This window comes from Mustelus asterias, chromosome X (assembly GCF_964213995.1).
Source record: "Mustelus asterias chromosome X, sMusAst1.hap1.1, whole genome shotgun sequence".
In the NCBI taxonomy this organism is placed as follows: Eukaryota; Metazoa; Chordata; class Chondrichthyes; order Carcharhiniformes; family Triakidae; genus Mustelus; species Mustelus asterias.
The window spans coordinates 10886807-11026034 of NC_135834.1; the positions used below are offsets into that span (position 1 = coordinate 10886807).

At 48.1% G+C, this 139228-nt stretch overlaps 1 protein-coding gene across 3 annotated transcripts; it reads right to left on the reverse strand.

Annotated features, from left to right (window-relative positions):
* Positions 1 to 15219: 15219 nt before the first annotated feature.
* On the reverse strand, positions 15220 to 104838 carry LOC144481942 (transmembrane protein 198-like). Of its 3 annotated transcripts, none has more exons than XM_078201112.1 (5): positions 104398 to 104838; positions 34114 to 34345; positions 24849 to 25424; positions 23118 to 23266; positions 15220 to 20700 (listed from the first exon to the last, which is right to left on the reverse strand). In XM_078201112.1, exons 2-5 carry the CDS (start codon positions 34268 to 34270, stop codon positions 20557 to 20559), a joined length of 1026 nt encoding a protein of 341 aa, XP_078057238.1. In that variant the 5' UTR covers positions 34271 to 34345; positions 104398 to 104838; the 3' UTR covers positions 15220 to 20556. The 3 variants fall into 3 exon arrangements, with proteins under 3 accessions (XP_078057238.1, XP_078057239.1, XP_078057240.1); XM_078201113.1 differs by lacking the exon at positions 104398 to 104838 and adding an exon at positions 80052 to 80160; XM_078201114.1 differs by lacking the exons at positions 34114 to 34345; positions 104398 to 104838 and adding an exon at positions 27830 to 27883.
* Positions 104839 to 139228: the final 34390 nt, after the last annotated feature.

Here is a 139228-nt window from a genome sequence, read left to right on the forward strand (position 1 = left end):
TTCAATGTTGAATATCTGTCAGTCATCTGGGGGGAAACACAAAGGGGCCACTGCTGGATGTTGTTTCTGGGATGGATTCCTTTACTGGATACTTAGACAGGATAGTTTTATACCGTGGAGAAGACCACAACTGAGAATGTGTCCACACACTCAATCTCTGCATCTTAACAAACCTCAGCAGGAGACGACTTTGATCACAGCTTCCTCGGATGGATTCAGTGCCGGGACTCCAGAGGGACGAGGCCTAGTCAACAGGCTTCACCAAAGAAAAGGAATTCGTTTCTCCTCCTCACGTAAAGTCATCTTTTATTTTTAATGAAAGAAGGTGGTAAGTGATTGGAAGTGATTTTTGTGACAGTGATTGGCTGGATGGCACTGGTGTGGGTGTGTGTCAGGTCTCAAAGCCAGACCAGTGCTGAGACCTGATTAGCTCACCCTCAGGTAACATCAGTCCCCCTCCACACTTGTAGATTTCTGTGTAAACATATCTTTAACACACAATGACACAGGCTGAAGTGGGTTTTAACATATGATTGTGTGTGGTGGGTGTGTTATTTGGATTGATCAGGGTTCCATTATCCTTCACATCACAATCCTTCTCTAACAGTTGTTCCAATTCTCATCCCCACCCAAAGTCCACTCTGGAGAGCAGAAATCCAGCCCAGTGTCACTGAGTACAAATATCAGGTTCCTGCCTCTGGCCTGCCTGATTTCAGCTCAAAATCCTCTCAGGACAGGAAATGCTGACAATGTCTTTTTCTCTTACTATAGGCTGACGGTCACTGGCAGTGGGAGACAAACAGCTGGAACAACCTCAGCAGTTCCCCAAAGAACATTGGGAACTGGTTCACCATCAAATCTCAATGCTGCAATCACTTGGACAAATGGTGAGATTCTCTTGTGGCCAGAAGTCCCAGAGCTGAAACATGAACTCTGTTTCTATCTCTCCACAGACGCTGCCTGACCGGTGGGATGCTTCTAGCAAGTTCTCTTTATGAATTGAGATTCACTTGTTGATGTGGGATAAATACCGACGTGGCAACAATCAGCTACTCGCAGCAACAGGATATTTGGATGCAATGTTTGTAACAGGGCGACCTGTACACCTCGATTGGTTCAATGTTGAATATCTGTCAGTCATCTGGGGGGAAACACAAAGGGGCCACTGCTGGATGTTGTTTCTGGGATGGATTCCTTTACTGGATACGTAGACAGGATAGTTTTATACCGTGGAGAAGACCACAACTGAGAATGTGTCCACACACTCAATCTCTGCATCTTAACAAACATCAGCAGGAGACGACTTTGATCACAGCTTCCTCGGATGGATTCAGTGCCGGGACTCCAGAGGGACGAGGCCTAGTCAACAGGCTTTAACATTGAGGTAGGAATGGAACCCTTTTTAAAACTGAAATCTGCCCAGTGAACGGGAGTGGGATTTTGTGAGACTCTGTAACTGGATGTGACTGATGTGTATTTAGGATAAGTCCCGCCCTGGGCCTTAACCCCAGTGAGTGTTGAGATTAAACTGGCTCACCCTCGGGTAACATCAGACTCCCTTCACACTTGCTGACTTTACTCCCTGTGACATAATCCCATCGTTGACAGAGAGCACCACCGCCTGATCATCAGATGTAGCCAATAAGGGCACTGGCATTGATCACTGCCACACATGCCATCCTGGGGGTTTATGGGCACATGAAATCAGCCAGTGAAATAAGAGGCTAGGATGGCATTTGCCACCCAGACTTTAATCTCTGCGATCTATGACTCATTCCTTAAAAAGAGGGCCTAAGAAACGGAACTTGCTGTTAGTTGCAGAGCAATCAGTTTGGTTCATCGCTCCTCCAATAATTTTCAATGCAGGCATTTAATTTTGTGTTTGTAGGGTAGAGGCTGGCAGTTTAAACACTCTGATTGAGGGGACCTGTCCCTCCCTTGCAAAAGCGAATAGTAATGGAAATCTTCATTTGACACAAGGCTGCAAACACCTCAAATTACTTCATTGGCTGTAAAGCACTTTGGGACATCTACAAGTTATGAAAGGTGCTATCTAAATGCACGTTCCTTCTTTCTGGGGACAGAGAGTAACAGCTTTTCATTTCATTAATACTGTTGGTTCGTCCTACCCCCTCTCATTTACAGTTGTATCACATGCATCAGCTTTCGGCAGGTCATTATCACTCTTGCTTCTGTGTGAGCACATATTCTAGTTTCACACGTCTGGGCAGTACTGAGGGAAAGCTGCATTGTTGGATCAGACACTTTCAATTGAGGTGCTAAACCGAGTCTACTATGTAAAAGATCCCATGGCACTCTTTGAAAGAAGAGTTTTCCCAGTGCAAGAACAGAAAATGCTGGAAAATCTCAGCAGGTCTGACAGCATCTGTGGAGAGAGAATAGAGCCAGCGTTACAAGTCTGGATGACCCTTCATCAGAGCTAAGAGCAAAGAAAATCAGAAGAGAATTATACTATGAGGATGGGGGAGTACAAATTGAATATAAATGAGGATGAAGAAGGCTGAGAAGGTGCTAAAAGTGTCCATTAAGTGATCAGAAAGTATGAATGGAGTTTTCCCAGTGCCTTGGCCAACATTCCTCCCTTAACTACCACCATCAAGGCAGATTGTCTGACAAATTATAGAATAGTATCTTGTGCGATGTTGCTGTGCATAACTTTGGTATTCGACACGGAGCAGGAAATGTTGACAATGTCTTTTTCTCTTACTGTAGGCTGACGGTCACTGGCAGTGGGAGACAAACAGCTGGAACAACCTCAGCAGTTCCCCAAAGAACATTGGGAACTGGTTCACCATCAAACCTCAATGCTGCAATCACTTGGACAAATGGTGAGATTCTCTTGTGGCCAGAAGTCCCAGAGCTGAAACATGAACTCTGTTTCTATCTCTCCACAGACGCTGCCTGACCGGTGGAATGCTTCTAGCAAGTTCTCTTTATGAATCAAGATTCTGTTGTTGATGTGGGATAAATACCGACGTGGCAACAATCAGCTACTCGCAGCAACTGGATATTTGGATGCAGTGTTTGTAACAGGGCGACCTGTACACCTCGATTGGTTCAATGTTGAATATCTGTCAGTCATCTGGGGGGAAACACAAAGGGGCCACTGCTGGATGTTGTTTCTGGGATGGATTCCTTTACTGGATACGTAGACGGGATAGTTTTATACCGTGGAGAAGACCACAACTGAGAATGTGTCCACACACTCAATCTCTGCATCTTAACAAACATCAGCAGGAGACGACTTTGATCACAGCTTCCTCGGATGGATTCAGTGCCGGGACTCCAGAGGGACGAGGCCTAGTCAACAGGCTCCACCAAAGAAAAGGAATTCGTTTCTCCTCCTCACGTAAAGTCATCTTTGTGTTGGACCACTTTTAAAAAGCTGGTAAGTGGGGAGAAGCGTGATTTTGTGACAGCCTCCTGGGTGTCTCTGATGTGTATCTGTGACAGCTTCACCCAGCCTCAAAGCCAGCTCACATGGTGCCGGCACTTGGCTAGCTCACCCCCTGGTTATATCACGCCTTTCCTGCATATTGTGTTTTTAAAGCGATCTTTGAATTATGCTAACATTAATTTATGATTCATTGAGAAATTGCTCCATCAGGAACTTTGCAGCTAGTTTAATGGCCACACGTTTTGAATGTATAAGAAATGTGCACGGATAAAATATATCGGCAAGAGGTTCCCGCAAAGAGAGAAAAAAGAACTTCCTCATTCACGGCAGCGCAATGAACAATATGCAGGAATATAAGGTTGAAATGCCAATAAGAGTGGAAAATGATATGAAATAGGACAAGGGGCATGATTCAGTGAGAAAGAACAAGATTTCTGAAATAAAAACAGTGGGCCCGATTTTACCATCAAGTTGCTCCCGTTTTCGGGCGTGAAAACTTGGTAAAGTCAGGCGTGAGGCGAATAACGCGATCTGCGCCCACCTCCGCGCCAGTTCCTCCTTAACCAAGATCCGAAAATGGCCGCAATTGGGACCACGTCCGAAACCGGTGCGATGGCCATTTAAATGCATTTGCATGCATTTAAATTGATTTAATGGCTGCAACTTTACCAGCACTTCCCCCTTTACCACTGAGTTCGCCCATCCGGAATCAGCGCAAAACAGACATGCTCCATATAAGTCCGATTCGGGTGCTCCAGTTACTGAGGGTTAGTGAGCAGGCAAGTGCCGAGCGTCCGACGGCTCTCTACTTGAGATCGGTGGGGGAGGGGATGAAAAGGGGTCCGCTGTCATTCTGCTTGTGATCAGTGAGGCGGGTGGGGGGGGGGTCTGCTGCCACTCTGCCTGTGATCAGTGAGGGAGAAGGGGGGGGGGGTCTGCTGCCACTCTGCCTGTGATCAGTGAGAGGAAAGGGGGTCCGCTGCCACTCTGTGATCAGTGAGAGGGAAGGGGGGGTGTGCTGCCACTCTGCTTGAGATCAGTGATAGGGAAGGGCGGGGGGAGGGGGTCCGCTGCCACTCTGCCTGTGATCAGTGAGAGGGAAGGGGGGTCCGCTGCCACTCTGCCTGTGATCAGTGAGAGGGAAGGGGGGGTCCGCTGCCACTCTGCGTGTGATCAGTGAGGGGGAAGGGGGGGTTCGCTGCCACTCTGCCTGTGATCAGTGAGGGGGAAGGGGGGTCTGCTGCCACTCTGCCTGTGATCAGTGAGGGGGAAGGGGGGGTCTGCTGCCACTCTGCCTGTGATCAGTGAGGGGGAAGGGGGGGTCCGCTGCCACTCAGCCTATGATCAGTGAGAGGGAAGGGGGGGTCCACTGCCACTCTGCCTGAGATCAGTGGGGGGGAAGAGCGGCTCCACTGCCACTCTGCCTGTGATCAGTGAGGGGGAAGGGGGGTCCACTGCCACTCTGTCTGAGATCAGTGAGGGAGTAGGGGGGTCCGCTGCCACTCTGCCTGTGATCAGTGAGGGGGAAGGGGGGGTCCGCTGCCACTCTGCGTGTGGTCAGTGAGGGGGAAGGGGGGTCCGCTGCCACTCTGTCTGAGATCAGTGAGGGGGAAGGGGGGGGGTCCGCTGCCACTCTGCCTGAGATCCGTATGGGGAAGGGGGGGGTCTGCTGCCACTCTGCCTGAGATCAGTATGGGGAAGGGGGGGTCTGCTGCCACTCTGCCTGTGATCAGTGAGGGGAAGGGGGGTCCGCTGCCACTCTGTCTGTGATCAGTGAGGGGGAAGGGGGGGTCCGCTGCCACTCTGCCTGTGGTCAGTGAGGGGGAAGGGGGCGTCTGCTGCCACTCTGCCTGTGGTCAGTGAGGGGGAAGGGGGGTCCGCTGCCACTCTGCCTGAGATCAGTGGGGGGGAAGGGGGGCTCCACTGCCACTCTGCCTGTGATCAGTGAGGGGGAAGGGGGGGTCCGCTGCCACTCTGCCTGTGATCAGTGAGGGGAAGGGGGAGTCTGCTGCCACTCTGCCTGAGATCAGTGAGGGGGGGTCCGCTGCCACTCTGCCTGTGATCAGTGAGGGGGAAGGGGGGGGTTCGCTGCCACTCTGCCTGTGATCAGTGAGAGGGAAGGGGGGGTCCACTGCCACTCTGCCTGAGATCAGTGGGGGGGAAGGGCGGCTCCACTGCCACTCTGCCTGTGATCAGTGGGGGGGAAGGGGGGGTCCACTGCCACTCTGTCTGAGATCAGTGAGGGAGTAGGGGGGTCCGCTGCCACTCTGCCTGTGATCAGTGAGGGGGAAGGGGGGGGGTCCGCTGCCACTCTGCGTGTGGTCAGTGAGGGGGAAGGGGGGATCCGCTGCCACTCTGTCTGAGACCAGTGAGGGGGAAGGGGGGGGTCCACTGCCACTCTGCCTGAGATCAGTATGGGGAAGGGGGGGTCTGCTGCCACTCTGCCTGTGATCAGTGAGGGGAAGGGGGGGTCCGCTGCCACTCTGCCTGTGATCAGTGAGGGGAAGGGGGCGTCTGCTGCCACTCTGCCTGTGATCAGTGAAATTGGTTGGGGCGAATGGGGAGGAGGGACCCGTGATCGGTCTGGGTGGTGAAGGTGTGGGGGGGATAAGGGGGTCAGTAATGTTGTGGGGGGTGGGGCAATGTCTGTGGGGGCCAGGGGGAGGCATTATCCGACCCGGGAGGGATGTGGCAGGGGAGCAGTATTCTTTTTTTTTTCTGCGCATGTGCAGGTGGAGACTCCGATCGGAGCTGCAGGGTTTCGGGCGCGTTAAGCGCCACCCACAGGATTGTGCAGCACGACTCGGAATTGCTGATATTTTTTCAGGCAGAGTGTGTATGGGGGCGCCTGAGAACAGGTCTAAAGGTCGGATCTGAAACACTCCCAGTTTCAAGTCTGCCCAGCACTTGGAATCAAAATGATAAAATAGGGCCCAGCAAGTGCAGGAAAAACTCAGCAGGTCTGGCAGCATCTGCGGAGAAAGAAACAGAATTAACGTTTCAAGTCTGTATGACTCTTCTTCAGAACTAAAGAGGGATAGAAATGTGATGGTTTATATAGTAGGAGAGGGGGGTGGAGAAGATGGAACAGAATAGAAGGTCAGGAATAGGTAGGAGCTAAGGGGAGATTGACAAAGATGTCATGGGCACAAGACAAAGGGAGTATTTAGGGCTAAAGAAGGTGCTGATAGTGGCATAAAGGTAAGATAGCAGAAAGTGTTACTAGGAAAGCAAAGGTCAGTACTCAGTGAAAGCAAAACTAAAGAACATGTGACAGAAGGTTCGGTGGGGGATGGGTGGGTTTGTGTTCGGGAAAACCAAAAAACCAAAAGGGGAACCAAGATGGGGGCGGGGGAGTGGGGGGGGGGGCAGTTCACAGTATAAGCTTTCTGAAAGCATTGTTAAGTCCAGAAGGATTTAACGTGCCTAACCGGAAGATGAGGTGCAGTTCTTCCAGTTTGCGATCTCTGACATGACGCATCCTCTGTTCTTCCAGGAAATATGCCACATTTGTTAATTTCAGACTCAGTGTCCTGTACAAGTTTCTGGACAACAGGCCAGCACCTGGGGCTCGATATCAACGTGAAGTCCGACTCACATGGGAAAGTGCGGAAAATCTGGGATTGTTTTGATTGGCTCTCAGTGGCTCAATTTTTGACTGAGATTTCAGAATAGCAAATGTTACTTTCCTGACTGTATTTGCCAAAATGTGCATTGAATTAGGAATGGATTACTAATTTGCAAAGGTGTCATTTTTGTTCTTTCAGGACACAGAGGGATGCACTGGCCCCTGCCTGGAGCATTGGAGGTAGAGGGACATACAAGACACGCCTATACACTGCTGGGCCTGAGTGATCGAAGGCAACAGTACACGGCCCACACTTGCCTTTCCAGTAACTTGCTCGCCGCCTCTCTCCCTCTCGCCACCTCTCTCCTCGATCCTCCTGCATGACACCCCTCTCACTCCCTTACTCGCTTTCTCCACGCGAGGGTTTGCGAGAGGGAGCCAGAGAGAGAAGCGGTGAGTAGGAGGATCTGCAAGAGGAAGAGAGGCAGGGTGGAATCTTGAGGAGAGCGAACAAGACACCAGCTTTTTGCAAAGAGCTGCTGCATCTTGTGCCACTCAGGCACTTAACAGGGCAGCATTGGGTCTTCCCTGGGGTTGAGGACCCCAGGGACAGGAGCCGCTCCCACCAAGTGGCCCTCCCATCTGATTGGCTGGCAGCTCTTCTGTACTCGGCAGCACCATCAGGGTGGCAGTGGCCATTGCCAGTACTACACCCAGCTGAGGCCTTGGATGAAGGAGGAAGCAGATGGCAGGCAGGGTGCTGCATGAAGGGGCTCTCACAGGACAGGGATGAGGGATTAAACAGCAAAGGAAGGATTGGAGCTTACAGTGGACCCCACCCACCCCCGATCAATGCTGGCATTAATTGCCCACCTAAGCTTTCCGTTGGTGGGACAGGAAGGTCATCCAAGGGGCTTCCCACCATGGACTTAATCGGGGTGCAGGCAGGAAGATGACGGCCCCCCACCAGCGGCCATTCATATGATTGAATGCCATCTCCAACTCCACACCCGTCACTGGGTAGGGCACAAGATAATGCCCACGATGAGCAGAAGAGAGGTGGTGACAGGGCGAGAGTGGCAGGAGAGAGAGACGAGACGGGACAGGAGGGGGAGACAGGGTGGGAGGGGGAGGCAGGAGGGGGAGGGGGAGGCGAGAGGGGGAGACGGGGGGAGACGGGAGGGGGAGGGGGAAACGGGGGCAGGGGGGACGGGACGGGAGGGGGAGACAGGGTGGGAGGGGGAAGGGGGAAACGGGGAGGGGGCACGGGACGGGAGGGGGAGACAGGGTGGGAGGGGGAGGTGGGAGGGGGAGGGGGAAATGGGGGGGAGGGACGGGAGGGGGAGAGGGGAGGGGAGGGGGGGAGGGGGGACGGGACAGGGTGGGAGGTGGGAGGGGGAGACGGGAGGGGGAGGGGGGACGGGAGGGGGAGGGGGGACGGGATGGGAGGGGGAGACAGGATGGGAGGGGGAGACGGGAGGGGGAGATAGGAGGGGGAGGGGGAAACGGGGGAGGGGAGATGGGACGGGAGGGGGAGATTGGGTGGGAGGGGGAGACGGGATGGGGAGACGGGAGGGGGAAACAGGGGAAGGGGAGACGGGACAGGTTGGGAGGGGGAGACGGGAGGAAGAGGGGGAGACGGGACAAGAGGGGGAGACGGGAGTGGGAGGGGGAAACGGGGTGGAGATGGGGGGGAGGGGAGACAGTGCGGGACAGGGAGACGGGACGGGAGAGGGGAGAGGGTGGGGGGGAGGGGAGACGGGGCGGGGCGGAGAGACGGGAGGGGGAGTGGATTGGGGAGTGGAAGGGTCAGAGAGGAGGAGAATTGGGCAGCTGCACTCTCAGGGATGGGAGGGCGAGGGGGAGAGTCAGTGAGTAGGAGGGTGGCGAGGGGGAGGGCGGGCGAGGGGGAGGGTTGGCGAGGGGGGAGGGTCGGCGAGGGGGGAGGGTTGCTGGGGGGAGGGTGGACGAGGGGGAGGGTCGGCGAGGAGGAGGGATGGCGAGGAGGAGGGATGGCGAGGGGGTGGGATGGCGAGGGGGAGGGTCGATGGGGGGAGGGTCGGCAAGGGGGAGGGTCGTCGAGGGGGGCAGGGTCAGCGAGGGGGGAGGGTTGCTGGGGGAGGGTCGGCGAGGGGGGAGGGGCGGTGGGGGGAGGGTCGGCGAGGAGGAGGGTCAGCGAGGGGGAGGGTCGGCGAGGGTGGAGGGCTGGCGAGGGGGGAGGGTGGGCGAGGGGGGAGGGTCGGCGAGGGGGAGGGTCAGCGAGGGTGTGGGATGGCAAGGGGGAGGGCCAGCGAGGGGGAGGGTCGGTGGGGGGAGGGTCAGCGAGGGTGTGGGACGGCGAGGGGGAGGGTTGGTGGGGGGAAGATGGGCATGGGTGAGGGACGGCAAGGGGGAGGGTCAGCGAGGGGGAGGTTCAGCGAGGGGGTGGGACGGCGAGATGGAGGGTGGGCGAGGGGGAGGGACGCCGAGAGGGTGGTTCGGCGAGGTGGAGGGTCGGCGAGGTGGAGGGTCGGCGAGGTGGAGGGTCGGCGAGGTGGAGGGTCGGCGAGGTGGAGGGTCGGCGAGGTGGAGGGTCGGCGAGGTGGAGGGTCGGCGAGGGGGAGGTAAGTAGAAAGAGTTAGTTAGTATGTTATTAAACACATTAATAACTACAATTGGAGTGCTGTTTACATTTACTAATGTCTTCACTGTGTGTCATCAATTTCTTGCCTTTTCCACACCACGATCCCCTTTTTAAAATATATTTTTATTGAAGATTTTTCCCATTTTTACAACCAGCTCCCACGGATTGGTGCAGTTCAGAATAATCCTGTCCCCACATATACATTCAGACAGAGACAAAAGTTGGTGTGGATTATTCATTGTTCAATACAAACAGGCGCCTCCAAAGATACGAACAATGAAAAGATGTTTCCGAGATTGGGGAAAACAGGATAAAGCTATGAGTTCATTGGCACAACGGCAAAGCATACTTCCCCATCTCCAGCTCCATCAGGAGCACCACTGATAGAAAACAGTGTCTTTTCCCAGGATGTGTGCTCTGTCTGCATCTTTACAGGAATCCGTCAGAGATTCTTCAAAATAGCGAAAATACAGGAACAAACTACACGACACCAACCATTCTCAGGGGAGTTTCCTTCCCAACTGTGAGGACTCGATGGGCCATACCCGCAACCTTTACCCCAAACCTTAAGGATATTAAACCACTAGGATTCAATTTTAACACAGGACCAGAAGCAATGCACCCTGTCACTTTGCACCCCTGGCACAGCAAGGATCTAGCAGGATCAAATCTGTGTCTTCAGCTTGGAGTAATTAAAGAACAAAGAACAGTACAGCACAGGAAACAGGCCCTTCGGCCCTCCAAGCCTGTGCCGCTCCTTGGTCCAACTAGACCAATCGTTTGTATCCCTCCATTCCCAGGCTGCTCATGTGACTATCCAGGTAAGTCTTAAACGATGTCAGCGTGCCTGCCTCCACCACCCTACTTGGCAGCGCATTCCAGGCCCCCACCACCCTCTGTGTAAAAAACGTCCCTCTGATGTCTGAGTTATACTTCGCCCCTCTCACCTTGAGCCCGTGACCCCTCGTGAACGTCACTTCTGATCTGGGAAAAAGCTTCCCACCGTTCACCCTATCTATCCCCTTCATAATCTTGTACACCTCTATTAGATCTCCCCTCATTCTCCGTCTTTCCAGGGAGAACAACCCCAGTTTACCCAATCTCTCCTCATAGCTAAGACCCTCCATACCAGGCAACATCCTGGTAAACCTTCTCTGCACTCTCTCTAACGCCTCCACGTCCTTCTGGTAGTGCGGCGACCAGAACTGGACGCAGTACTCCAAATGTGGCCTAACCAGCGTTCTATACAGCTGCATCATCAGACTCCAGCTTTTATACTCTATACCCCGTCCTATAAAGGCAAGCATACCATATGCCTTCTTCACCACCTTCTCCACCTGTGTTGCCACCTTCAAGGATTTGTGGACTTGCACACCGAGGTCCCTCTGTGTTTCTATACTCCTGATGACTCTGCCATTTATTGTATAACTCCTCCCTACATTATTTCTTCCAAAATGCATCACTTCGCATTTATCCGGATTAAACTCCATCTGCCACCTCTCCGCCCAATTTTCCAGCCTATCTATATCCTGCTGTATTAAAGGAACATGCTGAGGGATGCATTTCATTATAAACAAATGGACGCCCCTGGTTTTCAAAGGATAACAGGCGAAATCCGCCTCTGCTCATATTCTAGATCCACCCCGCCAACAGGACAAATAACATCACAAAATCATAAACAGAGTGTAACAACAAATGGTAAAGTCCAGTAATGAACTGCAGATTATGACTCCAAATTATTGCCATTCACCAAGTTGAGAGGTCAAAGCCTTAGTCGGATTGCTGGACGGCCTTAAGGAACTGTCAGATGCCACCCTCAGGGTAGCAGGATAAAGCAGAGCAAACTGCATTCAGATCGCTTTCACACGCTATCTAACTTCAACGACACCTCTGCGACCGAGACGGTGAAGACACATGATTACCGGCTGGGGGTCAGGATGCAACGTGCCCCTTCAAGATAAACACGCACTGCTGACATTAAGACAATGTAATAGCCAGTTCTCAAAAGCATTTTGGCGATCATCATCTACAACGCCATCGACATCACCGGGTCGAAAGCTCGCTCACCAACCAAACCGCCAGATTGAGGGCTCGGCTTCACCCTGGCTCCACTCCGACTACTCCTTTCCATTGCGGATTTTCATGCCTTTACTTGGCAATTTGTCCCAAAACTTAACCAAAAATCTTCCAGGGACATAGGACGGAATTTTAACTCCAGGATTAGGTACTTATGGGCTGTGCATCGGGATAAATGAAAGGATTAAAAGATGATTAACACCAAGACTCACAGAAACACAGCCCTTCCTGCGCTCACATCACATAACCCCCCCCAAGATACCTTATTGAAAAACAAATTATAATGAAGATTAAAATGTTCCAATATCTCAATTGATCCAAGGTGACCAAACAGAGATCCATGTGTTGGTGAACAGTATGGAATAGGTACATGCAGACAAGTTTTCATTTAATTCTGAGTGTTGGCCCAGAAGGTTCACAAGTTTAAACGAGTAAAAGGGAAATTTGGGACTGATAGCGGGAAGATTTTCTTCATCAAGAACAATCAGCACTTGGACTGAACACTCTTAATTGAATTGTGGATCCAGCAACCATTTAAGAAATAATTAGATGATGTGATGAAGGAACTGTCGAGTCTTTCTGGCTGGAAGGTCTAAGATGAAGCAATTGGCCTTCCTCATCTGGATCTCATTACATACAAATGAACATCCATATTAGAAGCAGGAGTCGGCCACTCAGCCCTTCCAGCCTGATTTGTCATTCAGTAAGACCATTGGCTGATCTGATTGGAACCTCCCTCCTACCCCCGATAACCTTTCATCCCCTTGTTAGTCAATAATCTATCTAACCCTGCCTTAAATATATTCAAACTCTGCTTCCACTGCCTTTTGAGGAAGAGAGTTCCAGAGACTCAGCACCCTCTGAGAGAAAAAAAATTTCCTCATCTCCGTCTCAAATGAGTGACCCCTCATTTTTAAACTGTGACCCATAGTTATAGTTTCCCCACAAGAGGAAACATCCTCTCCACATCCACCCTGTCAGTACCCCACAGGATCTCATATGTTTCAATCAGGTTACCTCCTACTCTGCGAAACTCCAGCAGATCCAAGGCTGGCCTGTCCAACCTTTCTTCATAAGACAACCCATTTCTGATATTAGTCTATCAAAACTCACTATCCAACTTTATGGGGGCGTTTCTCCCAAAACAAGTTCTAAGTGCTGAATTCGTGGGAAAACTGGTGTAAGTCACGATTGTTTTTTCAGTGGGAGTTCAGACTCGAATCTCCCACTCTGTCCACTGCAGAGGTCACAATCGTGAATATCATTAAAAGCTCAGGGGTGGGGGTCTATTCACGCCAGCATTCCAGAACTCTGCGCATGCGCAGTGGTCCTGATCTGTCAGCCTCTGGTTCGCTGGCCAGCCAGGGACCCTCGCAGTGCTGCCCCTCCCAACACCCCCATGGCCCAATCGCGGCCCCCACAAGCATTCCTGGGCCAGCCCCACTCTTCACACACAGCCCCCCCCCCCCCACCACCACCATCCAGGAGCGCTCCGATCTCCAGAAACCCCCCCCCTCCCCTCCCCCCCAGCAGTGACGATCACCCCCCCCCCACCCCCCGCAGGAGGCAGCACCCCCGCCTCAGTCGCCCCGATCGCTGGCCCCCGTCCAATCCCGACGGGATCCCAATGCAGAGTGGTAGCAGGACCCCCCCATCCCCACTGGCGGGGTAGGAGATCCTATCAGACCCGGCAACTTCAGTCCCGGGCCCGATAATCACATTTAAACAATATTAAAAGTCGACTAAAATAACTTACCTGCTGTTCCCGCCGCTTTCCTGTGTGGTCCCAACCGCGCCGGATTTCCGTCGCTGGGAGATGCACGCGGATCAGGACCACGCGCGCGAATCCCGCAAATCGGCACACGCACGATTCACCCGACCCGCCAAAAAATGAGCAGGACGGGATAGGAGAACCGTGACCTATATTTCCAGCTAGCTTTCTCTCGCATCTATTTTTTCCCTCATTAATTTTTTTTCATTCCATTCTGAATATGAATTCAAATAGCTTCTTTGAGGTGTGATCCACACTGTGTCCTCTTAGTGTGTGCTTTGTGGATTTAATAGGACTTGATTGATTTCAACATTGTCAAGAAACTGAACTAGACCCAGCCATGTGGCTACTCGATAGGGCAGGTCAGAGGCTGGGAATCCTGCGGCGAGTAACTCACCTCTTGACTCTCCAAAGCCTGTCCACCATCTACAAGGCACAAGTCAGGAGTGTGATGGAATACTCCCCACTTGCCTGGATGGTGCAGCTCCAACAACACTCAAGAAGCTCAACACCATCCAGGACAAAGCAGCCCCGCTTAATTGGCACCACATCTACAAATATCCACTCCCTCCACCACCGACGCTCAGTAGCAGCAGATTGTACGATCTACAAGATGCACTGCAGCAACTCACCAAGGTTCCTGAGACAGCACCTTCCTTCACTGTGGCTGGGTCAAAATCCTGGAACTCCCTAACAGCACTGTGGGTGTACATACACCACGGGGACTGCAGCGGTTCAAGATGGCAGCTCACTGCCACCTTCTCAAGGGGCAAATACAGATGGACAATAAATCATAGAATCATACAGCGCATCGAGTCTCCACCGACACATTAGAAACACCTGACCTGCCCACCTAATCCCACTTGCCAGCACTTGGCCCATAGCCCTGAATGTTATGATGTGCCATGTGCTCATCCAGGTACTTTTTAAAGGATGTGAGGCATCCCGCCTCCACCACCCTCCCAGGCAGCACATTCCAGACCCTCACCACCCCCTAGGTAAAATGCTTTTCCTCAAAACCCCCTAAACCTCCTGCCCCTCACCTTGAACCCATGTCCCCTTGTAAGTGACCCTTCAACTAAGGGGAACAGCTGCTCCCTATCCACTTTGTCCCTGTCCATGATAATCTTGAACACCTCAATCAGGTCACCCCTCAGTCTTCTCTGCGCCAACGAAAACAACCCAAGCCTACCCAACCTCTCTTCATAAAAATGTTCCATCCCAGGCAGCATCCTGGTGAATCTCCTCTGCACCCCCTCCAGTGCAACCACATCCTTCCTATAATGTGGCAACCAGAACTGGGCCTAACCAGATATGCCCACATCCCATGAAAAAATGAAAACCTATTTTTAAAAGAAAAGTTCCATTACCTCCCCCAGCGTTGCCCACATTCCAACATTGTCCCAAAGAATGAATTTCCATCTCCTGCACACTGCTGTGAACAAGGTGGGGGAAAAAATCGTAGGCACATTGAAAATAACTGCTTTCAACACTTCTGTTTGTTAGCTGTGAAAAATATTGGGTCTTGGGAGGTCAGGAATAGTCAGCTTAAGTTGCAAACCTGCTCCTTTCTGTAGTCCATTACATGCAGACAACTAGTAAAGTTATCATTCGTCACAAATCAAAGCACGATTTTGAGCTCGACCTGCCTTGAATCTGCTTTCCCAGCACACCCCCATCCCATTTCCCGTGACCCAGCCTGACGCTGTTTCAAGTTCACAGGCAAGACCCAAAAATAACGCTCACAGACACTTGTTCATGTACAAAAAAAAGTCTTTATAAGTCACAAAGAAACATTACAGGAAGAATCTCCACGTTCAGTAAATGGAGTAATCATTCCAACAAAGGATACAAACAAAATGAGTTTCTTTTAATAAAGGGAAATAGTGTGGATGGAGTAATGTTAGTTCATCATCAACTTCTACATTGGCACAATACAAAAATGGAACCACAGACTGCAAGGAGCCATTCATGATATTCAGTGTCTGTTATGAACACAGGGAGATCAGATTTTCCGATGGCTAAGTGCCCAGTACTGATCCACGCAGCTATGGAGGGGCAAAGGTTTAATTCCCCAATCTGGGACAGTCATGGGATTACATAGGATATACGGCATAGAAACAGCCCCACTAGTTCATGCTGGTGTTTATGCCCCACTCGAGCCTCCTCCCGTCTCTTATCCAAATCTATCACCATAACCCTCTATTCCCCTCTTCCCCCGTGTGCTTGTCTAGTTTCCCATCTAATGCATCTATACTATTCACTTCAACTACCCCTGTGGTCGGGAGTTCTACATTAGACAGAGAAGCATATTGATGAGCCTAAAGTGCCTCTGCACCAGGGAGGGGAAAGTAAAGACCAACTCGGATGCCCACTCCTCAGCACTGCCCAGTAGCCCATATCTGTACATCAGTAAGGACAGGACTGGGCTCAGACGTGCAGACCCGATAGTTGTCTTCTTGCGTGTGGTCAGAAAGCCTCTCAGGCCAGATACCAGAGAACAGCCAACGCCCATAGAACGGAATTAACACCATTAGGAGAAGACCCTCGGCTGGGCAGCAGAGCAGAATGATTTATATTTGATGGTACCAAATAATGAATGAGCCCCACCTCTTAAATACTGGAGTAAAATGACAATGTTAGAACCAGCTGACTGACCAACCAGCTTGAAGGAACTGTAACAGGATGAACACCCTGCCAAGTGCTGAGGGCGTGTGCTGTAACCACGGTAAGTTTAGAGACTTCATCTCCCCAGGTAATCCAGACTGTTAGAAACCATGATGAAACCTGAGGGATGAAAAACTCCAATGTTTTAAAAGTTTCCACCTTTGCCACTGTAAGTTGGCAGACTCAAAGCCCAAGAAATGTTTCCCCCTCTCTGACAGGACTGGTTACACAGGCTGAAGAGCCAAAATAGCAACTGATCAACACTGAAGACTGGAGTCTGACTGTCGCAGGATATTTAATTCTGCAGAGGGAGCTGCAGTCTGCCTTGTATTAAATTCCTACACTTAGTTGTCACCAGTAAGCTAAGGTAATGTTACAGCGCTTCCCCGAGGCAAACACTACACTGCTCGGTACTGTCCACCATTACAGAGGCTGGCCTTGCGTTTTATGCCACTCTTTCATTAACCCAGAGGAACCTAAGGAATCATTGAATACTGCAGCACTAAGGCACCGTGAGGACTGCACTGGCGTTTTCTCCACAAGAGTCTTCTAGTCTGACTCTACTTCCCTGCTCAATCGTCAGATGCTTTCTTTCAGGCTGAAATGTATAAAAACGCTTTCTCTATCCTTTCATTCATCTTCACTGTAGTTAAGGGCAGAATTTCGAAAAAGAACATACTAATTCATGTTCATGTGCAAATGGTCTGTGTGATGGAGCCCTGCTGTAGTATGCTGAACATCATCAACAGGATACAGGCAATCCGTGTGATGGAGCTTTGCTGTAGTATACAGAACATCAACAGGATACAGGCAGTCTATATGATGGAGCTTTGTTGTAGTGTACAGAACATTGACAGGATACAGGCATTCTATATGATGGAGCCCGGCTGTAATGTACATAATATGATGGAGTCAATATGATGGAGCTTTGTTGCAGTGTACAGAACATTGACAGGATACAGGCAATCTGTGTGATGGAGCTTTGCTGTAGTGTACAGAACAGCAACAGGATACAGGCAGTCTATGTGATGGAGCCCGGCTGTAACATGCAGAACGTTGGCAGGATACAGGCATTCTATGTGATGGAGCTTTGCTGTAATGTACAGAACACTGACAGGATACAGGCAATCTGTGTGATGGAGCTTTGCTGTAGTGTACAGAACAGCAACAGGATACAGGCATTCTATGTGATGGAACCCGGCTGTAATGTACAGAACAGCAACAGGATACAGGCAATCTATATGATGGAGCTTTGTTGCAGTGTACAGAACATTGACAGGATACAGATAGTCTATATGATGGAGCGCTGCTGTAACATACAGAACATCAACAGGATACAGGCAGTCTGATGGAGCTATCAACAGGATACAGGCAATCTATGTGATGGAGCTTTGCTGAAATGTACAGAACGCTAACATGATACAGGCAGTCTATGTGGTGGAGCCCGGCTATAATGTACAGAACATCAACAGAATACAGGCAGTCTATATAATGGAGCTTTGCTGTAACGTACAGAAGATTGATGGGATACAAGCATTCTATGTGATGGAACTTTGCTGTAATGTACAGAAGATTGATAGGATACAGGAAGTCTATGTGATGGAGCTATCAACAGGATACAGGCAGTCTATATGATGGAGCCCGGCTGTAATGTACAGAACATTGACAGGATACAGGTAGTCTATGTGATGGAGCTTTGTTGCAGTGTACAGAACATCAACAGGATATAGGCCGTCAATATGATGGAGCACTACTGTCATGTACAGAACACCAACAAGTTACAGGCAGTCTATGTGGTGAAGCCCTGCTTTAGTTTACAGAACATGAAAGGGATACAGGCAGTTTGTGTGATGGAGTGCTGCTGTAATGTACACAACATCAACAGGATACAGGCAAGCTATATGATGGAGCTTTGCTGTAATGTACACAACATCAATAGGATACAGGCAGTCTATGATGGAGGAGTGCTGTAATGTACAGAACACTGACAGGATACAGGCAGTCTATATGATGGAGCTTTGCTGTAATGTACAGAACACTGACAGGATACAGGCAATCTACAGGCATGTAGCCCTGCTGTACAGAACGTGCATGGGGTACAGGCAGCCTACGGGGATGGAGCTCTGATGTGATCATGGACGAAGCATCAGTTACTCTGCACAACCAACATATCCCAGCCACCTTCAGGGCAACGTGAAACTGATCCTCTTGTGAACTGGTTCACCATGTCATAAACAGGTAGGTGGAGTCTAACATATACAAGTGTGATCAGCCCCATGTGAAATGCTGAAAATTAATACCCCTCCTCTACAAGTGGAGAATTCAAACACATTCAATCCTCTGAAGACATCACTGATATATTCAAGATGTTTCCAATACTTTGCTGACTATAAACATGTCCTGTATAGTTTCCCAAATAGATCCGAAAATTAACAATATACTTTTAACAGTCGGATAACTGACAAATTTGCTCCTTCCAAACATGCACCCCCCATTTAAAACCGTCAAACTCAAAATTAAGGGCTTATTTCATTTTGCCAAATTATTACTACTATCTCTTTGCCAAGTGAATGGGCATACTAGCTGAGACCACTTGGGTGTCATGGTTGCCTGTCTAGCTCAGGAGAGTATGCAGATAGCAAGAAAGTTCTGAAAGAACATGGTTCAAATTTGACAACAACAGTTAGACAGTAGAGGTTGTTGACAACCAATTTGTCAAAGAAAAGGTTAGCAATGGGGTTGGGAGGGTGTGGTGCTTGATGCTTTTCTGTGTAAATAATGAAGCTCACCCAAGCACCAGGAAACTAAGCCCTTCTCCGTACCCCATGATACAGGTGGATCCCATCATAGACGGATGAGCTGGAACACTATCCTCTCACTCTCCGAGCGAGTTTGCTACAGTTCAAAGTTCACCGTAAAATGGCCATTTGATTTTTTCGCCTCTCTAGTGCTGTCAAATGGAAATAAGAGCTTACTTTCTATAAAACATAAGCACCTTTTCGCTATAGAGATTTTCTGTCTTCAACCTCCTCAGACCTATAAATTTGTTTATGTATTGAATTGCGTGCATATAAACAAGACCGTCAGTCCATCTCCAACAGATTCCTGCCCAGCGTTCATCTCATAGCAGAAACAGTGCAAGTGTCCTTTGCCCTTTGTCAACTGAGAGCTGATGGCAGCTGTAGTTCAGAGTGGCGGCTCCACTGGGAGGTACTTGAAAGGTGCAGAGTTGCTGGAGATATTCACACTGGTGAAAGAATGAAGAAAAAGGACTTTGACTGTTATTGAATGCTTGCTGATCCATCCAGCTCTGCAATTTGTAACGGTGATGAAGTGGGAAAGGAAAAGTACTCAATCACAAGCAACTTCTGCCATCACTCTCACATCCCCAAATGGCACGCAAGAAAGCTGCAGTACAAAACAAAGGGAGCAATTGTGTTTTATATTTAACATTTGGCCATTTACTCTGCTGGATTATACTTTAAAGAGGCAGGTTTAGTTGGACAGTATTAAAGTGAGACAATATGCTGCTTAAAGGCCTAGTGTGCTTGCACTAAATAACAACATGTTTAAACTACTACAAAAAGGGCATTAAATCATTCTGGCTTCAAAAGCAAACAGTTGAATAGGTTATATATAAAATGGCACCTGCAAAAGAAATAGTTAAAGATGAATCTTGTCTGCATAAAAAGCCACATTAATGGCCCAAAGACAACAATTACAGGTCTTGCTGTGATTGGGCAACAAACTAATTGGAAAACATGCAGCTTGAGACAGCCGGAATCCAAGATAATTTCACAAATGAGCTGTAAACTTGTCCTGATTCTACTTTGTGTGTAAGGGACACATGGTTTTATATGCTGGGCATTAAGGCACACATCCGGTTTCCTCCCACAGTCCAAAGATGCGCTGGTTAGGTGAATTGGCTATGTTAAGTTGACCCATGTGTCAGGGGGATTAGCGGGGTAAATATTTGGGGTTATGGGGATAGGGACTGGGTGGGATTGTGGTCGGTGCAGACTCGATGGGCCAAATGGCCTCCTTCTGCACTGTAGGGATTCTATGATCTATTCTATGATCCCCCTGATGGGTGTTGTGCCAATGTTGGTCCGCTTCCCATGACGAGCCCCCTTTCATGAGGTGAAGGATGAGGTGGTGCGGTTTGCATTGTATTCGCAGCCTGTTGAACAGAGGCGTCATTTCTGCTGGCCAGCAGGCCCTTTCAGTCAGACTCAGGTAACAAACACGAGACTTGAGAGATGTCTTCATAGTTGCAGGAAGTGATTCCTAGAGAGAGACACATACAGACCATGGTGTGTGGAGACTTCTGGCTACAGCGCCACATGTTATCTACTTGTCACCTGCTAGGCGCTAAATAAACCGGTTGTTCACTAATAACCTTGACCAGCATTTGCTGTGCAATGGTAACTAGCTCATGCCGTGAGCACAGGGGTTGTGGCTGTGAGTGGCACAGTGGAACCACAGTCATAATCCAGATCCACGGTGGTGTGAATGTTTGTGTTTAGGCTGCTCATGGACGTTGCTGTCTGCCGATCCCGGATACTCTGAATGTAGCTCTAGAGGGGAGAGAGAGAAAAATTAGTATAGAATTATATAGCACAGAAAGGGGCCATTTAGCCCATCACATCTGTGCTAGTTCTTTGATGGAGTTATCCAATTAATCTCACTCCGCTGCTCTTTCCTTGTAGCCTTTAAAACTGCTCTCTCTCCGCCTCCCCCCCCCCCCACTCCCCCTGCGTATTTATCCAATTCCTTTCATGCAGAAATTGGGACAGTAACCACTTCCCAGAATAAATCGGAAGGATTTCTTTCTTCTTTGTTGGGATTTTCCACCAGAGTTGCTGCGGCTTCCCAATCTAATGCCAGGAGACATGGGTGGGAAGCTGGCTGGCACAGTGGTTAGCATTGCTGCCTCCCAGCTCCAGGGACCTGGGTTCGATTCCCAGCTTGGGTCACTGTCTGTGTGGAGTCTGCACATTCTCCCCATGTCTGCATGGGTTTCCTCCGGGTACTCCGGTTTCCTCCCACAGTCCAAAGGTGTGGAGATTAGGTGGATTGGCCATGCTAAATTGCCCCTTAGTGTCAGGGGGCCTAGCTAGGGTAAATGCATGGGGTTATGGAGATAGGGCTTGGATGGGATTGTTGTCAGTGCAGACTCGATGGGCCGAATGGCCTCCTTCTGCACTGTAGGGATTCTATTCTACTATATGGTGCTGCTCCTCTTCCTACCTGCATTCTCCAGTCTGCTTCCCCTCTCCCAATCCCTTCCCCCACTCCCCTCAGATACCAAGACCTGCAGCTAAACATTTGTGCAGGCAAAAGGGAGGCAAAAAGGCAAATAGGCCAACTAGCCTAACATCTATTGTTGGAAAAATGTTGGAATTAGTTATTCAGGAAGTAATAGCAGCACATTTGGAAAATCACAATCTAATCAAGCATAGACAGCATGGCTTCATGAAAGAAAAATCATATCTGACTAATTTATTAGAGTTTTTCGAGCAAGCCTCAATCAGATAGAGGGAAAGCAGTAGATGTGTTGTATTTGGACTTTGAGAAGGCGTTTGACAAGTTGCCTCACAAGAAGTGGAGTCATAAGATAAAAGCCCATGGTGTTGGAGGTAGTATATTGGCATGGATAGAGAATTGGCTAATGGGCAGGAATCAGTAAGTAGGGATAAGGCATTCTTTTCCAGGTTGGCGACCTGTAACCTGTGGGGTTTTGGAAGGGAGAACAAAAGAACAGAGGATTATTTAAATTGAGGAAAATGCAGAAAGCTGCAACACAAAAGGACTTGGGGTACTTGTGCATGAAACACAGTAAGCTCACCCTCTTTTTAGGAAAACACAGTAAGCTCGCACACAGGGACAGCAGGTAATGAGGAAGGCTAATGGAATGTTGACCCTTATTTCAAGAGGGTTGGAGTATAAGCGTAGGGAAGTCTTGCTGCAACTGTACAAGGTACTGGTGAGACCACATCTGGAGCACTGTGAACAGTTTTGGTCCTCTTATATAAAGGAAAGATATTATTTCATTGGAAGCAGTTCAGAGAAGGTTCACTCAGATGATTCCCGGTTTGGCGGGATTGTCTTATGAGGAAAGGCCAAACAGGTTGGGACTCTACTCATTGGAATTTAGAAGAATGAGAGGTGATCTCATTGAAACATGGAGGATTCTTAAGGGGCTTGACAGGGTAAATGCTGAGAGGATGTTTCCCCCTCATGGGAGAGTCTAGAACCAGAGGGCAGAGTCTCAGAATAAAGGGGCGCCGATCTAAGACTGAGATGAGGAGGAATTTCTTCTCTCAGAGGGTTGTGAGTCTTTGGAACTCTTTGCCACAGAGACTGTGGGGGGCAGAGTCCTTGTGTATATTTAAGGCTGAGAGAGATAGATTTTTGATCAGTGAGGGAATCGAGGTTACGGGGAAGGGCAGAAAAGTGGACGTGAGGAATGTCCGATCAGCCATGATCCTACTGAATGGTGGAACAGGTTTGAGGGGCTGAATGACCTCCTCCTGTCCCTATTTCTTATGGTCTTTTTGGGTGCCCTATTACATCACCCTGTCTGATTCCTTTCCTATAATATACTCCCATGGACACACAACATCAATAACACAACTGATCATTTTGTTTGGATTATCTGACTCGATTCTTGTGTCAGGATTGGTTATATATAACCACATGAAGTAATGGAGGCAAATCACAGAGATACCTTTGAGGGGAAGCGAGATAAGTACATGAGAGAGAAAGGTTATGTTGTTGGGTTAGGTGAAGAGGCATGGGTGGAAGGGTCATGTGAAACATAAATCCTGGCAGCAGTTGGCTGAAGTGCCCGTCTCTGTGCCATATATCCTATATAACTATACAGCTTAACATTGTGCAGAAGAATGAAGATATAGTAGATCACAGGGCCTCCACTCTGACTGCCCTTCATTGCAATATTCCAGGGAAAAGAGTTTGCCATATGATACTTTACCGGTGAAAGGATGTCTCCCGTGTACCGCTTGACTGGGTAAGGTTTCCTGCGGTATGTGCCCTCTGCCTGAGATGCCCTCTGTCGCTTCTTTGCTTCCTGCTGTCGTATTCTCATCAACTGCACTCGTTTTTGTCGTTTACTGATGATAACTACAGGAAGAGGAAAGCATTAGTGGCAGTAGAATTGGTGTTAATAGCTTTAATTCCTTCTCCTCTTCCTCATCCACCCTTCACAGGATGTCTCCATCTTTACTCAAGAATGGAACAATTGGAAACAAAGCATGTTTCTGTTCACCCTCGGCAGTAAGACATTCGGACTTGCAATGGTCTTGATCAAAAAAAACACCAGAACAAGTGAACCCAGGACAGCATCAGTCAGCTCTCTCAGCCTGCTCCCAAAGGAACTTAGAATCATAGAATCCTATAGTGCAGAAGGAGGCCATTTGGCCCATCGAGTCTGCACTGACAATGTCACCCAGGATCTATCCCCATAACCCCATGCATTTACCCTAGCTAGTCCCCCTGACACTAAGGGACAATTTAGCATGGCCAATCCACCTAACCCGCACATCTTTGGACACTAAGGGGCAATTTAGCATGGCCAATCCACCTAACCCGCACATCTTTGGACACTAAGGGGCAATTTAGCATGGCCAATCCATCTAACCCGCACATCTTTGGACACTAAGGGGCAATTTAGCATGGCCAATCCACCTAACCCGCACATCTTTGGACACTAAGGGGCAATTTAGCATGGCCAATCCACCTAACCTTCACATCTTTGGACACTAAGGGGCAATTTAGCATGGCCAATCCATCTAACCCACACATCTTTGGACACTAAGGGGCAATTTAGCATGGCCAATCCACCTAACCCGCACATCTTTGGACACTAAGGGGCAATTTAGCACGGCCAATCCACCTAACCTGCTCATCTTTCGGACTGTGGGAGGAAATCGGAGCACCCGGAGGAAACCCACGCAGACACGGGGAGAACGTGCAAACTCCACACAGACAGTGACCCAAGTCGGAATTGAACCCGGTTCCCTGGCGCTGCGAGGCAGCAGTGCTAACCACCGTGATGATTCCTGGGGATCATAACCAATGCAGCAACTGAACAGGACAATATAATGAGGCCATCAAGTCCCCCAATAGATCCACTGCACTGATTGTTCAGTATGAGAATCGTTTCATTCAAATGGCTCAGTGGCTAAAACCATCATCCAGTTATGCTCTGTGCCACACAAACGAGCAATGCACCAGGTTTGATACCTGGTCTTTCATGAGCTAAGTGTGGGGGGGGGGGGGGGGCGGGGGAGTGCTGGGGGTCCTTGAATGGGTCTTGGGCCTCCCTGCAAATAAAGGAAAGGGCCAGCTGGGTTGTTTCTGCTGCTGGTCACTATGCAGTGAGCTCTGCTCTGAAGTGCATGCAGGCACCAGATGGCAGCAAGTTCAGGCTCAGCTGGATGGCAGTCACCCATTGATACCCATTGCCTGGGCTCATAGAGCACAAGAATAATAAGCTGACGAAGTATCAGGGAGTTGTCAGCATTCATCCAACAGTACCCTCATGGCAGTCTGTTTGATTACTGGCCAAGAAGTAAAAAATCCTTTCATAAAATTGGTCCAATGTAAAAAAAAATCCCCCCCCCCCCCTAACCTCCCATCTTCCCCTTCACAGAGTTAATGTTCAGAGGGCAAACACACAAATGTGGCCTGGAGCTGGCCTTACCTTCAGTGTGAGAGTAGCCTTCAGCTGTCAGTTTCCATTGAACCAGAATTCCCAGCATGCTCAGCACTGGCCAGATGCCAAGAATCACCCAACTGTACCAACAAATAGGCAACGAGGGCGAAATCTTCAGCCTCTCATAGACATACTGCGCCAACAGAAACAGCTCGATGAAATAGTCCACAGACAGGGTAATGATGGCACCACCAAAGACTGCAGTGGAGATAATGGTGAAGAGTTTTTGCCACTGTAAAGTTAAGACAGCGAACAGCATCCCGACACCAATAAGAAGCCCCACTGGAATCCAGATGGTGTGTGGGTGGTAGAACTGTTCCATCACAATGAGGGTGACGGTTGCTACCAGCAGGCCAAGCACCAGGCCAATCATGAAGAGACCAACGCTGCGGACAAGCATGGTGACCAGTCCGCACAGGATTCCGATGCCAAGACCAATACCAGCACTGGCCTCCACGCTCAGCTGGATGTCCAGAACCCGCTCCTTGTAACACAACAGGAAGATGATGATGGAACCAAACATCAGCCCACACAGGAACATGACAGCCTTGAAACAGCGATAACCTGCAACAAAGGTTTCAAAAAGTTACATTAATAACTTCTACACAGTAACTCAGGCACATTAACCACCATCCGAGCTGATGCCCGACATCTCCCTCACAATAGCAAACAATTCCTATCCGTACACAAGGTTGTGCACTTGCTGCTGAATTACACAATGGTGGAGATTGTGTTCCTTACTCTTTCATTACACTGAGGCAAGTTCGTTAGCAAAATCACAAACTCGTTGATAAAGTGTTCTCTTCAAGATGGCATTTTATGTTCAACATCAGTTCTGACGAAAGGTCTGAACCGTTAACTCTTTTTAAAATTATTATTCATTCATGGGATGTGGGCATCACTGGCATTTGTTGCCCATCCCCAATTGCTGTTGAATTGAGTGGCTTCCTAGGCCATTTTAGAGGGCATTTAGTCACATGTAGGCCTGATGGATGGCAGATCCTCAGCAGACAGTGAAGCAGATGGGTTTTTACAATAATGGTTTCATGGTCATCATTCGGCCCTTTAATTCCAGATTTTTAATCAAATTCAAATTTCACCATCTGCCGTGGTGGGATTTGAACCTGGATCCCCAGAGCATGCCCCTGGGTCTCCTGGTTACTAGTCCAGTGACAATACCACTATGCCACCATCTCCCCCTCTCTCACTGCAGATGCTGCCTGACCTGCTGAGCAGTCCCAGCATGGTCAAGTTAGCATGGCCAATCAACCTAACCCGCACATCTTTGGACTGTGGGAGGAAACCCACGCAGACACCGGGAGAACGTGCAAACTCCACACAGTCGGTGACCCAAGCCGGGAATCGAACCCAGGTCCCTGACGCTGTTAAGCAGCAGTGCTAACCCACTGTGCCACCCCAACTGAGCAGGTAGACCACAAGAGGCAATAGATGGATCCACAACACAAACACAATTTGTAAATTGGTTTATCTTTCCTCTAAATTGGCCACTGGCCTTCACATTAGTTGGTGGTGGGGGTGGGATATTTGAAGCAAGGTTGAGAGCAATGACATCCTTACTGACTCCATCAGCATTGAGTCATCTTTGGTCCCAATAACTTGGGATGGCAACCTTAAAAACTCCTGCTTGTCTTCTAACTCTGACTTCAGATTCACGTCCGCACTGTAGTGAGCCCTGGCCTTTCATTTCACTTTCTCCATTAAAAACTGACACAGTGCCTTGCTTTGACTGTACATCATGGCCAGAATTTTACACACACGTAGTGGGCACGTACCCGACCCAAACCTCCGTGAAATTGCACAGGAAGCATCAGGCAAGCACCCCACCATCATCGTGATCCCACACCATAAATGGTCAGCGGGCATATGCAGGAGTCAGAAGGATATCCATTGACAATCAGGCAATTAAGTCCATTACAAAGCCAACTGCATAGAATTTTACGTTGCCCGTGCAATTTTGTAGTCGTAACATGGGCAGACAGCCATTCTGTTTGAATGCCTTTCACATGCCAAGGTAGGATAAAAGGGGCCTGAACCTTGGCAATGTAACTAGTTAGGTGTTTAGGTGAGAGTTTGTTGCTGCTTTATTTAAAGTTAAAGTTTATTTATTAGTCATAAGTAGGCTTCCATTAACAATGCAATGAAGCCACTGTGAAAATCCCCTCGGCGCCACACTCTGGCGCCTGTTCGGGTACACTGAGGGACAATTTAGCATGGTCAATGCGCCTAACCCGCACAACTTTCGAACTGTGGGAGGAAATCGGAGCACCCAGAGGAAACCCACGCAGACACGGCGAGAATGTGCAAACTCCACACACAGTCACCTGAGGCCGGGAATTGAACCCAGGTCCCTGGCGCTGTGATGCAACAGTGGCACCCATTTCTGATAGCCCATGCCTTTTTCTGCTGGACTCTGCATTGCTGGCTTTCTTTTTGAGAATTCTTTTGTCTCCCTGACTTTCTTGGAGGCTTTATGCTGAGTGCGCAAGACAGTGCCAGCTGCGTTGCAGCAGATGGGTATAGTATATCCACTAGTGGGACCTCCCCTGAAAAGGACGAGAGGGGAGAGGAGGCTGGGCGTTCATGGTTAGGGAGAAGTCACGTCAAGTGCCAAGAATGGAATGGCACGGCATCTACTCTGCAATGGAAAAAAAAAAGTCTAATTTCTGCTTCTAGATAATTCTGGCACATCAGATTGCTCTACAGCTGTGTATGTTGAAGCTATGCAAAACTATTCATGTTTAGGTCCCACGTTCTTTTTCTTCCCTTCCAATGCATTGGTATTAAGTGGCAGCAATAGCACCTGTTACTGGTCCCAGCAGACAGAATCCAGATCTGTCAGCAGCAGACACTTAAACAGGGCTGTGGAGTCTTCAGCTTAGTTAGGAATCCAAGAAGATTACGCAAATTGCCTCTATTTGGATGGGAACGACTAATTTAAGTTGGCTTACACGGACTTATTTCTTGCTGCCTTCTCATTCTCGTTAAGGAATCGGAACATTTAATCCATCGCAATTTCAGCCAGGTCAAGAGATGAGAGATTCAAACTTCCTGTAAGAGGCTTAGCTCACAGCAGCCATTTTGTATAGCTCTACTTTTCAAAATGGAGGCTCTCAACACCAATAGTTTATCAGATAATGAATTCTTCAACTGAAAATGCCCAAAAATGAATCTAAAAACTCCCTTTAGGATGTGTAAGCTGGTGGTTAGTCCTCACTTAGAGGCACAAGCTGAATAGGCCTGCTGATAAATGAAAAACACCGGTAAATGTAAACAATCAGACCATCGCTGTTGGAGCATCAGATGTTATAAGATTGACCAATTCAAATGCTCAGATTGAGGTTATCTATATTGATTCTGGCCTCTTCAGCATCCCCAATTTTAATTGCTCCACCATTGGGGGATCTACTGTGGGACTCATCAACAGGAAGTTTGCTTCATTGGTTGATCTTTGTATTGTCTCCATCTTCAAATGGGGTGTTTGGCGGAATTGGATTATTGAGGAAGGACCAATCAAATTCAAAAATTAATGACAGCTGAATTTTGAACTTCAATTCTCCTTTTGAAAACCTAACGACTGCCAGAACTACTGAATTATTCACAGTTTAGTTATTTGTGATATTGATCAAGTTTTGAGATCATGTTTACATATGTGTACCAAGTTATGAGGGACATAGATAGGAAGAAACTTTTCCCCTTCGTAGAGGGGTCAATAACCAGGGGTATAGATTTAAGGTAAGGGACTGGAGATTTAGAAGGGATTTCAGGAAAACCTTTTTCACCCAGAGGGCGATGGGAATCTGGAACTCTGTGCCTGAAAGGGTGGTAGATGCAGGAACCCTCACAACATTAAGTATTTAGATGAGCACTTGAAATGCCAGAGCATACAAGGCTATGGACCAAGTGCTGGAAAATGGGATAGATAGGTGCTTGAAGACCGGCACAGACACAATGGGCCAAACGGCCTCTTTCTGTGCTGTATGACTCTCTTGGTTGTATCTTCAGCTGCCAAGATCCCAAACTTGGAATTTCCTCTCTAAACCTCTCCACCTCTCTCTTTTAGATGCTCGTGAAACCTTATCTCTTTGACCCAGTTAATATCGTGCATATATTAGTAGTCTGCACTAATATCACCCTATGGTATCAAACCTTGTCTGATTATGCTCCTATGAAGCCCCTTGGGATGTTTCACTACATTAAAGATGCTATACAAATGCCAATGGAGTGATTTTTGACAAGTGGTGTGGTTAATACCCATGGTTTTGCAATATGCGCTCAATGCAGCACTGAGTCACACCCCAAAAGCGCTTTACAACCAGGGAAGTACTTTTGTCAAGTGAAGTCACTGTTACAATGTCACAAATGTGAGAACCAATTTACACACAGTAAGATTCCACAAATAGCAATGCGATAATGACCAGATAATCTGGCTCTAGATGCTGGTTGAGATTAAACATTGGTGAGGACACCAAAGAGAATTCCTCTGCTCTTCTATGAAATAGTGCCCTGGGATGGCCAAAAGATGGTAACAAAGCACGGCTCCCTCAAACACCATTTTAAATGCCCATGATAAAACAAGCAGTCAATTATAGCGGTCAAAACACAAAATCCATTTGCATTAACACATTTCAAACTGCCTGATTATAGTATTTTAAATCTCCTTACTCAAGGCAGAAAGAGCTAGATTTCCTCACCTGTCGTAATGAACGAGGGAGGTTCGTATCACAAACTGATGAATGGAGAATAAAATATATTTGTACCTCCATGTGCTAAACACCAAAAACATGAGAACCAAACCAGAGTCTGTTACATCAGCGAGAAATTTCTGCAGCACTGATATACACTGCCAGTGCCCAGGGTTTCTCCCCATTTCACAATCTGCCAGTAATGGTGCCTTCAGCTACCGAGGTCTTCCTCGGTAGCTGAAGGCACCATTACCAATGGTGGGAAAAAGAGAAGGAATAAGTTCAAGAGTCCAGAGTTGGAAGAATGGAGAGTTGTGAGGGGGATGGGGCAGGGAGGGCAGGTGGGTGAGGGGGTTGGGTTGCAGTTTTTAATTGCAGCAGGTTGGAGGAGTGGTCAGTGGTTGTAAGGGTGAATGCAGAGTGAGTCGTGGATGCAGCAGCAGTATTTCGAATGAGTTGAAGCTTACTGAGAGGGGAGGCTGGCCAGGCGATCATTCGAGATGATAATGGCATGGACGAGAGATCTTCAGCACCAAATGGGCTGAGACAGAGGTACACACACAAATATCACATTTTACTGTTATTCCCTGTGTTTACAAAACTAGTTCACTGGCGTCTTTCTTTCATTTGACACTGTGGTAGTGAGTATAGACCAGCATAGTGTGATATCGATTGCAATCATTGCCACAACTCTGTGACCTTTCCAGCACTGTCAGGATCCAGCCAGTAATAATCAACACTCAATATCGAGACAGTCAAAATGGAGTTGGAGTGGCCACATAGCCAGAATGTCTGACACTCGCTTACCAAAACAATTTAATCATTCACAGGATGTGGGCATCATCAGCTAGGCCAGCATTTATTGCTCTCAAGAAGGTGGTGGTGAGCTGCCTTCTTGAACCGCTGCAGTCCCTGTGATGTATGTACACCCACAGTGCTGTTAGGGAGTTCCAGGAGTTTGACCCAGCAACAGTGAAGGAATGGCAACTTGCATTTATATAGTGCCTTTAACACAGAAAAACGTCCCAAAAATATCCATTGAAATAAATGACCACTGACTACTACCAACATCCTTGGGGTTACCATTGACCAGAAACCGAACTGGACCAGCCAGATAAATACCCCGACTACAAGAGCTAGGTCAAAGACTGGAAATTCTGCGGTACATAACTCACCTCCTGACTCCCCAAAGCCTGTCCACCATCTACAAGGCACAAGTCAGGAGTGTGATGGAATACTCCCCACTTGCCTGGATGGGTGCAGCTCCAACAACACAAGAAGCTCAACACCATCCAGGACAAAGCAGCCCCGCTTGATTGGCACCACATCCATAAACATCCACTCCCTCCACCACCGACGCTCAGTAGCAGCAGTGTGTACCATCTACAAGATGCACTGCAGCAACTCACCAAAGTTCCTTAGACAGCGCCTTACAAACCCACGACTTCTACCATCTAGAAGGACAAGGGCAGCAGATACATGGGAACACCACCACTTGCAAGTTCCCCTCCAAGCCACTCACCATCCTGACTTAGAAATATATCGGCCATTCCTTCACAGTCACTGGGTCAAAATCCTGGAACTCCCTCCCTGACAGCACTGTGGGTGTACCTACACCACGTGGACTGCAGCGATTCAAGATGGCAGCTCACCATCACCTTCTCAAGGGGCAACTAAGGATGGGCAATAAATGCTGGTCCTAGCCAGCGAAGCTTACATCCCGTGAATTAATAAAAGAAAAGCCCCATCTCAAATACTACCTTCCCCTCATCCTGCTAAATGGCAGGAAGCGCAAGCTGAAGATGGTATGAGCATGGACCTCTTGCTTCCCAACTCATTACAAACCCACACTCCTCACCCCGACCCTCCCCTTCTATATTTCTGCTTTCAGATACCCCGAGACCTGCCGTCTCAGGAGAAAAAGGTGACAGTTACAATATACCGCTGATAAAGAAACACTCTCACTTGATCTGACACTGACTCACATACTGGCACCGCGCGTACCTCGGATGCCTGTTGTGGTAATAGTGAGCAGTCAGGCCAGAGGGAATGATAGTTTGTGTGCCAGTTCACCAGAGGGTGCTATTCTATACGAATCTGCTACAGGGGACTCTGATGAGAACTGCGATGGGGCAGCATCCAGAAGAATGATGATGGACATGGACACAGAGATGCTTGGTATAATGGCAGGCCTGCCAGATAGTCAAATTCAGGGACCATGGAGGAGTTGGGCTCCAACAGACAGAGGCCGCCTGATGTCCGAGTGCAGTGGAAGCTCAGACTGAGATCAGGAGTTCCACGCTTGCTGCCACACAGGCTCAGAGTGCTGCCGTCCGCGGTTGCAGATATTAGTGCTCAGAGGGGCTCCCAGGCCCTCACAACAGTCCAGCAATCTGCCCTCCCAACAGGTAACTGAAACAGCCGAGACTCCATCCCTAGTGGAGTGGCAGTGGCTCTGCGGAGCACAAAGCTGCTGCGCTCTCAGTGCTCCCACCAGTGCCACTTTGCCAATGCCCCAGCTGCTGCCCGTCAGCTGACCAGCGCAGGCTGCTGCCACACATCCAGTGCGAAGCCGGGCCCTGTCAGCCCAGAGTTGCTCAAACGAAGACCATCTGCAGTTCCACAAAGGGAACGCTGAAGGATGGACAGTTCAATTGTGCATTATGTTTTGGAAATGTCCTTAGATAAAGTTGTTAAGGATTGGTTTTATTCCAGAATTTGAACCATGAGGATGGTGTGATATTACAGCACAAGGTGACTGGATTGCAAGGCAGGCAATTGTGCAGTGACTGTAATGTGGTGTCAAAAGAACTGGACTCTGACAATCCGCTCTCCACAGCTCACCCAGAGCAAAGGGCTCCTGTATGCCTCCTCCCAGTTTCCCTATTCCTCCTTCCTCTGGACACAGTTTCCACTCCCTGTCGCCTGTTCTCCATTCCCCAGTCATGCTGCAGCTCAAGAGGAACTGCAACCATAGCCCTCATCACCAAAAGCAGCCGGGTTCCCCCTGGCAGGCACTCCAACTCCTCTTGACCTCCTTGTCAGATCCAACATTAATCATCCAAAAGGCTTACAGAGCTCCTCCAATGACACATTGGGTAGAACGTAATGGACTCCCGCCGCTGGTAGAGTTGCAGCTGGCAGGGGGCAGGGGGCCGGGGGTGGGGAATGAGAAACCACAAAAATTCCCCAGGTGGTCTTCCCACCCCCAATCCACATGTCCCAATCTATTTGCAATTGTACCAGGGGTGGGGTGGGCATGGCAGAGGGCGGCCCATCCTTGAGAGGAGCACCCCTCTAAAGGTGCCTCTTTCCATATCGGATGCCCACCAACCTCCCATGGTCCGCCCTTGTGGGTTCTCTCTCTCTCCTTAAGCCTCTCTCTCTCCCCCATTTGGCCTCTCCCTCTCTCCCCCGTTTGGCCTATCTCTCTCTCCCCCTCTTTGGCCCGTCCATTAGGACCCCCACCTTTTCCCAAGCCTCACCTCCTTACTCCTTTTTGTGCTGCAAGACCTGCCCCCCACTCTCCCCCACACTTGCCTGGTCCTGGACTCTGGGACTCGGGAACTGGGGACTGCTTATAATCCCAGTCCTGGCCATTGCTGGGACATCTGTCCAAGTGAGGGGCAGAAGTCTGATCTCCAGCCAATGAAAACTCCACGGTTCAGTGGCTGTGGCCCTGCTGTGAGCAGCGGCGAATCAACAGATGGCGGAGCTGGAAAACCCCATCATCCAACCAATCCTGCCCATTGTCTCTGTAGCTCTCCTGCAACACTGATGGGGGAGGCCCTCTGGCAGCTGTACACATGTTCATCTTTGAGAGCTTCAGAGTGGGCATTCGCTGGACCTCTGTGACAGGTGAGGTGTCACATCAGTGTAAGAGGTCGTTTGACATCACAGTATGCCTCCAACACACACACACACACTCGCGTGGGCCACGCCAGAAATGGCTGAGAGCTTTCTTGGCCAGTTTTTTCAATATGTGACTTAGCCCCAGCAGCAGCAGGGCAGGATCCAATTTCAGAACAGTCCTATCTTAGGGCACTGTCCTTTCCCACATGGCTAACCTTTCGAATGACATTAGTGTCCAAAGATATGGCGGTTAGGTGGATTGGCCATGCTAAATTGCCCCTTAGTGTCCAAAGATGTGCAGGTTAGGTGGATTAGCAGGGTTATGGGGATAGAGCAAAGGGGAGGATCTGGGTGGGATGCTCTTTTGGAAAGTTGGTGCATACTCGATGGGCCGAATGGCTTCTTTCTGCACTGCAGGGGTTCTATGTGATGTTCACAAAAATTGACATCAGTTTACACAATGCTTCCAACTGCTTCCTCCATTTTCCCAGAAAGGACTGCTTCAGACTTTTAATCCTAATGATCCCAAGATCAAAAGGCATTTTCTTCTACCTAATGAATGCAAAGTTGAGCAACAATTGACTTGGGACGGCAATTCAGCAATATCAAAAATTGAACTGCATTCTGCCTGGATAAATCCACTTTGAAATGTGTACCTCCCTCAGTGTCCCACACACAGTTATCAATAGCTTACTCACCAAAGAAGCAGTAGATGACCCCAAAAAGGCAGCACATGGCACAAATAATCGATGGAATGAGCTGATACTTCCTTTCCACCTCCAGGTCACAGCGGTTCACAACAATGTCCTCCTGCTCTGTGCCCTTGAGGTTAAAGTCCAACGGTGTAGAGGTCATAGCTGTCCAAAGTCGACAGGGGAAGGCACAAGAATGTTAGGTGGGTCTGTCCATCCAATCAGAACACCGCAAGTTCTGCGAGAGAAAGACACAAAACAAACAGAATTAGATCAAGAACAAAATACTGCAGGCGCTGGAAATCTGAAGTGAAAGAGGATTCAATTTTCATCAAACTAGTGGCCTTGGAATGTCAGAATGGAACCCTGAATTTTCCTCAGTGCCTTCACGATATTCTCGGTATGGGATTGTATGAAGTGTATCCAGCCACACGGCAAATCGAAGGAGACCCCCCCCCCCAACTCAATTATCTCGTGCTGGTTAATGAATTACACAAATATGGCCCAATTTAGGATTAGATGAACTGGCTCTCAACAAATGCATCATTATGGTGTCAAAATATGTGCGGCTTGTGGCAAAAGCTCTCTTCATAAAGCCATTCTTGCAATAATGTATCTTTTTAAATCCTCGTTGGCACCACGTGTCTCAGATTAAAAATATAGCATTCAAAACAACATCGACATGTTGCCTCAAATCTCACCTGCATAACTGTAGAGAGAAGAAAAGAAATAGGACTTTTTATAATTAAAACTAACTAAACAACAGTTACTGCACTTACAAATCTCTTGGTTGCAACGAGCTTGGGTATGTTGAGGTGCTTTCTAATTGCAAGTTTATCTTTCTTATACGAACATGCGGATTCATAACTCAGATAATTTGAATATATTCGCCAAACCTGAATGTCAACCAAGTCATACAAGGCACAACTTTATGCATAAAAGTGAAATTCATAGAAGATAGGAGCAGGAGGAGGCCATTCGGCCCTTCGCGCCTGTTCCACCATTCATCACGATCATGGCTGATCGTCCAACTCAATAGCCTAATCCTGCTTTCTCCCCTTAACCTCTAATCCGGTTCGCCCCAAGTGCTATATCCAGCGCCTCTTGAATACATTCAAAATACAAAATTTATTTGCATAAGCACTTTTTTAAAAAAGGGCAGTGGCTGTACCAAATGAATATATTGTTCCTGCTGGAGCCCAGATGTTGACACAATTTACCGCATTTAAGTTACCAGTTTAAAATTCTTGTTTCTAGATGCAGAACTAAACTTCAGTCTGGGTGCTGCTCAAATACCCTGGCTCAAAATCAGCACTTTCTGAAGCAAAGTTTAATTTGAAAGTGGTTTTTAACATGGTGAGTTTATTCCACTGTCAGAAATGTTGTAGACAGAGATAGTGTTGTCTCCAAACAACTTTTATTCCCTGTTTGCCACCTGCAACAGCTAGTCGGAGACAATTTGGGAAATGCTCCAGTGCCAGAGTTGAAGCTAACCCACAATCTGCTGTACTCATTCACAAATTCGCAGGGGTAAAACTTCAACATGACGCCAAAGAGTCTCTGCACAAACTATCTGGTTCCTTTTAACTAGCAGTCAGTCTTGACTCAGTGTGTAGTACTCTCGTCTCTGAGTCAGAGGTATGTGAGGTCAGGTTCCACTCCAGAGACATGAGCACAGAATCCAGGCTGACACTTCGGTTCAGTATTGAGGGACTGCCTCTCAGATGAAATGTTAAGCAAGATGGGCCTAAAAGATCCTGTGCCACTTTTCTAAGAACAGGAGTTCCACTGGCCAATATTTATAGAACAGAATCACAGAATCCCTACAGTGCAGGAGGCCATTCGGCCCATCGAGCATGCACCGACAACAATCCCACCCAGGTCCTATCCCCATAACCCCACACATTTACTCCGCTAATCTCCCTGACACTAAGGGGACAATTTAGCTAATCCACCTAATCTACACATCTTTGGACACTAAGGGGCAATTTAGTATGGTCAATCCACCTAACCTGCACATCTTTGGACTGTGGGAGGAAACCGGAGCACCCGGAGGAAACCCACGCAGACACGGGGAGAACATGCAGACTCCACACAGACAGTGACCCAAGCCAGGAATTGAACCCGGGTCCCTGACGCTGTGAGGCAGCAGTGCTAACCACTGTGCCACCATGTTGCCCTTAAGCCAGCATGGTAAATACAGGTTATCTGGTCATTATCATATTCCTGTTTGTTGGAGCTTGCTGTGTGCAAATTGGTTGCTGTGTTTCTGACGTTATAAGAGTAACTACATCTCAAAAAGTACCTCATTGGTTGTAAAGTGATTTAAAATGTCCAGTGGTCATAAAAAGACCCTACAAGTCTTTGTACAGTATTACAGTAGCTGAACATGAGATTTTCACAATCCACATCTTAAATCATTAAAATCATGAAGGTTTGATAGGGTAGAGGTAAAGAAGATGTTTCCACCTCAGGGAAGGGGGAGTGCTGACTTAAACTGGGGGTCATCAATATAAGATAGTTGCAAATAAATTCAGCAAGGAATTCAGGAGAAACTTGTTTAAACAGAGTGTATTGAGATTCGCGACCACAGGAAATAGTTGAGACGAATCGCAGAGACATTCTTAAGTGGAAGCTGGATGAGGAAGAGTGGAATAGAAGGATATTTTGGGCTCTGACAAAGGATCATCCAGACTCGAAACGTTGGCTCTATTCTCTCTCCACAGATGCTATCAGACCTGCTGAGATTTTCCAGCATTTTCTGTTTTTGTTTCAGATTCCAGCATCCGTAGTATTTTGCCTTTATCCTCGAAGGATATTTTGATATGTTTAGTGGAAGAGGGGTGGGAGGCGGCTCATGTGAGGCACAAAAATCAGCACGGGACAGATGGACTGAATGGCCTACTTCTCTGTTGTAAATTTGATGTACTGGGACATAAATGTGCATTCCTTCCAGTTCTGAGGCACAAGACAGATTGGAGCTCTGATCAAGGCTGAATTAGTTGATTTCAGTCGAGCATCAGAGTTCCTGTTTGTGCTCACTATCCTGTGATCCTGATACCAAATGCATGTGGGTGGATGTACAGCAAGAACAGAATTGGGCTTCCCCCACAACTGATTAAGCTGCCAGCATTCATTGTTTGGGATAACTCATCGAGCGAAGTACCAGAGGCTCTGAAAACTGACCCTCAGAATGAGTGAAAGATTGCAGAGCAAGACAGAAGAAATTCAAATTTTGTTTCTATCACTTGGGAAAATTTAAGCACTGGAGGTGAAGAATCGGTCATGGTCTAATAAATAAATCTTAAATAATTCTATGACGAACAGCCCATGTTCAAAGCCTTAATTCCTGATACTGTAAATGGGCTTAGGAGTTTTGATAGCTCGTTGAACAAGACACATATTGTTCAGGGTCAGAATGACAACTTTCTTGTCTCAGAAACTGGCCAGCGTAGCAAGCAACTAATATCTGTGCTGTATAAATGAAACTTAGTTCTAGATAAACTGACGCAATTAGGAGCTTTCCTTCTCTCTGTTGCTAAACAATCATCTCATTCATCTGACTGATCTGCTTAGCATACTGTGAGCCATCTTATTATCTCTCACTAGAGCTGGTCCACTAAACCTCATTGCTCATAGCCAAGTCAACAATCTTGTTCCTCAATTGACTCTTTGTGTTCTCCAACGGCCAGACTTCTATCAATGCTGAAATGTCAACTTGACTCAATCACTAGCACCCTTGCCTCTGAGAACAAAGCCCTGTGCGTTCAGGTTCCACTCCAAAGACATGTTCAAAATGTGACCACGGGCGGAATTCTCCGGCCGCGCTCGCCCCGAATCCGGAAAATCCCGCTTGAGGTCAAAGGACCTTTCCATGGTCCGCCCCTCACCCGCTATGATTCCCATGGCAGGCACGATGGTAAAACTCACCCCCATATCTATATAGAACATATAGAATTGCTACAGTGCAAAAGGAGGCCATTCGGCCCATCGAGGCTGCATCATCTCTTCGACAGGCCCTTTCCCCATAACCTTACATATTTACCCCACTAACCTACACGTCTTTGAACACTAAGGGGCAATTTAGCATGGCCAATCCACCTAACCCACACATCTTTAGACACTAAGGGACAATTTAGCATAGCCAATCCACCTAACCTACACATCTTTGGATTAATCTGCCTAATCAAGTGGGAGTTAAAGAACCCATGGCACTATTTGAGGGAGAGCAAGAGAGTTCTGCCCTGTGTCCTGGCCAAGATGCCCTCCACAATTAACAGTTAAAAACTCAGGATCAACTGGTCATTCAACTCGCTGCTGTGGGATCTTGCTGTGTGCAAAATGGTTGTTGCACAATCATGATCATTGCACTTCACTGGATGTGGTGCATGTTGAGATGCTGTATGTGATTCATTCAGGGCAAGAATGCCCTGGCTAGAATTGCCTTGTCCCCTCTAATTTTCTCACTTTGCACCAATTTGCGTAAAATTGCGTCAAGCGTAGATTTTGTTCCAACCAGGTACAGCGGGATTTTGTTTGGCTAGGAGATTTTCCGATAGGGTTGTGAACTGGAGCACCATTTGACCCCATTTTGAATAGACAATTATAATGTCAGGGGCACCCTGCATTTTCATTCAGAATGCTGATAAATGCCCAAAACCAATTAACAGTAGCCATGAGAGACAACCAGCGCAGCAAAAACAAAGCAGTTTGACAACTGGACTCAGCAAAGAAAAGTATGCACGGAACGATTGGACTTAGAATCCCGACAGTACAGAAGGAGGCCATTCGGCCCATCGAGTCTGCACCAACAACAATCCCACCCAGACCCTTCGACCAGTCCAAAGGTGTGCAGGTTAGGTTGATTGGCCATGCTAAAATTGCCCCTTAGTGTCCTGAGATGCGTAGGTTAGAGGGATTAGCGGGTAAATATGTAGGGATACGGAGGTAAGGCCTGGGTGGGATTGTGGTCAGTGCAGACTCGATGGGCCCAATGGCCTCTTTCTGCACTGTAGGGTTTCTATGATTCTACCGTGTACCCCACATATTTACCCCGCTAATCCCTCTAACCTACACATCTTTGGACACTAAGGGGCAATTTAGCATGGCCAATCCACCTAACCTGCACATCTTTGGAGTGTGGGAGGAAACCGGAGCATCCGGAGGAAACCCATGCAGACACAGGGAGAAATGTACAAACTCCACACAGACAGTGACCCGAGCTGGGAATCAAGTCCGGGTCCCTGGAGCTGTGAAGCAGCAGTGCTAACCACTGTGCCAGCGTGCTGCCCCAACTTGAACCAAAGATGACCCAAAGTTTGGAAAACAAATACACAGGGAATGGGTACCACTTCCCCAATGAATCCTTCAAGGCAGCTCTAGTGGTTATTACTGTGCTCTCCCATGCAATCATTATTGAATGTTGAAAGGAAGATGATGCTACATTACTGCAACGGTTTTTCCCCTTCAGCTCAGCGAGTGTGTCCAATGAGCACCTGAGCCTTATAGTCCATGCTTCATTGCCCTCAGCCTAGGTGGCAGTTGGATGCTACAATTGGCCTCAGCACCCCCAAGGGTTGGTTGACTGCTCCCTCCCCTCCCCCTGTCCCTGGTGTGAGGCAATTCCAATCCTGTGTCTGGCCACTGGGTGGCATCAGAGACAAACACATGCACCTCAATAGGTGTAAATTGGCTTTTTTTTAAATCGCCATCTAAATTATCCAATTTGAAAGGATTAAGGCCCATTAGAAATAAGTCCAAATGAATTTGGCTTGGACTATTTAAGACTGCCCAATGTAGTTCGATGCATTGGTAATGTTGGATTTAGAATTAAGAATGGGAAAATATTACACAAGAAACAGGAGCAAGAGTAGGCCATTTGGCCCACGTTAGCCTGCCCCACCATCAATAAGACCTCAATCTTCTTCAGCGCTAGCCCCATATTGCTTAATTTCCTCAGTATCCAAAAATCTATCTGCTTCAACAATGCAGTATGCAGAACCCTCTGCCTTGGAGAATTTCAAAGATTGCGTTCAAGCATTTTGGGAGAACATTGTTAGTCAGGTTGCTTGAGTAGGGCTGGCCTTGTGAAGAGTGCATATTCCACCAGGACATGTCCATCTGAAAGCAATGACATATGCAGTGAAATACGTTAACATGCGGCATGGTGGCACAGTGGTTAGCACTGCTGCCTCACAGCGCCAGGGACCCGGGTTCAATTCCGGCCTCGGGTCACTGTCTGTTGGAGCTTGCACGTTCTCCCCGTGTCTGCGTGGGTTTCTTCCGGGTGCTCCGGTTTCCTCCCACAGTCCAAAGATGTGCAGGTTAGGTGGATTGGCCCTTAGTGTCATGGGGGCTAGCTAGGGTAAATGCATGGGGTTATGGGATAGGGCCTGGGTGGGATTGTGGTCAGTGTAGACTTGCTGGACCGAATGGCCTCCTTCTATGGGCGATACGGTGGCGTAGTGGTTAGCACTGCTGCCTCACAGCGCCAGGGACCCGGGTTCGATTTCCAGCTTGGGTCACTGTCTGTGCGGAGTTTGCACATTCTCCTCGTGTCTGCGTGGGTTTCCTCCGGGTGCTCCAGTTTCCTCCCACAGTACAAAGATGTGCGGGTTAGGTTGATTGGCCATGCTAAATTACCCCTTAGTGCCACGGGGACTACCTAGGATAAATGCATGGGGTTATGGGGCCTGGATGGGATTGTGGTCGGTGCAGACTCGATGGGCCGAATGGCCTCCTTCTGCACTGTAGGATTCTATGATTCTATACTAACAGTGGAAAAGTACCATTGGGTTTTTTTCACGTGTATGCTTAAAATGAATGAAACTCAGTTAACTTTAAATGCTTCCCAGGTTTCTCCCCTTTCGCCACCCCCACAGGTACTGCCTATTGTCAGAGCACATCCCTAAAAGCACACAATACCTATTGAGATAAATCAAGTCAACTTTAATTCATTTAGATCAGTCCTGCATTTCTATAGCACCTGTAATAAAGTAAGACATCCCCAAGGTGATTCACAGGAGAATTATAAAACAATACAGGACACCAAGCTACATGGAGAGATATTGGGGCAGATAACCAAAACATTGGTCAAAGTCGAAGCAGCGAGAGAGCTGGAAAGGTTTATGGACGTCATTCTAGATCTGAGGACGAGGCAGCTGAAGACAAGACCACCAAAGGTTTTGGGGATGTTGAAGAGGCCAGAATTGGGGAAGTGTAAATATCCCAAGAGGGTTGTTGAGCTGGAGATTATTATAGAGATAGGGAGTGGTCGAGGTCATGGAGAGATTTGCAAACAAGGATGAGCATTTTTAAATCAAGCTGCTACAGATGGTTATCACAGCAGAGATTCCATCAAACTCCAAGTTTAACGAAGAAACAAATTAAAGTGATCTAAGCACCATTCCAGGAGAAGCCATCAGTGCCAAACTTCTCAGTAAATATCAAGTATAGATGGATAGAGGTAAATATACATGCCACATAATCCTACCCTCACCCAGTATGGAGCAAAGCTGTTCAACAACCCCTGTCCTAAGCCCCAGAAGATTGAGGGTGGAACAGTGGTTAGCACTGCTGCCTCACAGCACCAGGGACCTGAGTTACATGATTTATCTTTTAAAATCACACACCACATCTTGGTCAGTTCGGAACAGCCTTATTTTTACAAAAGGCCCAGGAAATGTTGACTTGTGTGTTAAATGGTACATGGGTGACATTACATCCAAACTTTAAGCACTTCCTCCAGTTACTTGATGTGTGGTTACACATTTAGTGTGCCTCGATCTGTAATGAAATATACATTTAAGGTTAGCTCATGAATTAGTGTGCAGGTTGGTTGGTAAGAGTATTCGGGGGGGCGCAGGTCTTTAGTTGTCTAGGACCACCTGCCTATTTCAGTGGAGTCCCGTTTCACCAGATTGGTAGTTTTTTGGTTCAGCTCTTGGACACATTGCTGACACTATAGTGACCACCACAAGAGCAAGTTTGATCTCAGTTATCTTCCGCTTCCTGTCTATCCTGCCCCTTCACACATCTTCTGTTCCTCCACTCCTGGACACACTGGGGGAGATTATCGTGAAACTTCCAGTCTGTGATTTTCCATTCATTCATTTTTATATGGATAGCACACAATCTCCTGATCTATCCGGGCAAATAGCCTCAGAATAGAACTGCTATCTTTTTGTTTGGGTCATTTTCCAAATCTTGATTTCCATTCAGCGTCTCCTGATGGAAAGTAAATGTATATCCACATGAAATGTTGGATTCTTTTCATTTGGATTTATTTTAATGAAATTAATCCTGCACAAATAGTCTCTGTGGCACGGTGGCACAGTGATTAGCACTGCTGCCTCACAGCGCCAGGGACCCGGGTTCAATTCCAGCCTCGGGTCACTGTGTGGAGTCTGCACGTTCTCCCCGTGTCTGCATGGGTTTCCTCCGGGTGCTCCGGTTTCCTCCCACACTCCAAAGATGTGCAGGTTAGGTGAATTGGCCATGCTAAATTGCCCCTTAGTGTCCAAAGATGTGCAGGTTAGGTGAATTGGCCATGCTAAATTGCCCCTTAGTGTCCAAAGATGTGCAGGTTAGGTGAATTGGCCATGCTAAATTGCCCCTTAGTGTCCAAAGATGTGCAGGTTAGGTGAATTGGCCATACTAAATTGCCCCTTGGTGTCAGGGGGACTAGCTAAGGTAAATGCATGGGGTTATGGGGATAGGGCTTGGGTGGGATTGTGGTCTGTGCAGGCTTGATGGGCTGAATGGCCTCCTTCTGCACTGTAGGATTCTATGATGACGCCAATGACGTATCTGAATTCAGAGACACCGGTGACCTATTCTGCCATAGTGCTTGCAAAGAGTTAATGAGGGATTTCCTGCCTCTCCCCTCAAAGTTCACGGCACATTCTCCATCAAGACAAACAAATCCATTTCTTCCTGCCAAAAATTAAAGGAGGATTCCTTCAGTGGTTGGGCTGTCCCACCTCGGGAGCGCGGTGTGTGACATTTCACATGACCTATGAAATCCTCACAGCCGGCCGAGTGAGTCATCGCAGAAACATTCGCCCCTTCACATCTGGTGAATAGTCTCTAAGCTGTGGCTGCAACTGACTGGGGAATGAGGCTGGAAAGCCTGGCCGAGCTCCACGCACCATGTGAGAGACGAGGAGTTTCCACCACGGCTTTCAGTGCAGGATCTCACCACAAACAAAGTCTGCTTTCCATTTCCCATTTAAGGGTCTGTCATGTCTTGGAGGGAGTAGAGAAGAGGAAACCAAATGAGTCGCTGTAACAGACTGAACGTTTACTCCGTATAATCAAGCCTCTACAACATCACAATGGCATCTTCCTGTGGAGCATTACGTCTGACAGGTTTTTTCCTAACACTATGGCCAATCTAACCGCAGTTTAACAGAGCAAGATACTTGTAGCCCTTTCAATGCTTTTTTTTAAAAAAAAGAACTTGCTGACTTAAGAATTGGCCACATCACATGAATAGGACCAGTGCCAATTCTACACTATGAAACACAAGGAGTGACAGTCAATGAGTCAAGTCTCAACTGTATTTCCATTTGGTATTATTCATGAACTAGCACTCAAACATTCTGCTCATGGTTTAACCCAATCATGCCTTTTCCATGAAAGAAAAAGTGCTTTTCTGGACCCAAATTTTCCCTGGCAAAGTGAGCACACAAAGATAGTGAATTTGCACCAATTTCTCAATATCTTTAAATGACAAAACATTGCTACTTCTTCTGGAGAATTAAGACTTACTCAGTTAATGGTAGGGCGTTGGGGAGAGTTACAGAACAAAGAGATCTGGGGTACATGTTCATAGCTCCTTGAAAGTGGAGTCACGGGTGGATAGAGTGGTGAAGAAGGCATTCAGCATGCTTGGTTTCATTGATCAGAACGTTGAATACAGGAGTTGGGACATCTTGTTAAAGTTGTACAAGACATTGGTAAGGCCACACTTGGAATACTGTGTGCAATTCTGGTCACCCTATTATAGAAAGGATATTATTAAACTAGAAAGAGTGCAGAAAAGATTTACTAGGATGCTACCGGGACTTGATGGTTTGAGTTATAAAGAGAGGCTGAATAGACTGGGACTTCTTTTCTCTGAAGCGTAGGAGGCTGAGGGGTGATCTTATAGAGCTCTATAAAATAATGAGGGGCACAGATCAGCTAGATAGTCAATATCTTTTCCCAAAGGTAGGGGAGTCTAAAACTAGAGGGCATAGGTTTAAGGTGAGAGGGGAGAAATACAAAAGTGTCCAGAGGGGCAATTCTTTCACACAGAGGGTGGTGAGTGTCTGGAACAAGCTGCCAGAGGTAGTAGTAGAGGTGGGTACAATTTTGTCTTTTAAAAAGCATTTAGACAGTTACATGGGTAAGATGGGTATAGAGGGATATGGGCCAACCGCGGGCAACTGGGACGAGCTTAGGGGTTTAAAAAAAAGGGGGCAGCATGGACAAGTTGGGCCGAAGGGCCTGTTTCCATGCTGTAAACCTCTATGACTCGATGAATTGCTCTTGTTACTGTGCAGCAACACAATTGGAAAAACGTGTTTTTGATGACATGACATCGAACAGTTCCTTCCCTAAAGTTGACTTCAAGGGGCTAAATGAATGCAAGCTGTTGCTGTGACCTCATTCTTTGAGGGGGGTAGCTGACTACTCACATCCCAGTTTCTTTCAACTGTTTCAATGTTTTTTGAAGAAGTGACCAGAATGGTTGACGAGGGAAGGGCCATGGATGTCGTCTATATGGACTTTAGTAAAACGTTTGACAAAGTCCCTCATGGTAGGCTGGTGAAAAAGGTTGGATCTCATGGGATAAAGGGGGAGGTGGCTAGATGGGTGGAGAACTGGCTTGGTCACAGAAGACAGAGGGCGGTAGTGGAAGGGTCTTTTTCCAGCTGGAGGCCTGTGACCAGTGGTGTTCCGCAGGGCTCTGTATTGGGACCTCTGCTGTTTGTGATTTATATAAACGATCTGGAAGAAGGTGTAACTGGGGTGATCAGTAAGTTTGCGGACGACACAAAATTGGCAGGACTTGCAGATAGTGAGGAGCATTGTCAGAAGCTACAGAAGGATATAGATAGGCTGGAAATTTGGGCAAAGAAATGGCAGATGGAGTTCAATCCTGATAAATGCGAAGTGATGCATTTTGGTAGAAATAATGTAGGGAGGAGCTATACGATAAATGGCAGAACCATAAAGGGTGTAGATACGCAGAGGGACCTGGGTGTGCAAGTCCACAGATCCTTGAAGGTGACGTCACAGGTGGAGAAGGTGGTGAAGAAGGCATATGGCATGCTTGCCTTTATAGGACGGGGCATAGAGTATAAGAGTTGGGGTCTGATGTTGCAGATGTATAGAACGTTGGTTCGGCCGCATTTGGAATACTGCGTCCAGTTCTGGTCGCCACACTACCAGAAGGACGTGGAGGCTTTGGAGAGAGTACAGAGGAGGTTTACCAGGATGTTGCCTGGTATGGAGGGGCTTAGTTATGAGGAGAGATTGGGTAAACTGGGGTTGTTCTCCCTGGAAAGACGGAGGATGAGGGGAGACTTAATAGAGGTGTTTAAAATTATGAAAGGCATGAACGGTGGGGAGCTTTTCCCCAGGTTGGTGGTGACGTTCACGAGGGGTCATAGGTTCAAGGTGAAGGGGGGGAGGTTTAATACGGATATCAGAAGGACGTATTTTACACAGAGGATGGTGGGGGCCTGGAATGCGCTGCCAGGCAAGGTGGTGGAGGCGGACACACTGGGAATGTTTAAGACTTATCTAGAGAGCCATATGAACGGAGTGGGAATGGAGGGATACAAAAGAATGGTCTAGTTTGGACCAGGGAGCGGCACGGGCTTGGAGGGCCAAAGGGCCTGTTCCTGTGCTGTATTGTTCTTTGTTCTAATGTTTGGTGCATACTTAAACAGTGAAACCAGGGAGTGTTGTCCTTTCCAATATTACTCAGTTGTGCCCATCCAAAGTTTCCAGATCGGACTTTGTATGGTCTGTGCTTACAAGTTGCTCCAAATAACTCAGTTAAAAGCGTAATGAGCACCGCGGCATTTTTATAAATAAAGACTTGCACTTAAACAGTGCACAGCAAGCTCTCACAAACAGCAATGTGATAAGCACCAGCTTATCTGCTTTAATGATATTAGTTGAGTGATAAATATTGGCCAGGACACTGGGGAGAACTCCCCTGCTCTTCTGCAAATAGTGCATAGGGATCTTTTACATCCAACTCGGGTTAATGTCTTATCCGAAAGACAGTTTCCCCGACAGTGCAGCACTCCCTCAGTACTGCACCGAGAATGTCAGTCTCGATTCTTAAAATTCACTTTAGGGGGTGTGGGTGTCGCTGGCTGGCCAGCATTTATTGCCCATCCCTAGTTGCCTTTGAGAAAATGGTGGTGAGCTGCCCTCTCGAACCCACTGCAGTCCCCGAGGTGTCGTTACACCTACAGAGCTTTTCGGGAGGGAATTCCAGGATTTTGACCCAGCGACAGTGAAGGAACGGCCGATATATTTCCAAGTAAGGACGGTGAGTGACTTGGAGGGGAACTTCCAGGTGGTGGTGTTCCCAGGTATCTGCTGCTCTTATCCTTCCAGATGGTCGCAGTCGTGGGTTTGGAAGGTGCTGCCTAAGGAGCCTTGGTGAGTTGCTGCAGTGCATCTTGTAGATGGTACACACTGCTGCTACTGAGCATCGGTGGTGGAGGGAGTGAATGTTTGTGGAAGGGGTAGCAATTGGTGGGCTGCTTTGTCCTGGATGGTGTCGAAACTACTTCACTCAGAGGGCTGTGTATTTGTGGAACTATCTGCCCCAGAGTGCAGTGGAGGCAGAATCAATCAACAGATTCAAAGAAAGAGATGGATACGTTTCTGGTGGAAACCGGGATAAAGGGCTATGGCAGGAAAGTGGAGTTGAGACCAGGACAAGATCAGCCACGATTATGTTCAATGGCGGAGTGGACCCTCCCTGGGCTTGGAATACTCATACAAGTGCAGCACACCCCATCAGGACAGCTGCTTCAAACCTCCACACGTGTGAGCCACCCACCCAGGGTGGGTAAATGACCCCAACCTTGCAATTTGGGACAAGGTCAAATGGCCTACTGACATCAAAAGATGGAAGTTCTGCAGTGTTTCGGGCCCATTGTGGTTGATGTTGAGGTATCACACGTTATCCTATGGTCTTGTGGTCTGACACCACCCGAACAATGATGGAATGAAAGACTTTCCTTGTGATACATTGATGTGTGCCATCAGACCACTTTTAAAAAGCCGGACACAGAGGGATGCACTGGTCCCTGCCTGGAGCATTGGAGGTAGAGGGACATACAAGACAAGCCTATACACTGCTGGGCCTGAGTGATCGAAGGCAACAGTACACAGCCCACACTTGCCTTTCCAGTAACCTGCTCGCCGCCTCTCCCCCTCTTGCCACCTCTCTCCTCGATCCTTCTGCATGACACCCCTCTCACTCCCTTACTCGCTTTCTCCATGCGGCATGGTAGCACAGTGGTTAGCACTGCTGTTTCACAGCTCCAGGGATCTAGGTTCGATTCCCGGCCTCGGGTCACTGTCTGTGTGGAGTTTGCACATTCTCCTCGTGTCTGCGTGGGTTTCCTCCGGGTGCTCCGGTTTCCCCCCACAGTCCAAAGATGTGCGGGTTAGGTTGATTGGCCATGATAAATTGCCCTTAGTGTCCTGAGATGCGTAGGTTAGAGGGATTAGCGGGTAATATGTGTAGGGATATGGGCGTAGGGCCTGGGTGGGATTGTGGTCGGTGCAGACTCAATGGGCCGAATGGCCTCTTTCTGTGCTGTAGGGATTCTATGATTTCTATGATCATCGAGGCCTTGACACTTCAAGTAAGACTCCCCTAGCTGGTAATAGGCACTGCTCCCTCCTATCCTGTTACCTTCTTCCAAAGGTAGAGGGCAGCATGGTGGCACAGTAGTTAGCACTGCTGCCTCACAGCGCCAGGGACCTGGGTTCGATTCCCGGCTCGGGTCACTGTCTGTGCAGAGTCTGCACGTTTCTCCCCGTGTCTGCGTGGGTTTCCTCTGGATGCTCCGGTTTCCTCCCACAGTCCGAAAGATGTGTTGGTTAGGTGCATTGGCCGTGCTAAATTCTCCCTCAGTGTACCCAAACAGGAGTGTGGCGACTAGGGGATTCTCACAGTAACTTCATTGCAGTGTTAATGTCAGCCTACTCCTGACACTAATAAAAATAAAAGTAAAAAATAAGAAAAGAAGAAATAAACAGAAGTATTTCCTTCCCCCGTCTCAGCAGTCAAGGTGTCTGCCACCCGCTTGAAGTATTGGTGATCCTTTGGTGACTGTGGTGGAAACCGTTGACACCGGTTTGGTTGTGTAAACATTCGACCTTGCAGTGACTTTCCCAGCGATGGCCAGGGCTACCTCCATGTTGGATCACAGTATAACGTTGGTAAGTGTGAGGTTATCTACTTTGGAAGGAATAATAGTAAAATGGACTATTATTTAAACGGTGAAAAATTACAACATGCTACTGTGCAGAGGGACCTGGGGGTCCTTGTGCATGAATCACAAAAACTCAGTTTGCAGGTGCAGCAGGTGATCAAGAAGGCAAATGGAATGTTGGCCTTTATCGCGAGAGGGATGGAGTATAAAAGCAGGGAGGTCTTGCTGCAACTGTACAGGGTACTGGTGAGGCCGCGCCTAGACTACTGTGTACAATTTTGGTCCCCTTATTTAAGAAAGGATATATTAGCTTTGGAGGGGGTACAGAGAAGGTTCACCGGGTTGATTCCAGAGATGAGGGGGTTAGCTTATGAGGAGAGATTGAGTAGACTGGGCCTGTACTCATTGGAGTTTAGAAGGTTGAGGGGAGATCTTATAGAGACATATAAGATAATGAAGGGGCTAGACAGGGTAGAAGCAGCGAGGTTATTTCCACTTACAATGGAAACAAGAACTAGGGGGCATAGCCTCAAAATACGGGGGAGTCAATTTAGAACAGAGTTGAGGAGGAACTTCTTCTCCCAGAGGGTAGTGAATCTTTGGAATTCTCTGCCCAATGAAGCAGTAGAGGCTACCTCGTTACATGTGTTTAAGTCACAGATAGATAGATTTTTAACCATAAAGGGAATTAAGGGTTATGGGGAGCGGGCGGGTAAGTGGAACTGAACCCACTATCAGGTCAGCCATGATCTTATTGAATGGCGGAGCAGGCTTGAGGGGCTAGATGGCCTACTCCTGCTCCTATTTCTTATGTTCAGGTTTCAGAGGAGGGAGTCCCAGCAGAAATCGCAAAAGGCAGCCTTCCTCAGATGGGCCCACGCAGCTAATTCCTGAACTTGTGGCATCCAGGACCGCAGGGCCTTGTCTATCTTCCCTCTGCCTGCCCTTGCCGAACCTTCTTCAAGTTCATAACAGTCAATTAGCCGCAGACCCTGTGGAATGCCCAAGCTGAGTGGTGCAGTTGGAGCAGAGGCTGGCAGTTGGCAGTAGCAATTTGCCTGGGGCTCATGATCTCCGCCAAGAGACTCGTACGGGCAGAGATTCAGCAGCAAACTGCTGGGGGTGGGGAAGACATAATGCAGAATAAACCAGTTCAAACCATCCCACACAAAAACAAATCCACGCAGTCCCAGCTTTAGGAGTGGAAAGTTTGGGAGGCTGATTTCAGACACACAACAACAACTTGCATTACATAGCACCTTTTAATGTAATAAAACGCCTAAAGGCACATCACGGGGCATTATAAAACAATGATGAAGAATCAGGAGCCAAGGAAACACAGGCAATTCATTGTAGTTCCTATTTTTTCCTTACTGTGGATGAAAAGCAGAGATAGGGATTTTACCGTTCCGCTGGCAGCCAAAATCGGTTCCAACGGAACTGGAAAACTTGGAGCCCTGCCAAAGGTCCATTGACTTTGGGCAGAAAATTCTGGTTTCACCTGCTGGGGGCTGAACACACTCTCAGCACCACCCTTGAGCATTTCTTCATGTTTAACAACTGCAGAATTGGGAGGGTGACATTGCTGTTGCTCTGGCCAATATTTATCCCTCAATCAACATCACAAACTGATGATCTGGTCATTATCACATTGCTGTGTGCCAATTGGCTGCTGTGTTTCCTACAGCAACGACGGCATTCATTGGACATGATCTTCCGCTCCTGAAGTCGAACCCCCCCATCCCTCCCCGCAGCAGGTTCCCAGCAGTGGGTCAGGCGAGCCATGCAAAATGTCAAAGGCTTCAGCAGGACCAAAAAAAATCCCCTGGCAGCCAACTGCTCACTGCATCCAGAAAAGTACTTGAAGGACTGTTATAGAATCATTAAATCCCTACAGTGCAGAAGGAGGCCATTCGGCCCATCGAGTCTGCACCGACCACAATCCCACCCAGGCCCTATTCCCGTAACCCCACACATTTACCCTGCTAATCCCCCCGACTAAGGGCAATTTAGCATGGCCAATCAACTTAATAAGAAGTTTAACAACACCAGGTTAAAGTCCAACAGGTTTATTTGGTAGCAAAAGCCACACAAGCTTTCGGAGCTCTAAGCCCCTTCTTCAGGTGAGTGGGAATTCTGTTCACAAACAGAGCTTATAAAGACACAGACTCAATTTACATGAATAATGGTTGGAATGCGAATACTTACAACTAATCAAGTCTTTAAGAAACGAAACAATGTGAGTGGAGAGAGCATCAAGACAGGCTAAAAAGATGTGTATTGTCTCCAGACAAGACAGCCAGTGAAACTCTGCAGGTCCACGCAACTGTGGGAGTTACAAATAGTGTGACATGAACCCAATATCCCGGTTGAGGCCGTCCTCGTGTGTGCGGAACTTGGCTATCAGTTTCTGCTCAGCGACTCTGCGCTGTCGTGTGTCGCAAAGGCCGCCTTGGAGAACGCTTACCCGAATATCAGAGGCCGAATGCCCGTGACCGCTGAAGTGCTCCCCAACAGGAAGAGAACAGTCTTGCCTGGTGATTGTCGAGCGGTGTTCATTAATCCATTGTCGCAGCGTCTGCATAGTTTCCCCAATGTACCATGCCTCGGGACATCCTTTCTTGCAGCGTATCAGGTAGACAACGTTGGCCGAATTGCAAGAGTATGTACCGTGTACCTGGTGGATGGTGTTCTCACGTGAGATGATGGCATCTGTGTCGATGATCCGGCACGTCTTGCAGAGGTTGCTGTGGCAGGGTTGTGTGGTGTCATGGTCACTGTTCTCCTGAAGGCTGGGTAGTTTGCTGCGGACAATGGTCTGTTTGAGGTTGTGCGGTTGTTTGAAGGCAAGAAGTGGGGGTGTGGGGATGGCCTTGGCGAGATGTTCGTCTTCATCAATGACATGTTGAAGGCTCCGGAGGAGATGCCGTAGCTTCTCCGCTCCGGGGAAGTACTGGACAACGAAGGGTACTCTGTGTTTACCCCAGTCCAACGCCGGCATCTCCACATCATGACAATCAACCTAACCCACACATCTTTGGACTGTGGGAGGAAACTAGAGCACCCGGAGGAAACCCACACAGACACGGGGAGAACGTGCAGACTCCACACAGACAGTGACCCGAGCTGGGAATTGAACCCGGGTCCCTGGCGCTGTGAGGCAGCAGTGCTAACCACTGGGCCGCAGCAGAAAAACCCATCACAGTGGGGGGGGTTCCAGAAAATCCCGGTATTGACTGCAACATGCATGGAGATGTCCTGTGATTGCAAAATACATTATTTTGATGCAAGTCTTCCTTTCTTCAAACAGAACCAGTCCTCCGACCTACACTGGGGGCAGCGCGGTGGCACAGTGGTTAGCACTGCTGGGGTTATGGTGGAGCTGAGTCCACAAAAAGATCAGCCATGATCTTGTTGAATGGCGGAGCAGGCTCGAGGGGCCAGATGGCCGACTCCTGCTCCTAGTTCTTATGTTCTCCCCATGTCTGCGTGGGTTTCCTCCGGGTGCTCCGGTTTCCTCCCACAGTCTGAAAGACGTGCTGGTTAGGGCGCATTGGCCGTGCTAAATTCTCCCTCAGTGTACCCCGAACAGGAGTGTGGCGACTCGGGGAATTTCACAGTAACTTCATTGCAGTGTTAATGCAAGCCTACTTGTGACACTAATAAATAAACAAACTTAACCATTGAAAGGCTTGCAAAATACACCTGCTCAATTTGGGACACTCTCAGTTTCACATCAGCCATTTTCTTTCCCCGAGATTCTTGTACAGAAACTTTTGACAGCGAGCAGAATACATTTTTGCAATTACCTTCAGGTCTATTTGCTCAGTACAGACTGTGCTATTATCATTGTCTCAACAATAGGCAGTTTAACATGGCGCATTGCATTAGTCTGGATGAATTCAGCCAGTACAAAAAGGAGACACTGTCCAAACGGGCCAGCAAGAAATGCCCATTTAAGTGCGTCAAAAATTCCTTGTGTCAGGCCAGGGCAATGCTCAGTATTAATTAGGAACTATAGAAGAGAATTCTTGTCGAGCAAGAGATTCCTTTCTTTAAAAACAAAACTTGATACTACCATCAAGGCATTATGCCCACGTATTTCACACGGCGCCGTTAGGAGATGGTAGAGCATTAATCGGGTTTGATTAAGTCATAGATTATACCCTTAGGACGACAAATAAATTCAAACTTATTCTCTGTTCATTCATGTTCAAATTCCTGGAACTCCCTCCCTAACAGCACTGTGGGTGTACCTACACCACGCGGACTGCAGTGGTTCAAGGCGGCGGCTCACTCACCATCTTCTCAATTAGGGTTGGGCAACAAATATCCCATGAACAAATATGAAAAATGTTATTCAGCCCTGCTAGCCCTCATAAAAAGGAGGCCTTAATCTTCCAACTGGAGCCTTCCAAATTCCATGGCGTTTTTCAGTCGGACAATCTCTTCTTGCCCAGGTGGGGAGGTAGATTTTTCCTTCAAAATAGTAGAATGCTCCCCCTATTCTGAGAGTCCAAGATCATCCTGATTTGGAGGTTTGGTTGTGTTTTTCCCAGCCAGTATTTTCTTTAAAACATCAATGCCTATATACTAGAAATACAATTGTGCATAAGGCTCACACTTCCCATCCATAAACCTTATTTCCTATTGTTATTTTTGATCACACTTTTCATACAAATCATAGAATCCATACAGTGCAGAAGGAGGTCATTCAGCCCATCGAATCTGCACCGACAGCAATCCCACCCAAGCCCTATCCCCGTAACCCCATATATTTACCCTAGCTAATCCCCCTGACAGCAATTTAGCATGGCCAATTCGCGTAACCTGCACATCTTTGGACACAAAGGGACAATTTAGCATGGCCAATCCGCGTAACCTGCACATCTTTGGACGCTAAGGGACAATTTAGCATGGCCAATCCACCTAACCTGCACATCTTTGGACACTAAGGGCCAATTTAGCATGGCCAATCCACCTAACCTGCACATCTTTGGACACTAAGGGCCAATTTAGCATGGCCAATCCACCTAACCTACACATCTTTGGGCGCTAAAGGGCAATTTAGCATGGCCAATCCACCTAACCTACACATCTTTGTACTGTGGGAGGAAACCAGAGCACTCAGAGGAAACTTCATTCACCACCTGACCATGAACAATTTACTATTTTACATTAAATTGGACAGTTTTAGGAACAATCCTTGACTGTGAAAATTGGCACTCCAAAACGTTAAGATCTGCTCTGGTGGACTCCAGACAAATGGAATGAAAGGATTAAAAATATATTGGGCTCTGTCTATACTTAGTATGCCAGTTGCTACAGTACCATATCTCAGCAATTTACAATAAAGCAATGTTACCACAGCAGAGGCAGGGGTGTTGAGAAGGGTACCATTAACAAATACTTCACAAGCACTGAAGCTAGATATAGGAGTTCTAATAACACTGTTATTTCAAGTATGTAAGACAAATCCCATTGGTATGACACGAAGATGGCTGGAATTGCGGATAGCGAAGAGCATTGTCGGGCAATACAGCAGGATATAGATAGGCTGGAAAATTGGGCGGAGAGGTGGCAGATGGAGTTTAATCCGGATAAATGCGAAGTGATGCATTTTGGAAGAAATAATGTAGGGAGGAGTTATACAATAAATGGCAGAGTCATCAGGAGTATAGAAACACAGAGGGACCTAGGTGTGCAAGTCCACAAATCCTTGAAGGTGGCAACACAGGTGGAGAAGGTGGTGAAGAAGGCATATGGTATGCTTGCCTTTATAGGACGGGGTATAGAGTATAAAAGCTGGAGTCTGATGATGCAACTGTATAGAACGCTGGTTAGGCCACATTTGGAGTACTGCGTCCAGTTCTGGTCGCCGCACTACCAGAAGTACGTGGAGGCGTTAGAGAGAGTGCAGAGAAGGTTTACCAGGATGTTGCCAGGTATGGAGGGTCTTAGCTAGGAGGAGAGATTGGGTAAACTGGGGTTGTTCTCCCTGGAAAGACAGCGAATGAGGGGAGATCTAATAGAGGTGTACAAGATTATGAAGGGGATAGATAGGGTGAACGGTGGGAAGCTTTTTCCCAGATCAGAAGTGACATTCACGAGGGGTCACGGGCTCAAGGTGAGAGGGGCGAAGTATAACTCAGATATTAGAGGGATGTTTTTTACACAGAGGGTGGTGGGGGCCTAGAATGCGCTGCCAAGTAGGGTGGTGGAGGCAGGCACGCTGACATCGTTTAAGACTTACCTGGATAGTCACATGAGCAGCCTGGGAATGGAGGGATACAAACGATTGGTCTAGTTGGACCAAGGAGCGGCACAGGCTTGGAGGGCCGAAGGGCCTGTTTCCTGAGCTGTACTGTTCTTTGTACTGCAGATGCTTATGCTATTGCTGGTCTCAAAACTGTCTGATACTGACTCATTTCTCACGAAGGTTACAGGAGAGGGGACATCTGCCCATTGACATCTGCCAGCCGGCTGCCCATGGCAGCGGAATTAGGTGGGGCAAACATTGAGTTGCGATGGGAAACTGTGCCGATTGTGCTGCACTTGCTTGGCACTGTCACCAGAGCTTGCAACTGTCTGGAAGAATCCTCACGCAGAAGGAGGGAAACATGTGGAATGGGTTTCAGAAAGGTTTGCGGTGTAGCTGGAGCAGAGGGAAACTGTTACCACGGACTGAAGAGGAACAGGAGAAGATTTTCTACTGAGCACTGATGGTAACAGTGTCAGGGAATGCCCAGTACATGTAGTTACATCCAGGGCAAGGTATCAAATGAATGAATTTTGTCTTTCGTACTTGAACTAACTCTCAAACCTTTATCTAACTTCAGTCGTCATCAAGTCTTTTGCGCAGCAGAAGGAATCCAAGCCAAAGATTAGATACCTCGGAAAACAAAAGTGTAGTGTGTAAAACCCTTCAGCAGAGTCGAAAAGGATGAAATACCGACTGCCAAAAAAGAACCTACTTTTTTCACGAGACTGTCAGCATTAAATTTGAGTCTCGGTCATATCATTACAATACACATTAACCTCAAAACATATATTAGTTGTAAGAAAAATGCAGCCAGCAGAAGGTGGTCACAATATCATCAACCGCTCTCCTTCTCGTCTACAATTTACTCCATTAATCTCCTTAGGACAAGAAAGAACAAAGAAAAGCACAGGAACAGGCCCTTTGGCCCTCCAAGCCTGCATCAATCATGCTGCCCATCTGAACTAAAACCCCCTATCCTTCCAGGAACCATACCCCTCTATTCATGTACTTGTCAAGATGCCCCTTAAAACTCACTATCGTATCTGCTTCCACTCCCCTGGCAGCGAGTTCCAGGCACCCACCACCCTCTGTAAAAAACCTGCCTCGTACATCTCCTTTAAACCTTGCCCCTCGCACCTTAAACCTGTGCCCCCTAGTAATTGACTTGCATCTGCATAAATATCCCCCGATGCACAAATGCAATGAAGTAAGACTCTAGAATATACACCATCTACCTTCCCCCCCCACCCAAACCCCATTTTGGTCCTGTGGCTCCAACAGATCCTATGATGGTTGGCACCAGATTTTGGAGGGGTTGGACGGACTTTACTGATGCGAGATGTTGGGAGTGTATAAAAAAGGCTCATAATCAACTGTTGAAAACTGAAGTCCCAGACGCCAACTTGTAAAGGAGAGATGATAGTCAGGGTTAATGTTTGGCGGCACGGTGGCACAGCGGTTAGCACTGCTGCCTCACAACGCCAGGGACCGGGTTCGATTCCCGGCTTGGGTCACTGTCTGTGTGGAGTCTGCATGTTCTCCCCGTGTCTGCGTGGGTTTCCTCCGGGTGCTCCGGTTTCCTCCCACAGTCCGAAAGACGTGCTGGTTAGGTGGATTGACCATACTAAATTCTCCCTCAGTGTACCCGAACAGGAGTGTGGCGACTAAGGGATTTTCACAGTAACTTCATTGCAGTGTTAATGTAAGCCTACTTGTGGCAATAATAAACTTATCAGATACATTGTCCACAAAGATACTTTCCAAAACTGGTGTCTGCACCGGCAGCGAAAGTTTGCTTACAGTAATAATTAACTATCTATTCACGGAGGCACTCAGTGTGCCTATTGCTACATCTCACAGCTAACACCTACATTTCTCAGCAACCTCACTGAAGCAAATTGCGGCACGAGACAAGATGAGATCACAGGTCTGCTGCAGAAGCCTCCTCGGGGTTTTCAAGGCATGGTTCACATCACCGTTTACGCCCACATGACTTTCACCCAGCTTTGGTATCCAGCTCTGACGAAGGGTCACCCAGACTGGAAACGTTGGCTCTATTCTCTCTCCAGAGATGCTGTCAGACCAGCTGAAATTTTCCAACATTTTCTGTTTCAAATTCCAGCCTCCAGTGTTTTGCTTTTATCTTTGACATCGTCAGAATTTTTGACGTGTGCCTTTCAGGGAATCACAGAAACCTCACCACTGACTCGGTACAGGAGTGGGTTTGTTTCACCCCCAGGTGCTGTTGAAAGGAAGCACTTAGATAACAGCAGTGAACTTGCAGCAACCGTCCGGTATTGGTTCAACACCGGCAGGATTTCTGGCCAATGCAACGCTGTGCCTGGAGGGGCTGGAGAGCTGTCAGCTAATTTGATTGGCTGTCCAAGCTGTGACATCCTTTCAAGTGCTGGTGGAATTCCCGTCTGCAGCCAATCAACATTCGAGACCTCGCCATCCGAAAAATTAGGCCATTAAAAATAAAATCAAGGCTGGGATCTTGCGGCCCCTGCCGCCCAGTGGGACATTATAGTCCTGCCAAAGTAAACGGCAATTTAGATGGCCTGCCACATTCAGCAGGCAACATAGCGCAGAGGAGCCATAAATTCCCGGACATGTCCAAATTTAGAAATATCTTGAAAATACAGGGAAATCACAAGTAGAGAAAATGGAGAGAACCAGGCAAGCTCTAGACTTGGGGAGAAGTGGTTTAAACAGCGAGTTGTGATCTGGAAGGCGCTGCCTGAAAGGGCGGTGGAAGCAGATTCAATCCAAACTTTCAAAAGGGGACATTGGATAAATATTTGAAAAGGAAAAGGGGCTAATGGAAAACAAAACAGGGAAGTGAGACTCGTTGGCTAGTTCTTTCAGGGAGCTAGCACAGCCACAATTGGCCAAATGGCCTCTCTCTCTGGTGGATGATTCTATGATTTGATTTGATTTATTATTGTCACATGTATTAACATACAGTGAAAAGTATTGTTTCTTGCGTGCTATGCAGACAAAGCATACCGTTCATAGAGAAGGCAACGAGAGAGTGCAGAATGTAGTGTTACAGTCATAGCTAGGGTGTAGAGAAAGATCAACTTAATGCGAGGTAGGTCCATTCAAAAGTCTGATGGCAGCAGGGAAGAAGCTGTTCTTGAGTCGGTTGGTGCGTGACCTCAGACTTTTGTATCTTTTTCCCGACGGAAGAAGGTGGAAGAGAGAATGTCTGGGGTGCGTGGGGTCCTTAATTATGCTGGCTGCTTTTCCGAAGCTGCGGGAAGTGTAGACAGAGTCAATGGATGGGAGGCTGGTTTGCGTGATGGATTTGATGGCTTTGATTTATAAGGATTACTTTCTATCTATAAAATGCACTTTGATCAAAGGGTGTGTCTTCCAGCCACACTAACTTGACCTCCAAATCTTCCTTATTAATGATAACATCACATTTTGGAATTGGAGAAGGAAGCTGTTATTGACTTCCCTCTAAAAGGCTGTAATCTCGACCCCACACAGTTCTGACTTTGGACACTGTAACTGAAGCCTTTTGTGAAAGGAACTGTATCCCTTTTGTCCATGAATGCTGGCTCCGACCTAAAGCAATCGAGCTAACCACTCAGTTTTGAAGATTCTTACAAACTTCATTTTATTAATAGCCTTCCAAAGGCTCCCTTCAATGAAGCAGTGTTTACTAAAAAGCTACCACATTCTGTCTGAAATAAGGTTGCATTTGAAGTTTGCCCATTAATATTTATTGAAAATTGAATATTTAAAAAAGGGCATTCTTTTCTTCAATGGGCTTTCAAGATTTGTGTCATTTAGCATAAATGCGTAAAAAGCTACACTTTGTCTACCATAAGGGCTCTTGTTCTGAGCACAGCCAGTTATCAAGGCGGAATCTGACGCTTGCAAGAATGGCAGGACCTGGATCCAAAATGGGGCATTGGAGGATGCTCCACATTAAGTCGGCTTATACAACTTCCAAAAAAAAATCCAAAGCAGGTTTTCACTTAAGGCCCTTTACAAAACCTTGGGAATTGGGGAATACATTGCAAGAGTGTTGGAACGTTTTCAGAAAGCAATCAGGAGAGGATGGCCAGGGGCTAGCTAACTAGTTCAGTCTCTAGTATTCACTGACCGTGTCAGGCAGAATCTGGGCTCAGATACCTCAGCGAGTCTTAAACATAACCAAGATCGGCCCATACAAAAAGCTCTCAACACTGCTATCTTCTGTGATGGTGGATCATTAACTCTGCTTTCTAGTGTTCTCGAAACCTTTCTCATCTGCATATACACAAGGGAACACTGTGTGGGAAACAAAACATGCTGTAAATCAGGGATTAATTGATTGGGCCAGAAATCAGAGCCAATTCAAAGTGGGTCACTTGTACTGTGCCAAAGCAAAGCTTGACTTACTCAGAGCTCATACTTCCTGCTTTCAATTATTTTCTTTTTCCTTTTCAATTTTTTTGTCTATGCTCCTATAAGGCATTGATTCCATGCTGAGCGAATCTTCCAGGCACCGTCCATCCTCCAGCAACTCTCCCCAATGGCTAACGCTCATCAAATGCCAGCAAGCTATTTTACCACAGTGGCAGTATAGCCAATAACAGTCTTATTCCTGCACTGTGCGTATTCCTGTTCGTGCTGCTGGATAGCTTCCAGGAGTGGGGACCCTGATCATTTTCCCCCCCTACCAAGACCAATTGTTATGTCCTCTTTCTCTCTAAATGCCTGAGCCCCAGTAACCGGGAATTTCTGGATCAAACAGATGACTGCTCACTTGATAAACCCCAGACACTCGAGCACATAATCCAGGCTTACAATCTAACCCTGCATTACAACAGTGACAGCATTTCAAAAGTACTTCATAGAACATAGAACAGTACAGCACAGAACAAGCCCTTCGGCCCACGATGTTGTGCCGAGCTTTATCTGAAACCAAGATCAAGCTATCCCACTCCCTATCATCCTGGTGTGCTCCATGTGCCTATCCAATAACCGCTTAAATGTTCCTAAAGTGTCTGACTCCACTATCACTGCAGGCAGTCCATTCCACACCCCAACCACTCTCTGCGTAAAGAACCTACCTCTGATATCCGTCCTGTATCTCCCACCACGAACCCTATAGTTATGCCCCCTTGTAATAGCTCCATCCACCCGAGGAAATAGTCTTTGAACGTTCACTCTATCTATCCCCTTCATCATTTTATACACCTCTATTAAGTCTCCCCTCAGCCTCCTCCGCTCCAGAGAGAACAGCCCTAGCTCCCTCAACCTTTCCTCATATGACCTACCCTCCAAACCAGGCAGCATCCTGGTAAATCTCATAGAAACTAGAAGCAGGAATAGGCCACTCGGCCCTTCGAGCCTGCTCCGCCATTCATTTTGAACATGGCTGATCATCAAATTCAATATCCTGATCTCACTTCCCCCCATATCCCTTGATCCCTTTAGCTCCTAGAGCGATATCTAATTTCTTCTTGAAATCAGACAATATTTTGGCCTCAACTACTTTGTGCTGTGAATTCCACACATTCACCACCCTCTGGGTGAAGAAATTTCTCCTCACCTCAGTCCTAAAAGGTTTACCCCTTATCCTCAAACTATGACCCCTAGTTCTGGACTCCCCCACCATTGGGAACATTCTTTCTGAATCTCCCCTGTCTAACCCTGTTAGAATTTTATAAGTTTACCCCTTATCCTCAAACTATGATCCCTAGTTCTGGACTCCCCCACCATTGGGAACATTCTTTCTGAATCTACCCATCTAATCCTGTTAGAATTTTATAAGTTTCTATGAGATCCCCTCTCACTCTTCTAAACTCCAGTGAATATAATCCCAACTGACTTAGTCTCTCCTCATATGACAGACCTGCCATCCCAGGAATCAGCCTGGTAAACCTTCGCTGCGCTCCCTCTATAGCAAGGACATCCTTCCTCCAAAACTGCACACAATACTCCAGGTGTGACCTCTCCAGCGCCCAATACAATTGCAGCAAAACATCCCTATCCCTGTACTCAAATCCGTTTGCTATGAAGGCCAACATACCATTTGCCTTCTTTACTGCCTACTGTACCTGCGCGCTTACTTTCAGTGGCTGGTGCACGAGTATAAAGCACTTTGGAAAATCCCAAGATTGTGAAAGACACTATAGAAACGCAAGTCTTTTCTTTTTAAACCTAGTGAGCCATTGGAACACCCTCTGTAGCAGAGCAAGAGACATCCAATTCCACATTCTATCGGAGAGATCAGGAGTGTACATTGACATCCTGTCCTAATCCTGATGCAGCCACCAACACGATGAGAGTTCCCTATGGCAGACTGTCTCACATAAATCACATAATAAGCTTCTATTTGGCTTTTAGGTTGACCTTTGCACTGATCGCGAGTGTTTTGAGGCGGCGAAGGTGGTCACCATTGGCCAGCAGTGGGATCTTCCAGTCCCATTGTCATAAACGGGGCTCCCCATCATTCTTTCCCTGCCACCGGGGAACCTGCGACCACCGTCAGCGAGACCACAATGGCCGCCTTCCGTGCTGTATGAAATGCTCACTCCACAGATGGGTCACAAGGAAGCCATTTTGATTGTAAGATTGTTCCCAGAAGTGGCTATTACATCATTTCCAGTTTCAACAAGCTTGTTACAAATTTTCTTTTGACAAACGAAGGAGATTGTCATCGACTTCAGGAAGCGTAAAGGAGAACATGCCCCTGTCTACATCAATGGGGACGAAATAGAAAGGGTCGAGAGCTTCAGGTTTTTAGGTGTCCAGATCACCAACAACCTGTCCTGGTACCCCCATGCCAACACTATAGTTAAGAAAGCCCACCAACGCCTCTACTTTCTCAGAAGACTAAGGAAATTTGGCATGTCAGCTACGACTCTCACCAACTTTTACAGATGCACCATGGAAAGCATTCTTTCTGGTTGTATCACAGCTTGGTATGGCTCCTGCTCTGCCCAAGACTGCAAGAAACTACAAAAGGTGGTGAATGTAGCCCAATCCATCACGCAAACCAGCCTCCCATCCATTGACTCTGTCGACACTTCCTGCTGCCTCGGAAAAGCAGCCAGCATAATTAAGGACCCCACGCACCCCGGACATTCTCTCTTCCACCTTCTTCTTTCGGGAAAAAGATACAAAAGTCTGAGGTCACGTACCAACTGACTCAAGAACAGCTTCTTCCCGGCTGCTGTCAGACTTTTCAATGGACCTACCATTAAGTTGATCTTTCTCTACACCCTAGCTATGTGTGCAACACTACATTCTGCACCCTCTCCTTTCCTTCTCTATGAACGGTATGCTTTGTCTGTATAGCGCGCAAGAAACAATACCTTTCACTGTATGTTAATACATGTGACAATAATAAATCAAATCAGAGTAAAAGATACAACGGAGGATATGTTGGCCTTTTCCAGACGTTCTGTGATTCATCGAATGAAGACCAGACGAATGATATGGTGCAATATGCTTTTCATTGGGAGCAAGGTGGTGGGAGTAAGGGTGGTTTTTGCTGCATTCACTACCTGAAATCTATTGACAGCACGCTCTGATCCAGATCACTGGTGTCATAGAAATCATAGAACCCTACAGTGCAGAAGGAGGCCATTCGGCCCATCGAGTCTGCACCGACCACAATCCCACCCAGGCCCTACCCCCACATATTTACCCGCTAATCCCTCTAACCTATGCATCCCAGGACTCTAAGGGGCAATTTATAACCTGGCCAATCAACCTAACCCACACATCTTTGGACTGTGGGAGGAAACCGGAGCACCCGGAGGAAACCCACGCAGACACGAGGAGAATGTGCAAACTCCACACAGACAGTGACCCGAGCCGGGAATCGAACCCAGGATCCTGGAGCTGTGAAGCAGCAGTGCTAACCACTGTGCCACCGTGCCGCCGTGTCAGTCATTCGATACAAAACAAGACTTGATGCCATCATTAGTTCTTGATCGTTTTAAAGCTTATCTGAGTACTCATTGTACAATGGACAATCCTATGAGTGAAGAAGGATGGTTCGAGTGGGGATGGGGATGAAACCATAGTTTGAATTTCTCCTTAATACTCTTCACTGACGATCCGTGCAGAAGCCAACCTAAGACAGATTCTCATCTTCCCTCTGGTTCTTCAGCCAATTAGCTTGAAAAATGTTTCTTGAAGTATTGAAGTTTTATTTAATTCAATGCAATAAACCCCTCGCTCCACACTCCACAATGAGCAATGATAAACCTGAACTGGCAGATCCTCTAGCGCTGTCTTGGAGACTTAGTGAGTTCCAAACATCTACCATCCCGTGTGTGTGCAGAATCGTTCCCTAATGTCACTCCTGAAAGGTCTGGCTCCAATATTTAGACAAGACACTCGTTCTAGACTCTCCAACCAACGGGGCACCGTTCCTACCAATCTACCCTATTTGTTCCCCCTCTTTCTTACTATGTGCTAGCCCTGCCCCAGATGCTGTAAACGGAACTCCAGTCCTGCGGGCTCTCTGTCAGGATTAATGCGTCCTTACTTTTGTCACAGCGATCTCGAGCTTTCGACTTAAGTATTCGTGCAAGAACAAAAAAAAAACCCAGGTCAGGAGTTTGCAGCCGGCAAAATGCACCATCTAGCACAGCTTCCCCCAAACACGTTCTCAAATCTGACTGCCCAGCTGTGCAGGGTTTGCAGAGTTGCTCCGTTATGTGCAGCCGACCGCACTCACTTGGGAGACCAGACAGTAAACTGTAACCCAACAAGAGTCAATGCCGAGAGAGAAGAGAATATTTTAACCAAAGCTTAACACTGGGGCAAAATAACTGGAGTGATTAAATAACAGGGAGCATGATATCAACTTGTTAAATTTGTGGCTGCGGCCTAATTAGGGTTTTTATGGACCACATGTGGGAGTGTGCAACAAAAATTTAAAACAATAGTAAAAAAAAATTAAATTAAAAACATGTGCTGTAAAACTTCCAATCGGTATTGTTTTGCTAAACGCTGGTTACAAAGCCATCCAAGGAACTGAGCACATTAATTAAGTCTGAGTCATATTTTATATACTATACAGCAAGCCAATTGTCAAACCTGTTTATATATATATATATATACACACACACACACACAGGGCCAGGGGGCTAGGACTCATTCCTGGCAGTTCCATTTCTGCAGCAGCCTTCACACAGCCTGGAGGGGCAGAGTTCCAGATTTCCACTCCCCCCCCCTTGTTACATAATACGACACAGGCCATTTGGCCCGACCAAGCCATGCTGGCATTTATGCTGCACTGGAGCCTCCTCCCATCCCATCACCACAACCTTCTTTTCCCTTCTCCCTCACATGCCTATTCCCAGACCTCACGCTGACGTGACTCTCATTCCTTAGCTGGCAGGAGGGAAGACTCGGAATAGCGAATTGAGAATTGCTGGCAAGCGCATTGATTCCTTGCCATGCAATACCAACTTGCCAAAGTTCCAGGGGCTTACAGTCACTGCCGCCTCAAGCAGTTCCAAACAGCCCTTACTCCTCTCATAAAATGGATGCTCCCCAGAGAGGAATCCGTGCTGCAACAAGATTTATTTTCGATGCTGAAAATAAACTTTTCTTGAAGGGTTATTTATTTTATCCAGGGGGACTCCCACGTTGATGCTGCAACAGCTCATTTCCTGAGTGACGCTGGATGCGTTGCATCCCAAACAGCTAATTTACGCCTCCCCTCCTCAGAGGGATTGACAGGGGACCATGCATCCTTGCCCAAGGTCGCCATAAAAATCATACTTATTTAAAACAAAAATAGCCAATTAGCAAGGTCCCTGGAATTTTACTAAAGTAAAGATTTCCCTGCCAAAGATTTTGGAATACTGTGGTGCGTATTACTTAAAAAGGTATCTGTAGGTAAAGAAGTGACCTGTTCCTTTTTCAACCTTGTGTCGATATTGGTTTCCATCTGTACTTCTGAAATTAGTCTTCCCACTTCTCTCATTGGGTAAATTTGGCGGCCAGTAGCAGCAAATCCATCACATGCCAAGGAAGTTCTGGGCTCAGGCTCCAGTCTGTGCTGGCTTTGCTCAATCTCTATTCTAACCACCGCCCCTTGACATTCAATGGTGTAACCATCACTGAATCCCCCACTGTCAACATCCTTGGGGTTACCATTGACCAGAAACTCAACTGGACTCACCACATAAACACAGTGGCTACAAGAGCAGGTCAGAGGCTGGGAATATTGTGGTGAGTAACTCACCTCCTGACTCTCCAAAGCCTGTCCACCATCTACAAGACACAAGTCAGGAGTGTGATGGAATACTCTCCACTTGCCTGGATGGGTGCAGCTTCAAGAACACTCAAGAAGCTCAACACCTTCCAGAACAAAGCAGCCCCGCTTGATTGGCACCACATCTACAAAAATCCACTCCCTCCACCACCGATGCTAAGTAGCAGCAGTGTGGACTCTCTACAAGATGCACTGCAACAACTCACCAAGGTTCCTTAGACAGCACCATCCAAAAGCACAACCTCTACCATCTAGAAGAACAAGGACAGCAGATACCTGGGATTACCACCACCTGGAGGTTTCCCTCCAAGTCACTCACCATCCTGACTTGGAAATATATCAGCTGTTCCTTCACTGTCACTGGGTCAAAATCCTGGAACTCCCTCCCTAACAGCACTGTGGATGTACCTACACCACAATTGATTGCAGCAGTTGCTGCCTTGCTATACTTCCGGTTTTACAACCCACAATTTGAACAACTTTAAATCGGGCTGTTCTTGCAAGTCTGACAAAAGCCTTATTCTGCCTCCACTCTTTGTCCTGTCTGGCCAGTTGTACTGCTTTACTTCAATTTCAAATCTTCAAGATTGCAAGAAGCCAAAGAGATTCTTACCTAAAACGCCAATGACTATCCTATCAGGTTGTCTTTTGGTGTTCCATGCTCACAATTTTCAGCCAGGCTGTACAATTCATTGCTGGATGAGTTAATCCATTCACCCTGTTTTTGACTACGCTGGTTAAATTTCGCCTCACGGTGACAATACTTTTAAAAAGACTGAAGTATGGGTCAAAGGCCCCGATGACATCCTCATAGATGGCTGGCTCTTTGTTCACTCCCTGTCTGACCAGCTTGTTGTCTGCGATGCACCCAACAGTGTATAACACAGTGGTGACTTGATCTTTGCTCTCTTTATTCACAAGGCCTGAAGCGTGCGGTACTCTAATGACTTCAATCAGGACATTGAGGTATCTCTTTTGACACCAACCAAGTAAACAAACTCAAATTAACTTAGGGACAAAGTAAAAGGGGCGGCTCCCCAAAAGAAAGGGGGAACAGCCCGAACCAAAAACAAAGTCGAAAGGAAACTTAAAACATCAAACCAAAAGGTGATTATCAGGGTCGATAATACACCCCAGCCCCTGTGGTGCCCAGCGGTCACGGAAGGCGTCAACCGCGCCCGTGGACACCGCATGCTCCCTCTCCAGAGACACCTGGCCGCGGTAGAGGGGCAGACAGTCAGGATGGACAGCCCCGTCGATCGCCCGCTGCCTGGACCTATTGATGGCGCGTCTCGCCAGGCCCAGGAGCAGGTTCACGAGGAGGTCGGCATCCCGACCCGCCCCTCTCCGCACCAGGTGCCCGTAGATCAGGAGCGTGGGACTGAAGTGCAAACAAAACATCAGTAAAAGGTGTTTCAGGAAACCAAAAAGGGTGTGCAGCCGAAAACACAGAACGTAGTCATGGTCCACGGACTCCACAAGGCCACAGAAAGGGCAGTCTTGGGAGTCCGTGAACCGGAAAAACCTACGGTTGTACGGCACTGCTGCGTGCAGCACCCTCCACCCCAGGTCCCCGAGATAATTGGGGGAGATCCCTCCGTAGAGGGACCTCCACTGGGGACCTCCGCCACCCGGCGGCAACAAGGCCCGCCAAGGTGTATCCGGGCGACAGGCGAGGACGCGGTAGTGAAAGGTGTGCAGCAGCAGCCCGTACAGGAAACGCCTCCGCGCGGTGGAAAAGGGCACGGAGGGCATTTCCGCGAGGCGGCACACGCAGTGGGGCACCTGACCCGGGGGGGGGGGGGGGGAGGTCTAGGCTTCGGGCCAATGTGAAATTCCGTCCGAGCAGGGGAACGCTCGGGCGGGATCCCACCGCATGCCTGTGCCGCCTCCAGACCGCGTGCGCACTCGGGGCCGAGCATGACCGTCCTAAGGTCTTGGATGGCTTTGGCCGCGTGCCAGACGGCCACCCCCGCGTGCTCAGCCAGCACGTGGGGGCTCATCCAGCCCGCTCCTCCGCCATCCAGCACGTCCATCAGGACATTGAGGTTGACCTATTGGAATATAAACTCCCTGATTAAGGATCCAATTGATGGGCCAATCAGGGAGTCTTTTCCTTGTATTTAACCGGGCGTGTCAGTTCCTCTGGCACACCTGAAGGTAGACTGCTGACTGATAGCACTCTGTGTACTGCTGTTGGAATTGTAAATAAAGGGATTTAGCTGAAGGGACTTCTGCCTCTGAAGACTTATTACAGGTACTGGATAAAACATCGTCACTAATTTTACCATGCCTCTATATTTTGAAGTGGTTCTGGTAGAGGCAAAGCAGCTGCCATTTCCCACCCTGATTCAGTGGTGTCTTTTTTGGCACCACTTGAATTGCTGGTCGCTGGGCAGCCCTGGTTATTTTGTTGCCTCTGGTGTGGTTGCCGGGTTGGCCTCAAAGTCCTTCACCTGCACCTGACATTTTTCCGCTGTTGTCCACAGTTTCTCTGTGGATGTAGTCACTGCTGTCGTCATTTGTTATCACAGTTTTATCTCAAGATTTCTCTAGAAGAGACCTTGCTGGGGGCAATGGTCTTTTGTTGAAAGCACATTTATTTACATGCTAACTAACTGCAAAGGTTAGTAAGATCGAGAGATAGCTGGAGCTATTCTCTTAGCTGTTTCTCAGTCATCTCTCAGTGAGTGGTATCATTGTGACATGGCTTCTTGTCCACATGCTCAATGCCCATCATTAACTCTTTACACTGATTACTGGAGCCCCACACTGGAAATATACGCCAAAATCCTCGTCCATGACTCGGATTCTCCAGTGCCGCTGCAATGAATGGAGTTCTGACTAAGCGCTAAATTCTCCATTCTCGCTGGCAGTGGGGTGGGAACGAATGATATCAGAGAATCCCGGCCCATCGAACTAGAGAGGGGACAGGATCCAGGGCACTCAATGGACAATAGCATGTCAATGCTATGTTGAATTTTGAATGCACTTGCAATGTCAGTATCCATAGAAACCAAAGCAAGTCCCAATCTGAGGAGCTGGCACTCTCAACTCGGAGTCAAAATGTTAACAACACAATTCGTGATTTGAGCAGAAAAATCTAGGCTGACACTGCAGTGCAGTGCTGAGGGTGTGCTGCATTGACAGACACGCCATATTTAGGCCGAGGCATTAAACTGAATTTCTGTCTGCCTCTTGGGTAAAGGAATGCACTGTTTTCAAAGAAGAATAGGGGAATTATCCCTGTTGTTGTTTCTCTTCCCACAGCTAGTGATGCACAAGGCAGACTGGCGGTACAGTGGTTGGCACTGCTGCCTCACAACGCCAGGGACCTGCATTCGATTCCCAACTTGGGTTACTGTCTGTGTGGAGTTTGCACATTCTCCCTGTATCTGTGTGGGTTTCCTCCGGGTGCTCCGGTTTCCTCCCACAGTTTGGAAGATGTGCTGGTTAAGTGCATTGGCCGTGCTAAATTGCCCCTCAGTGTACCTGAACAGGAGTGTGGCGACTGGGGGATTTTCACAGTAACTTCATTGCAGTGTTAATGTAAGCCTTACTTGTGACACAAATAAACAAATAAAATAAATAAACTTCATCTGTTCCCATAGCAAGGATTTCTTTCCTGGAACAGGTCACTCGCCTGTCACCAGAGGCTTCTAGCTTGAAGGGCACCGCTCTGCATCAGGCTTGGCTGACCAGGAGTCTCTCCCACTCTTACTGCCAGCCATGAGCACGTTTGGAAGGATTTGCAGGTTGACACTCAACCTGTTTGACCGCGTTATGAACGCACCTTCCTTTGGCCATCAAGTCCTGAGGTGGGACTCAAAGGAAGAGTTTTAACAACACCAGGTTAAAGTCCAACAGGTTTATTTGGTAGCAAATACCATTAGCTTTCGGAGCGCTGCTCCTTCGTCAGATGGAGTGGAAAACACAGTGGGACTCAAACCCAGAGCTTCTGGTTTAGAGGCAGGGACGCTGACCCCACTGCGCCACAGGACCTGCTAACCCTGATGCCCTGACAAAGATTTATCCCTCAATCAACACTGATTATCTGACCATTATCCCCTTGCTGTTTGTGGGAGCTTGTTGTGGAGGAATGAGCTGCCATGTCTCCTGCATCATGACAGTGACTATCTTTCCTACTCCATTGGTTGTAAAGGACTTTGGCACATTCTGAGATCATGAAAGATGCGGTATAAACGGAAGTCTTTCTTCCTTCAAGATCTTATCTGTCTTCTCCAACACAGCAACACCACAAAGAATATTTATTTAACTTTACATACGGGAAGTAAATATAATCTAATATTACAATGACCTGTCTGTCCTGGCCAACATTCCTCCCTCAATCAACACCTATCAAAATCAGAATAATTGGACATTTAGCTCATCGTTACTCGTGGGGTCTTGCTGTGTGCAAAATGGCAGCCGCAACTGTTTACATAATAACAACAACTCACATTTATACAGCGCCTTTAATGCAGAAAAGACCCAAGCAAAATTTTGTAGCGAGCAACATAAGGACATATTAGAACAGGTAATTAAAAGCTTGGTCAAAGAGTTTTAAGGAACAGCTTAAAGGAGGAGAGAGAGGTAAAGAGGTGTAAATGTGTAGTGAGGCAGTTCCGCAGCTGAAGGCCCAGCCACTGATCGTGAAGTGATTAAAATCAGCAAAGCTCCTGAGGCCGGAATTGAAGGAGTGCAGAGATCTCAGAGGGTTGTTGAGTTGGAGGAGATTCATAGAATCATGGAATCCCTACAGTGTTGAAGGAGGCCACTCAGCCCATCGAGTCTGCACTGACCACAATCTCATCCAGGCCCTATTCCCATAACCCCATGCATTTCCTCTAGCTAGTCCCCCTGACACTAAGGGATAATTTAGCATGGCCAATCAACCGAACCCACACATCTTTGGACTGTGGGAGGAAACTGGAGAACCCAGAGGAAACCCACGCAGACATGGGGAAAACGTGCAAACTGTACACAGACAGTGACTCGAGGCCGGGAATCGAACCCGGGTCCCTGGCGCTGTGAGGCAGCAGTGCTAACCACTGTGCCGCCGTGCTGCCCTTTACTGGGATAGCGAAGGGGATTAGGCAACGGAGAGATTTGAAAGCAAGAATGAGGCACTTGTAAAGTGCAAGTTTTTCTTATTATCTCTGCCATGCAAAGTGATGTCTAGTTGTACGCGACAGTCTGTACAGCTCTGATAAGTGCCAGGAACCCTTTTTAAACATGCACTGAAACTGTGTTACCATCCAATTATAGGCAGCATGCATGCTCAGTACAATATCTACAACTGATAAAGCCTAAAACAACTCTCACCATCTATAAAGCAGAGGGCCACATAAATTGGGAACTACAGCCGTGCCCTGTCGCAGGGTTTCTCTAGTGACTGAGTGTCAGTAATGAGTCACACATAAGGAATCCCTCGTCCTGCTGATTAAACAACTGCTCCGCTTCCAGCTAGCCAGCTTGTAATTTAATTAGGAGCTCTGACCCGATTAGACAGCCACATGCCGAACACAGTCGGACTTATTGCTGTAACAAGCAGCTTACAATCGCCCCAGACTGTGTAATGTGAGCCACTCTTTTCCGCACATGCTTCAGAATTATGAGTATCCGAGTCAACAGCCACCTGCCTAAACACCACATTGCTCCGCAGGTTTATGCAATCTCCCCCAGGGTAGGCTATACCAGGCCTCAATTTGAGGGTTAAAAATGATCTTCATTCCCCCAAGGCCTAATTGTTTTACAGTATGACAGCAATGGTGTACTGAGCAATTGTGTCTACAGCAACTTATGCTACAGGGTACGGATTTTAAAATACTACTTTAAAGTGTAAATGGAGTTTTAATGTTGACCTTTCTTCTTCTCCACGCCCCTGATGTGGCACATTTAAAGTTCTGATTCTTGCGTTTAAATCTCTCCATGGCCTCACACTCCCCGATCTCTCTGAACCTCCTCCAGCCGACAACACCCACACCCTCCACCCCCACAAAAAAAACTTCAGTGCTCTGGCTCTGCCTTCTCTCTGCCTCACCTTCAGCAGCCGTGCCTTCAACTGCGGAGGGCCCACACTCCAAATATGCTCCCTAACCTTCTCCACCTCATTCCCTTCCTTAAAATGCACCCTCTTCGACCATGCGTTACAGCATCCCTCTTAACACCTCCTTCCTAATGCCCAGTATCCATTTTCCTCCAGCCTTTGCAAAGCCTGTGCACCTACAGCACAGGGACTGCAGCGGTTCAAGAAAGATCTGCTTCCAAAGATGTTCGGTTTAGGTGGAGTGGCCATGGTAAATTGCCCCTTAGTGTCAGGGGGATTTGCAGGGTAAATACGTGGGGTTAAGGGATAGGGGCTGGGTGGGATTATGGTCAGTGCAGGCTCGATGGGCCAAACGGCCTCCTTCTGCACTGTAGGGATTCTCTAAAGGAGGCAGCTCACCACCACCTTCTCACGGGCAATTAGGGATGGGCAATAAATGCTGGCCTAGCCAGCGACGCCCATGTCCCATGATGAAAAGCACCTCAATGAATCGAAACAAATACATGTACGTTCTTGTTGGTTTGTTGTCCCTGAGTGAAAAAGATTACAGACAGGATAACTCTGGGAACAAAGTCTTTGTTCCTCATGTTTCTTCCCTACTTCCTCTTCACTGGTCAACATTTCTCCCTCTCCACCGAAACGAGGTTAACTGAATGTTCCCCGCATGGATTAAGAGTATAAGTTTCACCAGTAACAAGGGTCTTGTGATGACCATGTTAAGAATAGAAGAACATAAATGGGAGCAGGTATGGGCCATTTGGCTCCTCAAGCCTGCTCCTCTATTTCCCATTTAATACAATTGTGGCTGATCTTCAATCTACCTCAACCCCATATTCACCTCATCCTCATATTCCTCAGTATCCAAATGTGTAATGAGCTTTTCTCTTGAATATACTGGAAACCCACAACCCTCTGGGGTAGAGAATTCCAAAGATTCACTATCCTCTGAGTGAAGAATCGTGCTGGCATGAATGGCTGGAGAATCCCGCCCTGGGTCATTTCATTTGCCATAATCTAGTGAACTGGTGCGGCAACAATAATCTCCCCCCCAATGTCAACAAAATGAAGGAGATTGTCATCGACTTCAGGAAGCGTAAAGGAGAACACGCCCCTGTCTACATCAACGGGGATGAAGTAGAAAGGGTCGAGAGCTTCAATTCTTTACATGTCCAGATCACCAACAACCTGTCCTGGTCCCCCCCATGCCGATGCTATAGTTAAGAAAGCCCACCAACACCTCTACTTTCTCAGAAGACTAAGGAAATTTGGCATGTCAGCTACGACTCTCACCAACTTTTACAGATGCCCCATAGAAAGCATCCTTTCTGGATGTATCACAGCTTGGTATGGCTCCTGCTCTGACCAAGACTGCAAGAAACTACAAAAGGTCGTGAATGTAGCCTAATCCATCACGCAAACCAACCTCCCATCCATTGACTCTGTCAACACTTCCCGCTGTCTCAGCAAAGCAGCCAGCATAATTAAGGACCCTATGCACCCCGGACATTCCCTCTTCCACCTTCTTCCTTCGGGAAAAAGATACAAAAGTCTGAGGTCACGTACCAACCGACTCAAGAACAGCTTCTTCCCTGCTGCCAACAGACTTTTGAATGGACTTACCTTGCATTAAGCTGATCTTTCTCTACACCCTAGCTATAACTGCACATTCTGCACTCTCTCCTTTCCTTCTCTATGAACGGTATGCTTTGTCTGTATAGCGCGCAAGAAACAATACTTTTCACTGTATCACAATACATGTGACAATAATAAATCAAATCAAATCATCCTTGTTCATTTTTTAAACCTTAGTACACACACACACACACACACTCACACAGTGTTTAGATATTTGCACAGTGCATATGAAAAGCATAATTTGTACATAATCAGGGACAATTTGAGAAGGAAACAGGCATTCCCCAAACACAGGCTGGTAAAGTATTCACCACCTCACACTCCAGCCGTCAATTTCATTACCCCCCGGGGAACGCCTTAGCTCACAGCTCCTTCACAAATGTGCAGGAAAAGGAGGCAGTGATGGCTGCTTAGCTATGGCTACAGGATGACTGCGGAGAATTTGCAGCAGATGGAGATTTCTACGAAGTGCAGAACAAGACTGTTGACATATGGTTCTCATTTTTTTTTTAAAAAGAGGGACAAGGGTTTAATTTTTAAAAAAGACCCTTTATTGATCAGTGAGAAACTCTGCAATATCTCAGAGCAGACTTTACACTACTTTCTGGGCCAGGTACTGACTAGCAAATAAGTCTCTAGAATCTAATGACCTCCTCCAACCCAACACCAAGAATTCCGCTTACACCCACCACATGTTTTCAGACAAAATGGCCGGAATTTTACCATCCTGGCCATCGCGGGAATCGGAGCGGGCGAGGGGGCGGACCGTGGGAAGGTCCGTTGACCTCGGGCGGGATTTTACGGTTTCGGGATGAGCGAGGGCATAAAATCCTGCCCATAATCACACTTAAGGCGATTTGTACAGGTCGAAGAGGTAAGGAGTGTCTTAAAGGAGGAGAGAGAAAAGCAGAGAGGTTTAGCGAAGGAATTCCAGAGCTTGGGGCCGAAGCAGCTGAAGGCATGGTCACCAATGGTGGACTGATCATGGATGTACAAGAGGCCAAAAATGGAGGAGTGTACAATATTTCAGAGGGTTTTATTTTAATATTCTTTCATGGGATGCAAGCTTCGCTGGCTGGCCAGCATTTATTGCCCATCCCTAGTTGCCCTTGAGAAGGTGGTGGTGAGCTGCCATCTTGAATCACTGCAGTCCCTCTAATGTAGGTACACCCACAGTGCTGTTAGAAAGGGAGATCCAGCATTTTGATCCAGTCACAGTTAAGGAATGGCGATATATTTCCAAGTCAGTGTGTAGCTTGGTGGGGAACTTGCAGGTGGCGGTGTTTCCATTTGTCTGCTGCCCTTGTCCTTCTAGATGGTAGAGGAAGGAGCCTTGGCAAGTTGCCACAGTGCATCTTGTAGATGGTACACACTGCTGCTACTGAGCGTCGGTGGTGGAGAGAATGAATGTTTGTGGATGGGGGGCCAATCAAGCGGGGCTGCTTTGTCCTGGATGGTGTCAAGCTTCTTGAGTGTTGTTGGAGCTGCACCATCCAGGCAAGTGGGGAGTATTCCATCACACTCCTGACTTGTGCCTCATAGATTGTGGATAGGCTTTGGGAGGTCAGGAGGTGAGTTACTCACTACAGGATTCCCAGCCTCTGACCCGCTCTTGTAGCCACTCCGGGGAACCACGCAAAAGTTGCCTCTGGAGCCCTCCCCCCTCCTCCTCCTGCATGCCCTCACCTTTGGTTACACGAACGAGTGTGAACCGAGAGCCAGAGTACAGGCTGGAGGCAGATATCCATGAATTGAGCCAAATGGCGAGTGCTGATGAGCTATTTGACCACTGGAGCATCGCAGTCCTTCAGACCAAAACATTCACTCATGCAGAGGGCTAATTATCTCACTGAACACTATGGCAATCAGAGGATTGGAACCACCCTTGGATTTTACTCCTCTGCGGAGCTCATTTTGACAGCTAGTCGTCAACTATCAAGAGACGAAAGGGTTAATGAAGAAAACCTGTTGGAAGGCTTTTTGACCGCAGGTATTGTTATCTGCAGCAAACTGTGGTATCCTGTTTATCCTTCTCACTCACATTCAGAAACCAGGCTTGTGCTGCAGTGATTTATGAACTGCACCTGGGATCAGTTGTCAACGTGAACCTTTGACCTTTCACCCAGCAGAGGGCAGGAACAGAAAAGAGGCGGCCATGTTTCATTTGCCCTTCTCCAGCACAGATCTGAGCCTCATTTCAGAAATTTGGACAAAAAGGAGAGAGGTCCCCCCACACCCGCCCAACGTCAGCCCAAATAATGGCTCTTAAAAGGACAGTTATCTCAGGAATGTTAACGTTTAGTGTTTTGACTTTCACTTCCAAATGTTCCGGCTTCCTCACAGTCTGTTGTTTCCACTAGTAGGAAAAACTAGAACCAGAGGGCACAACCTCAGGCTAAAGGGACGATCCTTTAAAACAGAGATGAGGAGGAATTTCTTCAGCCAGAGAGTGGTGAATCTGTGGAACTCTTTGCCGCAGAAGGCTGTGGAGGCCAGGTCATTGAGTGTCTTTAAGACAGAGACAGATAGGTTCTTGATTAATAAGGGGATCAGGGGTTATGGGGAAAAGGAAGGAGAATGGGGATGAGAAAAAATGATTGAATGGCGGAGCAGACTCGATGGGCCGAGTGGCCTAATTCTGCTCCTATGTCTTATGATCTCTCACCTTGTGCGTCAACCGCAGTAGTGAGTGTCATCTGCTATTTGGCCAGCAAAGGCATCACAGCAGTGACAGATTTATCTTCACCCCAACATTTCCACTGATTAGCAGTGGAAATCCTGTCCCAGGGTACATGACAGGCCCAGGGATTTGAGCACTATCCCAAAAGGTTTCCCAATTTTTTATCCTGTCATTTAGCTATCCATGGCGACACTGACATAGGCAAGGATGCTGAGGTCAATGGTAACATGCCTACATGTGGTATTGGCTGTGGCTCGGTGGGTAACACATTCCACTTTGAGTCACAAATTCAAGCCTCACTCCAGGACTTGAGCACAAAAGTCTCAGCTGACACTCCAGAGTTGTTGGAGGTGCTGTCTTTCAGGTGGGACCAAGGTTCTACCTGCCCTCTCAAAGATCCCATGACACTACTTTGAAGAAGAGGGTGGCACAGTGGTTAGCACTGCTGCCTCACAGCGCCAGGGGCCTGGGTTCGATTCCCAGCTTGGGTAACTGTGTGGAGTCTGCACGTTCTCCCCGTGGGTTTCCTCCGGGTGCTCTGGTTTCCTCCCACACTCCAAAGATGTGTAGGTTAGGTTGATTGGCCATGCTAAATTGCCCCTTAGTGTCAGGGGGAATAGCGGGGTAAATATGTGGGGTTACGGGGATAGGGCCTGGGTGGGATTGTGGTCGGCACAGACTCCTTCTGTGCTGTAGGGATTCTATGATTCTAAGATCAACAGTTATCCTTGGTGTCCTTGGTCAATATTTATCTTTCAATAAACATCACAAACATAGATTACCACGTTGCCGTTTGTGGGAGCTTGCCTTCCCCAATTTGGAAATGCCTTTGCCATATTACAACATTGACCACACTTCAAAAAGTACTTCATTGGCTGTAAAGAACTGTAAGACGTTCTGTGGTGTGTATTTTTCATTTAAGAACCACATTCAGTCAGAGCATTTACCGAATTAATCTCTAATTGAAAAGAAAACGTGCAGGGCGATGGGGAAAGAGCGGGGGTGGCGGGGGGTGGAAACTAATTGGATAGTTTTTTTTCAGAGCCAGCATAAGCACGATGGGCTGAATGCTCTCCTGCGGTGCATGATTCTGAGGAGCGATCCTATTTTACACCCCCAACACCTTCCTGGACAAGAAAGACGTTTCAGAGTGGAGATTCAAAAATGACAGCCTGGTGGCATGATGGGAGATATCAAGACGCAAAAACAACAACCAAGTTTTAAAATAATTCGATACGAGTGTTCAGGCAAAGTCCAGATATTAAGTCCTGGAGCTCAGTGATCCCAGTAATTGAGGGGCTGCACCATTACTCCCTCAGACATATTCTGGAAGAGTTTGTCTGCCGCAAGTAGTAATCTGCTGTGTGAGCCGGCTAATGAACTGATGCCTCTTCCAAAGAATTCTTGTCTGTAATAGAATCATAGAAGCCCTACAGTACAGAAAAAGGCAATTCGGCCCATCGAGTCTGCACCAACCATAATCCCAGGTCCTACCCCATATCCCAACATATTTTACCCACTAATCCCTCTAACCTATGCATCTCAGGACACTAAATGGCAATTTTATCATGGCCAATCAACCTAACCCGCACATCTTTGGACTGTGGGAGGAAACCGGAGCACCTGGAGGAAACCCACGCAGACACAAGGAGAACGTGTCAATTCCACACAGACAGTGACCCAAGCCGGGAATCGAACCCGGGTCCCTGGCGCTGTGAGGCAGCAGTGCTAACCACTGTGCCACCGTGCTGCCCCAAATCAAAATCAAAGCTCAGTCAAATCAAGTCTGTGTGGTGACTCCCCATGTTTCCATTGGTAAAACCTACCCAGACAGTAGAATCATAGTCACATTTTTAAAATCACCTCATCAAAGGTGTCAGCTGTGGCTCAGTTGGTAGGCCGCTCACGTCTCCAAGTCGCAAAGATTGTGGGTTCAAGTCCCACTCGACTCTCGCCCCCAGATATGGGCTGACACCCCAGAGGGAGTGCTGCACTCTTGAAGGTGCTGAGACGCGATGTTAAACTAAGGCCCCGTCTCCCCTCACAGCTGTGCACACATTTACTGCCACGTTTCCCACATTAAAACAGTGACTGCAAGTTCAACAATACTTCAGTGCTTTGGAATGTCAGAGGGGCTACATAAATGCAAGTTTTTCCTATGGGAAGCAAAAAGAGTTGGATTCACACATGCACAATGCACAGAAACAAAATTGATTGAATGATATCCTGTGACAGGCAGCAGGTAAAAAGCAGGGCAGATTCCCATTAGGAAATGCCGGCTTTCTGCTTTGCAATGCAGTAGAATTCCTACAGGATCTGTCTGGGATTGATTCCAGAAATTGCCTTGTCTCGCTCAAATGAAATGTTGCCAGTGGGAACAGCTGTATTATGCACTCCCTTCTGTTGCAAGCCCCACACATTTCGCTGAAATCTTACTCTGTACGGCTACATTACATTAAATCTACAGCACAGAAACAGGCCATTCGGCCCAGCTGGTTCATGTTGGTATTGATGCTCCACACAAGCTTCTTCCCACTGATGTCATCTTGCCCTGTCTGCGGATTTGCTGGCAATACCCCAGCGGGCATACAAGTCAAGCAGCTGCCCTCTTAGACTTACACCCATACCAAACCAACTTAAAGTCATTACTGCACAGAGCCCAACACCGCAAACGGAAGGTTTGCCCTTTTCTTGCCCGTGGATGTTAAATTCTGCTGGGGTTACAGTGGCACGGTAACCTGGGTAACTCACCAAAATGGTGTTCTTTTGTTCATGGCCTATTCCACCATTGGGGAGGGGGGTTCGTGGCCCATTCCACCATTGGGGAGGGGGGTTCGTGGCCCATTCCACCATTGGGGAGGGGGGTTCGTGGCCCATTCCACCATTGGGGAGGGGGGTTCGTGGCCCATTCCACCATTGGGGAGGGGGGTTCGTGGCCTATTCCACCATTGGGGAGGGGGGATTTGTGGCCTATTCCACCATTGGGGAGGGGGATTTGTGGCCTATTCCACTATTGGGGAGGGGGGGTTCGTGGCCTATTCCACCATTGGGGAGGGGGGGTTCGTGGCCTATTTCACCATTGGGGAGGGGGGTTCGTGGCCCATTCCACCATTGGGGAGGGGAGTTTGTGGCCTATTCCACCATTGGGAAGGGGGGGGTCGTGGCCTATTCCACCATTGGGGGGGGGGGGGGGGGTTACTGCTACTGAGCACAATCCTACCCTCACCACCCGGGTGCATTCCAGCACAGGCCACTGAATAACAAGCAGGGGAGGGGTAATTTTCTTCCTTCTGCTTGGTTCAGAGGCACGGGGGGCCGGTTCGGAGGCCCATCTGTTGCTCTGATCTTTACCAGCAGATCCAGCACTGATGGATATCCGACCTCAGATCCTCTAGCAAGGTTCAATCCTCTGGATCTGTCCAGGGCACCATCAAAAGAATCCATCCCAAATTTAAAGCTTTATCCTCGAGAATGTGGCCGTGATTAAAAAATTGTTAGCAGCATTCAGCCCCTCAAGCCTGCAGCACTTTTCCAAGATTGTGGCCAATTTGTATCTTAATTCCATCTCCCTGCCTTGGCTTCATGTCTCGAATTCCCTCATATCGGATAGGGCGATGGCCTTGTGGTATTATCGCTAGACTATTAATCCAGAAACTCAGCGAATGTTCTGGGGACTCGGGTTCGAATCCCGCCACGGCAGATGGTGGAATTTGAATTCAATAAAAAATATCTAGAATTAAGAATCTACTGATGACCATGAAACCAGTGTTGGAAAAACCTATCCGGTTCACTAATGTCCTGAGAGGTCTGGATAGAGTGGATGGGGAGAGGATGTTTCCACTAGTGGGAGAGACTAGAACTCGAGGGCACAACCTCAGAGTGAAGGGACACTCCTTTAAAACTGAGATGAGGAGGAATTTCTTCAGCCAGAGAGTGGTGAATCTGTGGAACTCTTTGCCACAGAGGAGGCCAGGTCATTGAGTGTCTTTAAGGCAGAGATAGATAGGTTCTTGATCAATCAAGGGTTATGGGGAGAAGGCAGGAGAATGGGAATGAGAATCATATCAGCCATAATTGAATGGTGGAGCAGACTCGATGGGCTGAACGGCCTAATTCTGCTCCTATATCCTTCCTTTAGGGAAGGAAATCTGCTGTCCTTACCTGGTCTGGTCTACATGTGACTCCAGAGCCACAGCAATGTGGTTGACTCTCAACTGCCCTCGGACAATAGGGATGGGCAATAAATGCTGGCCCAGCCAGCGACGCCCATGTCCCATGAGTGAATAATAAAATACTCTCAATCTCAGCTTGGAAATTTTCTGTTGACCCCCCCGCCTCAGCCTTTTGGGGAGAGTTTCATATTTCCACAACCCTTTTTGTGAGGAAGTGCTTCCAGGACATCACCCCTGAATTGTCTGGCTTCAATTTTAAGGTTGTTCTGAATTCCCCTCGTTCAAGCAAATAGTTTCTTTCTATTGAACTCAGTTACTGCTTTTGAAAGGGGCTGAGAGAGAGAGCCGCCAAAACCTCAGACAATCCATCCTCGCCGCTTGACTGGATCCGAGTAGATGGACATGAATCCAAAGAGATAAATCGGTGTCAAAACTTACCTTTGATACACACATCAAAAGATCTGAAGGTAGATCTTCTGGATTCTGTGCTGGATGAAGAGTGTGTGGATTCAGTCATTATCCTTTGCTGAAGATACAAGAAAATGGACCTTTTTATATTTAAACAATCCCTTGTTTGTCACAGGAACGCCAGAGCTTTAAAAAGAGGAAATACAATTTTTGAAAGTTGAGCTACAAGCAGTGGTCAGTGCTAATTCAGTTGAACTGATTGAAGCTTCTGTTGTCATAGAAACCCTACAGTGCAGAAGGAGGCCATTCGGCCCATCGAGTCTGCACCGACCACAATCCCACCCAGGCCCCACCCCCACATATTTACCCGCTAATCCCACTAACCCACGCATCACAGTACTCTAAGGGGCAATTTTTAACCTGGCCAATCAACCTAACCCGCACATCTTTGGACTGTGGGAGGAAACCGGAGCACCCGGAGGAAACCCACGCAGACACGAGGAGAATGTGCAAACTCCACACAGACAGTGACCCGAGCCGGGAATCGAACCCGGGACCCTGGAGCTGTGAAGCAGCAGTGCTAACCACTGTGCTACCGTGCCACCTCTAGTCACCTCATGTTTGTGGCGGGGGGAGGTTTGCCACAGCGTCCCTTTAATTGCATTGATCAAACACTGAATTCGATGAATTGCAGACTGGATCCAGTCATCAACAGAGAATTTTACTGGGGTTAGGGAGGATGGTGAGGCAGTAAGGACTTTCCCTATTGTAGCTTGAACCGTCGATTCGAATTATTAGCACTACCCCTTTAGTGATGCAGGTTTTGCTGTGGTGTTAACAGCAAAATAGCTGCAGTATTGTGTCCAATCCTGAGCACCAGGCTTCAGGAAGGAGGTGAAGACATTGGAGTGGGTGCAGAGAAGATTCACAAGAATGCTCCAAGGATGAGGAACTTCAGTTATGTGGAGAGACTGGAGGCTGGGATTCATCATCATATAATCCCTACAGTGCAGGAGGAGGCCATTCAGCCCATCCAGTCTGCACTGACCCAATCCCACCCAGGCCCTATTCCCATAACCCCATGCATTTACCCTAGCTAGTCCCCCTGACACTAAGGGGCTATTTAGCATGGCCAATCCACCTAACCTACACATCTTTGGACATTAAGGGGCAATTTAGCATGGCCAATCCACCTAATCTGCACATCTTTGGACACTAAGGGGCAATTTAGCATGGCCAATCCACCTTACCTGCACATCTTTGGACACTAAGGGGCAATTTAGCATGGCCAATCCACCTTACCTGCACATCTTTGGACACTAAGGGACAATTTAGCATGGCCAATACACCTAACCTGCACATCTTTGGAGTGTGGGAGGAAACCGGAGCACTCGGAGTAAACCCATGCAGACATGGGGAGAACGTGCAGACTCCACACAGACAGTGACCCAAGCTGGGAATCGAACCTGGGTCCCTGGCTTTGTGAGGCAGCAGTGCTAACCACTGTGCCGCCTCAAAAGGTTTTTCATAATCATCATCATACTTTTAATTCCAGATTTTTATTGGAATCAAATTTCACCATCTGACACAGTGGGATTTGAGGTCTGTATTCGAGGCTGTAGTGTTAAATTAAACACTCGGTCTAGATTCATACACTAAAGGTGGTCCAGGGCAAGGTGCTGGAAGGCTAAGAGCATTCCTCTAGAAATGTACAACAATCAGGAGAGGCAAGGAGACACAAAAATGTGAGATTGCAGCCCAGATTCATCCAGCAATAAAAGGGCAGTGTGCTCAGAGCTAAAATGTTTCCATGAATGTCGCCAGAGACACTCATCTGGTCAGACCTGCAGCGTTAACTGTCCATTCACTCCTCAAATTCTGATCAGGACTCGTTCTAGCAAGTCTCCCTTTTATATTGCAGCATCTGCACTTGGTTTCACTGAAAAGATTAAATGATAAAAAGGTATTAAGTATTTTGTGCCAGGGAAAGAAAATTCTGTTTTAAAAAAGAAATTCAAAGACAATCCTATCTCTGTGCGCCATTTATGCTGAAGTGTCGTGTCTCCCTCACCGTTAGACTTCAAATGGCAGGGACCCTGTCACCTTGTCTGGCTCAATCCCAACTGATTTGTTACACAGTCAATCAAATCTTTCTATCCAGAGTTAGGTGTGGGTCCCATTGTTTAGCACAGAGGGGGCTAGGGAGCAGTTCGATAGTGGAGGCAATCGCTGAGAGGTTATGTACCAGACTAGAGGCCAATAAATCAGCTAATTTACCAGCACAGGACAAAATAAGCCACCCAATTGTTGTAAATAAAGAAAGGAAGTTATGACGAATCTTTATAAAACACCGGTTCAGCCTCAACTGGAGTATTGTGTCCAATTCTGGACACCTAGGAAGGATCACAGAATATTACAGCCCAAAAGAGGCCTTTCGGCCTATCGAGTCAGCAATGACAGGCCCTGACCTGCCCACCTAATCCCACTTGCCGGCACTTGGCCTTGAGTGTTATGGGGCGCCAAGTGTTCATCCAGGTATTTTTTAAATGATGTGAGGCATCCCGCCTCCACCACCCTCCCAGGCAGTGCATTCCAGACCCTCACCACCCTCTGAGTAAAAGAGTTTTGCCTCAAATCCCCCCTAAAGCTCCCACCCATCATTTTTAACCTATGTCCCCTCATGACCAACTCTTCAACTAAGGGAAACAGCTGCTCCCTGTCCATGCCCCTCAGAATCTTGAACACCTCAATCAGGTCGCCCCTTTGGAGGCTTTGGAGAGGAGGCAGAAAAGATTCATGAGAATGATTCCGGGGATGAGGAACTTCAGCTACATGGTTAGATCAGGGAAGCTGGGGCTGTTCTTGGAGAAGAGAAGGTCGAGAGGAGGTTTGTAAAGGGATTCAAAATTGTGAGGGGGGGTCTGGACGGAGTAGATAGGGAGAAACTGCTTCCATTGGTGGAAGGATCAAAAATCAGAGGACACGGATATAAAGGTGATTGAGAAAAGCAGAAAGAGCAACGAGAGGACAAACTGCAGGTGAGTGATTTGGATCTAGAATGAGAGTGCGATGGAGGTAGATTCAATCGTGGCTTTCAAAGGGGAATTGGATCATTATCTGAAAATAAAATTGCAGGGCCATGGGGAACAGGCAGTGGAGTGGGACTGGGTGAGTTGCTCTTGTAGACACAATGGGTCAAATGGCCTCCTGTGCCATAACTTCTATTCTATGGTTTACTAATGGGGGCCTACACATGATGTCAGTCCCACACAATGTGCCTCATTGTTAACAAGGGCAACGGAGACCGGACAGTAAAGCACTGGCTTACTATCCTCATCGAGGAGGCACGGTGGCACAGTGGTTAGCACTGCTGCCTCACAGCGCCAGGGACCCGGGTTCAATTCTCGGCTTGGGTCACTGTCTGTGTGGAGTTTGCACGTTCTCCCCGTGTCTGCGTGGGTTTCCTCCGGGTGCTCCGGTTTCCTCCCACAGTCCCAAAGATGTGCAGGTTAGGTGGATTGGCCATGCTAAATTGCCCCTTAGTGTCCAAAGATGTGCAGGTTAGGTGGATTGGCCGTGCTAAATTGTCCCTTAGTGTCCAAAGATGTGCAGGTTAGGTGGATTAGCCATGCTAAATTGTCCCTTAGTGTCCAAAGATGTGCAGGTTAGGGGGATTGGCCGTGCTAAATTGCCCCTTAGTGTCCAAAGATGTGCAGGTTAGGGGGATTGGCCGTGCTAAATTGCCCCTTAGTGTCCAAAGATGTGCAGGTTAGGTGGATTGGCCATGCTAAATTGCCCCTTAGTGTCCAAAGATGTGCAGGTTAGGGGGATTGGCCATGCTAAATTGCCCCTTAGTGTCCAAAGATGTGCAGGTTAGGGGGATTGGCCATGCTAAATTGTCCCTTAGTGTCCAAAGATGTGCAGGTTAGGTGGATTGGCCATGCTAAATTGTCCCTTAGTGTCGAAAGATGTGCAGGTTAGGTGGATTGGCCATGCTAAATCATCCCTTAGTGTCCAAAGATGTGCAGGTTAGGTGGATTGGCCATGCTAAATTGTCCTTTAGTGTCAGGGGGACTAGCTAGGGTAAATGCATGAGGTTATGGGGATCGGGGCTGGGTGGGATTGTGGTCGGTGCAGACTCGATGGGCCGAATGGCCTCCTTCTGCACTGTAGGATTCTGTGATTCCCCAAGAACAAATCTGTTAACAGCTCGGAGTAGCATATATCCAGGAAAGGGTAAATCTGTCAAAACGCACTGAGCAGCGGACGGGAGAGGATTTATTACAGCCTTGGCATGAGAAATGGTTCAGAGATGTGAGTATGGGATCAATTTCCCCTGTTTCGGCATGCTCCCCTGCCATAATTATACCAGATTCGCTCGAGTTAGACTCCAACAGCTGCTTCCATTCAAATCCAGTCACATGGGGAGTTCTCCACCTCACTGACAGCGAGAGCAATGAGATTGCCTGAGGAGAGAAAGGTAAATCAACAGCTCCTGCCAGGGATTATTCCCCACGGACCTGTCCCTCCCCCAACGATGGGGATCAGGTGGGAATTTTAGCACGGAGGTGCCGTCACACTGTCAGTTGCCAACTCTGCTTAAACTTATTCCTGGGGATTATCACATGACTTCTCACCTCTGACCGCCCCGTTGGGTCAAACAGTTCCTTTCCATCTCCATTACTCAGAGCTAATTAACAAAAATGCTCAACTAAAAATTTAAAATAACATTTTTTTAGTGCCTTTCTGAATTTTACTCTTGGGTTTTTGCTGGCAGCATGTGCTGAGGACATTAATCATTAACTCTTGGGGGGTTAGAACCCTCTAATTGCATTGAAAAAGAATATCCAATGGATCCACAGCACCATCACTGATTGCAACCGTGCCAGTTATCATCCAAGGCCAGTGCCAACATTGAACTGTGCCACCCAGCCGAGGGAGAGCCCAACTTTACTGCCAGTGGAGTTGCTGCCACTGCCTTGAGGAATGCCAAGAATTAAGAGATAGGCCTCATTCAGCACCTTTTGGAGGCTGGGTTGACAACCCACAAGGACTGCCCTGGAGTTTCCAAGAATTAATCGCCTGGGTGCAGTTTCCAGCAACTTCAGAGAAAAGGGTCAAAGCGTTATTTAGTTCATTTTCTCAATTACTTTGACCACTTGTTCTAAACGTGTTGGAGATGGCAGTGGGTTTGGATGGAGTGGAATGTGGAGATGGCAGTGGGTTTGGATGGCGCGGGACAGGTTGAGATGGCAGTGGGGTTGGAGGGTGTGGAATGTGGAGATGGCAGCGGGTTTGGATGGTGTGGGACGTAGAAATGGCAACAGGTTTGGATGGCACAGGACAGGGTAGAGATGGCAGTGGGTTTGGATGGAGTGGAACGTGGAGATGGCAGTGGGTTTGGAGGGTGTGGGACGTGGAGATGGCAGTGGGTTTGGAAGGTGCGGGATGTGGAGATGGCAGTGGGTTTGGAGGGTGTGGGACGTGGAGATGGCAGTGGGTTTGGAGGGTGTGGGACATGGAGATGGCAGCGGGTTTGGATGGTGTGGGACGTAGAAATGGCAACAGGTTTGGATGGCACAGGACAGGGTAGAGATGGCAGTGGGTTTGGATGGAGTGGAACGTGGAGATGGCAGTGGGTTTGGAGGGTGTGGGACGTGGAGATGGCAGTGGGTTTGGATGGAGTGGATCGTAGAGATGGCAGCGGGTTTGGATGGAGTGGATCGTAGAGATGGCAGCGGGTTTGGAGGGTGTGGGACGTGGAGATGGCAGTGGCTTTGGAGGGTATGGGACGTGGAGATGGCAGTGGGTTTGGAGGGTGTGGATCGTGGAGATGGCAGCGGGTTTGGATGGCACAAGACAGGGTAGAGATGGCAGCGGGTTTGGATGGTGTGGGACATGGAGATGGCAGTGGGTTTGGAGGGTGTGGGACGTGGAGATGGCAGTGGGTTTGGAGGGTGTGGGACGTGGAGATGGCAGCGGGTTTGGAGGGTGTGGGACGTGGAGATGGCAGTGGGTTTGGATAGTGCAGGACAGGGTAGAGATGGCAGCGGGTTTGGATGGAGTGGGACGTGGAGATGGCAGTGGGTTTGGATAGTGCAGGACAGGGTAGAGATGGCAGCGGGTTTGGATGGAGTGGGACGTGGAGATGGCAGTGGGTTTGGAGGGTGTGGGACGTGGAGGTGGCAGCGGGTTTGGAGGGTGTGGGACGTGGAGATGGCAGTGGGTTTGGAGGGTGTGGGACGTGGAGATGGCAGTGGGTTTGGATAGTGCAGGACAGGGTAGAGATGGCAGCGGGTTTGGATGGAGTGGGACGTGGAGATGGCAGCGGGTTTGGAGGGTGTGGGAAAAGGGGCTGTTTGATCAATAGTCAGTGAATCCCCTTTCCAATTGGTGAGGGAAGGAGGAAGTGTGCTGCAATAATGGACATGATGGGTGGCCAATGGCAATAACATGGGGTGAAACAGGAGGGTCATGTGATAATACCTCCAGGGATATTTCCAAACCGGATTGCCAGCCCAATGTGAAGGCCCTGCTGTTCCTGACAGCTGCTGAGAGTTAGGGTCATCATTATGACACAGAAGGATGCCATTTAGCCCATCCAGTCCAAACTGGAGGAAGCTACAAGTTTGGGTTAGGCAGCCCATTTAGGTCATTGTAACTGCATTTTACCCAAGCCCAGTCCATCATGCAAACCAGCCTCCCATCCATTGACTCTGTCTACACTTCCCGCTGCCTCGGCAAAGCAGCCAGCATAATTAAGGACCCCACGCACCCCGGACATTCTCTCTTCCACCTTCTTCCGTTGGGAAAAAGATACAAAAGTCTGAGGTCACGTACCAACCGACTCAAGAACAGCTTCTTCCCTGCTGCTGTCAGACTTTTGAATGGACCTACCTCGCATTAAGTTGATCTTTCTCTGCACCCTAGCTATGACTGTAACACTACATTCTGCACCCTCTCCTTTCCTTCTCTATGAATGGTATGCATTGTCTGTACAGCACGCAAGAAACAATACTCTTCACTGTATCCCAATACTTGTGACAATAAATCAACTTGTTGATTAGTACAAAGTTTTCCCAAAGCACCAGGGCAAGAACAAAAATCAGCCCACCCCTTTTTCCTTCAGTTACTCCATCAGTGTGGGGTCCACCCTTGGAAGAGGGGAAAATCCTACACCACAAAAGCCTCCAAAGAACAGTACAGGACAGGAACAGGCCCTTCGGCCCTCCAGCGCCAATCATGATGCCTGCCTAAACTAAAACCGTACGCACTTACAGAGTCCGTATCCTTCCATTCCCATCCTATTCATGTATTCGTCCAGTTGCCCCTTAAATGCCGCTATCGTACCTGCTCCCACCACCTCCCCGGGCAGCGCGTTCCAGACATTCACCACCCTCTGTGCAAAAAAACATGCCTCACACATCTCCTCTAAACTTTTCCCCACGCACCTTAAACCTATGTCCCCGAGTACTTGACTTTTCCACCCTAGGAAAGAGCATCTGACTATCCACTCTGTCCATGCCACTCATAATCTTGTAAACCTCTATCAGGCCACCCCTCAACCTCCGTTGTTCTAGTGGGAACAAACCGAGTTTATCCAACCTCTCCTCAGAACTAATACCCTCCAGACCAGGCAACATCTTGGTAAACCTCTTCTGTAGCCTCTCCAAAGCATCCACATCTTTCTGGTAGTGAGGGGAGTCACTCGAGCCACACTGTGGATCTGCACCCCTGTGCCACTTGGCCAGCTGCTGTTCGGTGAGCCTTGCTCGTTCATGGGAAATCCAAAAATAATGCTGCAGCCCATCGAGGAACACTTCAAATCTAGGAAAGTATGAAGCTCCCTGGAGAGACCTGCCATATTTGGGAGTGAACAGATGGTTGTGGAGACGCCTAAGCCCTGGACAGATGCCTGACATATTTGACACTGGTAGCTGCTAGACTTCCTGCAGCTTAACACATCCTCAAAGAAGGCCCATTTCAAAAAGCATTTGCACACATGCCAACCTCAAATGCTAACCAAAGCTTTTAAAAAGCAAACAACTCGGAAACTCTCTTAAATACAAGCCTACAACATGCAAAAGCGCAGCGGAAGGTGAACTTGTACCTTAACCTGCAGGCGAGCGCAGCATTCCTTTGCAAATGTGTGTACGTGAAAGCTGAATGGAGGATCCAGTGTAAAACGCACAAGACTTGTTTTAGGGACATTGTTGTTGTGAGCATATCTTCACACCCGTACTGTTTTTCTTACCCTCTGGGGAATAGTGCGGAGAGACAGTGGTGGAAGGATTCCTGAGCTGATTATTGGCCCGTTGAACCACACTGAACGCTCCTTCCATGGCCAACAAGTCCTGGCGTTAAAGTTTATTTATTAGTCACGAAGTAGGCTTACATTAACACTGCAATGAAGTCACTGTGAAAATCCCCCAGTCGCCATACTCCTGTTCGGGTACACTGAGGGAGAATTTAGCATGGCCAATGCACCCTAACCGGCACGTCTTTCAGACTGGGAAGAAACCGGAGCACCCGGAGGAAACCCATGCAGACACGGGGAGAACGTGCAGACTCCACACAGACAGTGACCCAAGCCGGGAATCGAACCCGGGTCCCTGGTACTGCGAGGCAGCAGTGCTAACCACTGTGCCACCCGCATTGGACTCGAACCCAGAGCTTCCAGGTAGGGGTACTACAACTGCAGCATAAGACCTTCTACTTCAGGATATTGGAGCTGGAGCTGGTTTAGTCTGTTCTGAAAGCCAATTAGATTATAGTGTATTTATATCCTTCAATAACCTTGCCCAAGAAAAATCTATCAATCTCCTCAGTTTTGAAATTTTCAATCCCCCTCCACCCTCCCAACAGCTATTTCCAGGAAGCGGGTGTGTGCTAGATTTCCACTCCTCTGTGAAATGCTTCCTCATATGACCCCCAAACGGTTTAGCTCAAATTTTAGATTCTACCCCCATGTCCTTGGAGAACAGAGACCACTCCATCTGACGAAGGAGCAGCGCTCCGAAAGCTTATGGTATTTGCTACCAAATAAATCTGTTGGACTTTAACCTGGTGTTGTTAAACTTCTTACTGTGTTTACCCCAGTCCAACGCCGGCATCTCCACATCTGGACTCTCCGACCAGAGGAAATAGTTTCTCTATCTACCCTATAGAACACCCTATAGAATATTGTGTGCAGTTTCGATCTTTTCTGAGGAAGGATGTTCTTGCTCTCGAGGGAGTGCAGTGAAGGTTTACCAGGCTGATTCCGGGGATGGCGGGACTGATGTATGAGGAGACATTGACGAGGTTAGGATTGTTTTCGCTGGAGTTCAGACGAATGAGGGGGGATCTCATAGAGACTTATAAAATTCTAACAGGACTAGACAGGGTAGATGCAGGGAGGATGTTCCCGATGGTGGGGGAGTCCAGAACCAGGGGTCACAGTCTGAGGATTCGGGGTAGAACGGAGGTGAGGAGACATTTCTTCACCCAAAGAGTGGGGAGTCTGGAATTCATTCCCACAGGAAGTAGTTGATGCCAAAACATTGAATGTATTCAAGAGGGGGCTGGATATAGCACTTGGAGTGAATGGGATCAAAGGTTATGGGGAAAAAGCAAGATTAGGCTGTTGAGTTGGACGATCAGCCATGATGGTGATGAATGGCCGAGCAGGCTCGAAGGGCTGAATGGCCTCCTCCTGCTCCTATCTTCTATGTTTCTATTCCCTTAATCTCTTTATATGATCATCTATAGAACATAGAAAAAATACAGCACAAACAGGCCCTTCGGCCCACAAGTTGCGTCGGTCATGTCCCTACCTACCTAGGCTTATATGTAGACCTACCTATAAACCTCAATCCTATTAAGTCCCATGTACTCATCCAGGAGTCTCTGAAAAGACCCCATCGAATTTGCCTCCACCACCACTGACGGCAGCCGATTCCACTCACCCACCACCCTCGGAGTGAAAAACTTACCCCTGACATCTCCTCTGTACCTACCCCCCAGAATCTTAAACCTGTGTCCTCTCGTAGCAGCCATTTCAGCCCTGGGAAAAAGCCTCTGAGAATCCACCCGATCTATACCTCTCAACATCTTGTACACCTCTATCAGGTCACCTCTCATCCTTCGTCTCTCCAAGGAGAAAAGACCGAGCTCCCTCAACCTATCCTCATAAGGCATGCCACCCAATCCAGGCAACATCCTTGTAAATCTCCTCTGCACCCTTTCAATCTTTTCCACATCCTTCCTGTAATGAGGCGACCAGAACTGAGCACAGTACTCCAAGTGGGGTCTGATGAGGGTCTTATAAAGCTGCATCATTATCCCCGGACTCCTAAACTCAATCCCTCGATTGATGAAGGCCAGCACACCATACGCCTTCACTCGAGGGAAAACAGCTTGCATGTATGTAGTAACTTCAATGTGATAAGCATCCAAAGGTTCTCGAGAGGCATTAACACAATTTGATATCTTAGCACATAAGACATTAAGACAAGTGACTGGTGAGATTTAAGGAACATCTTAAAGGAGGTAAGAGAGAGAGCGGAGCAGTTTTGGGAGGGAATTCCAGAGGTTAGGGCCCAGGCAGCTGAAGGCACAGTCACCACCAATGGTGGAGCAATTTAAAAGTAGAAACATGCCTGTAAGCTACCTCGAATGTAAATTGATCTGAAAGTACTTGTTATAAGCTGACGGGGTGCAACATTTCTTTTTGGAAAGGTCTATAGATAGACCATCTGTTGGCCAAAGAGGGAATTTACCACTCGACAAATCACTGGAACTTGTTAACACTTGGGTGCAAGGCCTCAAATCTGTAACACACAGGAATGGAAACATTTCTGAGGGGAAAAATAAACTTTTTTCCATGCTTGCAATAATACTTTCCTGCATGCTCCCATTCCGGAATGTTATTCGTCACAGCCTATAAATTTTCCTGAAATCTCTTGGAATCAGAGATTGGGGGTTATGGGGGGGGGGAATTAAGCGTTTCTTCATGTAGTAACATTTTGGATTGCACATTATTTAAAATCACACTCAGATTGTTGTCACTCTTCAAGCCAAAATGAGCTTAGCCCTCAGCAGTGTTACCACAAGATGCAAAAAGAATGACACAAAGGAGTGTGGAACTCTCTCCCCTAAAGGACGGCGGGGAGGGAATTGGAACCTTTAAAACTGATTATCATGGGATACGGGTAGTGAGGATTACAGAGCAAAGGCAGGAGTTGAGGTCCTGATCAGCTACGATCCAACTGAATTGCAGAACAGGCTTGAGGGGCAGAATGGCCTCCACCAGTTAGTTCATAGAACATAGAACAGTACAGCACAGAACAGGCCCTTCGGCCCACGATGTTGTGCCGAGCTTTATCGAGAATGGTTCACAGAATGGTTACAGCACAGAAGGAGGCCAGTGGTGTCTGTGCTAATTCTCTGCAAGAGCAATTTCTTAGTCCCACTGCCCTGCCTTTTCCCCCCCATCAGCCTACAATTGTTTTCCCTGGAGGAGGCACTTCAGCCCATTGTGTTGATGCTGGCTCTCTGCAAGAGCAGTTCACATAGTGCCCCCCCACCTTTTTAAGATAATTATCCACATCCCTTTTGAATGCCTTGATTGACCCTGCATTCACTCTACACTCTGGCAGTGCATTCCAGATCCCAACAAGCGCTGTGTGAGAAAGGTTTTCCTTTTGCTATCAGTGTTGCTTCTTCTGCCACTCCCCTTCGATCAGTGCCATCTGGCTCTCAACCCTTTTGCCAACATAATTTTGCCCCTCTTGATTTTGAGCACCTTTATAAAATGTCCTCTCAACCTCCGCCAGGGGATGGCACGGTGGCACAGTGGTTAGCACTGCTGCCTCACATCGCCAGGGACCCGGGTTTGATTCCCGGCTTGGGTCACTGTCTGTGTGGAGTCTACACATTCTCCCCGTGTCTGCGTGGGTTTCCTCCGGGTGCTGCGGTTTCCTCCCACACTCCAAAGACATGCGGTTAAGTAGATTGACCATGTTAAATTGCCCCTTAGTGTCCCAAGGTGTGTAGGCTACGGCAATTAGCAGAGTAAATATCTGGGGTTATACGGATAGGGGTTGGGTGGGATTGTGGTCGGTGCAGATTCGATGGGCCAAATGGCTTCCTTCTGCACTGGAGGGATTGTATGATTCTCCTCTTTTCTAAAGGAGAACAGTTTCAGCTGCTCCAACCTACGGAACAGAAGCTACTCATCTCTGGAACCATTCCCATGAATCTTTTCTGCGCCCTCTCGAATGCCTTCCAAGAGTGCGGAGTCCAGAATCATCGCTTCCAATGTGGATTTCACAGCTCTTCAAATGGGAAGAGAGGATTTTATTTCTTGTTTCCCCATCCTCAACTTGACCAATGTAGGTCCTCAATTCTTCAAGGGAATTTTGGATTGATTTTGTACCTTTTCCCCCTCTCTGTTTCTCTCTCTCTCAGACAATGCAAACCATTTAAGAATTGCAACTGTCATTGCATCTCAGTGCTAGTCCTGACTAACCGGCTACTCGTTACTTTATTTTAACAAATAACGTTGAAACAAATGTTTTTACAAAGAATGCGGTGATACAAAAATAAATGGAAAGGTTAAAACAGACTGGCTGACATTTGCCCATTCTGAATGGGTGCTGTTTTATTTATTCTTGCATGGGATGTGGGTGTCACTGGCAACACCAGCGTTCATTGCCCATCCTTAATTGCCCCTCGGGAAGGTAGTGGTGAGCTGCCTTCTTGAACCTGCTGCAGTCCATGTGGTGTAGGTGCACCCACAGCGCTGTTAGGGAGGGAGTTCCAGGATTGTTATTGGACATCAGTCAGTCCATGTGGTGTAGGTACACCCACAGCGCTGTTAGGGAGGGAGTTCCAGGATTGTTATTGGACATCAGTCAGTCCATGTGGTGTAGGTACACCCACAGCGCTGTTAGGGAGGGAGTTCCAGGATTGTTATTGGACATCAGTCAGTCCATGTGCTGTAGGTACACCCACAGTGCTGTTAGGGAGGGAGTTCCAGGATTGTTATTGGACATCAGTCAGTCCATGTGGTGTAAGTACACCCACAGCGCTGTTTGGGAGGGAGTTCCAGGATTGTTATTGGACATCAGTCAGTCCATGTGGTGTAGGTACACGCACAGTGCTGTTTGGGAGGGAGTTCCAGGATTTTGACCCAGCAACAGTGAAGGAACGGCGATATATTCCCAAATCAGGATGGTGAGTGACTTGGAGGGGAACCTCCAGGTGGTGGTGTTCCCAGGTATCTGCTGCCCTTGTCCTTCTACTGATACAGCCATGGGCAGATGCAGCTGCGGAAGGCTAGGTGGTGAGAATGAGGTCAAGTATGTTTTGCCCTCATGTTGGTTCCCTCACCACCTGCCACAGTCCCAGCCTAGCAGCGATGTCCTTTAGGACCCGGCCAGCTCGGTCTGTGGTGATGCTACAGTCAGTCAGTGATGGACAGTGAAGTCCCCCACCCAGAGTGCATTCTGTGCCCTTGTCATCCTCAGTGTTTCTTCCAAGCAGTGTTCAACATGGTGGAGTACTCATTCATGTGGTAATCAGCAGGAAGTTTCCTTATCCATGTTTGACTTGATGCCATGGGATTTTGTGACATTTGGAGTTCACATCAAGGATTCCCAGGGCAACTCTTTCTCGACTGTTTATCACTGTGCCACAACCTCTGCAGGGTGTGCTGGTGGGACAGGACGTACCAGGGATGGTGATGTCTGGGACATAGTCATACTCGTGGAATCATGCCTTCCAGACAATTTCAGGCTTGACCAGCCTATGAGACAGCTCTCCCAATTTCGGTACAAGCCCCCAGATGCTAGTAAGGAGAACTTTGCAGGGTTTCCGGTTACCTAGCTGAATGCTAGTTGGTCTGTCCAGTCTCATTGGCAGCAGTTCAATACAATTGGGTGGCTTGCCACGCCATTTTAAGAGTCAACCACATTGCTCTGGAGTCACATGTGGGCCAGACCGGGTAAGGATGGCAGATTTCCTTCCCAAAAGGACATTCGTGAACCAGATGGGTTTTTACAACAATCGAAAATGGTTTCATGGTCATTATTAGACTTTTAATTCCAGATTTTCATTGAATTCAAATTTCACCATCTGTCATGGTGGGATTCGATGCCCGCTCATTACCCAGGCTCTCTGGATTACGAGTCCAGCAATAACACCGCCTCCCTCTCAATTGTAGCAAGCAATTGATATGAATTTATTTTAAAACAAAACTTGACAAAGCTTCTGCCAATAGCTTAGTGGGTAAATAGAAGCATAGAATGCTTACAGCAGAGAAGGAAGCCATTTGGCCCATCACGTCCTTGCCAGTGCCTGTCCTCTTCCTCCATCTCCAATCTATCCATCTAACTGAAATCCCTCAACCCTGGAAGCATTCTTGTCAATCTTTTTATCACCTGTTGTAACACCTGATGCAACACCATGTCAGGTTTCAATACAATTCATACATAGAATTCTGATTGGGCCGAATGGCCTCCTTCTGCACTTTGAGTCTGCACCAACTCTCCGACAGAGCATCTTACCCAGGCCTTATCTCCATAACTCCATGTATTTACCCCGCTAATCCCCCTAACCTTTGGACACTAAGGGGCAACCTATAATGGCTAATCCCCCTGAACCTTTAGACACTAAGGGACAATTTAGCACGGCCAATCCACCTAACCTACACATCTTTGGAGTGTGGGAGGAAACCGGAGCACCCGGAGGAAACCCACACAGACATGGGGACAACGTGCAAACTCCTCACAGACAGTGACCCAAGCCGGGAATTGAACCCGGGTCCCTGTTGCTGGGAGGCAGCAGTGCTAACCACTGTGCCACCGTGCCGCTCCCAGTCATGATTCATGGCAAGGATGCTTGGATCTGGCATGACCATGACTCATGCTGCAACGGAATAGCTCAACCATCCTCGCCCTATACACTCACACAAGAATGGCACAACTGGAGGACACAGATTTCACGCAGGGGCAGCTAACACAGGGAGGAGGGGAACAATGGAGTGGGGACAATAATGACAAAAAATAATGGAGTTACCTTCTGAAACAATGTAGCTTAAACCAGGAACAGGATTTTTCATTGCAGCTTTGTAAATATGCACATTATCTACTGAACAGAAAGTTTTCTGTACGTCTGCAATGCTGATTATAGAGTAGAAGTTAACTATCAAACCAGAGGACGTTTTGTCTCTTGAAGTTTCTCTGCAGCAATCTTCATGCCAGATTTTTTGTAATTGTTTCCACAGTTATCAGAAAGATTCCTCCTTGTGCTCAGGCAGCTAACAGAACACAACTGTTTAACCTGAAGAGACTGAGGTCAAGAGGGAGTGAGCCGCTCGCTGTCTGAAATCAATTAAAAAAGGCACAAGGGTCCTCCATATGCTTCACTTCCTTCCTCCTGCACCCCCAGCCACCCACTCCCACCGTCCCCCAACTGGAGACTTAACAGACGTACATCACACTCAGACCCAAACACTTGGTGCATTCAAAACGGCTCGGGTCACTGTCTGTGTGGAGTCTGCACGTTCTCCCCGTATCTGTGTGGGTTTCCTCCGGGTGCTCCGGTTTCTTCTCAGTCCGAAAGACGTGCTGGTTAGGGTGCATTGACCCGAACAGGCGCCGGAGTGTGGCGACTAGGGGAATTCCACAGTAACTTCATTGCAGTGTTAATGTAAGCCTTACTTGTGACTAAGTAACTTTGGCTGTGGCTCAAAATGAGACCTATCAGCAATGCAACAACTGGAGCAAATTTGTGGTTGACCGAAAAACAATCTCCAAACAAGATGACAGCAGCTTGCATTTATATAGCAAGTGGGGCGGCACGGTGGCACAGTGGTTGGCACTGCTGCCTCACAGCGCCAGGGACCCGGGTTCGATTCCCGGCCTCGGGTCACTGTCTGTGCGGAGTCTGCACGTTCTCCCCGTGTCTGCGTGGGTTTCCTCTGGTTTCCTGTGCACAAACCCATCTCAAGGGCAGGTTACAAACCAGTCTGGTTCAACCTTAAGACAGTTGCCAGGGAGAAGACTAGATTTGGCGATTGGGGAATGGAGTTTGTGGCAGGGACTGAAGACAATGGCTTTGGTTTTTCCAGTACTTAGTTGGACAGTGATTCTCTGGTCTGATGTAGCAAGATCAGCTGGGATGGCTTCACATTAGCTCAGTGATCCAGGCCCAGGAACGAGGCGGCACAGTGGTTAGCACTGCTGCCTCACAGTGCCCAGGGTTCGATTCCCGGCCTTGGGTCACTGCCCGGGTGGAGTTTGCACGTTCTCCCCGTGTCTGCGTGGGTTTCCTCCGGGTGCTCCGGTTTCCTCCCACAGTCTGAAAGAAGTGCTGGTTAGGTGCATTGGCCGTGCTAAATTCTCCCTTGGTGTACCCAAACAGGAGTGTGGCGACTGGGGGATTTTCACAGTAACTTCAGAATAAACTTTATTAACTTTTACCTCAGTATAATTTCCCAGGGTGCTTCACAAGAACAGTATCCAAACAAAATTCAACTCTGAGCCACAAAAAAAGAGATACTAGTTAGAATGTGTATCCATGTATATATTGCCATGACCTGCACACAGGAAGTGACATGTCAGTAGCGCAAGAAATAGATGAGGCCACACAGTCGGTTTCTGCAATGGTAGCTATAGCAAAGAGAGATGGCACGGTGAGGATCTGCATTGACCCAGTTCACCCGAATAAAGCACTTCAGACACCCCACCACCCCATGAAGGCAGTTGAACAGATCATAGCCAACATGCCATTCCATCAGCTTCTCCACCGGGATATAGAATGATATTCAGGAGCACCGCATGGTGCACTCAGCACACAGCTTTTCAACATCCTGGATGCAAAGTGCAGATTTTGACAATGGATGAAGAATCTTCAAAGCTCACTTACACTCATGTCTCGAGTGAGCAGATACAGGCTCATCCGCATGTCCCATGGTACCTCCACTGGTGGCGAGGTCTTTGCAGGCCAACCCTGTGAAATTATCGTCAATGACATCCTGGTGCAAGGCCGCTCAGTGCGAGAACAGAATCGAGGCCGTACAGTTGAAGCTCAACCCTGCTAAGTGCAGACTCAGGGTCGACCAGGTTCCCCATGTGGGCCACCTGCTCACAGTTGGTGCAAAGCCAGATCCGGACAAGACAACGGCCATACGGCAAATGTCCACCCCCGAGGACAAGCGTGCCCTGCACTGCTTCCTTGGTCTGACACGTTATTTGTCTACGTTCATTCCCTTTTGCATTGAGGTGACTGGAGTCCTCCGTCAGTCTCTCCACCAGGACATAGAATGGAACAAAAGAACAATACAGCACAGGCCCTTCGGCCCTCCAAGCCCGCGCCGTTCCCTGGTCCAAACTAGACCATTCTTTTGTATCCCTCCATTCCCACTCCGTTCATATGGCTATCTAGATAAGTCTTAAACGTTCCCAGTGTGTCTGCCTCCACCACCTTGCCCGGCAGCGCATTCCAGGCCCCCACCACCCTCTGTGTAAAATATGTCCTTCTGATATCCGTGTTAAACCTCCCCCCCGCCTCACCTTGAACCTATGACCCCTCGTGAACGTCACCACCGACCTGGGAAAAAGCTTCCCACCGTTCACCCTATCTATGCCTTTCATAATTTTATACACCTCTATTAAGTCTCCCCTCATCCTCCGTCTTTCCAGGGAGAACAACCCCAGTTTACCCAATCTCTCCTCATAACTAAGCCCCTCCATACCAGGCAACATCCTGGTAAACCTCCTCTGCACTCTCTCTAAAGCCTCCACGTCCTTCTGGTAGTGCGGCGACCAGAACTGGACGCACCGCACTGCTACGTCCCACAAAGATTTGGTTTCAGCTGATGAAGGGGCAACGCTCCGAAAGCTCGTGCTACCAAATAAACCTGTTGGACTTTAACCTGGTGTTGTGAGACTTCTTACTGTGCTTATCCCAGTCCAACACCAGCAACGCCACATCATGAAAGATAGTGTTTGGGTGAGATACTAGTGGGTGCCTGGTCACAGGGCCATACCCTCCCCGTGTCCCCCCCCCCCCCGTGTGTGTCCCCCGTGTCCCCGTGTCCCGTCCCCCCACTCCACAACCTGGGCACTAGTTGGCACCTTCAAAGTTTATTTATTGTCACAAGTAGGCTTACATCAACACTGCAATGGTACCCGGAGGAAACCCACGCAGACATGGGGAGAACGTGCAAACTCCACACAGACAGTGATGCAAGCCGGGAATCGAACCCGGGTCCCTGGCGTTGAGTGGAGACAAGAGCAGGACACTGAAGAGGAAAACTTTTCAAATGTTTCCGCTTGAGGATTTAGCCAAAACCTAATTACATAAAAGTCAAGATTACTGTCGACAGCAACAACTTGCATTTAGGTGGGGCCTTTAACATAGTAAAATGTCCCAAGGCGTTTGGCAGGGGTATCATAAAATTTGACACCAAGTCACGTCAGGAGATATTAGACCGGGTGGCCAAAAGCTTGTTCAAAGAGGTTGGTTTCAATGAGTGCCTCGAAGGAGGAGAGAGAGAGAGTTCGGAGAAATTGCAGAGTCCACAACAAGTTCACACCTCTTCGTACTGCAGAAGGTGATTGAAAATCCTGCACGAGATGCTCTTAATCACATCAGTTTGTGTAACCGCGGTGAAAATGTCCCAGAGATCAAGTTCCTTATTAAACTAATCAGAAGCACCATGATGGCATTACACCTATCAATGCTTTGCAGCCAGTTTCAGTGACTAACTCAGCTGAATGTCACGCCTCCTTTGTCTTGTAAAAGGACTTGGCCCACCAGAAGCTTTTTTTTGGAAAAACCTTTGAGTTAAGAAGCATTCTTAACACTGAATAATCACTGATTCCACAGCTGCATTTCTTTTCATCTTATTTCAATTCCACAAAAGTCACACCCACCAAAAGTTAAAATTTATCAATTAGTCACAAGTAGGCTTACATTAACACTGCAATGAAGTTACTGTGAAATTCCTCTAGTCGCCACACTTCTGTTCGGGCACACTGAGGGAGAATTTAGCACGGCCAATGCACCTAACCAGCACGTCTTTCGGAGTGTGGGAGGAAACCGGAGCACCCGGAGGAAACCCACGCAGACATGGGGAGAATGTGCAAACTCCACACACGCAGTGACCCAAGCCGGGAATTGAACCCAGGTCCCTGGCGCTGTGAGGCAGCAGTGCTAACCCACTGTGCCACATCAACCACAGTGCTGACCGACTGAACAAGACGTTTCTCAAAAGGACAGAAGTGGCCAAAATGGACTGTTAATCGGGACTTTTGAGTTTTATTTTCTGAAGTTTTTCATGGTGAGACAATTAACATGGGCATGGTTTTTTCTTCCTTGGTTGGGCTCAGCTGTTAAATGTTTCGGGACGTGCCATCACAATCATAGCCAAAACCAGCACGACTGTTATCACCAACACCATCACTGTGACCATCAACATCACGACGGCTGTCATCGCCCTCGTTGCCAATGTGGACCCTGGCACTGCCAACACCACCGCTGCTAACACCCAGCAACTAAAAATCACTGCTAAAAATCACTGCCAATACCTTCAGCAGCTCTGCCAACACCTCCGCTGATGACACCACCAGAATAACTAAAATCACTGCTGCCACCACCAGTGCCGCTGGCAGCACCTCCAACATCACTGCCAGCGTCCACTGCCAAGACCACCGTGTCTGCGTGGGTTTCCTCCGGGTGCTCCGGTTTCCTCCAGCAGTCTGGAACATGTGCTGGTTAGGGCGCATTGGCCGTGCTAAATTCTCCCTCAGTTTGATTTGATTTATTGTTGCCACATGTATTGGGATACAGTGAAAAGTATTGTTTCTTGCACGCTATACAGACAAAGCATACCGTTCATAGAGTACATGGGGAGAAGGAAAGGAGAGGGTGCAGAATGTAGTGTTACAGTCACAGATAGAGTGTAGAGAAAGATCAGCTTAATATTTGATTTGATTTATTGTCACATGTATTGGGATACAGTGAAAAGTATTGTTTCTTGCGCGCTATACAGACAAAGCATACCGTTCATAGAGTACATGGGGAGAAGGAAAGGAGAGGGTGCAGAATGTAGTGTTACAGTCACAGATAGAGTGTAGAGAAAGATCAGCTTAATATTTGATTTGATTTATTGTCACATGTATTGGGATACAGTGAAAAGTATTGTTTCTTGCGCGCTATACAGACAAAGCATACCATTCATAGAGAAGGAAAGGAGAGAGTGCAGAATGTAGTGTTGCAGTAATAGCTAGGGTGTAGAGAAAGATCAGCTTAATGCGAGGTAGGTCCATTCAAAAGTCTGACAGCAGCAGGGAAGAAGCTGTTCTTGAGTCGGTTGGTACGTGACCTCAGACTCTTGTATCTTTTTCCCAACGGAAGAAGGTGGAAGAGAGAATGTCCGGGGTGCATGGGGTCCTTCATCAGTGTACCCGAACAGGAGTGTGGCGACGAGGGGAATTTCATAGTGACTTCATTGCAATGTAAATGCAAGCCTGCTTGTGACTAATATATAAACTTTAAACAAAAAAGCTGCTCACATCACCACTGCTCACACCCCTGGCACTGTCAACATCACCACTGCTCACACCACTGGCACTGCCAACATCACCACTGCTCACACCACTGGCACTGCCAACATCACCACTGCTCACACCACTGGCACTGCCAACATCACCACTGCTCACACCACTGGCACTGCCAACATCACCACTGCTCACACCACTGGCACTGCCAACATCACCACTGCTCACACCACTGGCACTGCCGACGTCACCACTGCTCACACCACTGGCACTGCCGACGTCACCACTGCTCACACCACTGGCACTGCCGACGTCACCACTGCTCACACCACTGGCACTGCCGACGTCACCACTGCTCACACCACTGGCACTGCCGACGTCACCACTGCTCACACCACTGGCACTGCCGACGTCACCACTGCTCACACCACTGGCACTGCCAACATCACCACTGCTCACACCACTGGCACTGCCAACGTCACCACTGCTCACACCACTGGCACTGCCAACATCACCACTGCTCACACCACTGGCACTGCCAACATCACCACTGCTCACACCACTGGCACTGCCAACATCACCACTGCTCACACCACTGGCACTGCCAACATCACCACTGCTCACACCACTGGCACTGCCGACGTCACCACTGCTCACACCACTGGCACTGCCAACATCACCACTGCTCACACCACTGGCACTGCCGACGTCACCACTGCTCACACCACTGGCACTGCCGACGTCACCACTGCTCACACCACTGGCACTGCCAACGTCACCACTGCTCACACCACTGGCACTGCCAACGTCACCACTGCTCACACCACTGGCACTGCCAACGTCACCACTGCTCACACCACTGGCACTGCCAACGTCACCACTGCTCACACCACTGGCACTGCCAATGTCACCACTGGCACTGCCAACGTCACCACTGCTCACACCACTGGCACTGCCAACGTCACCACTGCTCACACCACTGGCACTGCCAACGTCACCACTGCTCACACCACTGACACTGCCAACGTCACCACTGCTCACACCACTGGCACTGCCAACGTCACCACTGCTCACACCACTGGCACTGCCAACATCACCACTGCTCACACCACTGGCACTGCCAACGTCACCACTGCTCACACCACTGGCACCGCCAACGTCACCACTGCTCACACCACTGGCACTGCCAACGTCACCACTGCTCACACCACTGGCACTGCCAACATCACCACTGCTCACACCACTGGCACTGCCAACATCACCACTGCTCACACTACTGGCACTGCCAACATCACCACTGCTCACGTCATCACTGCTGCCAACACCAGCGCCAGCCTGTCACTGCCAATGCCACCATTGTCAACACCACCATCATCAATATCACCACCAATGGAAAAGCATCACTATCGCCACCATTGTCAATGTCCTTGTCAATGTACCAGGGAACAGTTATCCAAGCTTCTCTTTGAGGAATAACTGTTCCCTGGTGCATTTTCCACAGAAACACAACGCTCCATCAGAGTCCACTTGCCAATCAGTCAGCACCCTTTTCTCATGTAGTATAACTGTTGTTCCTTTTGAAATATAGTATTCTTACATCTGTCCTGATCAGTGAAAGACAAAAAGTTTCAACAGCATGTCCCTTTTTGCAGCAACACTAAAGAACAGTTAATATTTGTATTTACGTGGGTGGCATGGTGGCTCAGTGGTTAGCACTGCTGCCTCACAGCGCCAGGGACCCGGGTTCAATTCCCGACTTGGGTCACAGTCTGTCAGGAGTCTGCACATTCTCCATGTCTGTGTGGGTTTTCTCCAGTTTCCTCACAAACTCCAAAGATGTGCAGGTTAGGTGGATTGGCCATGCTAAATTACCCCTTGGTGTCTAAAGATGTGCAGGTTAGGTGGATTGGCTATGCTAAATTACCCCTTGGTGCCTAAAGATGTGCGGGTTAGGTGGATTGGCCATGCTAAATTGCCCCTTAGTGTCAGGAGGACTAGCAAGGGTAAATGCATGGGGTTACGGGGATAGGGCCTGGGTGGGATTGTGGCCAGTGCAGACTCGATGGGCCAAATGGCCTCCTTCTGCACTGTAGGGATTCTAGGATTTATCCCTCAATCAACAGGACAAAACAGATTATCTGATGGTTATCGCAATGTTGTTTGTGGGAGCTTTCTTTGTGTAAATTGGCTGCTGCATTTCCGACATTACAAGAGCGACTACATTTCAAATAGTGCTTCATTGGCTGTAAAATGCTTTGAGACGTTCCAAAGGTACCACAGAAATGCAAGCTTTTCAGTTCTTTGCGATGCTCTGGCCCGTCAGTTTGTTGAGCAGGGCACTGATTCTGGTCACTGAAGTCATAAAAGACCCTCAAAAGAGCGCAGGGAGAGGTGCAGGAGGTTGACCTGTCACCTGGTGATGGAGGAACCAAGCTTGGAGGCAGGGTTGGAAAAAAATTGGCACTCTTACACCTTGGAAAAGGCAACGAACGAGAGGTGTTGTTTCGGAAGATTACAAGAAAGCTGAGGGAATAAAAAAGGTTCATCCTGAGTGCCATGTCAGGGTAAACCACAACCGCAGGGATACATGTCCAAATTGACAAAGTCAGTTTGTTGAGCAGGGCACTGATTCTGGTCAGACAAAGCATACCGGTCACTGATTCTGGTCAGCCCACTCACCTGAAGAAGGGGCTTAGAGCTTCGAAAGCTTGTGTGGCTTTTGCTACCAAATAAACCTGTTGGACTTTAACCTGGTGTTGTTAAACCTCTTACCAAATTGACAAACTCAGGACTGGTGACAGGAAGCACTTTTTCACGGAAAGTGGCCAGTTCTCATTAAAGGTATCCCCGGGAGCAAGAAGTGGATTTTTAAAAATCTTTTGAGATGGCGATTATTGCTTTGTTTTTTAAATGGAAGGATGACATAGATGTTTATCTTTGTAAACTCAATCTGAAATCATATCAGACAGAATTAACCCTGCTGCCACTTACTGAACGGTAAGAAGTCTCACAACACCAGGTTAGAGTCCAACAGGTTTATTTGGTAGCACGAGCTTTCGGAGCGCTGCCCCTTCGTCAGGACTCACCTGAAGAAGGAGTGACGCTCCGAAAGCTCGTGCTACCAAATAAACCTGTTGGACTTTAGCCTGGTGTTGTGAGACTTCTTACTGTGCCCACCCCAGTCCAACACTGGCATCTCCACATCATAATTACTGAATGGACAGCAATGGGAGCACATGGAAATGTTTGCATTTATCACACATTGCCAGGAATACAAGCAGGGAAACACATGGGTGTGGCTCAATACTTAAAGCAATCTTATTGTGTATGGCTTCCCAAATACTCCTCTTAATACGATACTGGCACAGGTTCCCTGGTACCAGCTTGGGCCCAATGCCAGGGACATGGATGCTTCATTGGAGAATGGGTGGCGAATCATCAATCACCTTTCCCTTCACACGGGTTCAGATTGAGCCAGTCTCCAGTGACAAAGTAAGTGACAAAGTGAGAAATACCTTTTGTTGTGGCTTTTTGTCCAGCCGCATAGACTCATTGTGTAGTGGGACCTGTACTCCTCCACACACACAGCATCAGCCCACTTCCACCCCCACTCCCTGTAACAGGGCTTCCCTCTCTCCTGGAGCCCTGCCTGAGCAGTGCACAGCACTGAGTAAACAGGGCAAAGCAAACTCCCTGACTTCAGGACCGTGCTGGGAGCAACAGGCCCCAGCTGAAGAACTTCAGCAATTCATCTGTCAACCCATGCCTCATGCAAGCAGTGAACAAAAGCTAAGTCCTCAAGCCAGCGGACAAGACACGTTACTCACCCTCGAATCTAGCAGCCCCTCAGCACTCGTGTGCTGAAGCCATTTCCTCTGGAATGGGGAGGGGGGGGGGTGAAAATATCTCAGTGCCTGCACAAAACAACTTCCAAACTCTTCTCCAACTTCTTGTGAATCATGTACTAGAATCTGTGGCCTTCGGAGAAACTGATTCCCAAACACTGGGAACAAGTTTTCAGAGAGAGAGAGAAGCAGAAAAATAATCTCTTGTCTGCAAATCCCTCAGTTTGGTTCTAGCATTTAACTATTTCCTGCCTCTCTCTCTATGAGTGTCAGTCCTTTTCTCTCAGTGTGAATGTTTACACTCACTAACTTTTCTCAGACTTGAGTTTCACTGTCTTTCCCTTGCTTCATTCTTGTTTCTCACAAACTAAGTTTAAATCTTTATTGCCTCTACTAAACTACCTCTCTCACTCTCTCCTCTGTTAACTGCCCCCTTCTTTCTCCCTCTCGTCTAACTGCCCTCCCTCTCTCTCACTCACCAACTTCCTCCTCTTTCTCTGCTATCACTCTCTCCGCAACTGCCCCCTCTCTCACACACACTAACTGCTCCCTCTCTTTCACTCTCTCCCTCACCAACTGCCCCCTCTCTCTCTTCCTCACTAACTGCCCTCTCTCTTTCTCTCTCTCACTAACTGCCCCCTCTTTCTCTGCCCTCTCTTTCTCACTAACTGCCCCCTCTTTCTCACTAACTGCCCCCTCTTTCTCACTAACTGCCCCCTCTTTCTCTGCCCTCTCACTAACTGCCCCCTCTTTCTCACTAACTGCCCCCTCTTTCTCTGCCCTCTCACTAACTGCCCCCTCTTTCTCACTAACTGCCCCCTCTTTCTGCCCTCTCACTAACTGCCCCCTTTCTCACTAACTGCCCCCTCTTTCTCACTAACTGCCCCCTCTTTCTCTGCCTTCTCTCTAACTGCCCCCTCTTTCTCTGCCCTCTCTCTAACTGCCCCCTCTTTCTCACTAACTGCCCCCTCTTTCTCTGCCCTCTCTCTAACTGCCCCCTCTTTCTCACTAACTGCCCCCTCTTTCTCTGCCTTCTCTCTAACTGCCCCCTCTTTCTCTGCCCTCTCTCTAACTGCCCCCTCTTTCTCACTAACTGCCCCCTCTTTCTCTGCCCTCTCTCTAACTGCCCCCTCTTTCTCTGCCCTCTCTCTAATTACCCCCTCTTTCACTAACTGCTCCCTCTTTCTCTGCCCTCTCTTTCTCACTAACTGCCCCCTCTTTCTCTGCCCTCTCTCTCTCACTAACTGTCCCCTCTCTCACTAACTGCCCCTCTTTCTCTGCCCCCTGTCTCACTAACTGCCCCCTCTTTCTCTGCCCCCTCTCTCACTAACTGCCCCCTCTCTCTCTCTCTCTCTCACACACACACTAACTGTTCTCCCTGACAGATTGAATTTAAAATTTTCTCCCCACATTCAGTTAGCAATGACCTCACTTCCAGACTCTACCAATTAAGCACACCAGTGAAGGGAGAGAGAGAAAGAAAAGCTTCATTTATGTTCACCTCCCGATACTGCTGTTTTACGATTGACTGTAAAATGGTAAGTTCCTGTAATGCAATCCTTCACGTTTAAATTTAAAAAAAACAGATGAGGTTGTTTTGCATGAAGTTAACCTACTTTTCCCGTTGCCATTGAACAGGGCTAAACAGCCCTGCATTCTCATTGCAGATAATGACAGGACTGTTTGTGTCCTTAAAGGTCCCTGTGTGTCTGACAAAAAGGCAACAAGTGATTTCGCCAGGGTGGGTCCATTCAAATCATTGACCTCTTAAACAATTGAACCCAGTCAGTTCCATGGTGAGGAATGTGTTAACATGTTTTCCAATAATAGTCTTTTTCACGAATCAAACCTGATTGCTTGTTGGAAACTAAGTTTTAATCTTGACTCCAGCTTAGTGAATATTATGTTTCAATCCCAATCTCTAAAAGAAAACCAGACGATTCTCTGCCTCCAGTCAGCCAGAGACTCACAGCGCCAGGGACCCGGATTCGATTCTCAGCTTAGGTCACTGTCTGTGTGGAGTTTGCACGTTCTCCCCGTGTCTGCGTGGGTTTCCTCCGGTTTCCTCCCACAGTCCGAAAGACGTGCTGGTTAGGTGCATTGGCCGTGCTAAATTCTCCCTCAGTGTAACCGAACAGGAGTGTGGCGACTAGGGGATTTTCACAGTAACTTCATTACAGTGTTAATGTAAGCCTACATGTGACAATAATAAATAAATAAACTTTAGACTCCTGTGGAGTTACAGTGACACCAGTGCTGGGAGCCGTCTGCGTGATCTCTAAGTGTGGAGATGCCGGCGTTGGACTGGGGTGAACACAGTAAGAAGCCTCACAACACCAGGTTAAAGTCCAACAGGTTTATTTGGAATGACGAGCTTTCGGAGTGCTGCTCCTTCGCTTACCTGATGATTTGATTTTGATTTGATTTGATTTATTATTGTCACATGTATTGGGATACAGTGAAAAGTATTGTTTCTTACGTGCTATACAGACAAAGCATACCGTTCATAGAGAAGGAAAGGAGAGAGTGCAGAATGTAGTGTTACAGTCATAGCTAGGGTGTAGAGAAAGATCAACTTAATGCGAGGTAGGTCCACTCAAAAGTCTGACAGCAGCAGGGAAGAAGCTGTTCTTGAGTCAGTTGGTACGTGACCTCAGACTTTTGTGTCTTTTTCCCGAAGGAAGAAGGTGGAAGAGAGAATGTCCGGGGTGCGTGAGGTCCTTGATTATGCTGGCTTCTTTGCCGAGGCAGCGGGAAGTGTAGACAGAGTCAATGGATGGGAGGCTGGTTTGCGTGATGGACTGGGCTACATTTTTGTAGTTCCTTACTTTTTGTACTTTTTGTAGTTCCTTACGGTCTTGGGCAGAGCAGGAGCCCATACCAAGCTGTGATACAACCAGAAAGAATGCTTTCTATGGTGCATCTGTAAAAGTTGGTGGGAGTCATAGCTGAAATGCCAAATTTCCTTAGTCTTCTGAGAAAATAGAGGTGTTGGTGGGCTTTCTTAACTATAGTGTCAGCATTGGGGGACCAGGGCAGGTTGTTGGTGATCAGGACACCTAAAAACCTGAAGCTCTCGACCATTTCTACTTCGTCCCCATTGATGTAGATAGGGGCATGTTCTCCTTTATGCTTCCTGAAGTCGATGACAATCTCCTTTGTTTTGTTGACATTGAGGGAGAGATTATTGTTGCCGCACCAGTTCACCAGATTCTCTATCCCATTCCTGTTCTCTGTCTCGTCATTATTTGAGATCCGACCCACTACGGTGGTGTCGTCAGAGAACCTGAAAATCGGGTTGGAGGGGAGTTTGGCCACACAGTCATAGGTGTATAAGGAGTATAGTAGGGGGCTGAGAACACAGCCTTGTGGGGCACCGGTGTTGAGGATGATCGTGGAGGAGGTGTTGTTGCCTGTCCTTACTGATTGTGGTCTGTGAGTTAGGAAGTTCAGGATCCAGTCGCAGAGGGAGGAGCCGAGGTCCAGGCCACGGAGTTTGCAGATGAGTTTCGTGGGAATAATAGTGTTGAAGGCTGAGCTGTAGTCAATAAATAGGAGTCTGACATAGGTACCCTATGAATGATGATGGTGATGATGGAGCAGTGCTCCGAAAGCTCGTGATTCCAAATAAAGCTGTTGGACATTAACCTGGTGTTGTGAGGCTTCTTACTGATCTCTAAGTGTCACTGCGGTCAGTGGGGTAGCACTCTCACTTCTGAACCAGAAGGTGGGGGGGAATTTAAGCCCCACTCTCGGACTTAAGTGCATCATTCAGACACATGTTCTCAGGGCAGTATAGAATCATAGAATCCTACAGTGCAGGAGGAGGCCATTCGGCCCATCGAGTCTGCACCGACCACAATCCCACCCAGGCCCTATCCCTATGACCCCATGCATTTACTTTAGCTAGTCCCCCTGACACTAAGGGACAATTTAGCATGGCTAATTCATGTAGCCCGCACATCTTTGGACTGTGGGAGGAAATTGGAGCACCCGGAGGAAACCCACGCAGACATGGGGAGAATGTGCAGACTCCACACAGACAGTGACCCAAGCCGGGAATCGAACCCGGGTCCCCGGCGCTGTGAGGCAGCAGTGCCAACCACTGTGCTACCGTGCCGCCCATTTCCTCCGGGTGCTTCAGTTTCCACCCACAGTCCAAAGATGCGTGGGGTAGGTGGATTGGCCAAGCTAAATTGCCCCTTAGTGTCCAACGATGGATATTGGTGGATTGGCCATGGGGAATGTGTGGGGCTACAGAATAGGGTGGGGGAGCAGGCCTGGGGAAGATAATCTGTCAGAGAGTCAGTGCAGCTCTGATGGGCTGAATGGCCTCTTCTGCACTGTAGGGATTCTGTGATCGTGGCGAGGCTGGAAAATGCAGCGAGCTGTTCAAAATCCCGTAGACTTTGGTGGGACTGGAAAATCTTGCCAGCGTGGGGTGGGGGGGGGAGAGGGGGGGGCTGTTATATTTCAGCCCAATTCTTTCTTTGTCACTGTGAGGTAAAATGGTACTTCTGTCAAACAGATCCCTTTACAATGCAGTCTATTTACCCACAGAGTCTCTTCAAGCAATCTACCTGAACTGCAGCACACAGAACTCCCAACTGAAAATACAGCAAAGTCTCCTGACAAGAGCTGGATTATTTGTCCAGAAAAATACAGTGAAAGGTGGAACTGTACAAATCTCGATCCCACTGACATGTGGGCTCCAGGCACGATTGACAGGGGAATTACCAAATCATCTCCAAACTGGACTTGTACAGCGCCAGGGACCCGGGTTCGATTCCCAGCTTAGGTCACTGTCTGTGTGGAGTTTGCACGTTCTCCCCGTGTCTGCGTGGGTTTCCTCCGGTTTCCTCCCACAGTCCGACTTAAGTGCAATTTAGCAAGGCCTAGTTGACGATGCCCACACCCTGTGAATGAAGTGGTGAGAATGTGAAAGTTGCTCCCACAGGGTGTGGTTGAGGTGAATAGCAGAGCTGCGTTTAAAGGGAACCTGGATGTGCCCGAGGGAGAAAGGAAGCAACCCATTGGGTGAGGTGAGGTAGGGTGGGAGGAGGCTTTTGTGGAGCACGAACGTAGGTATAGACTGGGCCAAATGGCCAGTCTTACAGATTTGATGCAATTCTCTGCCATTTAGACAGATAATGCGTCATCTGCCGCCACCCATTCCTCATCTTTTTCGGGATGTAACTCGAGAAGCCACAATATTGCAGCATTACAGCAGATCAATCCAGTGCTCCCCGACTAGCATAGAATCCTTACAATACAGAAGGAGGCCATTCAGCCCATCGAGCCTGCACCGACCACAATCCAACCCTATCCCCGTAACCTCACATATTTACCCTATTAATCCCCCCGAAGCGAGGGACAATTTAGCATGGCCAATCCATCTAACCTACACATCTTTGGACACTAAGGGGCAATTTAGCATGGCCAATCCACCTAACCCGCACATCTTGGGACACTAAGGGCAATTTATCATGGCCAATCCACCTAACCTACACATCTTTGGAGTGTGGGAGGAAACCGGAGCACCCGGAGGAAACTCACGCAGACACGGGGAGAACGCAAACTCCATACAGACAGTGACCCAAGCCGGGAATTGAACCCGGGTCCCTGGCGCTGTGAGGCAGCAGTGCTAACCACTGTGCCACCGTGCCACCCATTCAACAAATACACCACACGATACACAGCATTCAAGCAACATGAGTTGCGCCCCTTGGTGTCTTCACTTTGAAGAGTTTCCAGGGCCACCCAGGATAAAAATTGGAAGCATTAGTGGGAGCAGAGGAGGGAGTAGGCGGGACGGGGGCTGGGTGAAGGAAAGGGAGTAAGAAGTCTCACAACACCAGGTTAAAGTCCAACTTGTTGTGAGACTTCTTACTGTGTTTACCCCAGTCCAACGCCGGCATCTCCACATCATGAAGGAAAGGGATGCAGCTTTGCTCCTTCTCTTTCCCCATTGTCCGTGGAAATGCGGAAGAGAAGCTCACTTGGAAAGATTCTGCCATTTATTTGTGTCCTCTCGGAAGGGCAAGAGGATTCTAACAGCAAAGTGCCTGCTTATTTTCCTGTATTTTGGGTGAATGAGCAGCAAACTGACTCGCAATTATTAAGTAGCAACAATGTAGCAAGGTGTTTGTGACATTGCAGTCGGAGGAGATATTCAGAGCTGATGATAAAGGCCATAAGTGTCACAAAACAGCTGTGGCCTTGGCAATTGCTGATAGCACGGTAAACCTTGTAAACTTGTGTTCATAGAATCATAGAATCCCTACAGTGCAGAAGGAGGCCACTCGGCCCATCTGGTCTGTACCAACAACAATCCCACCCCCGGCCCTATCCCCGGAACCCAACATATTTACCCCGCTAATCCCTCCAGCCTACACATCCCCTGACACTAAGAGTCAATTTAGCATGGCCAATCCACATAACCTGCACATCTTTGGACACTAAGGGACAATTTAGCATGGCCAATCCACCTAACCTGCACATCTTTGGACACTAAGGGTCAATTTAGCATGGCCAATCCACATAACCTGCACATCTTTGGACACTAACGGACAATTTAGCATGGCCAATCCACCTAACCTACACATCTTTGGACACTAAGGGGCAATTTAACATGGTCAATCCACCTAACCTGCACATCTTTGGACTGTGGGAGGAAACCGGAGCACCTGAAGGAAACCCACAAGGCAGCAAGGTGGCACAGTGGTTAGCACTGCTGCCTCACAGCACCAGGGACCCAGGTTCAATTCCGGCCTCAGGTCACTGTCTGTGTGGAGTTTGCACATTCTCCCTGCGCCTGCATGGGTTTCCTCCGGGTGCTCCGGTTTCCCCCCACAGTCCAACGATATGCGGGTTAGGTGGATTGTCCCTTGGTGTCCAACGATGTGCGGGTTAGGTGGATTGGTCATGTTAAATTGCCCTTTAGTGTCCAAAGATGTGCAGGTTAGGTGGATTGGCCATGCTAAATTGCTCCTTAGTATCAGAAGAGGAAATAATGGGGTTATGGGGATAGGGCCCTGGGTGGGATTGTGGTCAGTGCAGTCGATGGGCCAAATGGCCTCCTTCTGCACTGTAGGGATTCTATGATTCTATGAACTCCTGTTTTTCTCACTCCACAGAATGTGTCCTTTTTAATCCCAGATTTCCAGCATCTGCAGTTGTTTGTTTTTGGATTAAACGGGATACTGTTGGGTGGTAGCGTCAGAGGGTCAGGGATAAGGGACAGGTCTCCTGCGCAAGCTCTGATAGTTTAGCTGCTGAGTAGCTGGATCATACACACGGGGAAGTTCCGGCTTCCTGCTCGAAAATCACTGTCTGGTGCCCTGTGCTGGAATGGGGGTGAAAATCAGGTCAGGACAGCATCAGACTGAACTACAACGCCTCGCCAGTTGAATAGCTGGCCACCACCCACTGCATTAAGAGACGAAGAATGCTGTGGAATGGGTAACCCTCACACACGGGGAGGATAGGGTGGGGGAGTGGGAGAAAAGAATCAGCGAGGATTTACAGGCCTTTTTTAAAATCATACGCTGGTACATTCTTTATGTGAGATTTGTGGAGGATTTTCACACTGGCTGGGAAACAATTGGCAACTTTAAATCCTGCTTCCTGCACCTTGCCATCTTGCTTGCAACAAAGTAACTGGCGCGCAAAACCTAGCACTCTGACTGAATTCAGAAATGTAACAAGCCTGCTCTCTCCTTCTTATCTATTGTAAAGTTGGAATACATCCTCGAAAAGCACAGACAGCTCCTGAAAATAGATAACCTTGTTCATGCTGCTGCAATTGTGCCACTTCAGCCTGGCCTTCTCATTGAATCCCCACAGTGCAGAAGGAGGCCGTTCGGCCCATCGAGCCTGCACCGACCCCAATCCCACCTAGGCCCCCATCCCCGTAACCCCATGCATTTACCCTGCTCGTCCCCCTCACACTGAGGAGCAATTTAGCATGGCCAATCCACCTAACCTGCACATCTTTGGAGTGTGGGAGGAAGCCGGAGCACCCGGAGGAAACCCACGCAGACACGGGGAGAACATGCAAACTCCACACAGACAATGACCCAAGCCGGGAATCAAACCCGGGTCCCTGGTGCTGTGAGGCAGCAGCGCTAACCACTGTGCCACCGTGCCGCTCATGTATCCTTAACCATGTAAAAATGCAACCGATCAGGGACTAGGGGAGACCGATTGTCTCATTTTGTAAGAAGTCTCACTACACCAGGTTAAAGTCCAACGGGTTTATTTGGAATCACGAGCTTTCGGAGCGCTGCCCCTTCATCAGGGTTCCTCAGCCACTCACCTGATGAAGGAGCAGCGCTCCAAAAGCTCGTAATTCCAAATAAACCTGTTGGACTTTAACCTGGTGTTGTGAGACTTACTGCGCTTACCCCAGTCCAACGCCCGGCATCTCCACACCACGTCTCATTGTATCAAGGAGGTTCCGCTGGTTATTGAACTGGAAGTATGTGTTGGCAAATTCTGTTGTTGAAATGAATTGATTGTGAAGTAAGGGGTGCAGTGCTGCACTGGAAGAGCTCAGTGTGTTTGGAGCAAAGGGAAGCAGTGTAAATCAGTGAGTATGGAGTGGGAGAGGGGATGGATACATGACGTCCCTACTTGGACAGATGCCTCTATAAGCTGAGTAGCACGGGGTGAGGGTTGAGCTGAGATGGCGTGCTGCCTAGATGGCAGGTAATCAGTAGGTGAGCGAGTGTTAATGTGGAGGGAGAGCCTTTCGCCAGTGGAGCCTGGTACCACATGCTTCATTGTGGATCACATGATACACAATCCTTTGATCTTAAGTCCCGAATAATGGAAGCCATTGTTCGATCATTGCTGGTATTCTGTTAACATCGAGCTGTCTGAGCAATGGACCCAAACAGCTTTGAAACCCCTTAGCCGACTGTCAGCCAAGACCCATGCTCAGACGGGACACCTTGCACTGAGGCACAATGCCAGCGTGTGATCAGACTGAGAGTCCTACGTACTTCAGGACGTCACTGACCGAGGCAGAAGACTTGGCACATTCATTTCGCTGGGATTGGAAAGGCCATTTTATAGCAGCCTAATTCGAACTGAAGGAGTTACTCAGCACGTGCGAGCAGCAGAGACGAACAAGCCACAAAGCTAATACGATGTCCAAGTACGGATGGCACGGTGGCACAGTGGTTGGCACTGCTGCCTCACGCGCCAAGGACCCGGATTCAATTCCAGCCTTGGGTCACTGCCTGTGCGGAGTTTGCACATTCTCCCCGTGTCTGCGTGGGTTTCCTCCGGGTGCTCCGGTTTCCTCCAAAGATGTGTGAGTTAGGTGGATTGGCCATGCTAAATTGCCCCTTAGTGTCCAAAGATGTGTGAGTTAGGTGGATTGGCCATGCTAAATTGTCCCTTAGTGTCCAAAGATGTGTGAGTTAGGTGGATTGGCCATGCTAAATTGCCCCTTAGTGTCCAAAGATGTGCAGCTTCTTCCCTGCTGCCATCAGATTTTTGAATGGACTTACCTTGCATTAAGTTGATCTTTCTCTACACCCTAGCTATGACTGTAACACTACATTCTGCACCCTCTCCTTTGCTTCTCTATGAACGGTATGCTTTGTATAGCGCGCAAGAAACAATACTTTTCACTGTATGTTAATAGATGTGACAATAATAAATCAAATCAAATCAAAAGGTTAGGTTGATTGGCTATGCTAAATTGCCCCTTAGTGTCCAAAGATGTGCAGGTTAGGTGGATTGGTCGTGCTAAATTGCCCCTTAGTGTCCAAAGATGTGCAGGTTAGGTGGATTGGTCGTGCTAAATTGCCCCTTAGTGTCCAAAGATGTGCAGGTTAGGTGGATTGGTCGTGCTAAATTGCCCCTTAGTGTCCAAAGATGTGCAGGTTAGGTGGATTGGCCATGCTAAATTGCCCCTTAGTGTCCAAAGATGTGCAGGTTAGGTGGATTGGTCGTGCTAAATTGCCCCTTAGTGTCCAAAGATGTGCAGGTTAGGTGGATTGGCCATGCTAAATTGCCCCTTAGTGTCCAAAGATGTGCAGGTTAGGTGGATTGGTCATGCTAAATTGCCCCTTAGTGTCCAAAGATGTGTAGGTTAGGTGGATTGGCCACGCTAAATTGCCCCCTAGTGTCAGGGAGATTTGCAGGGTAAATATGTCGGATTGCAGGGATAGGGCAAGGGTGGGATTGTGGTCGCTGCAGACTCGATGGATCAAATGGTTTGCTTCTGCACTGTAGGGATTCTATTCTATTCTATTCTACGTGGCCAGAACAGGGGAACACAGTTTTATCATAATCTGTGAGGTGAGAAGAAGGTAGACGTTGGATTGGCCGCCTCGCTCCCAAACCTGCCCGGTTTTCCTCTCTGGTGAAGTGAATGGGCATGAGGTCCTGTAGTAGATAGTGCCCCTGCTGCTGTGCCAGAAGCTCCAGCTTCTACCCCCATCTACACCAGTGAGGGTGCCACCTATGTCTATGCCAGTGGTGATAGCAGAGACTGTGCCATCTGTGGCTTGGAGTTGTTTTTTCACTTGGAGTTCATTGTCTCCAGATCTGTTGTCATGCTGTCCTTTACTATTGGCGTGATCACAAGACGTGAAGGGAAATATATATATATATATGTGTCTATATAGAATCATAGAACCCCTACAGTGCAGAAGGAGGCCATTTGGCCCACCGCGTCTGGACCGACCACAATCCCACCCAGGCCCTATCCCCGTAATCCTAACTATTTACCCTAGCCAGTCCCCCTGACACTGAGGGGCAATTTAGCATGGCCAATCCACCTAACCAACCCACCTAACCTATATCATCCTGGCTACTTTATAAAAGTATTATTTTTTTAAATAAATGGACAAATGGCTGGACTGATGAGACTAATACATCTCTACATTCCTCCCAGTGTGGATGTCACCATTTCTGGGGCAAACGGAGGGTGCTGTGAACTTGCTTCCCGCATTTCGAGAAATAAACCCTTTCATTTTCTTGACTTGGAAATATATCGGCCGTTCCTTCACAGTCGCTGGGTCAAAATCCTGGAATTCCCTCCCTAACGGCATTGTGGGTCAACCCACAGCACATGGACTGCAGCGATTCAAGAAGGCGGCTCACCACCACCTTCTCAAGGGGCAACTAGGGATGGGCAATAAATGCTGGCCCAGCCAGCGACGCCCATGTCCCACAAATGAATTTTTTAAAACTCTAGCGTCTCTTGAATTTGCTGTGGGGGTTAGTCATGATGGATCAGATCACTTCAAAACCGAAAGGTTGGGGAAAATACATCACCATTTACACAGGATGGAATCAAAAACCCCCATCGTGTTTCAGCACAGGTACTGAGTAGAGCTGTTTAAATTAAACCTCCTCCTGTCCGTAACAATATTTTCCGACCTGCATGTTCGCTGCTTTGGCTCCCTGGGAAGTCTCAAGCAATGCATCCTGGGAGAAGAGCCACAACATGATTGGGCAATGGATTTTTTTTTTCCTTCTGCTCTGATTTTCTCCCTTCTTTTGCACGAACAAGTGGGCTCATTTTGCAACAGAGACCTGTTGGCCCTGGCAGCATCCATTATCACTTTGCGTAAGTGGCCATTCTTTGCCTCTGGACCTTAGCACCTGAAGCAGGACTAACAACCAAATCCACTGCTGTTCCGAGCCAGGGTCCAAGCACTTTCCATTGGAGTTTTTTAAAATTCATTCGTGGGACGTGGGCGTCGCTGGCTGGGCCAGCATTTATTGCCCATCCCTTGAGAAGGTGGTGGTGAGCTGCCATCTTGAAGCGCTGCAGTCCATGTTCTGTGGGTTGACCCACAATGCCGTTAGGGAAGGAATTCCAGGATTTGACCCAGTGACAATGAAGGAATAGCCGATAATTTCCAAGTCAGAATGGTGAGAGAGACTGAGCAGATTGGGTTTGTATTCGTTGGAATTTAGAAGGCTGAGGGGGGATCTTATAGAGACCTATAAGATAATGAAGCGGCTGGATAGGGTAGAGGTGGAGAGATTCTTTCCACTTAGAAAGGAAACTAGAACTAGAGGGCACAGCCTCAAAATAAAGGGGGGTCAGTTTAGGACAGAGTTGAGGAGGAACTTCTTCTCTCAGAGGGTGGTGAATCTCTGGAATTCTCTGCCCACTGAAGTGGTGGAGGCTTCCTCGTTGAATATGTTTAAATCACGGGTAGATGGATTCCTGATCGGTAAGGGAATTAGGGGTTATGGGGATCAGGCGGGTAAGTGGAACTGATCCACTTCAGATCAGCCATGATCTTATTGAATGGCGGGGCAGGCTCGAGGGGCTAGATGGCCTACTCCTGCTCCTATTTCTTATGTTCTTATGTTCTTATGTGAGTGGCTTGGAGGGGAACTTGCAGGTGGTGGTGATCCCAGGTATCTGCTGCCCTTGTCCTTCTGATGGAAATTCACTGGATAATGATTGGAAGCTTCTGAAATTAGTTTATTCCCTCTGCTCAACGGTGGCCGTACCTTCAGCTGCAGGACCCCAAGCTCTGGAATTCTCTTCCTAAACCTCGCTTTCCTCCTTTAAGACACTCCATAAAACCTACCGCCTTGGACCAAGCTTTGATCACCTGACCTAAAATATCCTCATGGCTCTGTGAAATTTTATTTGATAATTACTCCTCTGAAGGGCGGCGCGGTGGCACAGTTGTTAGCACTGCTGCCTCACAGCACCAGAGACCCGGGTTCAATTCCTGGCTTGGGTCACTGTCTGTGTGGAGTCTGCACATTCTCCCCGTGTCTGCGTGGGTTTCCTCCGGGTGCTCCGGTTCCCTCCCACACTCCAAAGATGTGCAGGTTAGGTGGATTGGCCGTGCTAAATTGTCCCTTAGTGTCAGGGGGACTAGCTAGGGTAAATGCATGGGGTTATGGGGATAGGGGCTGGATGGGATTGTTGTCGGTGCAGGCTCGATGGGCCGAATAGCCTCGTTCTGCACCGTAGGGATTCTATTGACGGGAATTTACGGCCTCTCTCATCCCGAAACCGTAAATTCCCGCCTGAGGTCAACGGACCTTCCCCTGCTCCGCCCCTCACCCGCTCCGATTCCTTTGGCGGGCGGGGCGGTAAAATTCCGGCCTATGATTCTATGAAGCACCTAGGGACGTTTAGCTACGTGAAAGGCGCTACGTAAATGCAAGTTGTTGTTTCATCGCCACCTTGTTGGAGTCGGGCGGCTCATTCCAGTGGCTTTTCACAAGTGAGCGCACAGGCACTTCAACAACACAAGGCAGCACGTCTGATTCTGCCAGCAGTTGACATTTGTGGACATGCGCCGGCAGCAGGCACAGACTGGCGATGGGAACTGGCGCGCGTATGCACGTGGGCCTGACGCACTGGCTCTGTGAGATTGAATAGCAGCTGATGATTCTCACTGGCTGGCTGAATGGGTTAAAAGAGATATGAAACTGGCGACAGGAAAGGAGCAAATTCAAAGCATATGTTTTTCAAATTTGGCTCAACTCAATCTCGGGAAACGTCAGCAGCTGACAACAGACAAAGGAAACCGGAGCAGAAAACATGTGCAAGCAGGAGGGAAGTACTGATCGGGGTTAATGCTATTGTGAACATATGATCTGTACATAAAGCTTGCTGAAACTGAACACTGGAAATCTCCATTCAAAGCAAAGAGAATTACTGCTCATAAAAACAGCATTTATAATAACCACACAAATTACAATATTAATAAATAATCACAGTGGTTAGCACTGCTGCCTCACAGCGCCAGGGACCTGGGTTCGATTCCCGGCTTGGGTCACTGTCTGTGTGGAGTCTGCACGTTCTCCCCGTGTCTGCGTGGGTTTCCTCCGGGTGCTCCAGTTTCCTTCCACATGCTAAAGATGTGGGATGATTGGCCATGCTAAATTGCCGCTTAGTGCCTCAAGATGTGTAGATTAGGGGGATTGGCCATTATAGATTGCCCTTTAGTGTCCAAAGATGTGCAGCTTAGGGGTATTGACCATGATAAATTGTTCCTTAGTGTCTCAAGATGTGTCAGCTAGGTGGATTGGCCATGCTAAATTGTCCCTTAGTGTCCAAAGATGTGCAGGTTAGGGTGGATTGGCCATGCTAAATTGTCCCTTAGTGTCCAAAGATGTGCAGGTTAGGTGGATTAGCCATGCTAAATCGTCCCTTAGTGTCCAAAGATGTGCAGGTTAGGTGGATTGGCCATGCTAAATTGTCCCTTAGTGTCCAAAGATGTGTAGGTTAGGGGGATTGGCCATGTTAAATTGTCCCTTAGTGTCCAAAGATGTGTAGGTTAGGGGGATTGGCCATGCTAAATTGTCCCTTAGTGTCCAAAGATGTGTAGGTTAGGGGGATTGGCCATGCTAAATTGTCCCTTAGTGTCCAAAGATGTGTAGGTTAGCGGGATTAGTGGGGTAAATGAGTGGGGTTCAGGGAATGGTTCGGGGGAGTGGGCCAGGGCAAGAGGCTTTGTCGGAGAGTCAGTACAGACTAGATGGGCTGAATGGTCTCCTTCTGCACTGTAGGGATTCTATCATTCTATAAAAGGTCAGTCATATATAGGGCAGGGTTCAAGCTAAGGAAAAGGTTCACCTTCACTCTCAGCTTTTTTGACATTTCCAGCTAGTTATCTATCTATTCTTTCTTAACTCCAAGTCCAAAAGTTGTGGGCTCAAGCCCCACTCCAGAGACTTGAGCCCAAGACTGACACTTCACAAAAGGCTGGCTGATGTTTCCAAGCAATCTCGGGATGTATAAGCGTCAGTGTGGTTCCTCTGGTCAGTCTGTGGGTGAGAGCACTGACAGCAAGTAGAGCTAATCAGGTTTATTCAAACTGAGCAATTTGGATTCCTTCAGTGAGTTACCTGCAAAGGATTGTGCTACCTAAAAACAGGAGGGCCACACGTTTCAATTGCACAGTTAGCTGGCCTCAGGGCAGCAGTGGTTGCTAAAATTGACCTTAGGACCATGGATTAGGGAGAGTGGAAATCAGACAGGGCCCCCGAGCTCCAGCAACTTTGCAAGAGGTGAGCCTCAGAAGAGGACAGGATTTGGATCAACTCCAGCACTCCCTGTGGTCAAGATAATTAGCTGACAATTACTGACAAGGCCACACATGAAGGAAGAATGACCACTTGCCAGTGGGGCTGGTCCAACACCTCCATAATGTTGGATTTTTATGAAGATGTGACTAGGGCGGTTGATGGAGGAGAACCGGTGGATGCGGTGTTTTTGGATTTCCAAAAGGCGTTTGATAAGGTGCCCCATAAAAGGCTACTGAAGAAGATTAGGGCACACGGAGTTGGGGGTAGTGTGTTAAAGTGGATTGGGGACTGGCTATCCGACAGGAAGCAAAGAGTCGGAATAAATGGGTGTTTTTCCGGTTGGAGGAAGGTAACTAGTGGCGTGCCACAGGGATCGGTACTCGGGCCGCAACTGTTTACCATTTATATAGATGATCTGGAGGAGGGGACGGAGTGTAGGGTAACGAAGTTTGCAGACGACACAAAGATAAGTGGAAAAGCAAATCGTGTGGAGGACGGAGAAGATCTGCAGAGAGATTTGGACAGGCTGAGTGAGTGGGCGAGGATATGGCAAATGGAGTATAACGTTGAGAAATGCGAGGTTATACACTTTGGAGGAAATAATAACAAATGGGATTACTATCTCAATGGAAACAAATTAAAACATGCTACCGTGCAAAGGGACCTGGGGGTCCTTGTGCATGAGACGCAAAAGCCCAGTCTGCAGGTACAACAGGTGATCAAGAAGGCAAATGGGATGTTGGCCTATATTGCGAAGGGGATAGAATATAAAAGCAGGGATGTCTTGATGCACCTGTACAGGGCATTGGTGAGGCCGCAGCTGGAATACTGTGTGCAGTATTGGTCCCCTTATATGAGGAAGGATATATTGGCATTGGAGGGAGTGCAGAGAAGGTTCACCAGGTTGATACCGGAGATGAGGGGTTTGGATTATGAGGAGAGGCTGAGGAGATTGGGTTTGTACTCGTTGGAGTTTAGAAGGATGAGGGGGGATCTTATGGAGACTTATAAGATAATGCGGGGGCTGGATAGGGTGGAGGCGGAGAGATTCTTTCCACTTAGTAAGGAAGTTAAAACTAGAGGACACAGCCTCAAAATAAAGGGGGGTCGGTTTAAGACAGAGTTGAGGAGGAACTTCTTCTCCCAGAGGGTGGTGAATCTCTGGAATTCTCTGCCCACTGAGGTGGTGGAGGCTACCTTGCTGAATATGTTTAAAGCGCGGATGGATGGATTCCTGATCGGTAAGGGAATTAAGGGTTATGGGGATCAGGCGGGTAAGTGGTACTGATCCACGTCAGATCAGCCATGATCTTATTGAATGGCGGGGCAGGCTCGAGGGGCTAGATGGCCTACTCCTGCTCCTATTTCTTATGTTCTTAGAAGTAAATTGTTCAGATTTGATAAGTAAGAAGTCTCACAACACCAGGTTAAAGTCCAACATGAACCCAAGATCCTGGTTGAGGCCTCCATGGATATGAGGAAAGAGGAAGGATTCAAGTCGATAACTCCAATCTTGGAGCTGACACCAGAAAAAGCTTCCATCTGCACTTAAGATTGCCAGGAATCTACATTCATAGAATCATAGAAGCCCTGCTGTAGAAAGGGGCCATTCGGCCCACCGAGTCTGCATTAACAATAATCCCATCCAGGCCCTATTCCCGTAACCCTACGTATCTACCTTGCTAGTCCCCCTGACACTAAGGGGCAATTTAGCATGGCCAATCCACCCTAACCTACACATCTTTGGACACTAAGGGGCAATTTAGCATGGCCAATCCACCTAACCTACACATCTTTGGACACTAAGGGGCAATTTAGCATGGCCAATCCACCCTAACCTACACATCTTTGGACACTAAGGAGCAATTTAGCATGGCCAATCCATCTAACCTGCACATCTTGAGACATTAAGGGACAATTTATCATGGCCAATCCACCTAACCCTACACGTCTTTGGACTGTGGGAGGAAACCGAGCACCTGGAGGAAACCCACGCAGACACGGGGAGAATGTGCAAACTCCACACAGACAGTGACCCAAGCCAGGAATCGAACCCAGGTCCCTGGCGCTGTGAGGCAGCAGTGCTAACCACTGTGCCACCGTGCAGTCAGTAGTCAGCAAAGTAAATCGAAAGACGACAAGGCTGCTTCACCGATGGAAAGGACTCAATAGACTTCACTGACCCAACTGTTCCACATCTCCTTTCGAACTATCCTGATCTGAAAAGGTTAACAAACTGTTGTACCCATTAAGTTGCATGCAAAGTCACACAGCCCTTCATTTGAATTGTAATATCCTTCTAATGACTTTAAATATTGCAAAGATTGGTTTTTCTTTCATTGTGAAAAGTTGCAATGGGACAGAGAGTTAAGTGCTTCCAGTCTGCTAATGAATCCCACACTCACGCGAGTCGGGGAATGAACCCTGCTTTTTTTTTATTAGAAAGTCAAATGTTGCCGAGTTCAAACGCTTAAGGAAAATGTAAATTGGCACTGACGGCCAATGTTGAAAACTTCACAAAAGAAATTGTCCCTTGAGAGACAGCAGGAAATTTGAGGCAATCCTGCCAAAGTCAGCAAGGAAAAAAAGCAGTAAGGCAGGGCGGAAATGGAAGGGACTCTGTGTCCTATTCAGTTTTCATTTGTTCAAGAAGTGAAGCCATTGATTTTCCAAGCGGGAAGGAAGCTCTCGTTTGCCTCCTTTCCTCTTTCTTCCAATCAGTTGTTCAATGGGCAGTAAATCCGGAGTACTTCCTGCTTCTCTTCATTTTCCCTCCAGCTTCTCTCTAATCTGTCCATCATTCCTTCCCCTTTTATTTATTTGTGTCTCTCTCTCGATCATCATGATGGTTTTTTACCTTCTGCAGTTGAAAGTGATTTCAGTGATCGACAACAACGACTTGCATTTATATAGTGTCTGTAACAGAGTTATCAGACAAAATACTGTGCTACATAAAGTTTAAAGTTTATTTATTCATCACAACTAAGGCTTACATTAACACTGCAATGAAGTTACTGTGAAATTCACCTGGTCGCCACACTTCGACGCCTTTTCGGGTCAATGCACCCCAACCAGCATGTCTTTCAGACTGTGGGAGGAAACCGGAGCACCCGGAGGAAACCCACGCAGACACGGGGAGAACGTGCAAACTCCGCACAGGCAGTGACCCAAGCCGGGAATCGAACCCGGGTCCCTGGCGCTGTGAGGCACTAACCACTGCGCCACCGTGCCACCCACTTAAAGAGATATTAGGACAGATGGCCAAAAGCTTGGTCAAAGATGTCGGTTTTAAGGGATGTCTTAAAGGAGGAAAGAGAAATAGAAGAGGAGAGGGGGTTTTTTAGGGAGGAATTTTCGAAGCTTGGGGTCCAGGCAGCAGAAGGCTGCCAGTGGTGGAGCGAAGAGATCTTGGAGAGTTGTGTGGCTGGAGAGAGTTACAGAGATAGGGAGGGCCCAGGCCATGGAGGGATTTGGAAACAAGGATGAGAATTTGAAATCAAGGCATTGCCAGACTCGGGCACAACGTATGTGAACAAGTTCTTTATTCTTTTATTCGTTCATAGGATGTGGGCGTCGCTGGCTGGGCCAACATTTATTGCCCATCCCTGAGGGCATTTAAGAGCCAACCACATTGCTGTGGCTCTGGAGTCACATGTAGGCCAGACCAGGTAAGGACGGCAGATTTCCTTCCCTAAAGGACATTAGTGAACCAGATGGGTTTTTCCGACAATGGTTTCATGGTCATCAGTAGATTCTTAATTCCAGATTTTTTTTTATTGAATTCAAATTTCACCCTCTGCCGTGGTGGGATTCGAACCCGGGTTCCCAGAACGTTACCCTGGGTCTCTGGATTACTAGTCCAGCGACAATACCACTACACCACTGCCTCCCCAGCAAGAATACGACATGACACAAGTTCAGATAAAGGCAGCAAAGTTTTGGAGGGACCGGGGTTTCAGCCTTGATGTTTGTGCTAAGTCCTGGGGTAGGACTTGAACCCAGAACCTTGTAAGTCAGTGGCAGGAGTGCTACCAACTGAGCCATGGCTGAGACCTTGCTGCCTCTTCCTCTACTGAGGTACTGATCCTTACTGGACTAACCATTTGACAGACACCTAGCAACGTTCCAATCCAGAGATACTGAGGGGGCAGTGCTGTGGCACCAGGCCTGGTCGCCAGTTGAAATTGGGAATTAAACCAGAGTCCTTCTGGTGCTTATGGTTCAGTTGCAAAGTGTCTATCAGTGAAGCAGAGAGATGGATGCCAGTCATTTTACTGTTAAATCTTGAAGCAGAGAAGCATCTTTGAAAGCAACCAATCATAGAATCGTACAGTGCAGAAGGAGGCCATTTGGCCCATCGAGTCTGCACCGACCACAATTCCACCCAGGCCCTATCCCCATAACCCCAAGCATTTACCCTAGTGAGTACCCCTGACACTAAGGGGCAATTTAGCCTGGCCAAGCCACCTAACCTGCATGTCTTTCAGACTGTGGGTGGAAACCAGAGCACCCAGAGGAAACCCACGCAGACACGGGGAGAATGTGCAAACTCCACACAGACAGTGACCCAAGCCGGGAATCGAACCCGGGTCCCTGGCGCTGTGAGGCAGCAGTGCTAACCACTGTGCCACCGTGCAGCCCCGAATGCTTGCAATGTGTCAAACAGCAGTATGTGAAGGGGCTGCAGATTTGAACCATTGACACATAAACCTCGGGGCAGGAGAGAAACTGAGATTTAAAGATACTCTTTGTGCCAAGCTGATTAAATCCATTTGGTTTTCAAGGCAGGAATGAGTCTGGGTGCAGAGGTGAGAGAAATTAACAATGTAGTGAATTCATTCGCCCTGCAGTGCAAAACAGTTTCAATATGGAACAGATTCAGAATTACAGCTGGAACAGAAATGAAGATTTGTTCCCATATGTTTTTCCTCTGACACTGTCCTTCCTAGTCCCCAGATGCAAACTCACAGTCCACACACATACACACACGTAGGCAGAAACACCTGTCAACACACACATGGCGGCACGGTGGCACAGTGGTTAGCACTGCTGCCTCACAGCGCCAGGGACCTGGGTTCAATTCCTGGCTTGGGTCACTGTCAGTGTGGAGTCTGCACGTTCTCCCCGTGTCTGCGTGGGTTTCCTCCGGGTGCTCCGGTTTCCTCCCACAGTCCGAAAGACGTGCTGGTTAGGGGGATTGGCCGTGCTAAACTCTCCCTCAGTGTACCCGAACAGGAGTGTGGCGACTAGGGGATTTTCACAGTAACTTCACTGCAGTGTTAATGTAAGCCTACTTGTGACTAATAAACTTTAAGAGCAGGCGGCACACATACAGGCGTGTGTGCGCACACACAGACATCAACACATACCCATGCACAAACAGACACGCACACCCTTCACACGCAGACCTGCACAGCCCCACACGCACAGAGACATACACATGTATCAGTTATGTGCAGACCGTGACTCGGTAATTCCTGGATTAGTTTCCCCGGGTCGCAAGCCTTAATTCACGGCAGAATTGAACAATGCAATCATTTTCTGACAATATTCCCTCTGTCCATTGAAGTTTGAAAAGTGGCCAACTTCCTTTCAGGCTGTTGGCTCTTGACTTCCTTGGGGATTTGGTTGTAAAATACACGATGTGGAGATGCCGGCGTTGGACTGGGGTAAACACAGTAAGAAGTTTAACAACACCAGGTTAAAGTCCAACAGGTTTATTTGGTAGCAAAAGCCACACAAGCTTTCGAGGCTCTGAGCCCCTTCTTCAGGTGAAGAAGGGGCTCAGAGCCTCGAAAGCTTGTGTGGCTTTTGCTACCAAATAAACCTGTTGGACTTTAACCTGGTGTTGTTAAACTTCTTACTGTGTAAAATACACCACAGCATTACCGACGACCAGAGATTCTGTGGGAGCCCCATTTCACAGCACTGTGTCCAATAGATACCATAGCTCACATGTGGGTACAGTAACGCAGTGGTTACTGAACTAATAATCCAGAGATTTGCCTTCCTGCCGTGGCAGTTGGGGAATTTAAATTCAATTAGTTCAATAAATCTGGATTGAGAAAGGCAGGATCAGTCATGGTGATGATGGAACTACTGGATTGTTGGAAAAACCCATCAGGTTCACTAACGTGAAGGAAATCTGCTGTCCTTATCTGATCTGGCCTCCATGTGACTCCAGACCCAGGGAAACTTGGTTGACACTTAACTGCCCCAGAAATGGCCCAGCAAGTCACTCAATTCATGGAGGCAACTCAACAGCACCTCCTCAAGGCCAATTAAGGATGGGCAGGAATTGGGTGACCCCCACTTCATAGAATCATAGAATCCCTACAGTGCAGAGGGAGGCCATTCGGCCCATCGAGTCTGCACCAACCACAATCCCACCCAGGCCCTTTCCCCGTAACCCCATGTATTTACCCTGCCAATCCCCCGACACTAAGGGGCAATTTAGCATGGCCAATGCACCCTAACCAGCACGTCTTTCAGACTGTGGGAGGAAACCGGAGCACCCGGAGGAAACCCACGCAGACACGGGGAGAACGTGCAAACTCCACACAGACAGTGACCCAAGCTGGGAATCAAACCCGGGTCCCTGGCACTGTGAGGCAGCAGTGCTAACCACTGTGCCACCGTGCTGCCCCATCCCATGAATGAATGAATACAACAATGGTAAGGGTGGTGGGCAGGGATTCAGTGAACTGAGATGGCTGCCATGGTTCCTATATTACAACAGTGGCTACTTCATTGGCTGTAAACCACTATGAGGTGTCCAGTGGTTGTGAAAGGGGCTACAGAAATGCTTTCTTCTTTCTATTAATATATCAGTAAAGTTGGGGGTTCTGCCCATCGTTGTACGAAAGAGTTGACAAACAGCAGTGGATTGGAGTACCAGAGGAAGAAAGAAGGCTTAACCCCGTGTGTTAGTGTCGAACCCATTGGTGTAGCTACTGCAGGATGCTGGGAGTCACTCACTGACAGATACTCCACAGGAATGCCATTCTGCACATTGTATTTTGGAAGTTTATAGGTGAAGATTTACCCTTTATATGGAGGAGTTGGATGTGGAATTTGAAAAGCCTCAAGTTACCTGGTGAATTGGCACTCATTGGGCGATCTGTATGGTGGCACAGTTATATTAAATATCAAATCGAGTTCCTGGGCAGTTGGTGAAGGGGGCAATTTTCGTGGCTTCATTACTGATACCGGCTTTTTGAGGCCAGGCCAGAAGGTGCATCTGAATATCCCACTCAAACTAGTCATTCACTTCAACTCATGCTGCACTTCCAACCTTCTTTTCCTCTTACGTTAACAGCGCAATATAAATAAAGTTGTTGTTGTTGCTGGTCCCTCCACCTCCACATTGTAGCATCCTCAGTTGCCTTGTCGTACTTTTTCTGGATCAACCTTTCTAATCTGTTTTGCCTCTGGCCCTTTTTGTCACCTTTCAAACCTTTATAGAATCTTAGAATCCCTACAGAAGGAGGCCATTCGGCCCATCAAGTCTGCACTGACAACAATCCCACCCCATAACTCCACACATTTACCCCGCTAATCCTTCTAATCTACGCATCCCGGGACACTAAGAGACAATTTAGCATGGCCAATCCACCTAACCTACACATCTTTGGACACTAAGGGGCAATTTAGCATGGCCAATCCACCTAACCTGCACATCTTTGGACACTAAGGGGCAATTTAGCATGGTCAATCCACTTAACTTGCACATCTTTGGACACGAAGGGGCAATTTAACATGGCCAATCCACCTAACCTACACATCTTTGGACTGTGGGAGGAAACTAGAGCACCCGGAGGAAACCCACGCAGACACGGGGGAGAATGTGCAAACTCCACACAGACAGTGACCCAAGCCGGGAATCGAACCCAGGTCCCTGGTGCTGTGTGGCAGCAGTGCTGACCACTGTGACACCGTGCCGCCCCAAATCAAAGCCGGTTTCTTTCGACCCAGCTTCTCAGGTAATATTCAGAACAAAAGTGCTATTATTTCTTCCGCATTCTTGATCAAGTTTATCTTCCTTTCCCCTTGTCTCACCCATTCACTTCGAAAAATACTTTCTTCCCTCCTCACCTAAGGGACATGCCCTGCTTCCATCGCAAACCTCCAATGTCTTGCCCAAGTGGCTATTCGTGCGAAAGCAAAAAAGAAAATTCACTCGTGGAGGATGTTCAAAGCAGAACTGCCTGAAATCCACACCATGTAATGTTGTAACTAATTCCTGCATTGCTGCCAGTTAGATTGGAACCAAACCAGAAAAGAAGATCCCTCAGTATCAAAGGAGAAGAACAGAATGGGGAAAGAATGGACGATATTGCGGTTTAAGGTTCTCGATATTATTTAAGAAATGGAAATAGTTCTTTCTTATTTTCCAGGAGATAGTGTTGGTTTTCCAATGGTTGGTCCAGAATTTCACCAATGGGCATTGCCAACCCCTCCTGTTCGGTAGCCTATGGGTTTCCTCGATCTGCTTATTTGCATTCACGTGGGCGCAGCTATTGCCAGGAGATGAGTGGAGCCCAACATGCATGGCACTGCCATTTCAGGGCAGCTTGACATGTAAAGGCTCTTTGCAAATCCCCTAGGCGATGGCATAGTGGTATTATCGCTAGACTATTAATCTCGTGACTCAGCTAATGTTCTGGGGACCCGGGTTCGAATCCCGCCACGGCAGATGGTGGAATTTGAATTCAATTTTTAAAAATCTGGAATTAAGAATCTACTGATGACCATGAAACCATTGTCGGAAAAACCCACCTGGTTCACTAATGTCCTTTAGGGAAGGAAATCTGCTGTCCTTACCCGGTCTGGCCTACATGTGACTCCAGAGCCACAGCAATGTAGTTGACTCTGAACTGCCCTCCAAGGGCAACTAGGGATGGGCAGTAAATGCTGGCCAGCCAGCGATGCCCATGTCCCATGAATGAATATTTTTAAACATCATCACAGGCGAGGTGTCTGCTGCCCTCTCACAAATCTGAACCATAGAATCCCCACAGTGCAGAAAGAGGCCATTTGGGCCATTGAGTCTACACCAACTCTCCGAAAGAGCATCCCACCAAGGACCTCCCCTCTTCCTTATCCCTGTAACCCCACACATTTAGCACGGCCAATCCCCTAACCCGCACAGCTTTGGAGTGTGGGAGTAAACCGGAACACCCGGAGGAAAGGCATAGATAGGGTGAACGGTGGGAAGCTTTTCCCCAGGTCGGTGGTGACGTTCACGAGGGGTCATAGGTTCAAGGTGAAGGGGGGGAGGTTTAACACGGATATCAGAAGGACATATTTTACACAGAGGGTGGTGGGGGCCTGGAATGCGCTGCCGGGCAAGGTGGTGGAGGCAGACACACTGGGAACGTTTAAGACTTATCTAGATAGCCATATGAGCGGAGTGGGAATGGAGGGATACAAAAGAATGGTTGAGTTTGGACCAGGGAGCGGCACGGGCTTGGAGGGCCGAAGGTCCTGTTCCTGTGCTGTATTGTTCTTTGTTCTTTTGAAACCCACGCAGACACGGGGAGAACGTGCAGACTCCACACAGACAGTAACCCGGGGCTGGAATTGAACCCGGGTACCTGGTGCTGTGAGGCAGCAGTGCTAACCACTGTGCCACCGTGCCAACCCTGGAGGCATTGTGGATTCAACAACAGCAACTTATAGTTGATGTTTTGAGACAAAGACAATACAGCACAGGAACAGGCCCTTCGGCCCTCCAAGCCTGCGCCGCTCATGTGCCCAACGAGACCATTATTTTGTAGCCCTCCATTCCCAGTCTGTTCATGTGGCTATCTAGATAAGTCTTAAACGATCCCAGCGTGTCCGCCTCCACCACCTTGCTTGGCAGTGCATTCCAGGCCCCCACCACCCTCTGTGTAAAATACGTCCCCTTGACATCTTGAACCTTGCCCCCCTCACCTTGAACCCGTGACCCCTTGTGTCCGTCACCTCCGACCTGGGAAAAAGCTTCCCACTGTTCACCCTATCTATGCCCTTCATAATTTTATACACCTCTATGAGGTCACCCCTCATCCTCCGTCTTTCCAGGGAGAACAACCCCAGTTTACCCAATCTCTGAGACATCCCGAGGCACTTCACAGGAGCGTGAGAAAACAAAGCCTGAGCCACAGAAGGAGATATTAGGTCAGATGACCAAAAGCTTGGTCAAAGGGGTAGGTTTCAAGAAGCATCTTAAAGGAGGGGAATGAGGTTGAGAGGGTGATAGGTTTATGGAGGGGATGTGAAGGGGTGTAGGAAGGGGATTCCAGCGCTCGGGGCCCAGACAGCTGAAGGAGCGGCCACCAATCACCAGCTGTGGGGCAATTAAGCACGGGGATGCTGAAGAGACCAGAATTAAGAGGAGCAGAGATATTTTGGTGGCTTTTGGGGCTGGAGGGGATTACAGAGATAGGGAGGGGTGAGACCATGGAGGGATTTGAAAACAAGGATGAGAATTTTAAAATCAAGACATTGCTTGACTGGGAGCCAGTGTGGGTCAGTGGGCACGGGGGGTGAGGGGGGAACGGGACTTGGTGTGAGTTAAGACACGGGGAGCAGAGTTTTGAATAACCTCAAGTTTACAGTGGGTAGAATGTGGGGGAGCAGTGAATTGGAGTAGTGGAGTCTGGAGGTAACAAAGGCATTGATGAGGATTTCAACAGCAGATTAGCTGAGACAGGCAAAGTGGGGTGATGTTACAGAGGTAGAAATAGATAGTCTTAATGATGGTGCAAAGATGAGATTGGAAGCTCGTCACACGGTCAAATATGACACCATTTGATCGCAGATGCTACTGCATGTGGTGGGCATGCTTGTGCCAATGCAATTTGCCTGCCATCTGTGGTGGGTGCTACAATCATAATAGCTTGTGGCAGCGGAATGACTCGCAATTATGGAACAGCAGCAGCTCAAAGACCTGATTCTGCCGTAAATCAGAGGAGGTTTTTAAACAGAGGTGCGCAGGGAATGAGCACATTGGGCGAATCGTAAGAATTTGGTTTCTCCCACGGAGGTACAAAGAATCTACAGAACGGCCCAAAACAATTCCACGAGCTTCGTCAGATATATTGGCTCCTGTGGCACTGATAAATGGTTGGCATCGTTTGCCCGATTATGGGTGGCTGCCCATGATGCATGCAGGCGGTGTACATAGCGCGAGCCTTACATAATCCGCTGCAACCCAGCTCAGTGACACGCCAGAATTTGGTCTGGTTGCCACCAAACACTTGCCTGGATGCAGCGACCAACCATTGGGGTGGCACGATGGCACAGTGGTTAGCACTGCTGCCTCACAGCGCCAGGGACCCGGGTTCGATTCCCGGCTTGGGTCACTGTCTGTGCGGAGTCTGCACGTTCTCCCCATGTCTGCGTGGGTTTCCTCCGGGTGCTCCGGTTTCCTCCCACACTCCAAAGATGAGCGGGTTAGGTGGATTGGCCATGCTAAATTAACCCTTAGTCCTTAGGGGACTAGCTAGGGTAAATGCATGGGGTTATGGGGATAGGGGCTGGGTGGAATTGTGGTCGGCGCAGACTCGATGGGCCGAATGGCCTCCTTCTGCACTGTAGGGATTCTATGATTTGTACGTGGGCATGCTATCCAAATCCCGACCCGCCCGCTTCGGGTTGGAGAGCCTGGCAGTAGATACCCTGGGCACAGCCTCAGCAAAACACTTCAACACCAACACCGGAGAAGTCATCGCTGAAAGGTGACAATTACTGCCAAATAGAACAACAAATATTTGCATCGGACGCAGATAAAATCCTGTTTCCAAAAATGACTCAAAATATCCAGATGTTTTGCTGGAACATATATCAAAAGACTTTATTTGGATTCAGCCCAGGATGGAACAGATACAAAAGGACATGGACTGAATCCTATTTCCTTCATCTTCTTGCTATTATGTACCACACATGGTGCTGCCCTTTAGAACTGGGCTCTGCACCTCAGATAAGCCACCCACTGCCTTGGGCTCGAGATGCTGAAGGGTTCAAGCTCTAGTTTCCTGTCCAACACACCCTGGCATTCATTGAAAACAAAGAAACTTGAATTCAGTTCAGTGCTTGAATTAACTAAAAGCATTTACTTGATTTTCTCCATCTGGATGTATTGTTCTTTTCCACGTATCCAGTCCGTGAATATGTGTGGCTTATGCCTGCTGCGGTATTTCCAAGCATTCCTGCTGTGTCCTGGGTCTAGAAATGGAAGGGAAATCAAAATGGAAAGAGAGGTATCATAGAAACAAGAGTGAGATTGAGAAAGAGTGCCCGGGAGTGAGAAACAACACAGACACAGCCTGACAACAGTGGCCATGTGCCCGCCAGACATCAGGAGAGGGACAGGGAGGCTGCAATTGCGAACGTGAGCACAGGTGAGAGACTGTGAGTAAAAGAGAAGTCAAGACTGAGAGTTGGTGCAGGAGAGAAACACTGAGAAAGAGGCAGAGTGGGAGCAAAAGAAAGGCAGAAAGAGCAAGAGAGAGAAAGGCACGAGTGAGAACGAGAGTGTGCATATGTGAGAGAAAAGGATATAGAGAGACCTATAGGCAGAGCCATAGAGGAGAGGTAAACCTGCAATATTACTTCAAGGCAAACTGCAGGTCGGACAAAGAGCCACAGGTTCAAACTGCAGCAAGACAATTCAGGAGCCGTAACAGAAGATTCATCCGCACACAAACCAATCAACACGTTACATGGACTTCCAGGTAGGGCACTGGAGGCAAAAACCCTTGAATGTAGGGCGGCATGGTGGTACAGTGGTTGGCACTGCTGCCTTACAGCGCCAGGGACCCGGGTTCAATTCGAGCCTCGGGTGACTGCTGTGTGGAGTTTGCACATTCTCCCCATGTCTGCGTGGGTTTCCTCCGGGTGCTCCGGTTTCCTCCCACACTCCAAAGATGTGTAGGTTAGGTGGATTGGCCGTGCTAAATTGTCCCTTAGTGTCAGGGGGATTAGCAGGGTAAATATGTGGAGTTACAGGAATAGGACTTGGGTGGGATTGTGGTTAGTGCAGACTCGATGGGCTGAATGGCCTCCTTCTGCACTGTAGGGATTTGATGATTCTATGAATTGCTTGGATGTTGCAATGAGGAGGACTGGACCGATGGACGGGAATGGCCTTGCTCACCCTCGTTCAACTTGTGAGTCAGAATTCTGTGGAATCTCACAAACTTGCAGCTTGCCCATAGATTAAAAATTGTCTCTGAAGGGTTTGCTGTTGGATCAACCACTGTCCCTCCTCCCCTCTGCCATCAAGCGCCTCTCCCATCATTTTTCCCAAGTTCACTCCTCTTTCAGCTTGCTCAGTGTGGGAGGTCCGAATTCCCAAAATGTCCTTTCTGTGTCTTCCCTTTTGCTACCAAGAGAACTGGCACTCTTGCAGGAAGTATCAGTGAAGCCCAAGTTGGGATTGCTGTTGGAAGAATTGGCCACCCAGCAACTCAGGCCATTCTCAGCCTCTCAGAGTGGCGTCTCAGCCTAGGATGCCGTGTGATATTTTGGACATCCAATTTTCATTAAACTGGCTAGTTTGCAAATTAAAAAGGGTGGAATTGACTGGATAAAGAGGACCCGGAGTTTTTGATCAGTCGAACATCATTAAATGGGGTCTTATAGTCTAGACTGTTCAATTTACTTTGTCTTTGACGATTCAGCTGAAGAGTTATTTGATGCAATGATGATTGCCAGTTCCCCGACCACATTTAACATCTCTCTACTATAAATAAAAACCTTCTGTACAGTGCATATGCTCAATGTGAAAGATCTTTCTATAACAGGAAAAATCAAGTGACACATTAATATCTTGGGAGGTGATGGCCTAGTGGTATTATTATCGCTAGACTATTAATCCAGAAACTCAGCTAATGTCTCGGGGACCCGGGTTCGAATCCCGCCACAGCAGGTGGTGGAATTTGAATTCAACAAAACAAATCAGGAATTAAGAATCTCCTGATGACCATGAAACCATTGTCAGAAAAACCCATCTGGTTCACTAATGTCCTTTTGGGAAGGAAATCTGCCGTCCTTACCCGGTCTGGCCTACATGTGACTCCAGAGCCACAGCAATGTGGTTGACTCTCAACTGCCCTCGGGCAAGTAGGGATGGGCAATAAATGCTGGCCAGCCAGCGACACCCATGTCCCATGAATAAATTAAAAATGGCACCTTTAATGTAGTACCTCGTCCCAGGATGCTTCACAAGTGTTACCAAGCAACAATATGAGAGCATGTGACCAAAAGTTTGGTCAAAGATGGAGGTCTTGAGGAATATCACACAGAAAGAGAGAGCGGTGGAGAGGCTGAGGGAGGGAATTCCAGAGCTTGGGCCCAGACACGACCACCATTGTTGGAGTGATTAAAATCGGCGATGCGAAAGAGGCCACAATTAAAGGAATGTAGGGATCTTGGAGGGTCGATTTGCTGAAATGTGGATCAGAAAAAAATCTCACAGAAAAGCAGCCAACAGCAATTTGAGCCAATCACACTTATTTTTCTCTGCAGAGTGGTCCCATTCACAATCTTGATTCCTGACCCAGCAGAGAAACAGATGGACAAATAACATTCATAAAAAATGATTTGCAGTGAAATGATTTTGTCTGAAGTCATTAAACTCACGGATAGGATGAATGAGTTATTGCCGGAAATCCTTGCATGTTCTGTCCTCATTTCTGAGGCCTGAGGCTTGATGCCTGTTTCAGCACAAGAGTTGAAATCTCAAGCAAAATCTGTATGCTAAAGCTGACCAGATCTTCGGGGTAAATTCGATGTAAGAGAGATAGAGAATGAGAAAAAGAGAATAGAGAAGGGGAGAGAACAAAGGAGCAAGCGAGAAAGAGAATAAGAGAGATAAAGAACAAGAGGGAGAGAGAGAGAATGTGAGAGAAATGAGAGGAAAAGAGAGAGTTTGAGAATGAGTAAGAGAGAATGAGAGAGAACAAAGAACAAAGAAAATTACAGCACAGGAACAGGCCCTTCGGCCCTCCAAGCCTGCACCGACCGTGCTGCCCAACTGAACTAAAACCCCCTACCCTTCCGGGGACCATATCCCTCTATTCCCATCCTATTCATGTATTTGTCCAGACGCCCCTTAAAAGTCACTATCGTATCTGCTTCCACTACCTTCCCCCGGCAGCGAGTTCCAGGCACCCACCACCCTCTGTGTAAAAAACTTGCCTCGTACATCTCCTTTAAACCTTGCCCCTCGCACCTTAAACCTGTGCCCCCGAGTAATTGACTCTTCCACCCTGGGAAAAAGCTTCTGACTATCCACTCTGTCCACTTCTCAACGTGCAGAGAGTTGAGAAAGAACAAGAGAGCGAAAATGAGAGAGGGAGATATTGATAGACAAATGAGAGAGAGTGAACGAATGAGAGATAGAGAGGGAAAATGTTAGAAGCCATTGTTAAAGATGTTATAGCAAGGCACTCGGAAAAGTTCAAGGTAATCAGGCAGAGTCAATATGGTTTTGTGAAAGGGAAATTGTGTTGAACAGTTTATTAGAGTTCTTTGAAGGAGTCACACGTGCTGTGGATAAAGGGGAACCAGTGGATGTACTGTACTTAGATTTACGGAAAACATTTGATAAAGGCGGCATGGTGGCACAGTGGTTAGCACTGCTGCCTCACAGCACCAGGGACCCAAATTTGATTCCCAGTTTGGATCACTGTCTGTACGGAGTTTGCACATTCTCCCCATGTCTGCATGGGTTTCCTCCGGGTGCTCCGGTTTCCTCCCACACTCCAAAGATGTGCAGGTTAGGTGGATTGGCTGTGCTAAGTTGCCCCTTAGTGTCAGGGGGACTAGCTATGGTAAATGCATGGGGTTGTGGCGGTCAGGCCTGGGTGGGATTGTGGTCGGTGCAGACTCGATGGGTCGAATGGCCTCCTTCTGCACTGTAGGGATTCTATGATTCTATTATTCTAGATGCCACATCAAATGTTATTGAGGAAAGTAAAAGCTCATGGTGTAGGGGGTAACGTATTGGCATGGATTGAAGATTGGCTGGCTGATAGGAAATAGAGAGTTGGCATACATTTTTTTTTCGTGGTTGGCAGGATGTGATGAGTGGTGTGCCATGCGATCAGTGCTGGCGGCTCAAATTTTTACAATTTATATAAATATCTTGGATGAAGGGACTGAAGATATGGTTGCTAAATTTGCTGACGACACAAAGATAGATAGGAAAGTAAAGTGTGAAGAGAACGTGAGGAGGCTACAAAGGGACATAGATAGATTAAGTGAGTGGGCAAAGATCTGGCAAATTATGTATAATGTGGGCAAATGTGAAATTGTCCATTTTGTCAGGAAGAATAAAAAAGAAGCTTATTATCTAAAGAGTGAGAGATTGCAGAGCTCTGAGGCGCAGAGGGATCTGGATGTCCTAGTGCATAAATCACAAAAGGCTGATATACAGGTACAGCAAGTAATTAGGAAAGCTAATAGAATATTATTGTTTATTGTGAGGGGAATTGATTACAAAAGCAGAGAGGTTATGCTTCAGTTGTACAGGAGACCACATCTGGATGGTCAATAAATCTATTAATCCAGAAACTCAGCTAATATTCTGGGGACCCGGGTTCGAATCCCGCCACGGCAGATGGTGGAATTTGAATTCAACAAAACAAATCTGGAATTAAGAATCTACTGATGACCATGAAATCATTGTCAGAAAAACCCATCTGGTTCACTAATGTGTACAGTATTGGTCTCCTTATTTAAGGAAGAATGTAAATGCATTAGAAGCAGTTCAGAGAAGGTTTATCAGGCTGATACCTGGAATGGGTGGGTTATCTTATGGGGAAAGGTTTGAAAGGTTAGGTTTGTATCCACCAGAGTTTAGAAAAGTGAGAGGTGACTTGATTGAAACCTTTAAGACCCTGAGGGGTGTTGACAGGGTGGATGTGGAAAGGATGTTTCCTCGTGGGGGAATCTAGAACGAAGTGGGGGGGGGTCACTTTAAAAATAAAGTGTTGCTCCTTTAAGACAGAGTCGAGGAGAATCTTTTTCTCCGAGGGTCATGAGTCTCTGGAACTCTATTCGAGGCAGTGGAAGCAGAGTTTGAATATTTTTGAGGCAGAGCTAGATAGATTCTTGAATAACAAGGGGGTGAAAGGTTCATAGAATCGTAGAATCATAGAATCCCTACAGTACATAGGAGGCCATTCGGCCCATCGCATCTATACTGACCACAATCCCACAGGCTCTATTCCCGTAATCCTCATTTACCCTGCTAGTCACCCTGACACTAAGGGGCAATTTAGCATGACCAATCAACCTAACCTGTACATCTTTGGACACTAAGGGGCAATTTAGCATGGCCAATCCACCTAACCAACACATCTTTGGACACTAAGGGGCAATTTAGCATGGCCAATCCACCTAACCAACACATCTTTGGACACTAAGGGGCAATTTAGCATGGCCAATCAACCTAACCTGTACATCTTTGGACACTAAGGGGCAATTTAGCATGGCCAATCAACCTAACCTGTACATCTTTGGACACTAAGGGGCAATTTAGCATGGCCAATCCACCTAACCTGCACATCGTTGGACACCAAGGGGCAATTTAGCATGGCCAATCAACCTAACCTACACACCTTTGGATACTAAGGGGCAATTTAGCATGGCCAATCCACCTAACCTACACATCTTTGGACACTAAGGGGCAATTTAGCATGGCCAATCCACCTGACCAACACATCTTTGGACACTAAGGGGCAATTTAGCATGGCCAATCCACCTGACCAACCCATCTTTGGACACTAAGGGGCAATTTAGCACGGCCAATCCACCTAACCTGCACATCTTTGGAGTGTGGGAGGAAACCGGAGCGCCCAGAGGAAACCCACGCAGACACGGGGAGAACGTGCAGACTCCACACAGACAGTGACCCAGGCCGGGAATTGAACCTGGGTCCCTGGCGCTGTGAGGCAGCAGTGCTAACCACTGTGACACCGTGCCGCCCACTTTTTTTTTGAAACAAAAAGTAACCAATATCAGGAATCAAATCAGCCATGATATTATTGAATGGTGGAGCAGGCTCGAGGGGTTGACTGGCCTATCCCTGCTCCTAATTGGTATGTTCGAGAGAGCCAGTGAAACCATGGAGGGACTTGAACATGAGGTTGAGAGGTTACAATGTGAGGGGTTGCCAGGAGCTGATGTAGGTCAGTGAGCACAGGAGGTGATCACGGTGAATGGGACTTGCTACAAGATCAAATACGGGCAGCAGAATTTCAGTTGAGCTGAGGACTATGGAGGGTGGAAAAGGGGAGGGCAGTCAGGAGAGCACTGGAATCGTTGGGACAGGACAGCAAGGCTACTCCTCAGGGTCAGAAAGAAGAGCTACAAGGAACAACTGGATCAGTTAGGACTCTTCAGGCTTTGAATAGAGACAGCTCAAAGCGGGTCTGTCTGGAAGCACAGGCTGGCAATACGTGGGTGACATAGAGCTTCAGCCAATAAAAACACCTTAAATATGCGCACCTAGCTGAGGTGATATATCTGAGAATGGCAGTAACATTTCTGATGATATTCTGTGGTTCCTGAACTATGCGGATCTCAACAACCTCTGGCCAAACGATGTTAAAACTGCCTGGTGAAAGTTAATAACTCTCCATAAATGCTACCTGTCCGACTGAATGTTTCCAGCATTTTCTGTTTTTAATATTGAAACTGGCTGATATTTGGTAGGTCTCTGAAGACACCTAGTGGAACATCTATGTAGTTGCATCTTGCCTGATCAAGGTACATCGGAACTCGAGAAATAGCAGGAATAGGCCATTCAGCCCCTCGAGCCTGCTCCACCCATTCAACTCGATCATGGCTGACCTCCTATCTCATAGAATCATAAATCCCTACAGTGCAGAAGGAGGCCTTTCGGCCCATCGAGCCTGCACCAACAACAATCCCACCCATGCCCTATCCCTGTAACCCCACATATTTACCCTGCTAATCCCCCTGACACTAAGGGTCAATTTAACACGGCCAATCAACCTAACTCGCACATCTTTGGACTGTGGGAGGAAACCGGAGCACCCGGAGGAAACCCACGCAGACACGGGGAGAACGTGCAGACTCCACACAGTGACCCAAGCCAGGAATCGAACCCGGGTCCCTGGCGCTGTGAGGCAGCAGTGCTAACCACTGTGCTGCCTTACTTCACTTTGCAGGACTATCCCTTAATTCACTGACTACCTAAAATTCTATCGACTTCTATAAGAAATATATCCAATGATGGAGCGTCCACAACTCTTTGGGGTGGAGAGTGTCTACCCAATGTCTCCTCATAAGGCAATCTCCTCATCCCAAGATCCAGTCTCGTCAGCCTTCCTTGCTGCACTTTCTCGAGGGTAAATATGTTCCTTCTTTAAGTTGAGATAGAAGCGGATGAAGCCTAACGAGGTCTGAGGATATTTTCCTGATCAGTTAAAGTGAGTGGATTAACACCCATGTTAAAATACTGCACAAATGCGTACGTACATGGTTCATCCAGTAGTTGTTCCGCAAGCCTTTGTCTTTCCATTTGTTGACACTCGACAAGATGGTGTAATCAAACCAAGCTTTTTCCAAAAGGTATCACCGCCTCATTTGTTTGCATGCTGCCTTTCCAACGTGCAGTTCTTGGGAAGGTGGCAGCTCCCCCTCTAATGTTTGATCTGATAATATTATGTTTATTGTCAATTCCAACCTAGTCCCAACCCGCAGCACATTTCTCTATATGGACCTACCCAGGCCTTTGCTCATTATGGGGATCTTAGAAGGA

Bases quoted from the DNA above. Each gene is read 5' to 3' on its own strand.
- LOC144481942 (XM_078201112.1), bottom strand. From the start codon at position 34,270: ATGACCTCTACACCGTTGGACTTTAACCTCAAGGGCACAGAGCAGGAG. The intron at 23,267-24,848 runs GTAAGGCCAGCT...CTCTTCCTGTAG, and splicing joins AGGCTACTCTCACACTGAAG to TTATCATCAGTAAACGACAA. The intron at 20,701-23,117 runs GTAAAGTATCAT...TCTCCCCTCTAG, and splicing joins CGGGAGACATCCTTTCACCG to AGCTACATTCAGAGTATCCG.